Below are 110,934 nucleotides of genomic sequence, written 5' to 3' on the forward strand. Positions count from 1 at the left end.
GTCATTAATTATCTTAAATCACCTTCCTGGGTTATGAAGAGCCAAAAATGATTTTTAAGAGGGAGCTGTTTAAGCAATTTTAGGGAAAGTGCCTCCCATCATTCACCCAGAGCAGAAACACAAACACCAAACACAGCAAAAACTGGTTTTTAAGAATTAAAAGTTCACCATTCATTCATTAAATTTAAAAGTTAATTATTAAAGTGTAACTAATTAGAAGTTCTTAAGAATTAAAAGGTTTAAATCCCCACAACTACACTTTAAATATCAACTTCTTTTACTGAGGAAACCAGAGGATTTCAGGAATTTCAGGAAATTCCCCAGGTTCACATTACAGCAGAAGTTTTTATTATTCAGGGTATTGTTACTGTGGCTGCTCTCAAGGCACCCAAGGCTCTGTAAAAAACCTTTTAGAACCCTCAATTCTGTTCTTTTATTTTATTTTGTGGTGTTTATCTCCCCAGGCTCACCCCAGCTGGGTAAATCTGAGATCAGCCATTGCTTAGGCATTAATAACACTGATTAATGTAAAAAAAGAAAATACTCCAGCATCCTCTTCCTCCTCCAAAAATAGGAATTATCACTATTTGAAAAGAAAAATCAGTCATTTTTCCTAGCAGCAGTTCATCCAACAACAACAATTCCAGTCTGGAATCCAAGTGGGAACACCTCCAGCTCAAAATTCCCATTGCAGAGCCCTCTCTTTGCATTTCCCTGCATCCCAAAGTGCCCCAGAGTATGGGAATGTTATTTACAAGGTTATTTTCTTCCTGCTGTCCCTTGAAGAATCAAAAAATCTGTGGACTTCCTAAAGTTTCTGGATTAATTATTCCTGCAAGCCAAGTTAATTTAATATATTTTCCTTCTATATTGAGCACTTAAAGCTCACTGATACAAGAAAAGTAACAATAACAAGGAGGAGAAGAGGAAGAAGAAGAGGACGAAGGAGAAGGAGTACTAGCAGTACTAGCAGTAGTAGCAGTACCAGCAGTAGCAGTAGCAGTAGTAGCAGTACCAGCAGTAGCAGTAGCAGTACTAGCAGTAGTAGCAGTACCAGCAGTAGCAGTACTAGCAGTAGTAGCAGTACTAGCAGTAGCAGTACCAGCAGTACCAGTAGTAGCAGTAGCAGTACTAGCAGTAGCAGTAGCAGTAGTAGCAGTACCAGCAGTAGCAGCAGTACCAGCAGTAGCAGTAGCAGTAGTAGCAGTACCAGCAGTAGTAGCAGTACCAGCAGTAGCAGTACTAGCAGTAGCAGTACCAGCAGTAGCAGTACCAGCAGTAGCAGTAGCAGTAGTAGCAGTACCAGCAGTAGCAGTACTAGCAGTAGCAGTAGCAGCAGTAGCAGTACCAGCAGTAGCAGTAGCAGTAGTAGCAGCAGTAGCAGTACCAGCAGTAGCAGTAGCAGTAGTAGCAGTACTAGCAGTAGCAGTACCAGCAGTAGCAGTACCAGCAGTACCAGTAGTAGCAGTAGCAGTACTAGCAGTAGTAGCAGTACTAGCAGTAGCAGTACCAGCAGTAGCAGTACCAGCAGTACCAGTAGTAGCAGTAGCAGTACTAGCAGTAGTAGCAGTACTAGCAGTAGTAGCAGTACCAGCAGTAGCAGTACTAGCAGTACCAGCAGTACCAGCAGTACCAGCAGTAGCAGTACTAGCAGTAGTAGCAGTAGTAGCAGTAGCAGTACCAGCAGTAGCAGTACCAGCAGTAGTAGCAGTACCAGCAGTAGCAGTAGCAGTAGTAGCAGTACTAGCAGTAGCAGTACCAGCAGTAGCAGTAGCAGTAGTAGCAGTACTAGCAGTAGTAGCAGTACTAGCAGTAGCAGTACCAGCAGTAGCAGTACTAGCAGCAGTAGCAGTAGTAGCAGTACCAGCAGTACCAGTAGTAGCAGTAGCAGTACTAGCAGCAGTAGCAGTAGCAGTAGTAGCAGTACCAGCAGTAGCAGTACCAGCAGTACCAGTAGTAGCAGTAGCAGTACTAGCAGTAGTAGCAGTAGCAGTAGTAGCAGTACCAGCAGTACCAGTAGTAGCAGTAGCAGTACTAGCAGTAGTAGCAGTACTAGCAGTAGTAGCAGTACCAGCAGTAGCAGCTCCTGCCCTCATTCCCACTGGATGAGGCCGGAGCACCCTCTCACCCCAAATCCGTGCTGGATTTCCAGGACGCCACCTGGGGCTCCATGAGAGCCAGAGATCCTGGGAATTTCCCGGCTCCTGCTCTCAGTTTTCCACGTTTTCCCACAGATCCCGTGCAGTCCTGGGGAATTCCAGAAGCCAGAACCTGCTGCCTTTTCCTCTGAAGTGTAAAATTCCCACTGATTTCAGTGGGAACTGGAACACTTCAGATGGAAATTCATCCATAACATAAAACCCAGTGGTTTGGAGCAAATTTTCCAATTAACTCTGACCTTGTTCACTCCCAGCTTTGTGAAAACAACTTTTTCAACCTTTTTTTTTTTTTTCCCAAGGTTAAATCCCAAAGAAATCAGGAGATATTTGAAGGTCCTGCTGCTCTAAGCGGTGCAAACCAAGCTGCTGCTTTTGGTTTTGCTTTCCTGCTTCTTCAGGGAGCTCAGGAAGAAATAAATCTCATTTTCCAGGTGATTTCTCTTACCTCATGCGATAATGGAGCCTGAAGGATGATTTTTCCTCCACCTTGAAGACCTGGTTTGGTGCATACCAGAGCTTTTTGTTCTCATCATACAGAGCAAAGAGGTTGTGGCACAGAGGGGACACAGCTGGCACAAAAATACACAAATGGATGAATCACGAGGATCCAGGGCACATCCACACCCCAAAACACAAATGCATAAAGCAAATATTGGATCATGAAAAGAAACTGATACTGGGATTAGCCTGAAACAAATATTAGGGAGGAAAGGTTGAGGTGGAGCTGTCATCTTGGTTCAACCCATGGGGTTTGGGGTGGATTAAATAGATATTTCTGGTGTTAAAGGGATTCTCAAATCCTGATTTTGCCCAAGGTCTGAGCTTCAAGGAAATTGCTTAGAACCTTCATTTTGTCCAGGTCACAGAACGTGGAGTTTTGCCAAACTCACAGCTCTGTTCTCAGCTTTATTTTATTAATAAATTCAACGCCCAGGAGGTGAAACGAGGTCTCAGCAAACAAGCAGAAAGCTTTGCTCATCCCACAGGGGGGGCTGAGAACAGACTTTGATATCAATGGGCTGATCTGCTTTAACTCTGCTTTAACTCTGCATTTACTCCATCCCAGATCTGAGCTGTGATTACAGATCTGCTGGAATTCCCTGCTCCAATTCTGGGAGAAGCTGCAGCATCTGTGGGTTCACAGCCCCAAAAGAGCAGCTCCTGCACACCATAAATAGGTGGCTGTTAAACACCCCTCACTTCCCTTAGATCTCTTTAAAAATACAACATCAGCACTCACTCGATGAGGTCTGTCCTGCAGGTTTACATAATTTCACCCATTCCCATGGAAGAGGAGCAGTTGGAAAAATGAGCTGAAGGGGATTACAAGAATCCAGGTGATGTGGGCAAAGAAAACATTTGAGAGCTGCAGGAAAAATTCCTGCTCAGTTCTCCTGTGTAACATTTAGTGTTCCACGGGGAAAAAACCTCAGAACTGTAAATACAAAATCCCACTGGGCTGCGAGACCAAACAAAGATCTAATCCACTTTTATTTTTTTTTTTTTCCCTGTGGAATTACAGGTATTGTGCTGAGCCCCAGCCCAGAGGGAGCAGCAAAACCCCTGCCACGTGAGGTCAAAGCAGATTTGTGGGGATTTACTGGGATTGGGTGGCTCTTGCTGTGACTGACACACAGAGGATGCCTCACTTTGGGTGCTGAGAACTGAAATAAATCCAAATAAACCCAAATACTCACAACACCTCTGGGCAGCCTCAATGCACAGCTCCTCTGAGGTGAACTCGCCGCTGGAGTAAAAAATGGGGGCTTGGTCCTGCAGGTAGAAGAGGATTTCCAGCCCCTGGTGTTGAGCTTCCAGGTTGAGTTCATTTTTCTTTGTGGTCCTCATTTTTGCACAGAAAGCCATGGCTTTGCAGTCTTCTTTTACGTTGAGATACTGGGAGTGGAGGGAGAAGAGGGGGAATTGGAATTATCAGGACACAAATCCATCACTGCTGGCTCTGAGGGGCCAGAACCACAATTCTCAAAAGCCTCAGGTGGGGATTTATTCCAAACCAACCAGGTGAAAAGGGGAAAAAAGAAATGTCAGTGATTTATTCTAATTCTGGGAACTCTGCTCCAAACCAGTCCCTTCTCTTCTGGTGGTTCCACAGCTTTTCTGAAGGGTTTCTCTTCTCAAAGCACAACAAAATTTCACATCCTTCAGCACCTAATTGGCTGGAAAACAACACTTGAGCCTGAGTGATTTAAAACAGCTCATTTGCTGTTTCCTTTTTTTAAAAGTTGGCTTCTATTTTTACAGCCCCTTAATGGCAAAATATTGCTCATTGTTTTCTCCCCTCTCACCCTTTTTGTTTGAAACTGCTGATGCTTTATGAGTCATGATGTATTTTATAAGATTTATTGGCATTTATTTTCTATTACTACTTCTCTTTCTCTCCAGGAAGAAAGGGGAGCACTGAGCAGGTTTAATGCAAGAGCTTTTAGATTGCCAAGGATGCACAACAGGGCAGCTCTGAATCAAAAGAAAATTGCATTTTATACCCAGTGTTTAAAAAGAAAGAGCAGAAAGTTATTTGTGTTATTTGTTCCATGTTTTTCTAAGCTTTAGCTTGAAAAACAACAAAAGCCCAAACCACCAATTTTATGGTTTATGAAATCCTCCCACCAAAAAAGAAATAAAAAAATGAACCCCCAAAGCCAACACACCTGCATTTATGTGCCTGTGGGATCCTCTACACAACTGAAATGGGTCTTCACTCTCCCCAGGGGAAGCTTCACCCTGACTGAAAAAAAAAAAAAAAGACAAACATTTTTAGGAGTGGCTTAGCACAGTTTGAGGCACAAATGAAAATGGTCAGGCTGATAAAATTCCACCTGCAATCCCAGGGAATTGTAACTTCTTAATTCTAATTACAATTGTAGCTTTAATTGTAATTGTAACAGGGAATTTATTGTAACTGAGATGTGGATTTGGTCTCAGCCAAAGGAACCAGCAGGAGTTTGGGAACATCCACGGATCCCTTCTGACACCCTGGGGGCACTGCCTGAGATGTAACATCAACAACAACGACAAAAAAACAAAACAAAACAAAACAAAAATTGGGATAGCCTTGGTTATTCCCCGGATTTTCAGTTTGGAATTGTTCTCATCACCAGGCTCAGCTGTGGCACCACAGGAACATTTTCCTCTGTGCTTTACCTCCTCCATGCCTCCATTCCTGACATTTTTCATGAGATATTAATGCCAGTTCTTCCCTGCTCTCTGTTGCTCCTTCCCCTCCCACATTATCATTTCCAGTGTGTCCAAACTGAACCTGACAGTGCTGCTGGTTTGGGAGACCTCACTCATCACTCACCTGAGGCTGAAAATTCCTCCAATTCCAGCCTCCATCCTTCCTTTTTCCCCTCCTCCAGCATCTCTGCCAAAACGTGTAAATTAAACTAAATGTGGATTTATTATTTTTGCTTCACAAGGCTGAGGCCTTAACCTGACCCAGCAGACTTCAGCAAATAATTGCTTTAAAATATTTAAGATATATTCCTTGAGGCTTAGTCTGGGAAAAGTCAGACAGAGCCACACAACTTCCCTGGTGCTTGGGAAGAGCCCAGCAAACGTGATCCCATCCCAGAAAAAAAATAATAATAATAATAAAAATTATATTGAAGAGCCTGGCACACATTCCAAATTTAATTCCATTTTCCTGCCATCCCTGCCACTTGAATGCTAAATTTGAGTCTCCAGACACATTCCCTTGGCAATAATATGGGGGAGAAGTAATTGACATTGTGATTTTTGGGATATGCAGACAAGCCAGGAATTATTTCTGCACAGCACCATAAAACTGAAATGCAAAAGGTGAAATTCATTAACTTGAACCTCATTAAAACCACCCCCTTTTAAATTACACCTAACTGAAGCTCGATATATTTTCATGTCTGTGTGGGCCTAATGTTAAAAGGACTATCCAGATGTTTTAAAATGTGATGGGAAATATAAAACCACCATCTTTTACAAATTTATAAATCAAACTTCTCGTTTTTCAACAGAGCAGCTTTGCTTTGGTTAAAAGCTCCTACTCTTATTTTTAGCCACAACAATTCCCAGAATCCTAAAATCCTTTAAAGTGCTGCTTCCTTTACCAAAACCTTCTGGGGGTAAACCAAAAAACCCAATATCCAATCTCTATTATTTCCTAATGGCTTTCCCAGATATTCTCATTGTCAGGGATTCACCTTTTAAAAATGCTTCTGCATCTTCCAAAAAATCTCCTTTGAACCACACAAATTCCTGCTGTGTCTGAGCATCCTTCACCAGACCTACACAAACAATTCATCTGGGAAATGTCAAAGGCATTTTTATCCTTTGCCTCACAAATTGGTATTTGTGGATTTTCTGCTCTCTTCTCTCCTCCAAGGATGACAGGGATGTGCTCACAGACTGGACAACATTTGTTTGGGGTTTTTTCTTTTTAGTTTTTTTTTTTTTTCAGCATATTTTAATTTCACTTCATTTCTGTTTCTCCCAGAGGGAACAGCTCTTTGTGATGCAACCTCCAAAATATTTTTGGGAATGCAGGATGGTTCTTCTTGAGATTCCACTCCCCCAAGAAAAGGCTTTTTCCTTTCAAAATTTAAATATCCTTTTTAAAAAAGGTTATTTAAAATCTTGACCCAGGTACACACCCACGGTTGGTCAAGGGAAGCCAGGTGAGGTTTTTTTTTCCCCCCCCCACACATAGACAGAGCCCTCAAAAACTTCTGGTATCAAAAAGAATGATGAAATAAAGGGAAAATAAGTCTAAAGGTGGGTTGTTTAAAATCAGTTTGGCTTTAAATTATTAGGATATCTGGGAAAGAATAATATTTATATATAAACACATCTATAAATATATATCAATATATAGCATCTATAAATATATATACACTATATTTACTATATTTATCTATACTAAATATTTATTCATGTATTTATATTATTCTGTATATTCTATTATATTTATATACTATATATAAATATATAGTATAAAAACTCAAGTTCCTGGCTATGATTTGCTACATTTGAAACCCAGCAGCTCCAGCATTTTTAAGGGAAAAAAAGAAACAAAACAAATATACAACAGCATTTGTTAAACAACCCCTTTAAACTCATTGCACGCCTCAAAAACTAAGAAAAGGCAGACGCAGAAATTAAATTTTTTTGAAACTCTGTGCAAATCTTCCTTGAACCAGAAGGATGCTGCTCCACCAACAGCACATTTCACCATAAACCAGATGGAAGGTCCACGGCAGAGACAAAAACCCCTAAAATATGAATACAGGAAAATCCCAAAAACCTGACCGAGCCAAAACTCACTCTGAAGCACCATTTGCAAATTCTTCCTCTTTTCTGCCCTCTCAGCCAATTTAGTTTCAGGTTTCCCAACCTCTTAGAGACTCCACATTTAGATATGTGAGCACGTGCTATTTGTTTTCTACAGGCTTCTCTCAGCAAATGGACGTTTTTATTTGTTTTAATTTTTCATTATTGCGTTTATTTTATGCTTTTGCTCACAGTGATCTCGTCACACAAAACCAGAATTAGTAATTTCCCCTGGGTTTTGCTGTGGAATCTGTGCTGTACAATTCTGTTTTAAAACAAGGGCCAGGAGGGCACAGAATGGAAATTCTCACCAAAAGTGGCTGATGTGCAGCAAAGCTCTGAAGAACTGAAAAACCAGGCAGCTTCATTACAGCATGCTAATGTTCACAGATATTAAAGATTTCCATTTTTAGCCCCCTAGCTCTGAAAAGCAGAGCCTTGCTGAGTTCTCTGTGTGAGAACTGACCCTGCTGGTTTCCTGTGCCTTCCCAAGGCGCTTTCAGCCACTTCTCTGAATTTTGTGACGTGTCACCAATGTGGGAAGAGGTTTCTCAGCCAGCTGGGTGTTGATTTACCACCTGCATCGCATTGATTTTTAATAATTTAATAATTTTTCATTTCGATTATTTGCCATCTTCGTTGTTCTGCCTCTAACGGCTGGGGCAGATCAGCACACAAACATAAAATAATTTCTTTTTTTTTTTTTTTGTATCACCTGCTCTTTCCAGCCTGATTTTCCTTTGGATACAGACTGGGCTGCTCTAATGACCAATTTTTCATAGTGTGGTTTGGGTTTGAAAAACAAGGTCACAACCCCTCTGAAACAGGCAGGGGCATCTTCAACTGAGTTTTTATAATTTATAAATGCGTGCTTAATTCTCTGTCATGCCCAGTTTCTGCTACGATAACTTTAAATGATACAACTCCTGGGGTTTACAACCAATTGTTTTATCCTTGTGTCATCAACCCCAAGCACTCCTCTGCTAAAAACCAGGATTAACCCCCCTGGAGGGAAAGGTCTCAAGAAACCACCATGGAAACCTTCCAACAACAACCCAAATTTTCTGCAATTAAGTTTTTCCTCGCAATTAAAAACCAGCTTTATTGCTCAGACTGGGGCTGAAGGGGCATTCCAGTTTTAAAGTGATTTACACGGACAATTTGTTTTTATTCCTGCCTTAATGATCTTTTTCCTTCCTTGATGTTCTCCTGTGTCAGCCCCGCTCCCGAGGCAGTTCGGGGATGGAAAATGGGATGGGAATTCTCTGGAAAAAATCCAGAATCTTCCCAGCAGTGCAGCACAACTCCAGGAACTGATGTCAGCAGTTTCCTGAGGAGCATCTCAGATGTGTGGAAAAAAAATTCCAGGCGAAATCATCCTGGCAATAAGCTCAGGAGAAAGTGGGAAGGGTTTGCTGGGACCTGGAGAAGGATGGGGAAGGAAAAAGTTTAAACTTCCGTGGAGGTGTGTTGGAATTTTGGAAATTGAGTTTTCCATTTTTTTTGTGTTAAAAAGTACTAATTAAAAAAAAAAAAATTGGTTTGGATTAGAGGTTGTGAAAAAAAAATTTTGAAAATTAAATATTAAAATTATAAGTGCATGGCTTAAACAAAAGCGTGTAATGTTATATAATAAAAAAAAATAAAGGTTTTCAGGCATATTTTAATTTCACTTCATTTCTGTTTCTCCCAGAGGGAACAGCTCTTTGTGATGCAACCTCCAAAATATTTTTGGGAATGCAGGATGGCTCTTCTTGAGATTCCACTCCCCCAAGCAAAGGCTTCTCCTGGCTACTTAAAATCCTGACCTTTTATATATTTTATAGAAATATAAAATACCTAAATTATATATTTATATAAATATTTATATATTTATTTATATATATATCTATATATATTTATATATATATATTTATATTCATATATTTATATTTATATATATTTATATAAATATATATTTATATTAGACTTATATATTATATATTTATATCTATATATAAATATAAAATATATACATTATACATAATATATGGTATATTATATATTATGTAAATATATAATTTATTATTATATATTAAAAACAAAAGAATTTTAAAATGAAAATTCTGGTGTTTTTAAAATTTTTAATAATAAAATAATACTTTTGTAATTAATTAAAAGGTTTGTATTATGAATTATAAGTAATTAGTTAAGTTAACAATAAAACAATCAAATAATATTTTAATTAAACTATTTAATTTTTTAAAATTTTATTCTAAAAAAATACGCCTCTATTTTCAACTTATTAACTAAAAATACTACAAAACTCACTATAGCATAAATAAAAATTAATAAACATCTAAGTCCAAACAAAAAATATAATATCTTGTACATTCAATCCCAGCCCTAGCACTGGAATGGTTCATGAAGAAACCTCTGGGGTCTCATTATGCACCCAGAGCTCTCAGAGCTCCAAGTTCTCCTAAAAGCCAAGTTTTACAAACCAGAGTTTGTACAAACCTCACTTCATTAATTTAACAGAATTCATTTACTGCACAGGCTGTGCATGTGGAGAAGGGATGATCCCCAGATGTGCCATCCTGGCACCTGCACCACTGGAAAATTCCTGGGATAATTCCAAACTGTCCCAGATGTGCCATCCTGGCACCTGCACCACTGGAAAATTCCTGGGATAATTCCAAACTGTCCCAGATGCGCCATCCCGGCACCTGCACCACTGGAAAATTCCTGGGATAATTCCAAACTGTCCCAGATGTGCCATCCTGGCACCTGCACCACTGGAAAATTCCTGAGGTAATTCCAAACTGTCCCAGATGTGCCATCCTGGCACCTGCACCACTGGAAAATTCCTGAGGTAATTCCAAACTGTCCCAGATGTGCCATCCTGGCACCTGAACCACTGGATAATTCCTGGGATAATTCCAAACTGTCCCAGATGTGCCATCCTGGCACCTGAACCACTGGAAAATTCCTGAGGTAATTCCAAACTGTCCCAGATGTGCCATCCTGGCACCTGAACCACTGGATAATTCCTGGGATAATTCCAAACTGTCCCAGATGTGCCATCCTGGCACCTGCACCACTGGATAATTCCTGGGATAATTCCAAACTGTCCCAGATGTGCCATCCTGGCACCTGCACCACTGGAAAATTCCTGGGATAATTCCAAACTGTCCCAGATGTGCCATCCTGGCACCTGCACCACTGGATAATTCCTGGGATAATTCCAGAGGAATTGTTTGTACCCCACTGCTGCAAAAGAAGCCCAACAAGCAGCTCCATGAGCCACTGGTGCTCCTCAACAAGGAAATCCCACATTTCCCAGTTTTTAAGGAAATCCAAGCACGGATTTACAACGACAGCACCTGGATTTCCGACGGCCTCTCAGATTTTTAGTGAGAAACAAACCAAAACAAGCAACCAGCTGAGGTGTGGCAAAGCAAAGGTGAGAAATGTTCTCAACAAGTCCCTTCCTGCAAACGAGTAGAGCACAAATGAAATGAGTTGCAGAATTCCCAGGAAATCAGCGCCAGCCCTGCTAATTCCCAGCTCTGCCACATCCCACCCTAACCAGAGCTGGGAGCAATTCCTCCAAACCCCAGCAGCCTCAGCAGCTGTGCTCCAGATGTTCTTCCTGACCTTCTCCATCTTCACCTCTTGGTGGACACTCCAGCCCAGCTCTCTCCTGCCCTTCTGTGCTGGGCAGCACTGACTGGGAGCAAAACTCCTCACCCCGTACAACACCCCCACCACAAAAACACAAAAACACAAAAACACAAAAACACAAAAAGACAAAAAGACAAAAAGACAAAAAGACAAAAAGACAAAAAGACAAAAAGACAAAAACACAAAAACACAAAAACACAAAAACACAAAAACACAAAAACACAAAAACACAAAAACACAAAAAGACAAAAACACAAAAACACAAAAACACAAAAACAAACACAAAAACACAAAAACACAAAAACAAACACAAAAACACAAAAACACAAAAACACAAAAACACAAAAACACAAAAACACAAAAATATTGGGGCAGAAGGGACCTGGCTGCAGAGAAGGAGCAAGCAACAGGGGAGGGACTGCAGCAGCAAAATTCTGTTTGAACAGAGGAACAGAATTCCTTCAGGACAAAGGAGGAACAGAATTCCTTCAGGACAGAAAAGGAACAGAATTCCTTTAGGACAGAAGAGGAACAGAATTCCTTCAGGATAGAAGAGGAACAGAATTCCTTCAGGATAGAGGAAGAACAGAATTCCTTTAGGACGGAAGAGGAACAGAATTCCTTCAGGACAGAAAAGGAACAGAATTCCTTCAGGACAGAGGAGGAACAGAATTCCTTTAGGACAGAAGAGGAACAGAATTCCTTCAGGACAGAAAAGGAACAGAATTCCTTTAGGACAGAAGAGGAACAGAATTCCTTTAGGACAGCCCCATCCTGCACTGGAGCTGGGCTGCCCAGGAGCTTTGAGGACATCTCAGCTCCATCCATGGAGCAGGAATTCCCCAGGGTAGGGACCAAGCCCAACTTTCCCTGAGAACAAATTGAAACAGTGGCACCTCTTCCACTGGAGCTGCTTTCAGAAGAAACACCAGGCACCACCCAGATCCCTTCCCAAAGCCCAGAGAGGCTCTGGCCCCGGGCTCGGCACCTCCTGTGACAAGGGCACAGCACCTGAAGCCCAGGTGTGGCAGCCATGTGCTTCCTCTGGTGGCTTTACACTTTGGTAAGAGGTTTTTGATGGTTTGCCTTTTGTTGCTGTCGTTATTTTCTTTTTTTTAATGTGGTGAGGAGATATTGTTAAAGTTCACTCTGAAGGGCTCACAGTTTAAAACGAGGCCCAAATAAAAACAAACAGAACTCCACCAGTTGGGTTTTTTTAACCTGTTAAGAGCAAACCACCAACAAAAATATCCCCAAACAAGAAACATTCCTGCTATAATAGAGCTGAAAACCCATGAAATTCCATAATAAACCAAGTATTTGCTACTGACATCACGAGAAATTTGATCTTCAAAACCCTTCTCTGTGCTCTCTGCTCTTTTATTAAGTTAAAATCCTGTCCTAATGCTGGTAGGCCCCACCTGTATTTATCCACAAAGGTGCACAAGATCTTGTCAGGCTCAATGGAAAGTGAACAATTTGGACTTTTCCAACCCAAAAAATTCCAATTGGTTTGGTGTATATAGAAGAAAAAAGTTTTAAGTTTAGAAAAGTTGGTGCAGAATGAGCAGCTCAAGCACTTCACGGTAAAAAATGGGCAAATAAAATGCCACTGAGACATAATTTTTAATGCAAGTGGGAATTACAGCTATTTATTGCCCATCTGGTAGGATAAACGCACAGCAATATTATTATTATTATTATTATTATTATTATTATTATTATTATTATTATTATTATTATTATTATAAACTAATCACCAGAGAGCATCTGTATTCATGGCTGGCTGTAAAGACATTTATCCCCCTTAGTGAGAGGAAGTGGGATAATTAATGGATTTGTGTGAACCAAAATGAGGTTTGCAAGTCCTCTGGCTGAGAAGGGATTTCCATCTCCACTCATCTCTTCAAACTGCAGATCCAAACCTGGGTGAGTGAACTCTCCCCCCAGGATATGCTTCAGTTTGCTTGCAAATATTTTCTATTTTCAGGCTTTAATTGCCTACTCTGAATTCTTATATTGCCACCTTCAAAAAGAGGAGCTGAGCCCTAAACACCACCTGGAAAATGATAAGGAAATGATGTATGGTTCAGATCTCCCCCTAAATTGTTTTTCTTTGATCCCAACTGTAGCAACGATTGGGGAAAAAAAAAAAAAAATAAACAACAAAACACTTCTAATTTCTCCCAGCTGAAGGCTCTTTTCTTCCCAAAAATCAAACACAAGGGAACTGGCAGAAAACACTTGAACCAGAAGAAGCCAATCACAGAGAGCCAAACAAAGCCTTTAAAAAGTTGTCTCAGTAAACAACTTGAGCTCTGCCAAAAAAGCCAGGATCTTTGTGCCTCCCTTTGGTGGCAGAACTCTGGCCCCTTTGGGACTCTAAGGACACTTTTCCCAAGTTTTCCTAGGGATTCTCCTACAGAACATGAACAGCCAGCTGCTGCAGCTCAAGCCTTATCCAAGAGCTGCTTTCTGGGGACACCCAGTTGTTTGTGCCGTGTCGGTTTTCTCTCCCTGTGTGTGAGCACAGCTCTGCCACCAGCAGCAGGAAGGAACCTGTAAATCCACTCCTGTCCTCCAGCACCACCCCCTAACAAACTTCAGCGACTCCAGACACCCTACACATCATTACCGATTTTTTTTTTTTTTCCCCCACCAGTCGTTTTCAGCCATGAATTTTCAGTGGCCAGTTGAACTGTGAGTGCTCTGGAGGAGCTGCTAAAATTCAGAGTTTGCTGGTGTGAGTCTCCTGTCAACCAGGAGCTGTAGCCCAGTGTCACCCTGGCAAGCAACCCAAATATTTACCCTCCATTCATTCAATCTCCTGGACAAATACACCCACTGTTTTTAACTAACTGGCTAAACAGGAGTTAATTTTACATGTTTGCATCTGAGAACTGTGTCAACAGTGGTCCAAAGGTGCTGAGACACCTGAGTGGCTTCGGTGTACAAGGATGAGCAGTGGGACTTTATTTTTTCCTTTTCCTTAGGGAGTCCTGCAGGGTGATGGATTTGGAAATTTGTCCTGCAGCTTGCACAGCTCTCCTGTCACTGAAGGTTTGGTTCCAGAATGCCCAAAGCTGCCTTTCCACTCATCACACAGACTCTGCCACGCTTCACACCTGGCACAGATCTCACCCCGACTGCAATTCCAGCCTGGCACCAACAGCTTTCCTGCCCAAGAAAGCCTCACACCTTTTCCAGGCCCACAATCCAAATAAACTCTTCTGTACAGTTCTAGTAGGGCTGAATCATCTCGTGTTTATTTACAATTCACTCATCTCTCTCCTTGTAGAAAACACTTGCTTGTGGAAAATGAGAAATTCAGAAAGCATTTCTGCAGCAGCTGCCTGGTAACTCCAGGTGGTCTTTAACTCCAGATTCATCATCCTGTGAGTTTTATACCACACAGGAAAGCTGAAAAGTCCCAACTTTGAACATATACTGCGTATTTCAGGATTCAAAGTCAAAAATGATGAGAAGAATGTGAACTTCTACCTTTCGACAAGTCCATCTCGTGTATTATGAAAATACACAATGAATATGAAAATATGAAAGTCCAGCACTGTGTATTATGAAAACTGACACGAGCTCAATTTCTTACTTTGGCCAAGAGCGGCTTCATCAAAATTTATGGCCAGTTAATTTTTCAGTCATGATTTTATTTAAAATCAGTTATGATATTATACAATCAGTTGTGATTTTATTTCAGCTCTCCAGAAGCCCAAAGCAGCACACATGTCCCAGCTGCAGCTCTGCCTCCCTCTCCCAAGAGCAGCTTTGGATGCAGGACCATTTCCCTGCTGCTGGAGAGACCTCTGGGCTTTGCTCTCCCAGGATTTTGGCCACAAAAGCCATGGGGCAGCCTCTCCTCCCATGAGGCTGCTAACAGGAGTTCTCTCAGCTCCCACAGCTCCAGTTTATCCCCATCTAACTGAGGCCTAAAGAGAGGCTGGACTGAGTTGAAGGAATAAAGCAGGGATTTGTTAAAAACCCTCCCAAGGATTCACCTTGGGCAGTGCAAGAGCCCGGCTGGGGTTACACCCAAGGTGGACCCTGGGTCAGGAGTTCTCACACTTTTATCAGTTCTGATCCATTTCCACATTGGGTTCACTGTCCAATCCCAGCTCCAGCTCTGCAGTCCCACCCTCCCAGATTCTCTCCTCCCTTTGGGTTTTTTTTTCACTTTTTGGGGTGAAGCTGCAGCGGTGTCCTTGGCTGTGGGGCTGGGAAAGGATTGGTTTGTGTGACTGAGCTGTGAGGAGAGCTTGGAACACTTTGTGTGGAGTTCAGAGTCACACAGCAGTGCACTGCAGAATCTGGAAATACAAAACTAAAACTCAAAGCATCACAACCACTCAACATCTGCTTGTGCAGAGCTGTGACCCCACTCACCCTTCCCAGCTCTGGTGCCAACACAAAACTCAAGGAATTTGGTTGCGCAGCAGGGAACGTTTGAAAAGAAAAATGCAAAATTCCCAACTCGCAGCTCCAAACCCCAACAGCAAATCCACGAGCCACTCCTGGCACCTTCTCTGGTCCCAGGCCAAGCCCTCCCTCAGCAGCAGTAAACAGGAAACCACCACTGAACTCGGTGACACAAAGGAACCCAAGCAACCTGCTGGGCTTCCTCCTGCTGCAGACAAAGCTGGAACAGCTGGAGACAGGAGAACAGCTCTGCCTGGGAAGGACAGAGCCAGGGCTGCACCTTCCTGGGCAGCACCCCGAGGATGGTGGACATTGCAAACAGGGCTCTGCAACAGCAAAGCTGGGACTCGGTGATTCCACCTAAAACCTCGGAATGTTTTATTCAGGTATTAAACCACAGCCCTTTGGAGACAAAATTCCACCTGGTGAGGTCTAAAACCACATCAAGCTGCTACCAAGCTGCTCCTGCTGGTTTTACAGCCTAATTTATCCCTGTAGGTCCAGAGGCAATCCTGTGAGTACCACACTGCAGCACTTGTGGAAGCATCAAGCACAAGAATTATGCCCATCTTAAAAGCTAAAAAGAAAAAAAAAAAAAAAAGGTTTTTCTGACCTTAAAAGCTCAGAAAAAGCCAGGACTGAAGCCATCACTCCTGATCAATTAAAGGAGCTGCTGCCATAGAAAAGTGGCTTTAAGAGCTCACTACAGCTCTTAACTACCTTTCCTGTAAAGAGCTTACTACAGTAAATGTGAGTAAGCAAATATTAAAAATAGCCAAGCTGGGCCACTCTTGTTCAATGGCTTCTAGCACTGACTCAGATGGGGGTGACTCATCCCAAATCCCTCCTGCCCTCTCTGCTTTCCCAGCCTGCCTCCAACAGCTCCTGCTCCACACCCTGGACACTCTCAGGAGCTCCAGGACAGAGGGGTCACGTAAACCAAAAAACCATCACCAAAAAAAAATCATCAGGATTTGCTACTCCTCCTTTCAGCCTTCAAGGATCATTTTGAAGAAAATAATTAATGAGCTTATGCTACTGAAATCCAGTGTTTAAAGGGACTTGAAATTAGAGGTTGTCATGCTAAAATCACTCTCCAAAAGTTTAACAGGCAACTCCCAAACATTTGGCTTCAGAAAATAATTTCTTACCATCTCCTCCTTAACTGTAGCCATGCTGAGCTACTGAGCTGCCCTCCAAGATTTTGAATTACTGAGCTGCCCTCCAAAATAATCTCCAGAAATCCCAAAGTTGTGATCACAGAATTTCTGAATGCAGGATCTCTGCCCTTCATTGTCTGAACCCCACAAAAGTCAGAAAAACCCCCCTTTGTCTTATTTACAGGAACTGCTGCTCACATTCAGGGAATTTCCACACAGTTTAATTTGTAATTTTTAGACTTTGACTGTACATTTACCATGAAAACAGAGAAAAGCCTTTTAAAAAAAAATCTTCATGACAGATGTAAAGTTTAATCAAGATTAATGATGCTAATCAGCTATCAGTGATATATATATATAGACATTAGAGGTGATAATATGTGATTCTGTATATTTTATATACACTAGCAGGTCTCCAGAACTATTTATCTGCCTAAAAATTGTAAAAACCAAAATCTTTGCCAGAATTGCAGTAATATTGACTCAATAATTAAATAATAAATAATTAAATTGTGATGCTCATGCCTTAGAAGAGATCATAAAGAAATGGCAAAAGGAAGAAAAGAGAGTGGTAGCAAAGCACAGAGTTAACGTTGCAATCATAGAATTAATCCTCACATAAATCCATCAGAAATTATGCCAAGTTTTTATTGCATTTTCTCCTCTCACTGCCAAAAATAACAACAGTTTATTTTGGGGTTGAGTGGCTTTTTTTTGGACATCAAGGGGAAAAAAAAACCACACAAGAGTTAAAAAAAATCCCAAAACGTTTAGGAAAAATACTTCATATCTTATGGAAGTTGCTGAGTATCATACTTGCACTACTCTATTAGGTACCTATGAATGAATTATTAATTTTTTTTCTCCATTAGGTTGTGCCAGCCATAAAAAACCCACAGTTTTCTGCTCTTTTTTTTTTTTTTTTTGGTCCAGAAAAAGCACAACATCGCTAATTTGGGTGACGTTTTCACCTTAACTCAGAAAAAAGAGAGAACAGATCGATTAAGCCCAGCCTAATACAATTATAAACTATTAAAACAAATTTGCCTGCGTCCAAAATGAACAAAACCCAGCAGCAACAAAGTCCCAGCCCAAAGTGCCAAGTCACAAAAACAGGAACTGGGCTCTAGAACTGGGGTTTTGTATTTCCCCTTTTGAAGTTGATACCAGAACTAACAGCACATTTTGTGCCTCACAGACCATGAGACACAAAATTTTCTGAATTTTTTGTTTTTGGCGGGGGAAGGTAAATTTAGAATTTGTTAATTGCAGCAAAAGCTTGGTTTTAATTTTAATTGAGCTGCAAGCGTAGCTTCACACCCCCCTCTGGATTTTTTTTCATATTCCTACAAATGAGAAAACAGAGGAGTGACTACAGCTGGAAAAGGATTCCAAGGGAAATTTGTGAATCCCACAGCCAGGAAATTTGGAAAGACAGAGTGAAAATAAAAAAAAATTAAAAAAGGAGAGAGACAAGTCTGAGGAACCTGAAATCAAAAATCACACCTTTCCCACTTTTTCATCCACTGGTTTACAGTCACAGTTCCAAAGCCTGGATTTCCAACCCAAAATCTATGGAAAAAAAAAACTTTTGTGAAGCATCTGGACATTTCCTGCTTGGGCTCCAAAGCTGCAGCCAATTTACAAATACAGTGCAGCTATTCCAGGTAATAAATATTTAACTCAAGTGGGCAGCACTTCCTACAAATTCCACTTTGGGAAGCAAATCCCCCTGTAAAACACATGGAATCCTGGAGAAAATAATGAGAAAGAAAAGCAGAAGGTGCTCCTTTTGTATGCACAAAACTGAGAAAATTGTATAAACCAAGGTCTGTGCCAGAATTGCAGTGATGCTGACCCAATAATTAAACAATAAACAATTTAATTGTGATGCTCATGCCTTAAAAGAGATCATAAATAAATGGCAAAGGGAAGAAAAGAGAGAGGCTTTCAGCTCTAAATTCTCTTCTCCACAAAGAACTTTTTTTATTTTCCCCTGGCCTTAAAAACAGCTCAGAAAATGAATTGCAAGCTATCATGCAGGAATCTAAATAAGAAAACCTCCAATTTCATCTTGTAGCTGGTTCATCCAATATAAAAACTAGCAATCCCACATCAGGCATTTCCATAATTTATAGAAACCTCTGGATTTTTGGGAGGTTCAAAAACCACTGCCCTGTAATTACCAGAGCGTTGTTATCCCATGAGAACTGTCTCAAAATGCATCAGCACTTTAGAAAAAAACATAATAATAATCTTGAAGAGCTTCAGAATTCAAAAATCTAGGAGAATATTTTAGTACACATTAAATAAATATTAGGGACATGAAGCAGGTCTTTGTGTTGAAAGGTTAATCAGAAATTTGAGACAAAACTTATAGAAATCAGTTTTAGGAAAAAAAAAAAATCTGCAATTCCTGCAGTAACTTGGATGTATCAACCCTCCAGCACATTTCTTAAGGAATTTGAGAATTACCATATGCACCTCACAGAGGGCAAATATTCAACATTTTCAACTCAAGATATTGCCCTGGGTGTTACAACCTGGAGATCTGGCCACAACCAAGCTGCATTTCTGCCCTGGTATTTCTGTCACAACAGCAAATTGGTTCATTTCTCAAATGGAAATTCACTTAAATTATATTTAGCCAGCAGTAAAAACAAACAAACAACAAAAAAAAAAAAGCCAGCATTTATTTTTATGTATGTGGTTTTTGTGCAATACACACAGTGGTAATTTTTCTATAAAAGATTATTTGCAATTAAAAACTGCCTGCTGCATCTCTCCACACAATTCCAGATACATCTTTCCATGTAAATAGAAAAAAAGCAGTAATTTTCCTCATTCTTACAGGGAAATAAACTCAACAAATCCATCAGTGCACAGTCTATTTTTGTCCCTCTTCAGTGCTCGCTGTACAATTCATCTCTGCTGAAAATCTGACATTTTAGTGGAACAAGACATGCAGAAAACATTCTCATGAGCAAATTCACAAAAAAAACCCAAACAAATAAACATAATCCTGTTCTACAAAATCACCACGAGGAGAATTTGATTCCCAAGAGAGGGAAATCTGCATGGCACTATTTCCTCATCAATCAGAGCAAGGAAAACTGATTACGCTTTGAACAGTTGCTCTGTACATTTTTATTCTGATGATATTAAAAGCCTGGATTTTTTAAGTGTTAAACACTCCAAGAATACCATCCCACTTCTTATTTTTGCCTCAAGAAATCCAGAGCTAACGGATTGTGACCAGAAGTCACTGAAATCAGGGCAAAGGAATTCATTTAGGCTGCTTTAAACTCTGTTTTCTGCCAGTTCTCATCACATGCTTGGCCTGGAATGATGGAATGGTTTGGATTGGGAAGGACCCATCTCATTCCATGGGCAGGGGCACCTTCCCCAAATGAAAAATGCCTCTGGAAAATTCTGCCATTTCAGCTGGGAATGATGAAAGTTTAATTGAGAATTACAGAAGCCAAAGCCACAATTTTAAAATCTTGTGAATTCTTTGCTGTCTACTGGAACACGAGAGCAAACAGATGGAGCAAGGGAAGAGAATTCCAGATATCCCAGGAACAGGCATGCCTTGCTAGCTATCAATAGCAGTGAAACACAGTGCACATTTAAATCTGGCAATAAATCCAATTATACATTAAAAGGGATGCCTGAGGTGTTAATTGTGTTAAAAATTATTTATTACTAAAGTGCTACATGAAAAGGTTCCAGCCTCTTCATGAGAGGACTGGTGTACAAAGTATTTATTTTCTTAAGCACGACATTTTGTCTTGTTAAAAACACATCCTGATCAAATTACAATTTTTCTCTTCCTAAAGCCAGAGCCTTTGACTTAGAACAAGACCACAGCTACAAAATAAAAGAGGAAAGAACACAATTGCTGCATAATTAATTAGCCTGACCCATTACTCACAGATAGATAAAAACCCACCCCGGTTTATATTTTTAGGTGCCAGCTCCAGGAAACAATCAGGATCAAACACAAATGGAAGCAGGAAGACAAACCTGAGCTGGGAACTGAGAAAATGATGTGAGGCTCAGCAGGAAAATTCTAACCAGAGCCAAGTCCTCAGCACAATCCTGAGTCACCAGTTCTGCTGAAGAGCACCCATCGCCCTGGGCTCCTCCATAGCAGCCAGGTCAAATTCCCAAAAAGGAACTTCTCCTTCCTATTCCCTTTTTCTAGCTCGCCCCTGACTCTGGATGAGGCTGAGACAAATGGGGGGAAAAGGGAATGATCCCATTTCAGCCCATTTTATAACGGGATGCTCATGGAGCAGGGTCCTTGCTCTCTACAGAGGCACGGCCTAAACCCTGTCCCTAAGGGTCTGATTCTAAACTAAATCCTAAAAAATTAAGCTCTGTTAACACAACATATAAAGCTGCTTCTTAAGCCTTTGGTTTGGGTTTAACAAATTACACATTTCTCTTTCGGGCTGTGCCCTCCCAATGAGTACAGACACGTAGGAAAGTTTTATAGGACCGTGTTTATTTGTTCAAAAGATAAGGATTATTATGTCAGTTTTCTCTGCTAATTAACCACGCCCAACTTTCCCTGTCTCTAAAACAGAGCAACACCCAGTTTTAATAAATAATTATCCTGAAATGGCCTGGGAAAGCTGCTCATCCCCACTGATTTTGAAAACTTCTAAACCATATTGAAGATTTTTTTTTTTTTTTAAAGGATAACTTGATGATTAGAACATCCCCTAAAACATTTCAAAAACTGCTGTGGCTGTGAGCAGATGTACACCAGAGACTGGTGAAGGTATCCCTGCTTTACTGGTGATTGTCAAGGTTTATTGGTATAAAAAGGAATTGTCCCACCTAGCAGAGCAGGGATGGGACATTTGGAGTGATCATGTGCACATCTGCCAGCTGGCCTGGCCCTAAATGCAGAACTACTGCAAATCTAAAGAGCTTCCAAAATGTGAGCTGAAATAGGCAGTAAATCTTCTTTTCCCTGGTTTTGGCTGGAAAAAGTTGCAGTTTTCACAAAAACCTTTGCAATATCAGCAAAATTATCAGGAAGAGAGGTTTGCATCTCAGCTGTATTTCAAAGGCTGAGCTTGCCACAAAGCTTGGAGAAATCCAGTTTTTTATGTAATAATTTCAGTGATGGGCAGCGATTTGTGTGTGCAAAGCTGAGCTTCTACAGAACTCAGGGGCCAAAAGAGAGTCAGCAGCATGCACACGAACAAGAACAGCAATTTTAACTGCTAATTAAACTTCATCAAGCTGTTAAGTAACAAGGACACAGCAGATCGAACAAGTCTGAAGAGTTTCATCATCAGACAAAGCAAGAAACAAAATCAATGAGGCGTTGTCAAGAGGTGAAGGATACAGATTTATAGGCTGGCAGGTCCTGCCTTGGTCATATAAAATTAATATTTCAAGTACAGAGAGGGTGGTTCTGTAGGAACGGGAAATGATGCACAGACAGCACCTGCCCCAGGCTGTGCTGCAAGTATGGGGAGAAGAATTCTGGGAACAAATCTGTGAACAATTCTGTGAACAATTCTGTGCCTGATGGAGTTAAACTGCTCCACCTCAACTCATCTCAGTGTCCCTCACCCAGATTTTCCCAAGTTCCTACAAAGCTGAGGAGAAGCCTCCTGAACCCACAGCCTCAAGGACGCCCCTCCTGCCTCCACATCCACCACGAGCCAAGGAAAATCTTGCTTTCTTTTCCACTTCATTCAACAGCAAACTCCTAAGAACGCGGTGTGATTAAACCTGGAGGCACCACACTTTTTAAGTGCAAGGTAAATATGCAGTGAATCCCAACAAAGGGTGAAGAGTTAATCACACAGCCCAGTTAATCCGATCAGCACCTCAGCTTTCAGTGTTTTAAGGCTGTGCTGGCACAGAGAGCACTCAGGATTTAAAAGGTGCCTTCTTACTTATATCTTGCTTATATATCTGGAGCCTGGCTGAGTTGTCAGTCACATGTGCAGGAAGCTGTAAGGACTGTAAAACCCACAGGAGTTTTTTTATTTTTTTTTTTTTAACTTGGCAGAAGATCGCTGTTGTGTGGTAAAAATGCAGCTGAGCCAGTCCCTGGATGTCCTTTCACTTACCCTGACATCAAAATCAAAGCCAGGCTCTCCTCTGGTAATCAACCTCACAACCGTAAGAAAGTTTCCATGAATTCATCCTGAAGCAATCGTTGGTGCAGAATAACAGCAAGTTGAGGTTTTTTTTTCCACGTGGTAAAGGTTTCCAGGGGAGAATTCCAGTTGGGAAAGCTCAATTTGCATTTCCACGGGGCTTTGTTCTGTATCATCAATAAACAACACCCCCATGTTCCCTTCAGGATAATGAGCACAAGTTTCCTTGGCAATGAATTGTTATGATCCCACCAAAAATCAGGGATCACACAGGTTCCTTGTCTTTGACAAGACCAGAGCCTGGATGAGCTCCTGACTATTCCTTATCTTCAGAGCCTGCAGTTAAGAGACTTCTACAAATCAATATCGAAGTCAAATAAAAGACATTTAAGCCAAACCCTGAGGTTTCTAATAGAAAAATTACAAGGTTATAACTCCATTTCAGAAGCACCACTACAACCTGCAGAGCCCAAATGGACTTTTCCATCAGGAACACTGGAAAGTAGCAAGTGCTAAACCTAGGAATTGCAGCTGTTACTTCATTACCAAAATCAAATGCACCTTTCTCTTCCTGCAGCTTGGGTATTAAGGACAAGAAAGAAGGGTAGAAGAAAAAAAATATAATTTAATATAAATGCAATACAAATCAAGAGCAGGAAAGAGCTAAGAGGTAAACAGTGAATTTGTAATTTTTTTTTTTTTTTCCAGAGGTAAGGTAATTCCTGTTGCACAGAGCGACAGAGGGTGACAACAGGCTGTCACAAAGGTGTGATAAACACAGCTCAGGCTCCCTGACCTCTGCTCCTTTATGAACTTTTAAACTCTCAGCCCCAGCAATTTCAAAATTATCAGTGCCTGCTTTGCTGTACTTTGAGGAAAAGTGAAATACAGAAGTGTCCAGGAAGTGAAAGGTTACTTCTTGTGCATCCTCAGTAAACACAAAACGCTGAGTGCACATGAAAACATCACACAAAGTGACCTGCAAATGCCACCTTCCAGCTGGTTTGGATGCAAAACCTCAGCACTGAGGGTGAGGGGCTTTTTTCCCCTTTTTTTCCCCATGCAGAACCCACCAGCTTGAAAGAACAGATGAGAGTTTGATATCCTGGGGACAAGAAAAACAACCCATGCAAAATAGATTTAGATACAAAAGACTGAGCCTAGTGCAGAACTTAAGGTGGAACCTTCAATACTTTTTTTTTATCCTTTAAACATCTGATGCTCTACAAATAATTTATCTTCCTGAAAAGAAAATAATCAAACAGAACAACCCTACACAAATAAAAAAAAAAAAAAAACCCACAAAACAACCCTGCTTTGCATTTGTTATCATATTTCAGTAAAATCCAGAGGAGAGCAGAGCCAGGTATTTATGGATGGCAAGCACCAGGAAGTCATTTAGACTGTCCAAGTGCCAAGGTTTTTAAAGCTTGTTTTGTTAAATGTATTTTTCCGTGCTGCTGGTGGCTCAAAATGGACATAAAAGTCACCTCTGCCAAATTCATTTCCTGATAATCTGAGTCCATACACAAACAAATTGTGTTCCCTCTCCTCCCTCCTCTCCCAGTCATGGATTGAGCACTGTGTGCTCCATTTCCCTTATCTTAAAAAAAAAAAAAAAAAAAAAAAAGTTAAAAAAAGTGGAAGGTTTAGATCTGTCCTTTTCCTGACAAACAAGGTGTTAAGGGCTTTTCCCAGATTTCCTATGCTCAACAACATTTTTTTCCTATTCCAAATGACATTAGTCAATATTAGCTCAGTGCCAGCTTCCAGCCAGGAAAACGAAGTGCTTTCAAAGATCTGAAGTGAAAGACCAATAAACTCATTTTGAGAGAATATGTACCACATTGAAGAGTTATTATTAAGAGTATCACTAATACAATTTAATATTTCAATATCCTAATTTAATATTTCAATATCCTGCTAAACTCCAGCTGGGCCCCCTGATGAGCAAGACAAATTCCACTCAGACTTGGAATAGCTGGAAGAGACAGGAAACACTCAAGGAACAGTCTAAACAGCACTTGGAGTCCAAAACTGCTAAAAATTTGAACTATATTCATATTCTGGGGCCTTAGCAAGCCAAAGCCCCTCTCAGATCCATTCTATAAGCAAGGGAGGAACGTGCAAATTCCCTTTAGGACTTTTCTCCTGGAAGGAAGAAGAGCAGTTGTCAGATTTTGTGTTCAAAGGGAATTATGCCTTTGGGAACTGGGGCCAAACTCCTGACTCACAGTAAATCCCACATGCTTCAAAATCCAGAGAATACTGCATTAAACACTGGATTAACTCCCTTTATTAGCAGAGCCTCCCTTATGCAGCAGGCCTGCTTCAAAGGAGTAGCAGGAAAATCTATTATAGAGCAAAGCTACCAGATAAATGGATTTATGACAGCTGAGTTTCCCCAAGCCAATCCCCTTGTAAATGCTCCTTCTTGCTATTTCCAGAAAGCTGTCTGCAGCTAGATCCAAGCAGGACCAACAGCAACACCAAACCAATTTGACAGTTTTCCCACTCTCTGCTTATTTCAAACCTTATTCTGTAGGTCGGTTCCTCCTCATATAAAAACTACTTTTTTTTTTTTTTCCTCCAGACTTTCAGCACTACCCTTCTCCACAGTTCAGGATAATGCATAAATCCTCTGTTTTTCCCTCAACTTCCAGTTCTTTTCCTTTATTTCCTAGATTACCTTTTACATCCCAGAGGGGGGAAAAAGGAAATCTAGAGTAAGTTAAACAGAATAATTTTACGTGCCAGCAGTTTCATGGCATAATCATAATCACATCACATGCAGAGAATCATATTAATATCACTGTTATCAAACCTCCCACACTGTGTAAAGGGTATTATTGATATGTAGACTTTACTTTTCCATGTCGAGACTGCTCTCCCAGTTTCCTGTAGCTTAATTTTTCTGTCAGTTATGCAACTTATGTTACATTTATATAACCAGTTCAAGGGAAAAAAAATAAAAAAAGCAAAACCAAGAATTACTTCAGCTAACAAAACTGTTTGCAGTTTTAGAAAGCCCTTCAGTATAAAGAAAATGGTTCAGGGCATGTTCCTTAAAAATCCACCTGTCTGCAACAGGCCAGGACATTAAAACCACCAAGTTGTACTTCTTCCTCTCCACTTTTAGACAAGAAAAAATGCAGCCATTTTGCCCAAGAAAACCATCAGCAATTTCTTCTTCCAGCAGTTTTCAGCACCATTCCAGCTTTTTGGAAGGATCTATGTAAAACAAATCCTGGAGGAGAGCCCCAAAGTGCTGCTAAAGAAATCAAGTGAGAGAACAGCCCCACTTCATCTGTCACTTCATGTCCTGCATAGAAACTACAGCAAGAGATGGAAGTGGCCATTTAGCTGCCAAAACCCCACAATGCTCTTCTTTTTTTTTTTTTTTCTTTTTTTAAGGTTCCATTTCGCTTCTTGATGAGGTTCAAGCATTTCTGTCTCACCCTGCCAGCAAAACTGAGCAGTATCAGCCCATGAAAAGCTTTATTGCAGGCAGGCTTTCAGCATTAACTGCCTGAATTATGTGCTTGAACTGCAAAAGCCATTTTCTATCAATTTAGCAAGCGTTTGCCATCACCAATACCTGAAACCTAATTGCATTTTAAGTGCTTCAAAGATCTGGAGCAACTCTGAGTGTGTTTACAGGAATAATGCCTGAATTGCAAGCTGCTAGCCAGGCTGAAAAAGAACAACGTGGATATTGCCAGTTTTTCACCCAGAAGAAAACATTTTATCATTTTTAATTGCTGCTGGACACCGGACAAATCAGGAACCGAGCCCCAGCTCGGTGTTCCCTCCACAATCTGGTTTCTCAAGCTCCTTTCTGGGTCAGAAATTCTCACAACAAGCCTTTTCACACCTCGATAAAACCAGTCCTAAGGGTTTGCTTTTATGTGTGAAAGCTTTGGCCTCTCCAAACAACGCAAACACCTTCCTCTTTATGGAATCAGAGCAGCTCTTTCTGCTGCAATTCACACCCAACACAAGGATTATCTGTCTGGGTGCTGGATTTTCAAGCTCCCTTCCTCATTTTGAGCCTCTTCCTCATGCCAGATCAAGCATCAGAAAGGGTCAAGGAACTCGAGGCCAGTTCTGTCGAAGAAAAAAATGTTTCGCCTCCAAATCCAGGGAGCAGGGGGAGGTACATGGTGGGAAAGAGGTGAAGCTGTTAGGATGCTACCTGTGAAAACAGATTTTTCTCATCCACACACAAAAAAAAAGGGGAAGCTGATTTCTCTGAATTCTGTCTTTATTTGCAAGACTAAACCACTACAGAAATGTCTGTCTAAACTTCCTGAATTTATACCACTTGTAAGAACCCTGCCTTACTTCCAGCCCCGAAGGGGCAAGGCAAAAGAATTAAACCAACTTGAAATTGCAGACTCTGATTGACCAAGGGAAAAATGAGTTTAAAAGGAATATTGATTTTACACCTTGAGTGACTGTTCAGGTGCACTTCAGCTTTTTGCTTCGCAGCTGATATAGGTTTGCTTTTCTGAGTTTTTGCATTCAATATTCCTGATTATTTTTTTTAACTAAATCACTGAACAGACACTTTGAACATACAGAAGCAGTTCAATATTTACAAACACTACCTCTCAAAAAAGGGCCACCTTGTAATTAATTCTCAACTCACTGTGCAGAGTACAACCTTCCAGGAGCTCAAACTTTAAAACTGTCCCTGGTTTGTGTTTATACTCTTGTTCAAGTTTAAACCCACTCACCCTGGCTTTTTACAAGCTTTTCACATCACCTTTCCCAAAGGCCAGAGACACACTGTGCCACTGGGCTCTGGGACAGCCTGCAGATACTGTGACACTTAGATAAATAAGATATTTAACAACTGAATCACTATAAATCTACTGACAAAACTATTTGTAGCATCTGCCTGCCATGATAAACTTTTAACATCTCAAGCCTGACAGGTTTGTTGGCTCAGCCAGAGCAGCATGTCCCGAGCTGGCCCTGCATTTCAAAGCACCTGTCTTGGTATCACCTAACACAGACCCAGATCAAGGTGCAACTTCCTGTGTGTTTTAAAAACAAGTGCCAGGAGGAAATGCCTCCCAGTCCCCTTATAAGGGCAAAACTGAACTTAATACAGAGCTCCAGGAGACGAATAAAGCAGTACCAAAGTACATCCACTCTACTTGGAAATAAAACTCCAGGGAATCTTCCCCAAGCAAAGCTACAGATTAGTTTAAACACTGACACACACGGCTTTGAATTATTTCCATCTGCCTCCCCCAATAAAAGAATCACAATAAAATAAAAAAATCCCCAAGTTTTCTTGCACTGCACTTAGCATTCTAGACAAGTCAAAATATGACTTCCCACTGCTAATCCCTCCGAACAGACACTGCATCCTCCTAAGCACAGGGTCAGGGTCAGTTTGAACAGAGCTGGATCCATCCTCTCCTGCCACACTCAGCCACTGCTGAGTTGTCTTTCTACTCTCAATCTACATTATTAGCAGCAGACTTGAGGTGCTTCAGACTCGTCCTGGCTCTCCTCATACATGGATTTTAAAAATCCCAACTCAACACGATTACAGAATCACAGATTGGTTTGGAAGATGAATTTAGTTCCAACTCCCGGCCATTATGCAACACAGAGCAGAATTATGTTTTAGGCATCTGGAGAAGGTATACAGCCGACACACCTTGCCCGCCAGGTTCCCTGCTCCACATGCCCGCGTGTCCTTTAGGGTGACGGATATCCAGCCGCGGGTGACCCGTCACCTGTCTCCCGTGGCAGAACGGGGTGAAAGATGTCCCGAAGTGTCCCTATGTCATACAGAGAACAGCTGCCAGACCGACAGCTGGAAACCATCAACCATCCCAAGCCCGTCGCTTTCCCGGGACTGGAAAGCAGCGGGATCTCCCCTGCACAGAGAGCTCACCCGTGGGCTCCGGGGGATTTTGAACTCGTCCAAACCCACCGGCGGCCCAAAACCGGAGCTGTTTCACTGCCGTTCCTCCTGCCGCCGACCCGGGGCCGAAACGTGGCTCTGACAGCCGTGCCCGCACCCCTGGCTGAGGGGCACCAGGGACACCTCTATCCGCACCGCTCGGGCAGAGGGGACCCAGCGGCACCGGCCCCTCCGGGCTCAGGGCAGCCCGCGGGTTCTGTACCGGGACACCGGCCCCTCCGGGCTCAGGGCAGCCCGCGGGTTCTGTACCGGGACACCGGCCCCTCCGGGCTCAGGGCACGCAGCCGCTCCGCACCCCGGGCGCGGCCGCCGGGAGAGCCCCACGCCGCCCCCGCGGAGCGTCCCCAGGAAAGGCGCCCGCACCGCCCTGCCCCGCTCTCCCCGGCCGGCCCCACTCACCGCTGCCGTGGTGCCCGGCGGGGCGGCGCGGCCCCGCGGGGTCGGCCCGGGGCGCTGGGTGCGGGCCGGCCGGGCCGGGCGATGCGAACACGGTATGGAGCGGTGAGGGTCGAGCCGGGTTGAGCGGTTCGGACACGGCGCGGTCAGTCCGGGGCCCGCGGAGCAGTCCGGGGCCGGCCCGCGGCGCTCGGCGGCGGAGGGCGGCGGTCCCGGTCCCGGCACGGCGGAGGCCGCAGCGGAGCATGCGCAGGCCGCGGGCCCGGGCCCGCCCCGGGGAGGTGCCTGGGCCGGGCCGGGGCTCAGTGCGGGGTGGAACCGCTCCGTGTGGGGAACTGGGCCGGTCCGTGTGAGGGATCGAACCGCTCCGTGTGGGGAACCGGGCCGGGGCTCAGTGCGGGATCGAACCGCTCCGTGTGGGGAACCGGGCCGGTCCGTGTGAGGGATCGAACCGCTCCGTGTGGGGAACCGGAACCAACCCGAACCGGGCCGGGGTTCTGTGCTGGCCTCTGTCACCGCTCGCACAGTGCCGGAGTTGCAGGTTCTTCCCTGCGCCAGTGCCGAGGATTCGGCTGTCACCTCCGCAGAGACCCTGAGTTTGTCACGGTGCGGTTTGAGCTAGAGAATTACGGAATCACAGAATCATTGACACTGGAAAAGCTCTCCAAGAGCATCGAGTCCAAGCAGTCACCCAGCCCAGAGTACTGAGTGCCACGTCCATGGGTACCTCCTGGGATGGCCGCTCCAAACCTGCCTGGGGAGCTCCTGCCAAGGAGAAATTCCTCCTGCTGTCCGAACTAAACCAGCCCTGGCACAATTTAAAACCATATCCTCTCGTCCTATTGCTGGTTACGAAAGAGGCCGATTCCCCACCTGGCTACAACCTCCTGTCAGGTGTGTTTGCATAATCTCTTACAAACCCACAATCTCATTTCCATTCTCACACGGATGTGAACGAGCCGATGTAAACAACTCGCTGACATGAGGAGACGCTCACAATCCTCTGCATAGAAAAAAAAAAAATATGGTTTCTTCACCGCGGTTTCAAACTCTTGTCAAAGTCACAGGAAACTGCACAAGTGGAAGTAAAACGAGTAAGAAAATGATTCAGTTCAATGAAATCATTCGCCTCTGCTTCCCACACACCACACGTATCTGGCATTTTCTTCTGACAGAATAGTAAATCAGCTGCTGCCTTTTGGGGGAATTGTCCTAAACGATTAATAGGTCATTAAAAAACCCCACTCTGACAAATGTTTCCCCTCCATGTAACTCAGACGAAGCACACTGACATCGAATCAAGGTTTTCTTGCGTGTGGCAGCACCAGGTGTGAAAGGCCCCTTGCTGCTCTGAAATGTTCACACACTACTGCAGTTGCTGTGCCTCAGCAATCCCGAGTTTTGACCCTTTTCTCCAGGAAATGGACCTGGGAACAGCCGGGAGTCAGGTGCTGATGGGCTGGGAGTGCACACGTGCAGGTGGTTGGAATTTGCAAACTAAAGAAATAATCATTGATTCAATTTTTCTCCTCTCCCAAGATGAATCAAACCAGCCCTTCCCCAGTTGTTTCCACAGCTGCCAGGGAAACAGCAGGGTGTAATTTGGATGATTTTGCACCATGTTAACCTTTTTCCCCAGCTACGTGCCCATTGGGTCTGGATTAACCATGCACTTGAGCCTCACTCACCCTGTTCCCATCACTTTGGTAATCTCGGGATAAGAAAAGAGCCCGAGGCTGGAAGAAGAAAGGTTAGACAGAGCAAATCATGGAAGGGTCTGGATCAGAAGGGACATTAAAAATCACAAAAATTTCACACCCTGCCACTTTCCACTACCCCAGGGTGCTCCAAGCCCTGTCCAACCTGGGTGCTTCCAGCTTCTCTGGGCACCACTGGAACCCTCACCTTCCTCACACGCAAGGATTTTCCCCTAATATCCAAGATACATGCAGAGGTATCCAGGCCTGACCTCCTGTTTCCTTTTCCCCACATTTTACCTGCAGGAGCAGCTTCCAACGCTTCTCCTTCCTTCTCACCAGCCCTTTCCATGGCTTGGCATTGATCAGGATAAAATCAGTTTTCCTTTTTTTTTTTTTTCAGCTTTCATGCTGAAAACCACACCAGATGTGCATTATTTATGCCTTACAGGCAGGACTCATTTCTCAGCACAGCACCTGATGCTGCAAAGGTTCTAAAATCCTGGAGCTGCAGAGCCCAGCCCAGCCGAGGTTGTGACCAAGGATTGCATAAGGGGCTTAGCCTGGGGCTGCTCGTGGAGGAGAGCAGCTTTACCTCTCCTCCATCTAAATCCATGCTCAGAGCCCAGGACCACGTCCAGGAATGACCCAGGCTCCCAAAGGCCACGTCCTTCAGCCAGAATTAAAGTCTCACACACCTCACTTAAAAAAAAAAAAAAAGGGAGCTGAGCTGCTCTGGCACTTGGATTTCACTAAAATTGTGTGTTCAGCCTTCCAGTCCTGTCTGCTACATGAGCTTTTGCCTTCTTTCCCTTGATTTTGGGACACTGCTGATTTCTGCTGGTTGTTCTGTGACACGAAACTGGGATGAAATCAATGTGCTTCTAAAAATTCCTCCAAGAACTATGTTAATAACAGGGGGAGATTTCCATCCTATACCTAAAACTAACTGTGTTTACCACAACATTCCAGCCTATGGGAAGGGTGTAATTTTGTATTAAATCTCTTAAAGTAGTTTTCTCTAAGGAATTAATCATCTGTATTTGTGGCTGACTTTGTTTCTTGCTTAGAAAGAGAAGAGGCTTGCAAAGAGCTGCAGAAAAGTAAATAAATACAAATATTTTTCCCCCCCCTCTAAGCACTGTACTGGGGTACAGTGACACATTTGAAGAATTATTTTGTATCCTACATCCTTCTTTATTTTGCAAATTCTAGGACGCACTGATACTCTCTACAAAAAAAAAATAAGAGGCGAAATACAGAAGACAAGATCTGTCTCGGTATTTGTGATTTAAAAATCAAAATAAATTCCAACAGATTCCCTGCTGCAGCCTTCTTTGAAGAAAGGGTAGGGATGGATGTATGCATAATCCCTTACTTGGCTACTCTGCCAAGTTTGATTTCAAGCTCCACCTTTCCCTCTGAAATAGGATATTTCCACTCTACTTTAAACAGTTTAAATGTTATAAAAGCTTTTTTTTTCCACCTTGTATTTCAAGGTACAGTGAGGGGTGTATTGTAAAGTGCTTTAAATCACTGATGGCATCAGCTTGGGAGTGACAGGACTTTTATATAAAGGTGATTTAACACTCTCTGAGTGGTTCCAGTTTGTCATTGATTTGTTCCTGGCAGCAGCTCTGGGGCCTGCTTCTCCTCACTGGTATCAGCAAAATTCAGAAGGATGCAATGAAGTCAGAGGCACTGGGAGATGAGGAAAAGCAGACGTAAAATTCCTTAACCCGTAGTAGGATTTGAAAGCATTCTCAGAACAGCTCTGTGCCCTCGTACGCTTCTGCAGAGCGCTCTTGAAATTAGAAACGATTCTATGAATCATATTTTGGGTTCTGTCCGTGCTGGAGGATGGGGAGCAGCCAGGAGGAGCAGGAGGAGGGGGTCGCCCGGCCAAACTCTGGGTGCTCCAAGCCACCCCTTCGGCGAGTACCCCTGCACCCCATCCCCACGGAGCATCTCCGAGCCCCTGAGGCCCCCGGCTGCTCGTGGCAGATGTAGAAATAGACACCCGAGTGCACGAGTTCTTTACATCTGATCTGTTGCTGAATTTATCTTCAGCTTCCTGTGCTCACGGAACATGCTTGAAACCCCGCTGGTGACACGGTTTTCAGAGGGCTCTGCTTGGAAAAGCAAGTGAGAGAATTTATTTTGAGACACAGGGAAGGTGTGAATTGCTTCCGAGTAATTAACTACTTCTAAAGATGGTGCTCAACCTTTTTCTTTAAAGCTAATAATCTCAGTTTGGAGAAGGAGAGCTACTTCATGTCGGTAGTCTAAGGGTACTTGGCAACAAAAAAAAAAAAAAAAAAAAAAAAAAAAAAAAAGAAAGAAAAAAGAAGATAAGATTTTGAGCAGCCCTGGTTCCAAGGGTGCCCCAGCCGGGCTGTGGGGGGATTTCCTGGGCAGGGCGGGAGCGAGCTGCCAGAGCTGAGCGTGGGAGGTGGAACAGGAGGCAATTCCCGACTTTCCTGGCCGGGGGGATGGAGTTCACTCACTTTGCTCCAAGCTGGGGAGTGTGGAGATGCTGCTGCCCTGTCTCAGCCCTGCAGCAGGCGTGCTCGTGTCGCTGCTTGCCTTCATTGTCTGCTTTGCCCCGTTGCCACCTTTCTGATTCTTCATTGTTCTTACACCAAACCAACAGTTTTATCTTAATTTTCCCTCCAGATTTCTCTGCTGAAAAATATTCCTTCTGTGCCTTGCTGGGAAGAAGAAGCTGGGTTTGTGTACAGCTCTAGAGCAGCTGCAAAGGAAGATGGTGATGGTGGCCAGCTCCAAACCCCACTTCAGGCTCCCCCTCCCCTGAACTCCGACTCATTCCACCAGCACGTTTTTACTGTGCTTCAAGCAGCTGAATAAAATACATCAAGACAAATCAATACTGCCCAGAAGCTCAAATGCATTTTCTTGAGCTCATGCACTTCCCAGCACAGCCTTTTCCAGAAGGATGAGCTCGGTGCTGGCACAGCTCACAGGTACCCACTTGCTGCCTGGCTGCCCGCCAGCCACACCACTGGAGTTAGACAATGCTCCTGCTCATGGCCTGACTCCACATCCACGGATATTTATGGATATATATGGATTTTTTTTTCTGGGAGATATATATATATATATCTCCCAGAAAAAGCTGTATGTGCAACAGCTGGGATTTATAAGGGCAAGTTTAGCACTTACTGGAACTGCAGTGTGCTCGTGGGGAGGCACAAAGCAGAACAACGACCTCAAGCAGAGCAATAATTAAGTATTTTTGGATGGGAAATGCCACGTTTGTCACCAAAATGATACAATATTGATCATGGCCTTCTCTGTTCACACACCCCTGAGCTTTGTGTACATGGCTGGGGCATTTCTCAGGTCATGCCCAGCACTGTCCAGGTTCCCTGTCCCATTCAGGGGGACACATGTGACACAGAGCACGTAGCATTTCTAAAATCTTTAATGCTTGGACAAATTCAAAAGCTTGCTCTGCCACTGCTCTTTTCCTCATGTGCACTTCTGGAAATGACAATTACTCACTCTGGGTTATAAAACAGCATTTTGAGGTGGGGTTTAGTATATTCCTCCTCCCTCTGTTATAAGGAGATTGGGAATCAAGGCTGTGTTTCCAGGAAAGCTGTTCATAATGGCACAGAGGGTTCAGAAATCCAGGCAGGATGGCAAAAAAGCTCCAAATCTGGAGGGAAGTGAAGTTTTTTTCCCATTAAGGATGAGCTGAGTGCCCCAGTCCAGCTGTGCTGGTTAAAAGCAGTCAGCAGGACCACATGGCTGCTGTGGGAAGGGAAAAAAGAAAGTGTCAGGGATCTTAGAGACAGAAATGTGATTGTCTCCGTCACCCTGGGTCGCCTTTAAATGGCACAGTCCACATTTAGAGAAGAATTGTCACAGTGCACTTGAATATGGGTTTCAAACCTACTGAGAACATCCAGACTGCAACACAAAATCTGGTGGAGATAGCTGATGTTACCATTCCAGTCCACAAAACCTATGGAGGTGAGGAGCAGTGTAGGAATTTTCTCCCATCTCTCTGCTTTCCTCATTTCCTCTTATATTTCAGGCAGCTGTTTTAAAAGGCCTGAAACATTTTCTTTAACCTAGCTGAGCTCAAGTGGGGAAGAAGTGAGAAGCCCACAGTCTAAGAAGGAACAAAACAGATCCTGTTCCTCTAATAGTTTTCAGATAAAACTGCCGTGAGTTTTCCTTTAATGGGGCTGCAAACACAACTGCAGAAGCTTGGCACATTTACAACCAAAATTAATTAGGCTTAATTAGCAATAAACCCCTGGAAGTTTTCATTTCCAGAGTCCCCTGGATACATTTCAAGCCAGGATGCAGTACAGCTTTGGTTGCTGGAGATGTGGATGTTCTGCACAGGGAGGAGATTATGCTCAAGCAACCACGTGCCTTTTTTATCACCCTGGGAATGTGAGCACAGTGTTTGAGGAAACTGCTCACACACAGAACACACCAAAACAGGACCATCCTCGTGGAGCTTCTCACATTGTCTCTGTGATTTGTGTCCCTCTCATCCAGCACAGCCTGCGCTTCCACGGGAGAGGGACTGACTCCTCCTCATCCACTTCCCTCTGGAGGAATCACTTCTGCTCAAACACTGACATCTTTTTGTGTGTTGTCCTAAAGTCATGCTGTCTTTATTTGAAGAAAGCAGGAAGTGAGGCTCCCATCATGGAAAACAGCTCTCTGTGTACCAACTGAACCACTGATGCTCACTGAGCTCCCCTGCCCCTCTCCCAGCCCTTTCTCCAGGGCTCTTTGCCACCAGCAGACCAATCCTGCCTGTGCTGGTGCTGCCATTTTGTGTGCAGCCCTCAACTCACGGCCTTGGACTTCCCACCACCCTCAGCTCCAGACTGGTCCCAGCAGCAGGGATGAGAGCCATGGGATGGGGCCCACGGCTCCGTTGTCTATCCACCAACACCTTGACCAGGAACCATTTGCTCTCTGCCAGTCTTGTTTTTAGGCAGGAGGAATCTGAGGCTTGTGCAAATGTTTAAACACACGTCTCTCCTGAATTATTCAGTGTACTCTGCCTGCTCCTGGAGTTCATTCAAAGGGAGGGCAGTCAATACAGCTCTGACGTTCACCGCGGAGAGCAGGTGGCAGAGGGAGCACTGACACCCCCCTGCCCTCTCCACCCCTCCTGCCCCACAACCTCCAGCTCTGTGCTCTCCTCGCACTGCGTCCAGCACCAAATCTGAGCAAATTTGCCTTAATTTAAGGTGGCACAGACCTGGGGACTGCTGTCTCCAGAGCCACGCAGTGCCTGACTTAAGAAGATCCGAGGAAAAACCTCAGCAGCCTCATCTTTTTCTCCATTTTCTGCTCTGGTTGAAAGAGGCTTTTTCCAGTGGCAGGTGCACATCCCTGTGCAGCACAAAACCCAAAGTGCAGCTCTCCCCCTCTTGAAGTCAAAGAGGAACTTGACATTTGAATTCTAATTTCACTTATGAACTAAAGCACAGCTGGGAGCCAAAGCCCTTTGGAGTACAGGGGTCTTTCCTCTGCTTCCACCACTCCCAGAAAAATAATAATATTTGCCCAACATCAAGGAAAGACCTTGCATAAGAGTATAATAATCCACACATGGGTCTGTGCACCTCTCCTGCTCCTGTGAAATGTTATGAAGAGCAAACGATGAACCAAACTGTGCAATCTTGGCTTTCTGGTCTGCCCAAATACAGAAATTACAGCAGTAGCTTTGATCCTGCACCACACTGGAACACTCAGCTCCTGCTGAGCACTTTTGTCCCTGATCAACCACCAAATAAAGTCACAGTTTCCCTTGGTGAATCAAGCTAATGACAAAATGCAGGGTTTACATATAATCCAACAACTCAGCAAGCAGCTGTTTCCAAACTGTGCGATACAGGCAGAAATATCTTATGGAAATATCTTATCAGGAAATGAGAAGGGATTGTGTTCACACACTGTTCACACTCTTCACACACTGCTCCTGGCACTGCTTTTCCCAGTTTCAGGGAAAAACAGGACAATACAGACAGACTTCATTCCACATTATCCAACATCTCCAGGCCCACGCAGAGGAATTGCTTAATCAGACATAAACCCAAGCTGCTTTCTGGTGCATCTAATATTTGCATGGGGACATTGCAAGTAGACAGCTTGGTTTGTAAAGATGTTTAATCACAAAGATCTGGGTTAAAGTTCAAGTTCAAGTATCTGCACTAAAGTGGAGACGATCTGAATGAGCAGCAATTAAAACAGTCTGACTCATACGGAGCACTGCTGGACTTTGAAATGGCTGAGTGCTTGAAGCTTTGTTGGGAAGGATTCTTCTTGTTTAGTCCAACAGTAACAGAAGGTACATCTGGGGAGGAAAATAAGGCATTTTGGGGAAAGGCAACATCTTCCCCTGGCTTCAAGGCCTGCAGACAATGGATGCCTTTAATCCTGCTGCTGTCAGGAGGGCCAGGCTGCTCCGAGCAGCAGCTCCCACCCTTAAAAGGCTGAGTTGAGGCTGGGAGCCAGGAGCAGAGCAGCCATTCCAGTGTGCAGCCTCACAGCCCCGAGGAGACATCACAGGAGCAGAACTGCTCCTCTCCTCAAGCAGGAACGTGGGTGGGAAGGCGGCAGCAGCAGAGCCCAGATGGGAAAAGGGAATTTCCTGATGCGAGAGCCTGAGAACCGCTGGGTAAGAACAGACCCATCTGGAACGGCAGCTGAGACACAGCACGAGAAACTGCCTTGCCTTGGGATCAATCCCAGAAATCCCAGACAGTTTTATCAGAGAGAGGATGGACTTTGTTTCTGAGGCTGTATCACTGGATGCAGGTTGTTTACGTCTTGCTTTAACGCGTTGGTGGGAGGAAGTGCTCCACTGGCAAAAAGAGACTCTGAGAGCTGCATCGTTCATGTGCAGCAATATTTGGACAGCAAACCCACCAGTCTGTCCCATTCCCATATGAGTAGGGAGCTACAGGAAAAGGAGATGGACTCTCTGTCCATCTCTCTGTGCTAGAGAGGGAGATAAATTCCAGTCAATGTGACTGGAGAGGTGCTGCTTTGAGGCACAGCCAGTGCTTCAGTTCCTGTCCCGTGCCAGAACTCGAGGCTGTGCTTGTTGTGACAAGAAATGAGAGGCACAAGTCACTGGGCTGGGCTCTGTGCCCTGTTCAGCAGCCTCACACGAGTGTCCCATGCACAGCTCCACTGCACATCCCTAAAAACAGCACGGGTTGGTCATTAACCTGAGCCAAGGCTTGGCAGGTGAGCCACTGAATTCCTCAGATCCAACCCATAACACACCTTGCACTGATCTTGCTTCCCGTGGGCATGAAAAGAACTTGATGGTATCTATAAGGAGCCAGCACATTGACTTTTTCCATCAGGGAACACCTGGAGCTGGCCCTGGGGCAGCACCACGAGGACCTGGCTGGATGCACCTGCCTTTCTCCAGGGACAGGGTATGCAAATCCCCTGAGCATCTGCTGGATCCTGAAATAGGTAAAAAAGGGAGCTCTGGGCAGCTTTCAAATGCTCCCATGCGCAGGATCCCACAGCTTCTCCTCTCTCCTGTCCATCCTGGAATGGGAGCACAGCAGTGTGGCTGTGGGACAGCCAAGCAGAGATGACCACGGCTCCTTTCCTGCCTGATCAAGAGGTGCCTGTAACCTTTGGAAAGAGGAAGATGAGGGTTGACTCTGCTCAGATTTTAATCCAGAATTTAAGGTCTTGGTAGCATGATGTCTTTTTTTTTATTATTATTGTTTGCAGTTTCTAGGGAGGCACAGCCCTCCTCCAGAAGCAGCCTCGAGCCTCTGACACAGCACCAGTAATAATTTCCCCCCTTTAAGTAACACAGGCTGGCAAAATGTTCCATCACGGCTGTACAGCCCTGACCCCACCAGGCTGGCCCCAAAAACTTCCAGTGAGCAGCAGGAAAATGGAAAATCACCTTTTTACTGTCTCAAGGCTAATCCCTGTCCTCTCCCCCAAGCAGCAGGGAAACACAGGGCAAAGCCCTGCTGGACATGAATTATCCAGCCCAGAAAGAAGAATTTCTAAACACTGCTGGGTCAATGACCACTCAGGATGGGGAGTAAACAGTGACCTCCGGAAAGTGCCACATCAGCCTCGGCAGCCTGAATGCCACCAGCTCCTCGGGAAAGGGCAGGAATCTGGGAAACAGGCACTGCACGGACATTTCTGAAGGGTTCCGGTTACTCTATGCAAAAAACCTTGGGATGTCACAGTCCCAGCACAAGCCGGCCCGCGGAGCCCCTCTGCTGTCGTGTCCCAGCACTGCAGAGTTAATTCACACAGCGCAAAGATCAGCACAGGCTCCCTGAAAAACCGCCTCATTTCCAGGGATTTTTGTAAAAATGGCCCAGGAAATTCGGTCTTCCACTCACAGAGCAGAGAAGCCCCGAGGAAACCCCTGCAAGGGACTGTCCCCTATCCACCAGTAACTCACTGCATTAAAGAGCCCATATCCCACCACTTATTTCCATGTAGAGACCTCTGAATTACAGTAGCCAGCCAAGACTGTGGTACGCTTAACAAAAAATTATTAAAGAGTATCTTAAAAGGGCTTCATTTTCTGTGCTGCTACAGAATAATTAGTTCTGTTACTAAGTATCTCTCACTGAGGGGCTTCTCTGTTATTTAATATCCACCAGGCTGCTTTGGGAACCTCTTCTGAACAACTCCAAAGCCCAGCATTTCTGGAAGCCCCTCCCAAGACAAAACAGCCAATAATGAGGCAAAGTGTGTAAGACTTTATTGAAATGAAGGTGACTTTTATGCCAAGGGTTCCAGGTGGAACGAGGACACTGCAGCGGAGCAGGACGCGGCGCGTGGTGGCTGTGGTGGCCCCAGGATGCCATGAAGCTCAGATGGCTGCCATCCTTCAGTTATCACAGTACTGTACCTTTACAAGAGACAGCATCAGCACTGTGATAACTGAGCCAGGGCAGCCTGGCAGTCATTGGCCCCTCCGTGGCACTGCCGAGTTCCTCGGTGTCCTCCTCCCTCAGTGTCCCCAAAACCCTGTGTCACCCCACAGGTGAAAGCCTCAGCAGCTTTATTTAACACAAGTGGCTTTGCAGCTGAGGCTCACTCCAGTAAATTATCCACATAATTAGTGTTTTCTTAATGACCACGGTGCCTTCTTGCAGAGCAGCTCCGAGTGGTTTTAAGCAGCACCTTCTGGGCAAATCCACCCACGCTGGATTTAGTGGAGAGAGAGTAACCAACCCTCCCCCATGGGGCAGCCCTTCCTCCCCCTTAAATCCAGCCAGCCAGCAGCACTTGGCTCATGCTGCTCAAGTGTTGGGTGTCAGGGAGCAGTGGGGACAGTGGCAGCCAGCCAGGAAAGCTGCTGGAGCCACTGTGGGACAGCGGGATCACCACGGGCACGGCCCCGACGGCAGCACTGGCACCGTGCCCTGAGCCTGCCAGGCTCCTGCTGCCTGATTTTCCAGGAGCTGGGATTTTCCAGCTCATCCCACACCTTCACTGGGCTCCTCTGGAGTTTGGAGTCTCCCCAGAGCCAGCATGGCTGATCCTTGCAGTGCCCTCCGAGGGGAGCAGCTCCCAGTGCCAGCTGTGCTCACAGGGACTGCAGCTGCAGGAAGCGAAGAGGGGCCTCGAGGTGTCTGAGCTGGCATTTCTAGGTCATCAAATCCACATAAAAACATTTGAAATGCACAATGCCCTTAATTAGTTAAATTACAGGCTTCCATCAACCTATATTTACTCTCCCCTGTGTTCTTTTTTTCCTCCTTAAAAACAGGCACTGCTGAAAAGATCATGGAACTGTTTTTCCACCCCCGACCTTGTTATGCATTTCTACCACCTCACCCCCCCTTGGTTTTTAATTCCCTAAAACCATGCATTCCTGAAAACATCACCAAATTACTTCCACAACCCCCACGTTGCTTGAGGGAATTGGATACATCAAGTCCTCAAATGAGTTAAAAAAAAAACCACAACGGTTTTATGCTGCCAAAGTTAATGTGTTACTAAGTCTCCAATAAAAGTCCATTTATGATGTTGATGGACTCCAGCAGCACAACAAACTTCCATGTTACCACCAGGAAGAAGCAGAAACTCCAAAAATTGGGGGTTTTTTTTGACACTCCAAGTAACTCACCTGGCAAAATGGAGGTGCTGAGATGTTCCAGAAGCTGTTTTTAAGAGAGAAACACAAAACACTCAGCTGGATCCAGCCATGAAAACGCTGCCTTACAAGTTTGCAACTCCAGAGGGCAATGGAGAGGCAAACATGAAATATTGGAGGAGAGGCACGCAGGGGGGAAAAAAAATTGTACATTTTAAAACAAACTCCAAACACACATTACATAAAAAGGGGACAGTCAACAGATTATGCAATGCTGACGTCAGGCAGCCCAGATGACTTCAGCATGCATCCCCAAACTTGCAGATTTGCCACAGTTTGGGGATTAATCATTAAGGAATTGGCTGTTGCTAAGAAAGCACAACAAAAACTTGCTAAAAATATTAATGGATTCTGTCCGTGCAAGGGCAGGTTTTGAAAAGGAAAGGAGCTGCACGAGCAGCTCTGAGGTGTTTTCACACCACCACTGGTATTCCAGGTGAGGAATTCTACTGATTTCAGTGGGATGGCTTAAGTGTGGGACTGGGAATTCCACATTTCACAGGCTGAGGTGATGAGAGGAGAATCACTGCTTTGCAATTCAAGCATGCTTTGATCACTTTAACAGGATTTTACCCTGTTCCAGCAGTTACTTATCACTGTATTAAAGGGAGAAAGTGAAGGAATCCTCCCCAGCACCCTCTGGCACAGCAGCTGCTGGAGTCACACCCGTGTTCCAGTGGCTGATGCCATTTTCTCAGGAAGATCCAACTCTTCCCCCAATACCAATACAGTCTGTTGTTGTGCATCTCACACACACACATGCTGATTTTTGTTTGCTTCAGCCAGACTAAAGCTACACAGACCTGATGCAGAAAGCTCAAGTAGGCTCTCCATTTACCTGGAAAAAACCCACCGTTTTCATAGCAAAAGCCACATTCGTTTTGGAGGCCAGCACACATTTTTTTCTTGTTATTGCTGAGGCCCTACAAATTTCCATGCGCTTAAAAAAAACCAAACACCTCTAGTTTCCAGTGTTTGCTGCCAGTTCTCACCTTTGAAACCTGTTTAAGTTGGCCCAGTTGTTTTTTAAACTCCAGTTCCACCTCCTGCTCGTTTGGGGCTGGTCTATTTTTGCAGCTGTTTCATAGGAACCAAAATTCCTTCGGCACCACAGCGATAGAACTGGGGACATTCCCTGCCCACAGCCCCAAGGTTTGTCCCTCCCCACCCCTACACGCACGGGTCGAGGATCTTCCAGCGCTGCGAGCTGCTCTCAGCCTGCACGGGCTCACGAGGCGTGAGGGGAACAAACCTCATTTCCATCTTCCCCAGCGCGGTTTGAACACAAATCCCGGCGAGCCTGGAGAAAGAAGAAAACAAACACCTCGTTACGGGGATGGAGCGGCGTGCCGGGCGCTGACACGGCCGCGGTGCCGGGCACGGAGGCTCTGAGGGAGCCGGGCCCGGGCCGCCACCGCCGCTCCCGCCCAACTTCGCTTCCAGGGCGCCTCCCGAGGTTACCTGGAACGGGGGCGGGGGAGAACCGTGGAACAGCCGCGGGACGGGACGGGACTGAACGGGACGGGGACCCTCCCCATCCCCGCGGAGCGCCCCCCGCCACGCTCGCCCCTCAGGAGCGCCGAGACCCGCCCGGAGCAGAAGGGGGGGGGGGGCGGCGGCCCCGCCCGCGTACCCCCCGAAAACGCGAGTACGCCACGGAGCAGCGCCGCGCCAGGCACCGCCGGCCCCGCGCCCGCCGCCGCCGGTCGCCCACCCCGCGGTGCCCGGGGCCGCGCCGGGCCGGACCCACCTGCGGGCGCGGCGGGGCCGGGGCGCGACATGACGCAGCACGGGCGGGCGGGCGGCGTGAGCGCCGCCATCTTGCCGTGTTTATGGCAGCGCCGCGCGCCCACGTGACCCGCACCCGCTTCCGGGGGTGGCGCGGGGGCGCGCGCGGGCGGGCGGAGGGGGGGGGGGAGCCGGGGAGCGGCGCGCGCCCCCGAGCGCGGGCACGGCGGTACCTGCGGGGGCGCGCGCAGGGCACGGGCTCGGGCACGGGGCTGAACCCGGCGGGACAGCGTGGGGAGCGACACACAGTGACACACACACAGTGACACACACAGTGACACACAGTGACACACACACAGTGACACACACACAGTGACACACACAGTGACACACACAGTGACATACACACAGTGACACACACACAGTGACACACACACAGTGACACACAGTGACACACACAGTGACACACACAGTGACACACACAGTGACATACACACAGTGACACACACACAGTGACACACACACAGTGACACACACAGTGACACACACAGTGACATACACAGTGACACACACACAGTGACACACACAGTGACACACAGTGACACACACACAGTGACACACACAGTGACACACACAGTGACATACACACAGTGACACACACACAGTGACACACACAGTGACACACAGTGACACACACACAGTGACACACACAGTGACACACACAGTGACACACACACAGTGACACACACACAGTGATACACACAGTGACACACACACACAGTGACACACAGTGACACACACACTGACACACACGGAATGACATACACACAATGACACACACACAGAGTGACACACACGGAGTGACACACATGGAGTGACACAGTGACACACACACACGGAGTGACACACATGCATGCAGACACAGATGGAGTGACATTTGCACCGAGGAAGGGACCCACACACACACAGTGACACACACAGAGTGACACACAGTGACACACACACAGTGACACACACACACACACACACAGTGACACACACTGACACACACTGACACACACGGAATGACACACAGAGTGACACACATGGAGTGACACACATAGAACGACACACACGGAGTGACACACATGGAGTGACACAGTGACACACACACACGGAGTGACACACATGCATGCAGACACAGATGGAGTGACATTTGCACCGAGGAAGGGACCCACACACGCACAGTGACACACACAGAGTGACACACAGTGACACACACACAGTGACACACACAGTGACACCCATGGAGCCACAGACGCAGAGCGAGTGCCATGAACACGCACAGTGACACAGACGGAGCGACACCGACATCCCCCGTGGTGTCACTGCTGAGCAGCCCCTGGGCACGGTGGGTTGTGCAGTGCCGGGCTGTTCACAGGCTGTGTGTGTGTGTGTGTGTGTGTGTGTGTGTGTGCGCGCGCGAGCTTTTCCAGCTGTGCATCCACAGGTTGTACCTCCCCGGGGCTGTGCTTTTCCAGCTGTGCATCCACAGGTTGTACCTCCCCGGGGCTGTGCTTTTCCAGCTGTGCTATTCCAGCTGTGCATCCTTCCATGCACAGGTTTCACGCCCTGGGCCGCGTTTCCCGGCTGTTGGCAGGCGGGCACTCACAGGTTGTACCCTCTGGCCGCAGCCGCCGTGCCCGCCCGGGTGGTCGCGGTCCCCCGTGGGTCCCCCCCTGGCTCCCGGCGGGCACGGCCGTGCCGGGCGTGCGGGACGTGCCCCGGGAGCCGCTTCCATGGGAAGCGCGGCTCCGGCGAGCCGGGATGTGCGGAACCGGGATGTGCCAAACCGGGATTCACCGAGCCGGGATGCACCGAGCCGGGATGTGCGGAACCACGGGAGCCCCGTCGGGCCGGGGGATGCTCGGGTGGCTCCGGGACTACAAATCCCAGGGTGCCGCGGCTCGAAGGGGCGGGCGGGCGGCGCGGGGGGAGCGGCCGCGGGGTCCCCCCGCCCTGCTGATGTGTCCGGGCGGTGCGGGGGGAGCGCGGCCGGGGCGGCTGACGCGTGTCCTGCCCCGCAGCGCTCCGGCGCCGGCAGCCGGCCATGGCCTCCAAGCTGCTGCGGGCCGTGGTGCTCGGCCCCCCCGGCTCGGGTAAGGGCACGGTGTGCGAGAGGATCGCCCGCAGCTTCGGGCTCCAGCACCTCTCCAGCGGGCAGTTCCTGCGGGAGAGCCTCGGCAGCGGCGGCGGTGAGTGCTCGCCCCGTCGGGACCGGGAGCGGGACCGGGAGCAGGACCGGGAGCGGGGGGTCCCTGCCCGCACACCTCCGGCTGGGCACGGGACAGGCTGGGCATGAGCACAGGGCAGGGATGAGGATGGAGATGGGGCTGGGACGGAGGCGGGCGTGGATGGGGATCCATCTCCCCCGGCGGGTACACCACAGGTTGTTTTCTTTCCGTGGATTTGGCTCATCTCATTCATCGCCTGCTCCCTCCAGCCGGAGCTCACGGAGCCGCTCGGGAAGAGTGGCATCTGAAGGCGTGGGGTGCCGCGGATGTGCGATAGTTTTATTATCCCTGCGCTGGGTGATCACGGGCAGGGCGGTGTGAAAACCCCACCTGGGGCGCACCGAGGGTGACCGGCGGCCGCTGTCCTGGGGCTCGGGGCGTGTGCTGTTATTAATAATAACTCCATCCTGCCCCAGGTGGTGTCCGGGCACGGATGGCAGATGGCTGGAATTCTGCGGCATTCCCAGGGCGGCAGGGATGGATTAGGAACGATTGATCCAGGGGGAAAACCTGCCGGGAATATCGCTGCGGGTCACCGGGTGCTGTAGCCGGGGAGCTGCAGGAGATGGGTGTCAGCGCCCACCTCGCACAGTCACCCCTGGATTTTAGTGTCTGACATCCAAATCCAAAGCCCCGGGAGCTGCGATGTGCTGTCCCTCGGCCGGTCCGAGGGGCTCCTGGTCCGGGAGAGGCTCGGGAGCGGCAGTGCTGAGCCCCGCAGGATTGGGCAATCCCGGCGTTTTCTTTTCCCAACACTTCCTTCTCTCCTCTGCTAATGTGTGAAAGACCGACCCAGGGGGGAAGCTGACTCACCGGGCAGGGGAACAGTGAAACGGTGTCGATGCAAAACAAGCAGAGAGGATCTAGAAGTGATTACTATTCTAGAAGGATGGCAAAAACAGAGAGGAAAATTAGGGAGGGTAAAGTTTTGGAGAGGTGCATGGTCTGACAAGGGTGTTGCACACAGCTCTGCGCTGGTCACTCGTGCAAAAATATCCCGATTTCCTTTTGTAAATAAAGAGGACAATAATATTTCCTTTAGAGGGAGGCTCAAAATTTGGAAAATCCCCATGAGGGCTTTGGCTCAAGGACAGAAAGCTGGGCTGAAAAGCAAGCAGAGGTGCAGTGTGTGGAGAGGGGCAGCACAAGCTCTGAACCACGGACTGTCCTGAACTGCACATTTCAGTTCATGCTCTTGCCATAGAGCTCCTCTGGGGACACTGGAGAAGCAAGAAGAGTTAGCTGAAGGTGTCTTGGATGCATTCAGAAGGAAAGATCAGGGAGAAACGCAGGGAAAATTACTCAGGAGGAAACCAGCCGTGGTTTGGTTCATCTGCTGTGACATTCAGGTCCCACCTTTGACTCGGCCTCTGTAACAGCTCTCAGTGAGCTCCAGTTATTTGGGTGGTTTTTCTTTTTAATTTTTTTTTCTATTTGCTTTGGACAAGCTGTTACATGACTGTGCTGCCATGTGCCAGCTCCAAGGGAAACGAGGTGGAAGTAGCTCCTCTTCATCAGCTGCGTCACCGGCTCTGTGCTTTAGGGGAGCTGGGGCTCTGCAGAACCAACAGAGTCATTACAGACTCATCATCCCAAAGGCAACTCTGAATCCTGTGTTGTTACAGGGATCTTGGCCTGATGTGTCAGTTCTCCAGGGATTTTCCTGCTGGCCACTGCCAGGCATGAAGTGGCTGTGGCTGTGGGTTTGGGCTCGGGGGCATGAGGGGCTCTTGCTGCTGAAGAAAGGCTGAGTTCCCAGCATGGAGAGCATTCCAGGCCACTGCTGGAGCTGGCAGTGGCAGTCTCAGGGGACAAAGACTCACTTTTGAGGCAGGTGAAGCAGCTGAATGCACGGGGGCATTCATGAATGAAGGGCTTTGAGCCGTGCTCCAGCGAGCCCCAAGTACATCCGCCCCACCCGTGTGTCTCCTAATTAGTGTCTCCCAGCAAGTGGCTGCTCTGCTGTAGGAAAAGGCCTTTGTAACACCTTGGAAAACTTACAGGCTGTGTTTTGGTGCCAGGCAGGGGTGCTGGAGGGTGGTGAACCATTTCTTTGGCCAGCACTTGCCCCGGAACCCAGGTGGTTGTTTCTGGTGCTGGCAGCACCCCCAGGTCCTAGCAGGACTCCACAGTTCATTTGCCAAACAACTGAATTGTTTATCCTGGCTTTGGCTGAGGGTCTGCGGGTCTTGTGTCTGTCCCACTGCTCCCTTTCAGGTGCTCTGTTGGAGCCAGAAGTGGCTCCTGTCCCCTCCTCTTGACAGATTTCCTCTGTGAGCATCCATCAAAGTATGCACAAAACAAAATTCCCTGGGCGAGGTGGGCTGTGCATGGCCCAGCCCCACAGCCCTTCTCCACACCTTTCCCACAGACTGTGGTCTTTGCTGGCCACGCTGACCTGGCTGGTAGCCAAAGCTGAGCCCAGGGATGCAGCCTGCCAGTCCTCTGCTTTTCCATAGGGTCCCTGCTGTATCCCTGGGTGTGGGAGCAGTGTTTTGACCACAGGGATCCCTCTCAGTTACCCTCCAGAGAGACCCTGCTGTCCGTCCAGCAAGCCTGAATTTGGGGCCACGCCAGGCTCCTGCTCCCTAAAATGACATCCTGATGCTGAGGGCAGGGTGGATGCAGCGCCCGTGTCAGGAAAAAGTCCCAAAACTGGGGTGACATCTGTTGTGGCACCACTGTGGTGGTGCACTGGTGCCCTATTCACTCCCAGGATTTCTCCTCTCTGTTAGCTCCAGATTGTGCTGCTGTAGCCTAAATAATAGGGAAAAAAAAAAATCCTGGAAAAGGTTTTGGATAGGGAGAAAAAAAATCTGGGGTTGTGCTGCAGGCTCTGGAGACTGCCCAGAGCTGTGTTTGGGAACAGCTTCTCCTCCAGCCTGTCCTTCCTGGCCCTGGGTGGCTGCTGGGTGGCCTCGGGGCTGGGACACATCCCTGGAGGCTGGGACTGTCCCCCGGGGCTGGATCTGTGCTGCTGTGATAAGGAGGGACAGATCAAGGTCGCGTGGGGGAAGCCACAGAGAGTCCCGTGAGTTTCAGCGCAGATTAAAACCACGGTCATCAGATTAATGGGATTAAAGCAAGAGTTAAAAGGCTGGGTTTGAGCCCAGCACACTAAAAAGCCCTTTGCTACCTGGAGTAACTGCAGAGTAAAGCCTGCACCCCCTCTGACCCAGCCACAGCAATGGGGTTTTGGTGCCATAGGGTGAGCCCCAGCTCTTTGTGGGGGGACCAGGATCTCCCTCACTGCTCAGGAAGGACTCCCCCAAACCCTGCTCCCCTTTGGAATGAGGCCAGGGAGGGCTGCACCAGGGAGGTTTTACATGGGGCAGACTGGGCTGGGTGTTGGGGAGTGGCTAGCAAATGTTAAATTTGGGGTTTGAACTGCCTGGATGAAACCCCAAGGGCTGGGAGGTTGGGATGATGCTCTCCAGCACATCCTGGGGGTTTGGGGTCTGGAGAGCTCTGCAGGCCCTTCCCACAAATCCACAGCCATTCCTTCTTGGGGAGAGGAGATGTAGCAGTGCTTTGGAGGAAGGAGAAGCTCCAGGAGCTTCACACACGGAGGGGACACAGGAGAAGCAGGAATTGAGCGTGGCAGAGCCATGGAGAGCTGGACAGAGCTGTCCATCTGTCCTGGGGGTGTGGGAAAGCTGCAGCCTTGGGCCAGCAGGGCTCTGCTGTGTTCCCAGCCTCTGTTCCCAACCCTAGCTGTGGCTCGAGGTATTTCTGGCTTGCAGCTCCAGGCCTGGCTCCAGCAGCCCTGCTGAGCCACAGCTGGTCCCTGGGATGTCCATCTGTCCTCAGGTCACAGACAGACTTCGTGTGGCCTCTCCCAGCTTGTGGGATGGCCACCCCTCCTCAGGGTGACAACTGGACCTTGTGTGGCAACTCCTGGGATGTCCATCCCTCCTCAGGACCCCTGGGTGTCCATCCCTCCTCAGATCCCCTGGATGTCCATCCCTCCTCAGATCCCCTGGATGTCCATCCCTCCTCAGGTCCCCTGGATGTCCATCCTTCCTCAGATCCCCTGGATGTCCATCCCTCCTCAGGTCCCCTGGGTGTCCATCCCTCCTCAGATCCCCTGGGTGTCCATCCCTGCTCAGATTCCCTGGGTGTCCATCCTTCCTCAGATACCCTGGGTGTCCATCCCTCCTCAGGTCCCCTGGGTGTCCATCCCTCCTCAGATCCCCTGGGTGTCCATCCTTCCTCAGGTCCCCTGGGTGCCCATCCCTCCTCAGGTCCCCTGGGTGTCCATCCCTGCTCAGGTGACACCAGGACCTTTTCCAGCAGCTCCAGCTCTGTGGTTCCAGCTCTTCCCCGGAGCAGCTCAGCCCTGCCAGCGAGGCACTCCCTGTGAGCTCTGGCGCTGTGCAGACCATGTCAATAAATATAAAAAAATACAAAAGCCCTGTTTTTATAATATCCATGCCCTCGGTGCTCCGTGCTGTTTGCACAATCCGCGGGGTGTTTTTTCCATCCCTGTGTCCTTTGCTTTCCCGGGCGGGAACGCAGCCGCTGCTGACGTCTGGGCAGTGACAAAGAAGCTGTCATTGAGAAAAGGTGTTTTCTGTTCGCTCCCAGCTGGAATGCTGCCTGGATCGGAGGCAGTGGGATGCGATCCCGGTGACTCAGCCCCGTGAGTCAGCGCTGCCCTGCTCCCAGGCAGGTTGGATGCTTGATTCCAACATTCTGCACTTCTGGCCCTGCTCCAAGGAGAGAGAGGCTGGACCTTTCTTCTAGTGTTGGGAGAAGGACTCTTCACACACAGCAGGGAAAAATCTGTGCGTTTTCCAGGCAGGTTCTTTGGATTCTGGATTAAACCTGGGAGTATGGCTGGTCTGGGAGTCCCACCTGCCCAGCTTCCCAGGCTGGCCCCATCCCCATGCTCCCAGGGGGATGTGTCCAGGCTGGTTCTTCCCTTCAATCAGATGAATTCTCACCAAGAATTATTCATCTTGCAAAAAACCCCTCCTGCAGCTGAGGAATTCCTGCCCAGCCAGGTGCAGGTGCTGCCCACGTTGACATCTTGCTGCAGCCTGGAGAGTTGGAGCTGCCCCCAAATGCAGAATCCTGGGGATTATTTTTAGAGAGGCCTCACACTTGGAGAGGGCTGAAATGTGCTGTCCTCACCAGAAAGGGTGCAAAAAATAGATCGGGGTATTGTTCATTTCTGGTGACAAATGCTATTTCAGCTGCAGAACATGAGTCCTCTGGTCCAAGAGGAAAGTAAGGACTTGTCACACACAAGGACAAAGAATATTTGCATTTCCCAAATGTTTTCTTTGTGTTTCTGAGGGGGTGAGAGAAAAACACAGCAAACATCAATCATGGAATTCTTTGGGTTGGAAAGGACCTTAAAGCTCATCCAGTGCCACCCCTGCCATGGCAGGGACACCTTTCACTGTCCCAGGCTGCTCCAACCTGGCCTTGGACACTGCCAGGGATCCAGGGGCAGCCCCAGCTGCTGTGAGCACCCTGTGCCAGGGCCTTTCACCCTCCCAGGGAACAATTCCTTCCCGATATCCCATTTATCCATCCCTGCCCTCTGGCAATAGGAAGCCATTCCCTGTGTCCTGTCCATCCATTCCTTGTCCCCAGTCCCTCTCCAGCTTCTGGAAGCAGCCAAAGCTGAGGGATGTGGGAGAGCCAGGCAGGACTCCAGGAATGTGCACTTACCTTGCAGTTATCCCAATTATGTTCTCAAGGATGTGATCTTGGGAATAATTTTCTTATATGAGCTTATCCTAAGTGGAGAATTCAGTGGAATTTTTCAGCCCTGGGGATGGGAAGCAGGCTCAGGTGTCAGGGACAGTCCTTACCTGTGGCCAGCGTCACCTGTGACCACACCAGAGGCATCTCCTGAACCAAAGGAGCACATCCAGGGCTTCTCTCTCCATCAGCTGAGGGCTTGGCTGAGCCCCAGCATGTTCCTGCTCTCAGGTATCTCAGGAATTCCCATTCCTCCAGCCCCCAAAGGACCGTGTGGCCTTTCCATCATGAGCAGAGCTGCCAAAAGTCCCCCAGACAGAGCAGGCCAGGCAGAATTTGAGGGGGTGGGATATTTTTTAAGTGGAAATGTCGTGATTTTTTTTTTTTTCATCTATCACTTTTGGGTTTTTCCTTCTTGTCTTGAGCAGAAGCTGGAGTCTTGGCACAGCAGTACCTCGAGAGAGGCCTCCTGGTGCCCGACCACGTCATCACACGTGTGATGGTGACAGAGCTGGAGAAGCGCAGGGAGCAGCACTGGCTGCTCGATGGTGAGTCCAGAGGGGGAAATCCCAGCCCCACTTTGGAACATCTCTTTGTTCCATACGGTTTGGCCGTCCCAGGAGAGAGAAAAGCCAGGAGGTGCCTTTGCTGGAGAGGCAGGAGCTGATCTGCAGGCAGGGATATCTTCCTGTTGGACTCGGCATGCGCGTGTCCAGCTGAACCCTTGGCTGGGGAAGGGAAGGGAAGGGCAGGGAGAGGAGCTGGGTGTTCCACAAAGCAGAGCAGGACTGGAGACATGCCAGGAAAAACTTCTTCCCTCCTTCACGTGTGGGTGAAGCAGTTCCTCAATCCCAGCCCAAAAGCCACCTGAGGTGGCGGGGTGGGAGACGCTGAGGACAAACAGGCCTGGGGTCCCTGGCCATGGCTGAAATGAGACTCCAAGAATCCCAGAGTGGTTTGGATTGGGTGAGACCTTAAAGCTCATCCAGGTCCACTGCTGCCATGGGCAGGGACAACTTCCACTAGCCCAGGGTGCTTCCACCTGGCCTTGGGCACTTCCAGGGATGTGACAGCCACAGCTTCTCTGGGCACCCTGTGCCAGGGCATCCCCACCCTCCCAGGGACAATTCCATCCCAATATCCCACCTATCCCTCCCCTCTGGCAGTGGGAATCCATTCCCTGTGCCCGGTCCCTCTGTTCCTTGTAAAAGATCTTTCTTTATCTTCTTCATGGGCTCCCTTCAGGTCTTTAAAGTTCCTCCCTATCCAAAGCATCTGGGATTCTGGATTTCTCTGCTCCAGCTGCTCACTGGGTCTCCCGAGGAGGACAGGACTGTTTCACTGCAGTATCCCTGATGCCCTCCACATAAACCAGCACTTTGTCCCCAGTCTGTGCACAGCACTCTGTTCCCGTCACGTTTTCCCTTGTCATTCCATCATTTATCCCTGTTCTGCCATTGCCTGTGTCCTCCTGCCTGTCCCCAGCCCCCCTGTGCAGGGACAGCAGCCACAAACCTGAGCCCTGGGTGTCACATTTCTGGAGCTGCTGCTGCAGCAGCTATTTTTTTCTGGAGCCATATGGTGGTGCCTGCCTTTCGCACGGCTGGTGCCGCAGCAGCGCTCTGGAGCTGCCTGATGGATGAGTTTGGCTCCATCCCCGCTGCTCCCCAGCCTCTCATTCCCATTTCTGTGCTGGTGCCTGCCCAGGTTTCCCTCGGACGCTGGGCCAGGCCAAGGCTCTGGATGGGATCTGTGAGCTGGACCTGGTGATCAGCCTGAACATCCCCTTCGAGACGCTGAAGGATCGCCTGAGCGCTCGCTGGGTGCACCCCGCCAGCGGCAGGGTCTACAACATGGACTTCAACCCTCCCCACACACAGGTGAGAGCCCCTGGAGCTGCCTGGGAGCATCCACAGAAGGAAAACTTTGGGGTTTTCCCTGCAGGAGCTGGGATCTCTAAGAAGCGCTGGGGCTGCGGCGCCGGGTGGAAGCGCTGAGCACCGGGAGGAATTGTGCAGAATGTTCATGAGGAAAGTGGGGTTTGTGTGGACAGGACGGGGTCAGTGATGTCCCTGTGTGGCTTTGTGTCCCCTCAGGGCGTGGATGACCTGACAGGAGAGCCCCTGGTGCAGCGGGAGGACGACAAGCCCGAGGCCGTGGCTGCGCGGCTCAGGAAATACAAAGACGCTGCCAAGCCCGTGATAGAGCTCTACAAGTGAGTTGGGCACGAGGAGAAACCACAGCAGGGCTGTCAGAACAGCCACCAGGGCTGTTTGTCCTATGCCCACCTCCCAAAGAGCCCTGGCAGATCCCATCCCGAGCCTGGATGGGGCCTCCCTTGGAGGAAGGAAAGTGATCCAAAGAAATTCCCAGCTCCTGCTCGTGCTGCTGGGCTCATCAAATGGGAAGGGTACTTTGGCCTAGATCCAGGGTAGGACATGCCATGAAAAATCCATTCAGGGCCCTGAGGGGTTTAGGTGAAGCACAGGGAGGTTGGCAAGAGGGCAGGAGGAGGGAGAGACTCAGGTGCTGGCTCCAATGGATCTGCTGGGGATCCAGGGCTCGTTCCCCTTGTGGGGCAGCTGTTCCCTGGGACTGTGGGACTGGTGTTCCCTGGGACTGTGGGATTGGTGTTCCCTGGGACTGTGGGACTGGTGTTCCCTGGGACTGTGGGACTGGTGTTCCCTGGGACTGTGGGATTGGTGTTCCCTGGGACTGTGGGACTGGTGTTCCCTGGGACTGTGGGATTGGTGTTCCCTGGACTGTGGGACTGGTGTTCCCTGGGACTGTGGGACTGGTGTTCCCTGGGACTGTGGGACTGGTGTTCCCTGGGACTGTGGGACTGGTGTTCCCTGGGACTGTGGGATTGGTGTTCCCTGGGACTGTGGGATTGGTGTTCCCTGGGACTGTGGGATTGGTGTTCCCTGGGACTGTGGGATTGGTGTTCCCTGGGACTGTGGGACTGGTGTTCCCTGGGACTGTGGGACTGGTGTTCCCTGGGACTGTGGGATTGGTGTTCCCTGGGACTGTGGGACTGGTGTTCCCTGGGACTGTGGGACTGGTGTTCCCTGGACTGTGGGACTGGTGTTCCCTGGGACTGTGGGACTGGTGTTCCCTGGGACTGTGGGACTGGTGTTCCCTGGGACTGTGGGATTGGTGTTCCCTGGGACTGTGGGATTGGTGTTCCCTGGGACTGTGGGACTGGTGTTCCCTGGGACTGTGGGATTGGTGTTCCCTGGGACTGTGGGATTGGTGTTCCCTGGAACTCTAGGATTGGTGTTCCCTGAGAATGATGGATTGCTGCAGAGTGATAAATCCACTGCTCAGAAGGAGTAGAAGCCCAGGAGTGTTTTTAAGCACATGTGGGGCCAAAATTGTCCTTGCAGGGGAAGGGGGAGAATTACAGAATCCCAAAATGGTTTGGGTTGGAAAGGACCTTAAATCCTGTCCCATTCCATCCCATCCCATCCCATCCTGTCCCATCCCATCCTGTCCCGTCCCATCCCATCCCATCCCATCCCATCCCGTCCCGTCCCGTCCCGTCCCGTCCCGTCCCGTCCCATCCCATCCCGTCCCGTCCCGTCCCGTCCCGTCCCGTCCCATCCCATCCCATCCCACCCCTGCCATGGGCAGGGACACCTCCACTGTCCCAGGGTGCTCCAAGCTCTGTCTCAGCTGCCTTGGGATGGGCTGGTCCTGACTTCTCCCACCTTTTTTCACTTCTTCCACCTTTTTTTTTCCAGGAGCAGGGGCATCCTTCACTCCTTCTCTGGCACAGAGACCAACAAGATCTGGCCCTACGTGTACACCCTGCTGTCCAGCAGGATCCCACCCATCCTCTCAGATGAGGAGCACTAAACAGCTCGTGCCAAGGACCAGGATTTCATTCCATCTTGGATTTGGTTCCCAGTGCAGTGCCAGGGCTGTGCTGGGGCTGGGTGATGATGAGCTGGGTGATGTTGGTGGGTACCAGTTACAGCCAGGGTCAGGTCTTTGTTTGGAAGGTCAAGTCTGCTGGAATAAGGGTTTGTTCCCTCTTTTGGGGCTGTGGAGTTTTCCTGCCCGTGGTCCAGCCCGGATTGGTGATGCTGACCAGGGCTTTGCTCATTCCAGGTTTACACAGCTTTGCCATGGTGTCCTTGCCATCCCTTTCCAGCCCCAATCCCACATGTGCCATCCTGTTGCTCCACAGGATTGTTTACTGCCGAGGACTCTCTAGGTTGAGGTGTTTTTTGTTTCTTTTTTTTTTTTTATAAGTTATTTTCTATTAAATGTATTTCTCAGAGAAATAAAGCTCTAGAAAGCAACACTTAGCCCAGTGGGAATTTTAGGAGCAACGTGGGAAACGTGTGTACTACAAAGCTGAGGAGCGTGAGGCTCACATTTCCAACATTAATACAGGCAAAAGAGGCAAAACCTTGGAGGTGAAGCACTCCCATGTGCTCCTTCCACAGGGAGAGCTGAATTCCCCGTTAGGAAAAGCTGCTGTGCAGGTTTTTATGGAATGCTGTGAGACTGAGCAGGATCTGGGCTGGGGGTGAATTGCACTCCTTTGTGCTTTCCTGGTTTATAGCTTTTAATACTACAAGATAGCGAAGTCCTAAGAGATTATCCCAAAGATTGATCTCCACGTGCGCTTCAGTTTTGGGGAGAAATCAGCTCATTCCATCTTCTGTGCTGCCTTTGTCCCCCTGCCCTGGGGGTCCCTTCAGCTGTTCCTGCTGCGTTCCCCGGAGAAGTGACTCCCTCCCCATGAAATCCCAGAGATCTTTCCTTCCTTGGGATGCATCCAGGGCCACGGCCAGGTGCTTTCCCATGATTTACAGCATCCTTGGATTGTGTTGGGGCCGGGTTTTTCTCAACTGGAAGTACTGTCACCTTCTTTTTGTAGGATGCAGTACCCGAGCAATGGGGACAATTCCTGTCTCCTCGAGTTGCCTTATTTTATAAACTATATATTTAAGGAAAAAAAAATAAAAGCAAGATGTGTATTTGTAAAAGTTTTAAAAAACAACCAACCAACCAACCAACCAAAAAAAAAAAAAGCGCTGAATTTTGGCATCACATTTTTGGGAATTGTGCATGGAGCTGCTGGATCCACAGGGAATGCTGCTTCTGCCAGGGGGCTCACAGGAGGGCAGGAACCTGGCACTGCCTGGCACCTCTTGGATTAATCAGAGCAGCCTGGGCACTTTTCTGCTGCTGGATGTGCCTGGGATTATTTTTCCTTGGAGAGTTGCCCACAGCAGGGAAAGGGGAATGATCAGATTTTTTAGGGATTTTTTTATTTCTACATGTGAAGCTTCAGCACCTGCCTGGATTTATTTATCCCAGCTGAGCATCAAGGATCCCCTAAAATCTGCCTCATCCTGGCAGCTTCATCCTGGTGCTTTGCCCAACAGAACCAGAGCAGGATCACTGCCCACATTCCATCCCTGCCCTGGGGGAGAGGCCAAAGTGCTCCCACCCTGCTCCAGGTGGGAATTTTCCAGGTGGGAACAAAGGCATCGTCAGGTCTCACTGCTGTCCTTTCCATGCCCTCGTGCTGGAGGCAGCAAATCTTCCAGCCAGCAATGAAAGCTTATTTCAGAAAGATTTGGGATTTTCCCATGACCCTGGGATGAAGGTCTGGGCTGGTTTTAGACACAAATCCAGAAATAGCCAAAATCTTTGCGCTGCTTTCTTTGGAACAGCTTTGGGCAGGAGGGGAGGAGATTTTAGGGGGTATTTTTTAGGCTATAAAAGCAGCTGAGTGCCAGGCAGAGGGGCTGATCCCTGCTTTTCCTTATCCTGTCCTTGCGTCCTGTCCTTCCCTCCTGCAAAATTCCTCCTGAAGAGAGAATTCCATGCAGCCCAGCACAGGACAGGTCTGCAGATGCCTTTTCCAGGCTTTGAGTCCCCTAATAGGTGTAAAAATCCCGTGGCTGTGCATGCATCCAGCCCACGGGATGGATTTTTCCACCAGACCTGTTGCCTTTTCCGAGACCAAATTCCAGCAGGGATGTGGCCCTGTCCCTCGCCGTGCTCCTCTTTGTATTTTACTGTGAATCCCAAACCTTTTGTAAAGCCACAGCAATTTTGTACTGACCCGAGATACTGTGTGGAGGGAGGAGCCCTCTCCCCCCTGGAATGTCACGCCGAGTTTTCTTCCCGGAATTTTCTTCCCGGTGAATCGCTGCAGCTGTGTTACTGCTCTCAAGATGTAAATAAAGATTTTCTCCTGCTGATCCCTACTCTGGCAGAGTCTGTGTGGGTTGTGCCTTGCCAAGGCAGCAGGGCAGAGTTGACCTGGAGTTTCTTTGTAGGAGCTGAGGAGGAGGAGGAGAGGGGAAGAAGAGGAGTCAGAGCACCCCTGCCTGAAGGTGGAAAACCCCTCAGGTTTTGGGTTGGGACACAGCGCAGCTCTTTGGGTCCTTTATCTGATATAATCCAAAATATTGGTTAAAAAGCTTGGATGGAGGAGCCATTTGCTCCTGCCCTCCCAGAATCCCAGAATCCCAGGACCCCAGAATCCCGGGATCCCAGAATCCCAGGACCCCAGAATCCCAGGACCCCAGAATCCCAGGACCCCAGAATCCCAGACCGGTTTGGGTTGGGAGGGTCCTTAGAGCCCATCTCGATCCACCCCTCCTGCACATAAAGTGGTTTTAATTTCCTTTTTAACTTCTCCGTGATAAAAATCCCGAGGAGTATTAGGGCAGGGTGGCTCTGGCCGTGTCCTGTGCCCCGGGTAATCCATCAGGTGGGTTTGGAATTGGGAATTCGGCTCCCGGAGCTGCAGTGCCTCCTCCCAGTGCCACCAGTTCCCGAATGACAGTCCGGGGCATTCCCTGTTTGGAGTGAGCAGAGCCTCAGGAAGGATCGGGAGAGTGGGCAAACGAGGTGATGAACAGGAAAGCTGCTGCCGGGGAGGTGGGAGAGAGCCCCAGCTGGCGGGGGGGATGTCGCGATTTAGGGTCGTGACAACCCGGAGGCGGAGCAGGGATGTGCGGGCAGCTCCGGGGACAGAGAAGTCCAAGGAGGAGAAATACCAGCGTAAACTAGAATATGAACTCAGTCTGAAAACAAAAGCTGGGAGGTCAAAAAGCAGAGGAATATGAGCCCGAATCCAGCTGGGATCAAACCTTGGCTTCTCCCGAGTGCCATCGGGGGAGCTGGGAGGGCACAGGGGACGCGTCCCCACCCTCCAGCCCGACCTCAGCCCGGCCTGGAGCGGAAAGCAAAAGGAAACGGCCTCCAGTTGCACCAGGGGAGGCTCGGGTTGGATATTTGGGGGAATTTCTTCATGGAAAGGGCTCTCCAGCCCTGGCACAGCTGGATGAGTCCCAGTCCCTGGGGGGATTTAAAATCCCCGTGGATGTGGCACTTGGGGACATGGAGCAGTGGTGGTCTTGGTAGTGCTGACAATGGCTGGGCTCGATGATCTTTTCCAGCCCAAATGATTCCGTGATCCCAAAGATTTATTTACAGCATCACTTTAGGTGTTTGTCTGCCTGGATCAGCTCCATTCCCGGGGCTGAAGAACTTGGACCAGTCACATCCCTGTGGAGTCCATCCAGCAGCATTTAGAATTCTCCAGGCTTAAAAAAAAAAGAAAAAAAAAGAAAAAAAAAAAAGGGGGGGGGGAAAGAAAGGAAAAGGGGAAAAAATTAAAAGGAAAGAATGAAGGGAAAGTAACGAACAAAAAAAAAAAAAAAAAAGGAAAATTTTAAAAAATCCAGGAAAATGGAAAAAAAAATCCAACAAAAACCACCCAGTCAAGGCAAAGAAAAAAAACAAAACAAACGAAGGGGAAAAAAAACAAACAAAGGGGAAAAAAAAAAACCCTAAAAATCCCCCCCAATCCTACTGAGGTTTGCTCTGTAGACTCCAGATCCCACTCCAGGCCACATTTTAGACGGTGTGATATGTCTGCCTCCATCCCCATCCTTCCCTGAGTCTCTGTAATCCCAAAAATAACCCGGGAGCGGCTCGCAGCTCGCAGGCAGCAGCTCCGACAGCGGCCCCGCCGCCGGTGCCGGGCGGGGAAGCGGCGAGCGGGACCCGGGAGCGTTCGCCACCGCTCCCCGCAGCCCCCGGCGGCCGCAGGATGCTCGGGGCCGAGCAGCAAGGTAAGGAAAAGCTTCCCGGAGCTCATGGAAAAGAGGAGAGGGGGAGAGAGAGAGAGAGAATTTTTTTTTTTTTTTTTTTGGAGGGGAGGTTGGTGTTGTTTACGGCCCGTTTGTGCTGAGTAATTGGGGATAAATTTGAGCTCGCATCCCGGCGTGAAGAGAATTCGCTGTTTTCCGTGGTTATGTAATAGGGCTGAGGGAAGGGATGGAACCTAAAAGCTGCTCGGCCTGGCAGGGAAGGTGAGGAGCTGCGATTTGGGAATGTGCACCTGGGCATGGAGTGTTGGATAACCCCGACAGGAGCGCGGACACCTCTTGTTGCACCCCCAGAATTGGGGGTCGTGCTTTTAGGGCTGCTCTCTGCGGGCGTATTGAATGAGAGAAGAAGGGGATTTTCCGGCTTAAAATAATAAGTGTCGCTTCTCTGCGGCCGGAGCCGGAGCTGCCGCAGGAGGGGGATTGGTTGGAGGAGATGTCAGCGCACGAACGCTGCCATCCAATGCTGATCCCAGCCTTTCCCTGCCAATCCAGCGGGAAGCTGACCTTCAACCCCCCCCTCTCCGCTATGGCAAACGCAGGGCTGCATTCCCTTTAAAATTCCTATTTGGGGCCAAAAAAAAAAAAAAAAAAAAAAAAAGAAAGAGAGCGGAAGGGCCGTAGGTAAATGCAGACATCGCTGCCTGGGCTCCAGGCGGCCGCTCCGGGAGGGGACGGCGCTGCCGGGGCTCCCCACGGCTCCAGGTAGGTTTTTATCTTCCCTCCCCCGGCTGGAAAACAGCCCATAATTTCAGTCCGGCTGTTGTATTTGTGCCTGTCATTATCATAGTCTTGTTTTGGATACCGGCAGGGAGAGGAGGAGGAAGGAGGAGAGAGGAGGAGGAAGGAGGAGAGAGGAGGAGGAAGGAGGAGAGAGGAGGAGGAGGGTGAGCAATGTTTTGGGCGAACCCCCAGGTCTGCAAACTCGCCACTTTATTCTCCCTCCACAGCTGGACCAGGGAATCCATCTTCTTCTATCCCTCCAGCCGTGGATTTCTCTTAGTCATAGCCTTCCCTGAGGAGAGAGAGACAGAAAAAAAAAATAATAAAAAAATCAAAATAAATCCCATAAAAGCAGCGCTCGGAGCGATCCTGGCGGCACAGGCGGCGTGACGGCAACACCGGTACCTCTAAATTTATCCCAGCCGCCTTGTTCGCCATCCCGGGAACGCTCCCGGCCAGGGATGCAGCATTTTGGGGTGGCTGCAGCCCTTAAGGAGGAGCAGGATTTGTCCTTGAGCCGGGCTTTGCCGGCAGCGTGAGCGCCAGTGTTGAATTGCTGACCTAAGTAATCCCGGCTGCAGCCTAAGCCCGGCCTCCCGCTGCACCCCCGCCCTCGGAGCCGCACTTTTGGGGCAGCGATTGCTCCAATCCCTCCTGCTTTGCTGGGAAAAGATGGCTGGAAAAAAAGCGCTGGGGAAAAGGAGTCGATAGGGTGGAGAAAGGGTTGGATTCATCTCCACCCCCCCAGATTTCCCGTCTTTATCCCAGAGCACGGGAATTGTTTTGGACTGACCAGGAGATGTGAACCCTGGTAAAGATCATGGAGAAAGTTGGAAGGGTTGTAGGGTGGAGAGGTTGGAAGGCAGAGGTGTCACGCAGGTTTTGGGATGGGAATTGGGATTTGGGGCGCTTGGGGTTGTGTTTTAGCACAACCAGCTCTGCTCAGGGGCTGGAATTCCTCTTGGGATGGGAATTAGGATTGTCAGCACAAGAGGGATGTGGCAAAGGATGCAACTCATCCATAGCAAGCACCTGGATTCAAAGGGGTGGCTGCTCCTCTCCTGGAATCCCAAAATCATCCAGGTGGGAAAAGCCCTCTGAGGTCAGAGTCGATCCAACTCTGCCAGAGCTCCAGGGACATGGGGATGCTCCAGAGATGCTGGAAACCACAAGAGCTGCCCAAGGGATCCCACAGCTCCCAGATTTTTGGGAACATGGCCTGGAAATTCCAGAATTTTGTGGATCTAGCAGGCAGAGATGCTGTAATTCCCATAAAAATTGGTTTACACATGCTTCTTCAGGGGTGCATAAAGCAGCTGTGGGAAACTCTCCAATTAAAATGCCATAAATAGGAGTTTATAATTTATATGAAATTGTAAATAATTAATGATTTCCATTAATATTTCTATGAGGTTAATTTTTTTAGAAGAGGTTTAGTATTTTATTACAATTTTAAATATTGTTATACTGAACTAGAGACAGTATTTTATGAGCTCTTACAGTCCCAAAATCGGATGAGGCCCTGTTTGATGGACACAAACAACATATGGATTTCTTTCTCTCGAATAACTCTTCATCTTCAGCAGACAGAAGTAACAGGATGGGAATTTGTATCCTTTAGATCCCTGAATTAAGGCTAGGAAAGGGAGAGATGGAGAAATTGGGGGTGCAGAGCAAAATCATCCAGGAAGACAGACCAGGGGCAGGATTTGCTCCAAATCCTCTGAAGTGTGACTTTTGCCATGCAGGAAAATTTATTCCCTTCCCCAGACCATGATTGGAAGCAAAAAAGAAAGCATCCTAAAAACCATTGGAATTCCATTTCCAAGTAAGAGTTTTCAAGGAAAACTTTGCAGGAAGAGCAACGTGCTCTCTGCCAGCAGAAGTTTCTGTGCTGCCTGTGAAGGGTGGGCTGCACCTCCCATTCCCTCCTGGCATTCCTTTCCCACCCTGCCAGCTTTGGGAAGGTTTTTAATCCCCACAGAGTTCCCAGGCTGGGAGCACAGGGTGAATTATTTCAGAGCCATGTGGTTCAGAGCTGAGTCAGCGCTCTCCAGCTCCGTGTCCAAGGAGTTTTCCATGGATTTGTGCCATCCCAGGAGAGCATTCCCAGCTGGGTGACACCGAGGAACCCACCCCAGGCTGATGCAGGCAGTGCTGGAGGGGAAATGGACACCAGGGAAGGGTGAGGGACAATCCCAGCCTGATCCCTGCCCAAGGATGTCCCCAGACTGCTGGCTCCGGCCCTGCTGGATTTTCATCCAAAGCCATGGAATTCTGGAATGCTTTGGGTTGGGGAGGGCTTAAATCCCATCCAGTGCCACCTTCCAAGGACACCTTCCACTGTCCCAGGCTGCTCCAGCCTGGCCTGGGACATTTCCAGGGATCCAGGGGCAGCCACAGCTGCTCTGGACACCCTGTGCCAGTTGAAATTTATTCCCACACCAAACTGGATGTCTGTCCCTTGAACGACATCCCAAGCCTCAGAGCACCACGTGGGTTAAAACCAGGATCAGGGAGAGAGCAGAGCAGCCCTGTGGAGTCTGTTGGAGATGAGCCCTTTGGAAATGATCATTTCTAAACCTGAACCCAAACTGCCTCACTCAGGGGTGATGCAGGACCTGTAAGTCACCACAAGCTGAGATAAATACAGTTTTAAAATATTTTATATCAGACAGAGTAAAGAAGCTTTAATAACGTCATTTTCCCTGCTGGTTTTAGGTAAAAACCCTAAATTCTGGCAGCAGCTAGAACCACATTGATGGGGTTGTGTTGTTTCTGGCCAACTTTCCTGTGCTACCAGATCCTTCTGTATCTTCCTGCCCTGGGCCTCTCTTAAATATCCCCCCAGGATAATCCATCCCAGCAAGGCTTGGAGTGGGAACACCTCGTTCCCCCTCAGGAAACCTTCACCCCATCCACCCTGAGGTGAAGGGATGGCAGGGGGTGGCAGCCCCCAGCTGGGAATTCCCTCTGTTTTCATGGAAAACCTGATTTCCCTGAGGGCTCCATGGTCAGAGCCACCTGAGAGCCATGACCTGACATTTTCATCGAGTTCTCTGCTGCTGGAGCCTGACCCTGGGCTCAGCAGCTGCAGCTGATGCAACCCCACAATGACACTTGGTTGTATAATTTTTCCTCCTTGTTTTCCTCACCAGCCATTTTTCCAGTGCAGACAACACCCAGTGCCCAGATTTTCCTCAGGATTTAACCACTTACCTCATAGTGAATGGGAAATGATGAATGAACAGCAGCTAGGCCACAAAAATATCTGATTTTTACCAAAATTCCTGATGGTGAATGGCTGTGCAGCCTCTGATTTTCCAACATTCTGCAGGCTGGGGACTTCCTGAGCCAGCATTTCCTATTTAATGGCCTCTTGTAGATCCACTTCCCATCCCTTTCTCCTCTTTCTTTGTGAACCACGAACATTTTTAGCAGCTACAACAGCCCTTGGCAGGCAGCTCAGCGTTGCAGAGGAGCCAGGCAAATCCTTGAACACTCCAAAACCGAGTCCTGGGCTAGGATGAGTAAATTGTGGATCATCCCTGACAGCTTTTTTAACAAGACTGGAAGGCAAGAAATAAAAGATGTGCTGACACAGCAGTGCAGTTAATGGGTGTGCTTTCACAGGGAGGAAAGGATGGGGAGAAAAAACATTGAGGGTTGAATAATTGTCACATCCCAGGTCATCCTAAGTGTCCATCCTCAGAGGGAACGCTCCAGGTCCTGAGAACTGGGCTGGGTTTCACTGCAGCAATGGCTCAAGGCTTCATCTGCTGAAGGTTAAATCGAGTTTAACTTTTAAACCCAGCCTAAACCACCTCAGAACCCCCTCTGCTTTTTGTTAGAGATGAACGAGACAGGCGGGGTCACTTTGGAAGTTCCTGGATGTCGAGGGGGTTGAGAAAGGGTTGGATCATTTGATGCCCTTCTCTCCAGCTGGATCCCCACAAACCATCCCAGTTTTCTCCTGGAACTTCACATCCCACTCTGGGAATGTGCTTTGCTGCCTGAGGAGCCACCAGCAGGGGCAGGCTGGGGCAGCTCCTTGTTCCAGGCAGGGACAGGGACGCATCATTCCCTCCTCCAGAGGGAGGAACCTCACGCCCATCCCTGACTCCAGGCCAAGCCCCGCTTTTTTATCCCAGCACAAGCCTGGGAGCTGCTTTGAGATGGAGTTCCTGGCTCTGAACCCCCATCCTGGGGTCGTTTTGCTGCCACAGAGCAGCACAGGGGATGGATGCTCCTGTCCCTGCCCGAGGGGTGACTGGAGCTCAGGTGAGAGGGCAGGAAAGGTGATCCCTGCCCTGGGAGATGAACTTTGAGGTCCCTCCCAACCTGGACCATTCCACGATCCTGTGATTTTGTGGCTCCACACCTGAGCTTGGCCACAACTTCCCTTCGTGCAGGGCGAGTTCAGCACTCCCGGGGGAGAAACTTTGGCACAAATGTTTGGGATGGGGAGTTTTAAAGGTATTGCTCCGGGTTTGACATTAATTTTCAAGCCCTATTTGCAATTCTAGCAACACTCCCCAGTTTAATTATGCTCCCAAAGAATTCAGGGTGTAATATTTCACCTGAGCTGTGCAGCTGATGGGAGGAGAGGTGCAGGAAATGGAATTGCACATCAGGGCAGTTGGGGCTTGATTACAGCTGCAAAGAGAGACTTTACCCAGGAGAGGCTGCAACCCAGACACACAAAAACAGCCAGAGGTTGAAAAATCAATTTTTTCCAAGGTCAAGAATGGGGAGAGTTTGTATCTCTTGAGGCTGGAGCAACACAAAATCCTCCTTAGCTTGTCCTTAGCACCTCCCCAGCCCTCGTGGTCCCTGCCAGCCTTGCCCTCAGTCAGGGCACCTCAAATCTTTCACCAGCCACTGCTCCATAAATGAATATTTCTGAGGGGCTCATTCCCCTACCTCTTCCTTTTCACTTTTGAAAGTCACGTGCAATTGAAAATTATTTGATTTTGGCTGGGGGCTTTCTTGTTATAGCATTTTTTTGTATTGTAGGTCCCCCCCAAAAAAAAACCCCAAAAACCAGAGAAACCACATGGCCCTGTTTTAGTCCAACTTTCAGGGAGAAGGAAGGGAGAGGGGAATATTATTTGACATTATTTTCCAGCTAAACTTCCCACTGGATGAGTGCAGCTTCACCTGAACCCCACAGGATTCCCTAATCCCATCTCCTTGTGTTTGTACAAGCAAGGGTGGGACTTGGAGGTCGTTTCCTGCTGGAGTGGCTGCTCTGTCTCTTTGTGCTTTGCAGAACTCCCATTTTCCAGGCTGGAGCTTCGGGCTGGGGTGGTGATTCCTCTGTGATCCCCAAAATCTCAGACAAGGAAAGGAATTAATAACAGATTCAACAAGGAGTAGTAATATTCCCCCCCCCAAAAAAAAAAAAAAAAAAAAGCTGAGGCAGACAGGCCTTGGCTGCTCAGCAGTGGGGGAGTGGCTGCTGGATTGAGGAGCAGGAATTTTTTCTGAGCGGAGCCTCTGGAGCTGCTGGATGCAGGGTGGACACCAGAGGTGAGGGTTTTAGGCTCTGCAGGGTTTGTGTTGTGCCAGGTTCCTCAGCTCTGCCCTTGCAGAGCAGGAGGGTTTGAGAATTCCTGGAAAAGTCACAGAGCCTCCATGTGCCTCCTCCACCTGTTTTGGTGTGTTTGGGTTTTACCTGAGCAACAAAACTAATGAAAATTCATCTCCACCCCCATAAATTTCCCATCTTTATCCCAGAGCACAGGAACTGTTTTATCCTGGACTGACCAGGAGATGTGATCCCTGGTAAAGATCATGGAATCTTAGGATGCCTCGGGCTGGAAAGAACCTCCAAAACCATCCTGTTCCAATTCTCTGCCACGGGCAGGGACACCTCCCACTAGCCCAGGTTGCTCAGAACACCCAAAATGCCTCAGGAAATATGTTTATTTTGAATTTTATTAACTTGCTGCTTGTGGGTGCCAAGAGGGAGGGACCCATCCCTGCTGGCCAGTGTTGCAATCCATGAATTGCTCCACACGGACCAAAGTATGGAAGGGGTAGAAAAACACAACCCCAGCCTGGAGTTCAAGGTGTCCCTGCTGCTGACGTGGAGCTGCTCGTGTCAGGTCAGCTCCTTTTTGGTTTGCTGCTTGTAAACCTGCCGGGGTTTTTCTGGGGAAATTCTGGGTCACAGATGTACCTTGTCTGCTCCGTGCCATCATGTCTCAGGGGTTACATAAACAACAGCACATGACAAGGTATGGCTGGAGCAGATGTCTGCTGCCCCGGAGTGTTCAGCAGGAAATTTCAGCCAGGTGAAAACCAGAGGCTTGGGTGCTGCTACACGAGTGATTGGAATCAGAGAATCCCAGAATTATTTGGGTTGGAAGGGATCTGAAAGTTCATCCAGGGCCACCCCTTGCCCTGGCAGGGACACCTTCCCCTATCCCAGGTGGCTCCAAGCCCTGTCCAGCCTGGCCTTGCTTATTGATGTCATTCTTTAGAAACAAAGCTGGGCTATTTTTTGAGCAGAGAACTTTCCTTTCTGCGAGAGATCAAAGGCACGTTAGGGCTTCCTTTTGCCTTTAGATTTCCTTAAATTAGAAAGAAATCCACTTAGAAGAGTTTAATAGCGCTCATTTCCTTTGGAGCATCCCTTGGTTCCTCTGTTCCATGCAAAATGAAATTATGATGTACAAGCCCTGGCTGAAAACCGTATCTGAGCAAGTCACAGCTCATCACTTGTTCAGGGCCACACTCTGGCTTGGTCCAGGCTCTGTTTTCATGGGAACAGCTAAAAATAGACGGGTGACAACAACAAAAACGGCTTTAGCAGTCGGTGGCAGTGCTGGGAGCCAGAGGCGGCAGCGGCACAAGCCAAGGCTTGGGATGCTGGCGCATCGTCCCAGCAGGATCCAGCCGCCGGGATCCCTCCGGTTCCCCGCCCACACCCAGCTGGCTGTTCCACCGGCCCAGGGACGCTCCTCAGGATTTTGGGGGCTCGGTGGAGAAGCGCTGTGCCACCGCTCCTCCCGCAGGCTGCAGCGCGGGGCCGCGCCAGCCGCGAAGGCGGTGACCTTGGGAGGAGCGCACCTTTCCGTGCGGTGACACCGGCGACACGCCGGGACGGGCGGGATCCGCGCCAGCACGCGGGGATCGCACCCCAGGGAAGGGAACGGTGCGGGACCGACACTTGTCCGGCGCTACCATCGCAGCAGCCGGCGCTGGGGCAGCTCCCCCCGGCTCACGATGCTCCTGCCGGGCTCCGCGTCCTCCCCGCCCGCTTCCGGCGGCTGCGGGGGGGGGCGGCCACGCTGCCGGCCCGCCCTTCCCCTCCCCTCGGGGCGGCCGGAGCGCTCCGTGCCCTCCCTCCATCCATCCACCCACCCATCCATCCACCCATCCATCCATCCATCCATCTATCCACCCACCCACCCATCCATCCCTCCCTCCCTCCCGCGGCGCCGGAGCCGCTCGCCCTCCCGGCTCGCCCATGAGCCTGCTCGGGAGCTACCGGAAAAAGCCGGGCAGTGATGGCTATGAATCCTTGCAGCTCGTGGACAGCGGCGCTGAGCGCGGCGGGGCGGGCGCGGGGCCGGGCCGGAGCCCCGGGCGGCAGCAGCAGCAGCAGCAGCCCCGAGCCGACGGCAGCACCATGGACAGCTCAGGTACGGAGGGGTCGGGGCTGGCGACTCCCCGGGAGGGGCTCGGTAGCCCCGGGGATGAGAGCGGCCCTTTGTCCGGCAGCGCTGGGATGAAGGCAAGCAGCGCCGCAGAGTCCTCGGTGCTCGCTCCTTGGTCCTCCCCCCCGCTCCATGAGGGAAAATGGATGGGGATCTTTGGCCCCCGACGGAATGAATTCTCAGAATTGTCCTGAGGTTTTTTTTTTTCTTTTTGTTGTTTTCTCTTTTTTTTTTTTGGTTGTTGTTGTTGTTGTTTCCTCCCCCTTTCCTCTAAAAGGCACTCATCAAAGTGAGTTGGATTAATTCTGATGGATGATGTGCTGCTTGCACCATTTTTTTTTTTTTTTAATCAGGGAGTAAGGGACCAGATGGTCTTTATGGCTGGTAATGAGATAGAGAGCTCTTCACCTCAAAAGGTTCAAGTTTGCCTGGACAACCAGGAATGGAGCATGGCCATGCTTTGAAGGGATCCCTCTGGTTCTGGTTCCTTACCTGCGCCCATCTCCAGGAGCATCCACAGCCTTTGCAGGGAACTTCTGGAGCTCAGGCTGCTGAAGGGAAACACCCTGGCTGTTTGGTTTGTGTCCAGGGTCATAGCAGGGTGGCCTCGCAGCATGGAATCATGGAATCATGGGATGGTTTGGGTTGGAAAGGACTTTAAAGCTCATCCCATTCCAATCCTCTGCCACGGGCAGGGACACTTCCCACTGTCCCAGGTTGCTGCAACCTGGTCTTGGAAATCTTCAGGGATCCAGGGGCAGCCTCAGCTTCTCTGGGCACCCTGTGCCAGGGCCTGCTCACCCTCCCAGGGAACAATTCCTTCAGTAAATCTGACCTAAATTTCCCCTCTTTCAGTTTGAATCCTTACTCCATCACTGTAATTCCCAATGAAAACTCCTGTGCTGTTCCATGAAAGACAGGGCTGGGCCAGAGCCCACAAGCACTTCAGATACAGCATCTTTCTTTAACCTGGTAACCTCTTTTTGAGAAAAAAAAAACCTTAGTGAGCCACGGCTGGGCTTTGGCAAGGAAAACTTTATCCTTGATTTCCCCCCCATTTTCTCTGATGTAACCACAGCCATAAAATCCCAGAATTGTTTGTGTTGGAGGGACCTTAAAACTCATCCAGTGCCACCCCTGCCATGGACAGGGACACCTCCCACTGTCCCAGGTTGCTTCAGTCCTGTCCAACCTCCCTGAACACTTTCACTCATGTTTTCTTCTCCCCCTCTGCCGTTTGAATTTGCTTCCAAGCTTTCTTTTAGGCCAGTGTTTGTTTTTCTATAACTCTGATTTATTTTTTTTTTTTTACTCACAAACTTCAGAAACGTCTCTGAATCTGCTGCTCCAACATCTCTGCTGCAATTGTTCATAATCACAGGCTGTGCCAGCAGCTCCTTACTCACAGTGGGCTGCTGTGTTTGAGTGATTTGGGTTCTCACAGCTGCTGGGATGGTGAGATGCTGCAGGCAGGTTAATATCTATCATCAAGGCCATTATCTGGATGAATTTCCTGGAGGGGCAGGGTCCAGAGGCATTGCTGTCGTGGGAGGTGGTGCTGGCACCCAGGCAGGTGTGGGCAAGTGCTGGGGCTCCTCTCCAGCCTCATCCTGGGCTATGATCTGAGTGCAGCTCAATTTGGGTTTCTGCTTTTGCTGAGCAAAAAAACCCAAAAACTGCTCGTGGACAGCCTGACAATGCCTTTAATTACAGGTTTTTCTGCAATATTCAGCCATTTCCACTCTGCAGCTACTCTGATTCTAGCCCAGAGCATTAAATTGTATTAATGGCCTCTATCAGTTTCCAGGAGGTTCTTCCCAAACACATGGGCTGGATCAAGGGCTGCCTCTGGGATTTGGGAGCTGATTTTTAAAGGATCTGTCTCAGCCAGAGTTTTCTTCTTGCAGTTCACTGCCTCAATTTTACAGGTGCTCTGAACAACACATCTGGTACTTGAGCAGCAAAAAAACTTCAGGTCTTAATGTGGCCCTTGAATTCTATTTATAGGATACTATATATATATATATATATATATATATTTAACAACCTCTTTATTTAATGAGGACTGTTTGGTGGTTGTCCCAAAACAAAATTTAAAAAATTTCTGTGTTGAGTGTGATGCTCTGCTCCAAACCTGAACTCCACACTTGTATCTCTCTTGTTCATCCAAGCACTTCAGGCTGTTAAATTCCTAATTTCTCCCAGCTAACTGCAAAGCCATTTTTCTTTGCCAACTATGAAATTACAACATCTTAAAGAACCAAATCCACCCCTCAGGTGTGCTTGTGATTCTGAGTGATTTGGTAATTGAAGGTGCTCCTGAATTGGGGGACATGATTTATCTTTCACACATGCTGCAGATGGATAATTGGGGACAAGGATTAGGGAGCAGTGTAAGACACAGACAAGAAAATAAGGTGGTTGGGATTTTGGCTTAATAGGAGCAAGGAAAAAAAAATCACCCACCTTCTGTGCATGTTTTTTTTGTTTTTTTGTTTTTTTTTTAAAAATAGAGAAAATATTCATATTGTAAATATTTCAGGCTGCTCCCAGTGATGCGAAAGTTGAAACTCCCAAGGTGGGCAGTGGTTGGGAATAATTCAGTTGGGAAAAGAGATCTGAATTCCACAGGAAGGAGAAGGGTGGGGTAGAATCCATCCCAGGGATGTGCTGCTGGGTTTTGGTGGGACAGGGGAATCTCCTGTCTGTGAAGTTCAGTGTCAGACCCTGAAGGTGAAACCCTTGAGGTGCCCTGGCTATATCCGAGCTTGTTGGACCTTCCCAGATGTCTGCCTGCCCCTATGTTTGTTTTTTTCCCCTTTTCCCCCCGGTTTTCAATGATGGTTTCCTGTGGGGTAGAGCAGCTGCTGTTTGCAGCTGAGGAGTGGAACAGCCTGGATGGACAGCCCAGTGTCACCAGTGATGGGGGACGCTGGGCACTGGTTTGTCTGACTGGCAGGGTGATTGCTGTGGGGAACTGAACAGAGAATCATGGAATTATTAATGCTGGAAAAATTCTCTCAGGTCATCGAGTCCAACCATGCCCAGCACTGCCAAGGCCACCACTGCCCCAAGTCTCCAAGTGCCACATCCACAGGGATTTTAAATCTGCCCTGGGCAGCTGTGCCAGGGTTGGAAAACCATTTCTGGGAAGAAATTTTCCCCAAATATCCAATCCAAACTTCCCCTGGCCCAGCCTGAGGCCGTTCCCTCTCCTCCTGTCCCTGTTCCCTGGGAGCAGATCCCAAATCCCCCCGGCTGTCCCCTCCTGTCAGGGACTTGTGCAGAGCCACAAGGTCCCCCCTGAGCCTCCTTTTCTCCATCTGAGCCCCTTCCCAGCTCCCTCAGGAATTCTCCAGCCCCTTCCCAGCTCCCTCAGGGATTCTCCAGCCCCTTCCCAGCTCCCTCAGCCTCTCCTGGTTCTCCAACCCTTCCCAGCTCTGAATATGCACCAGCCCCTCAATGTCCTTGTCCTGAGGAGCCCCAGTCTGTCCCCAGCACTGGGGGATTGGGACAGGCACTGCCCTGCTCCTGCTCCACATCTCTGGGTGCAGGTAAAGATCATTTCCAGTGAAGTTAAAAACTTGAGCAACCAAACCTTTCTCTTCTTTTCCCACACAATGAATTTCCTCCACACCTGGGCACAGGAAAATGTCCTTTGCTCTGTGGAATGTTTGTGTGAGGGTTACTAGTGAGCAATTCCACATTGGTGGATTTGTGCTGAAGGCAAAGCACTGGCAGTTCTGGGGCAAATTGCTGCTGGTTTCACTAATGGGGCTGTGTTTGCTGTCACCAACTCCCATGAGCTGAGGAACTGGGCTCCTGTTTGGTTTTTCTATTAATTTCCTTAGACTAATGCAAAGTATTAGATCTTCAAGCATCTCCTCATGCAGATTTGCAGCCTCATAAACACCTTCTTGCAAGGAAAAGAATCAGTGCTTGCAGCTTTGCTCCAACTCCCAAGTGCTTCTCATTATTGGCTTAATATTTTTTTTTTTTGAACTGGTGTTGCTCAGTGTGACAAGAGAAAAGAGAGAAAAAAGCAAAATCCAGGAATCAGAAGCACAGGGTTGCTGCTGGAAGGCAGGAGCTCATGGATGGCAGGGAGCTGGCACAGAGGGGCTCAAGGGGATCTCTGAGGCTATTCCTGAATAGAATCCTGGAATGGTTTGGGTTGGAAGGACCTTAAAGCTCGTTCAGTCCATGGGCAGGGACACTTCCCTGTCCCAGGCTGCTCCAAGCCCCGTCCAGCCTGGCCTGGGACACTGCCAGGGATCCAGGGGCAGCCCCAGCTGCTCTGCACACCCTGTGCCAGACCTGCCCATCCTCCCAGGGAGCAATTCCTTCCCAAAATCCCACCTAAACCCACCCACTTTCAGCTTCCAGCCATTCCCTGTGTCCTGTCCCTCCATCCCTGTCCCCAGTCCCTGTCCAGCTCTCCTGGAGCCCCTTCAGGCCCTGCCAGGGGCTCTCAGCTTTCCCTGGATCCTTCTCCTCTCCAGGCTGGGCATTCCCAGCTCTCCCAGCCTGGCTCCAGTCCTGGAGCAGCTCCATAGATTCCTCTGGACCATCCCAAGCACAGGGATGGGAGATTTGTGTCCTGGGAAATTCTGTGGAATGCTGCAGGATCCCAGCACACATCCAGGGGGGTCTCTGTGCTCCTGGTACCCAGCTCCTCCTGCAAATGGCCTGGCCTTGGCATGGAGGTTTGGAAATGGATGAAGGGAGCTGCAAAGAGAGACCTGAGCTGAACCTCACAGGACACAAAACACCCCGAGTTCCAAACCCATATTCCCAGAAGAGCATCCACGCAGAGCTGCTTCTGTCTCCTCCTTTTTAAGTTGCTTCAAGCACTCACAAGATGAGAAGCAGGCAGTGAAGAAGCCAATTTATTTGGGTTTTTGCTGTGGCATTCAATTCTGCTTTCTTAGCAGCTGGATGAGCAATGAAAGAAGAGGTTCTAGGAAATAAGATGCAAGGATAGTTGTTATGAAATAAAAAAAAAAAAAACCCTTTCTGTGCTATTCTGTGGTGTTTATAATCTAGATAAGATAGAAAAGAGTTTTTCAACACTTGGGACATCGACTTGCTTGTGCTCTGTGCTGGCTCAAGTGGGGTAACCACGAAGGAAAAGCACCCAAAAGAAAGTACAAGTGGTGAAATTGAGATTTCTTGAGCTGTTCTACACTTGCAAACATCATGTCTTGTGCTCCGGTGATTCCTTTCCACTGAGTCAGAAGAGAGACATCTCCATGTCACTGGCTCGGGGACAAAGGCCTGGCCTGACAATGTTGTCTTGTGTTCCCATTTTCAAACGGGGAGGTTGGGTTTAATGACTCCTTTGTTTGCTTGGTGTGTTTTGGACCCTTGAATGATTTGGTGCTGGCAGGAGTCTTGTCTTTTTTTAGTTGTTTTGACAGGGAGGAGAAGCACAGGGAATGTCAATCAACTTCAAAGCCAGATTTCCTGCTCTGTGCTGGTGGCTCAGCTCGCAGGATGAGTTTTGAAATTTTTAACAAATTAAACAAGTCTGGTGGGTGCTGGGTGGTAATTCCCTCCCTCCCCTCTCAGTATTACTGTTTGCTAAAAAAATCGGAGTAAACCCCCTTCTTTGTGGAAATTCTCCACAGTTTTGGTACAAGCTGCATCCCTCAGTTTCCATTTCTCAAGCAAGAGCAGAAATACCTTAATTCTTCAACTTTCCTGAAGTTCACATTTAAGCAGCCTCAAAAGAACCCTTGGATAAAAAGCCTTGGGCTCAGGCAATGTTAGTTCTGGAATTTTATCCTAGCAAAGCACAAGAAGAGGTTCTTGAGCTTCCCTACCCCAAAGCTTGCTGCCAGAGCAGGTCAGGGATTCTCTGTTGCCCAACAGAAGCACAGAATTATGGAATTGCTCAGGTTGGAAAAGTCCTCTCAGACCATCCAGTCCAACACTCCTCATGTCCCCAAGTGGCACATCCACTTAAAAATCCTTTTAAATCCTTCCAGCGATGTCTCCTGCCAGAGCTGGACAACACTTTTGGGGAAGAAATTTTCCCAATATACAACCTAAACTTTTCCTGTTTTTTTTTTTTTTTGAGGCATTTTCAATCTCTTTCAGGCAAAAAACCTGGAAGGGGCAGTACCAGTGAATTGCTGGAAAGTTGCCAAAAAAAAACCAAAACAAAAAGCCCAAACAAAAACCTCAGAAGCAACAACTCCCTGTTCAGTTGAATAAATTACTGAAGATATCTTGATGATGGGGATGTCTCTGTGCCTCATGATTGTCTGCTTAGAAGAGAAGCAGTCTGGCTTCACCCTTTGGATGAGGGCCAGGAGAAGGGGGAATATCCTGAATGTCAGAGGGAAGGGATAGATGGGATTTTGGGAAGGAATTATCCCCTGGGAGGGTGGGGAGGTCTTGGAATAGAATTCCCAGAGAAGCTGTGGCTGCCCCTGGATCCCTGGGAGTGTCCCAGCATGGGGCTGGGACAGTGGAAGTGTCAGGATGAGTGAAACCTGGGCTTGGGGGTCCCAGAACTGGTTTTATCAGATGAGCAGAGCCTTCTGCAGGTCTGCTCTGCACATGTTTTACTGCTTATTTTTATGGAAGAACAATTTAAGGTATCTGTGCTCAGCCTCGTAGGGAGCCTAACTCTACCAGGAATCTGGGACAGTGGAGGAGGAGGAGGGGACAGATGGGACTGGTAGCAAATAAAATGAGGTAAAAAATAATCAGTGTTTAGGGTCTGTGTGAGTCTGAGGAACTTCCCCAGTAATTTCTGCAGGTTTTCCCTTATAATGCACCTTTATCACTGTTTCGGTTGTCTCTGCTGGGGGTCATTCCTCTCCCAAACCATCACCCAGTGACTGTTCAGTTCAAAAGTTGATGTAATTGTGACACTTGGGCTGTGTCTCATCCGAGACAGGATGCCAGTGCCTATAGCAGCATCGATGCTTTAGTCTTGGCTTAAACGTGGTAAAGCTCAGCTGTCCAGATGAAAAATAAGTGCTGGAAGGAAGGTTTGAGTATCAGGATGTGATTTTGTGCCCTTAAAACATAATTAGAAGCAGAGAATGAGATGCTTTGGGTTGGGAGGGATTTTAAAGCCCGTTTCACCATGCCAGGCTGCTCCAAGCCCAGCTGGCAGATGGAGCCCTCAGATCTCCCCACTGTTGATCATCACTGGGGGCAGGGATTTGCTTTTAGGAGCTCCTGCCACCCTTCCCCTGGACAGGCAAGGTTAAATCCCTCTTTGCAACCCTCTGAAAGATGGAACGTGGGGAACAGGAGGAGCTGGGAATGCTGGGGGTACCCAGGGCTGTGAATTCTCTGCTCTGCCTGGGTAGGTCTGCACCCAACACTCCTCCATCCATGATCATCCCTCCCAAGGATGCTCCAACCCCTGTTGACGCAGGGATTCCTGCTCCAGGGCTGCTCCTCCTCCCCTCCAGACACTTCCATCCCATCAGTGTGATCCTGGAGTTGGAGCAGGCTGGCTTTGCCGGCTGCAGCCTGGTGGGAAAGCACGTCCCACATGAGGCAGCCTTTGCTGGGAGAGCTGGGTGTGGGAGGAACGTGAGCTGAGCTGCTCCTCTGCTGGCTGCTGGGGGGGAGAGGCACAAAAAGCAGCTTTTTATTTTTGCTGAGTGTTCCTTAAAAACAATCCAGGCTTTGTCGGTGAAGCCACAACAACAGCGGCTCGATTCCTTTCAGTGCAGGGAACTTTTAAAGGGCCATTTCTGCCCAGGCACAGGGAAAGCCTCCACCTTTGTCTTAGGGGGTAAAACAAGCAAAAACCCCTTCTTTTCCCCTAAAAATACTTTGTGGGGAGGAAAAGGCTGCAACAAGCAGATAAAACCATCTAGGAACAGGGAATTTGGGGCACAAACACAGGAATGAACAATTTTTTTTCCCGCTGTAGTGCCAGGCTTTTGTGGTACCATTGGAAGAGAATTCAGAGGGGATTTAATACTCCCAAAGCTCTTTTTTGTTTATTTTTTTTCTGGGAAGGTGGGAGATGAAGCTTTAATGCTTTTCTACATGCAATGGGTATCTGGAATGAGTTGGTCTTGCAGATCCCAAACCATTCTGTGATTCCATGATGAGGAACAGGGAATATTTCGATCCTTCCTCACTCCACCCCTACCAAAAGCACAGGCAGCAGCTCCCTGAGCAGAAAAATCCTCCACCTTTGTCTTAGGGGCTATAACAAGCAAAAACCCATTCTTTTCCCCAAAAAATACTTTATGGAGAGGAAGAAGGCTACAACAAGCAGATAAAACCATGTAGGAACGGGGAATTTGGGACACAAACAGAGGAAAAAAGAATTGTAGTGCCAGGCTCTTGTGGTACCATTGGAAGAGAATTCAGAGGGGATTTAATACTCCCATACCTCACTTTTTTGGAGGGAAGGTGGGAGATGAAGCTTTAATGCTTTTCTACATGGAATAGGGAGCTGGAATGAGATGGTCTTACAGATCCCAAACCATTCTGTGATTCCATGATGAGGAACAGGGAATATTTCGATCCTTCCTCACTCCACCCCTACCAAAAGCACAGGCAGCAGCTCCCTGAGCAGAAAAAAAACCCCCTAAAAAACCTCATTTGACATTGAAGATGCTGTTACACAAAATCTGGGCAGACTGAGGGAAACCTGCTTCCTTTCCTATGGTTTCATGTCTGCTTTTTGTCTGCCCTTTCCAGGCAAAAAGGATCTTTTCACTCCTGCTAAGCAAGCTGGGAAAGGCAGCACTTCTCTGCTGAGCTTCAATTTTCAGGCGTCTTCCTTTCACCTCCCCTCTCTCAGGCTCAGAGTTGCTTCATCAGCATAAAAATCCAGACCGACAGAGTCTTAAATGCCTTTTTAAATGTCGGCTGCTTTCCCCCTGGGCTCTCTGGAGAAGACAATTCAGGCCCTGTGGTTGGGAGGGTTTGTGGCTGGTCTGGGGGGGCTGCTCAGGGATCTCCCCACGCCTCCAACAGCGAGGATTTTGCAGGGAAAGCTTCCAAATCTGGAATTCCTCACTGGGATCACCTCCCTCAGCTGGTGGCAGGGTGTGACCCAGTGGGCACTCTGGGAGACCTCTGGTGCTGCAATGTCCCCATCACTCGAGGTCACGCCTGTTCCATTCACCCATTTCTGCCTCCAAACCCCCAAATTTAAAGCAGGATTGGTTTAAACGTCGTTGTTTTTGAGAATAAGCACAAACACTGCTGGTGGCACTGCAGGGGACAGCAGGAGGGGGTATTTCCCTTCAGGATTTGTGGCTTCTTTCACTTTTCCTGTGTAGGAATGAGTTTCTGACCTGGCTAATCCAAACATTGATGGTTTTGCCACCCTCCCGTACTGAGCGCATCCCACTGGGCTGCCCTGGTTCACTGTTCTCTTCCAAAGCTTTTTCTGCCTTGGGAAGAGAAGTTCTCCTGCATATCCTTCTCCTGATCCTCTGCCAAATTAGCACTCTAATTAAGATTTCCACACTGTCCAGCTCCCATCCTATTCAACACCAGGCTGGTGCTGTCAGCAGGGGCTCCTTCAGCTGAAATCTCACTGCTGAGGGTGGCCCATGGCAGGAATGCTCCCACCGGGACTGCTTCAGTTTTGGAAGGAGGTGCAGCAGGTTGTGGCTGTATTTGCTATTTCCTTATCACTCTCTACAGCTTCCTGCAGGGTGGGTGTACTCAGGTGGGGCTTGGTCTCTTCTCCCTGGTGACAACTGACAGAACCAGAGGACACAGCCTCGAGCTGCACCAAGGGAAATTGAGGTTGGGTATTAGGAAAATGTTTTTTATGGCAAGAGTGATCAACTACTGGAATTGTCTGCCCAGGCAGGGGGTGGAGTCACCATCCCTGGATGTGTTTAAAAAAGGCTTGGATGTGGCTCTGGGTTTAGTTGAGGTGTTGGGTTGGGTTGAACTCCATGGTCTTGGAGGTTTCTTCCAACCTGGTGGTTCTGTGATCCTGGGATTCTGAGATTCTGGGATCCTGGATTTCTGGGATTCTGAGATTTTGGGATTCTGGGATCCTGGGATTATGGTATTCTGAGATTCTGGGATCCTGGGATTCTGAGATTCTAGGATTCTGGGATCCTGTGATTATGGTATTCTGAGATTCTGGGATTCTGGGATCCTAGGATTCTGGGATTCTGGGATTCTGAGATTCTGGGACCTGGGATTCTGGGATTCTGAGATTCTGGGATCCTGTGATTATGGTATTCTGGGATTCTGTGATCTTGTGATTCTGGGATCCTGACATTCTGGGATTAGTGGCTGCTGGAGGTTTGTTCTGAACACAGAATGGTCCAGCCTGGCCTTGGACACTTCCAGGGATCCAGGGGCAACTACAGCTTCCCTGGGAATTCTATTCCAGGGCCTCCCCACCCTCCCAGGGAACAATTCCTTCCCAAAACCCCTTCTATCCTTGCCCTCTGGCAGTGGAAGCCATTTCTTCCTCAGTCATGCTTTCTGATTCTCTGCTTTAGAGGACACAGGAAACTTGGAATTGATTCCTGATGCTTCTCTTAGAAACACAGTGAAAGTCTCACTCTGTTTCTCTTCTTTCCACTTTTAAAATCTTTAGACTTATTTCTAAAGGTTTAAAGTTTTCCATACTCTGAGCCCTTCTGTTTCTCTCCTTCAGCATTTCCAGCTGTAAGAATCTGCCCAGTGCTGTTGAACCTCTGATCCTTTGTCCCCTTTTCCCTGTTCCAAGCCACCATTTTTCTGCCTTCCTTTCCTTTAGAAGCTGACCTGCAGAACTAAAACATCTCCTCCTTCCATCCCTGGCTCTTCCAGCACAGAATAACATGGAAACAAACTTTTTGAGGGGAGATCAAACACTGATTCCATGCTTGGAAACCAACAAACTGCTTTGATTTTGTTTCCTTTCCTTTTTTATTTATTTTTTTAAAAATCATATTCACAGGAAGTTTGGCAAAATAAATATTCTTCTGCCTTGAGGAGACATCTTCTGTTCTGAAGTTGGCAGGGTGTAGAGGAGAGGTGGCCTCTAATTTTACCAGCCTAGGACCTGGATCAGGTTCTTGTGGATCAGAGAAGCATCACTTTCCAAAGAGAATCTCCAGTTTCAAGACTTATGGATAGCTCACCATGGCTGAGGCTGCCTGAGAGAGGGGCTGGGGGTTCATTTGCAGTTAAATGATCATTTTATCATGGAATTGTGGAGTGGTTTGGGTTGGACAGCCTTCAGTCAGCTGGGAGGGTTGCCCTGAAGGGGCCCCTGTGAGGGATGTCCCAGGGGTAGGGACATCTCTCTTTTCCTCATTCCTGAGGAGTTGGTTGTTGGTTGTGATAAACAAATCAGCCAGGTTGGGCTGGGTTGGAGGTGAGGGAGCTTAGAACCATGGAATGGCTTTGGTTGGAAGGGACCTTAAAGATCACAGAATGCCAGAATTAATGAGGTTGGAAAAGCCCTTTCAGGCCATTGAGTCCAAGCTGTGCTGGGCACCTCCAGGGATGGGCACTCCCTGGGCAGTCCCAATCCCTGAGCACCCTTTCCATGGGGAAATTCCTGCTGCTGTCCAACCTGAGTCTCCCCTGGCCCAGCCTGAGGCCGTTCCCTCTGCTCCTGTCCCTGTTCCCTGGAGCAGATCCCAAATCCCCCCGGCTGTCCCCTCCTGTCAGGGAGCTGTGCAGAGCTACAAGGATCCCCCCGAGCTTCCTTTTCTCCATCTGAGCCCCTTCCCAGCTCCTCCTGGTTCTCCAGACCCTTCCCAGCCCTTTTCCCTTCCCAGGACACGCTCCAGCTCCTCCATGTCCTTCCCAGAGGAGCCCAGAACTGGACACAGCCCTCGAGGTGTGGCATCCCCAGAGCCCAGCATGGGGAGAATCCCTTCCCTGCTCCTGCTGCCACACAATTCCTGCCACATCCCAGGTGCCTGTGGCCTCTTAGCCACCTGGGCACACCTGGCCGATTCCAGTTCACCCAGTTCCAATCCCCAGTTTAAATCTTTTACCGCGTTGTCCTCGCTGTGCTGAGACCGAACGTTGACCCTACATGAGAGCTGTGAGCCCAGCCCTCATCCCTGGAAAAACCACAGCTTTGAGGAGGAAAACCACTTTTCCTCGTGCTCGGAGCCCTCCCGGGGCTGCGTTTGACGTGGACAGAGCAGCATCGTTGGGTTTTTTTTGTTCCAGAGGGGTGAAGGTAGTTTTGTTTTCGTTGTGCTGAAGGTGCCTCGTCACCAGACATGGAGTCCAGCTACGGGGGAGGCCTGCTGGACATGGTCAAAGGAGGAGCTGGGAGGCTCTTCAGCAACCTGAAGGACAACCTGAAGGACACCCTGAAGGACACCTCCTCCAAGGTCATGCAGTCTGTTGCCAGGTACAGTGCACCTGGAAACGCCAGGAGCCGCACGCTGGAGCCAAAACTCCAGGCTGCTCTTTAAATTCTGTTTATTGTATCCAAAGGATGCAGCAATTCCCAGGTCGTGCTTAACAAGAGCCCAGCCACAGCTTTTTTAGGCACAGCTGTGGGTTTGTCTAAAGCCAGATCTAGTTCTGGTTACAATACATGAAATATTTTTCACTGCAGAGCGTCTTAAAACGTAACAACCAATCAATACTTTCACTGTTACTATCATAACATCGCCCTATTCGTGTCACTGTTCTCCAATCACTAAATGTTACCATGTCACAGTTCAAGCTAAAAGTTGGTTTTCAGTTTTCTTGCAGTAAAAAAATTCTGAAATCTTGTCTCTACTTGCAACATTGGCTTTCTTGTTAGCCTGTAAAAATATTTTTGCTTAATATAAATATTTTTTGTTTGAGGTAAATTTATCCTATGTTCAAAGTCATAAAAGCCCCTTCCAACTCGCACACTAACAAACCTTTAATTTTCTTAGTTATCCAGTAAAACCAGCTCAGTAATTCTTCTATATTAAAATTTCTATTTCTTCTTCAAATTCTACATTTAAAAATCTTTCTACTATACACAAATATCTGTAAGACCTTCCTGTCAAATCCTTATCTTTTCCAACAGCTGCAGAGCACAGCTCCCAGGGATTAATTTTTTTTTGCTAATTGATTTAATGTGAGATTTTTATGTGGACTTTTAGTACCAGACTTTATTAATTTGGTGAGAGTTTATATTTATTTATTTATTTGCAACACGAATTGTGTATTTGTTAAGATTGTTATGGTGATATATTTGCAGTTAAAAGGTATTAAATTGTAATTATTGAAGGTGTCTTTTAATAGTTACTTGAAGTATGGAGAGTTTAAACTACTCTTTTTATTGCTTGTTTTAATTTTTAATTATGTTGTGTGTTAGGGGTACTTATTTGGGATTTGCAATTTTTTTCATAATAGATTGGCATGGCTATAGTTTGTTGATACTATGCTGAAATTTTTCTTTTTTAATGCTTTTTAAAAATTTCATTTTAATTTGCAATAATGTTTTTTGAATAATTTTTGGGGTTTTTTGGGATGGTTTTTGTTTTAGAAGGAAGTGGGATTAATTTTTTTGTTTCTGTTTTGTGGATTGTTTGTATTTTTTAAGTTTGGGTCTTGTAAAGATGGGTTATGTTTTAACGTTGCATTCATTTTTTTATTTACCTTTTTTTTTAAATGAAATAACTTATGAAATATGGAGGAATAATAATTCCTTCTTGAGGAAGGAGGGAAAAATCCCAAATAATTTCTCTGGTTCTGTCTCATCATTGGGGTTTGGCATCAAGGAAGCAAGGAAAACCAAAATAAAGCAATGTAAGCTTCACAGTGAGCATCAGCACCCTGAAATGTGGAAAATGCCTCTGAAAGTGGTCTCCAATTCCTGGAGGATTCCCTGTGGGATCCTTCTAGTGAACCACAACTTTATTTATTTTATTTATATTTATTTTATATAAAAATATTTTTATATTTATGTTAATTTTGTAGACATATAATGATATATAATTATACATACATAATTATATTAGATACATTTATTATATTTATTTGTATTTATTAGATAAAATTCTAATATTTATTTATTTATATTGATTTTTTTTTGCTGGTGTTGATGCCTCTCTTTGCTGTGCTTGCTGTTCCCATCCCTAAATCCACCTTGGAATGGAAGAAGGGCTGAGGTGACTTTGCTTTGGGGACCCTCCTGGTGTCATCCCCTGTGCCCAGCTCCAAGGGATAGGGGGCTACAAGAAATTAAAGAAATTTAATGCAAGACCCCAGAGGCTATGAGAGATCTGCAAAGTGCAAACTGCTGGAGATTTCTCCTGAAAACTGGCACTAAAAATTAATGACAAAAGGGAAAAGGGACTTTTCTTGCAGGTTTTTGCATGCAGTTAATTGCACGTGGAGAGGGGGAGGCTGGGTCACTGTCTGCATCTTAAGAATTCATTTGAAGTTGATTTTTCCCTTGAGTGATAAATAGATTTTTCTGGGAAAACAACCCTAACGTGCTGCTAAATTCTGTTTCCTGCTTTGTCTCTTAGTTACACCAAGGGAGAGCTGGATATTTCCTACATTACCTCAAGGATCATAGGTAAGCACTGCTCCATGGAGAAATCCAACCCATAATATCGCAGCATCCACAACTCCATCCACCCCCACTCATCCTGGCCTCTCCTTGCTTTGCCAGTGATGTCTTTTCCTGCTGAAGGAGTGGAGCTGGGATTCAGGAACCACATTGAGGATGTCAGGACATTCCTGGATTCCAGACATCCCGACCACTACACCGTGTTCAACTTGTCACCCAAATATTATCGCAGTGCCAAGTTCCACAACAGGGTGAGTGCCTTCCATGGGGGGGAAATTCCTCAGGGAAAGGGCCAGCAGCTCCTGTTGTAGCCAGAATTTAGGGTGATTTGGGAATTAGAGCTGCTGGGGTGGGTTTAGGAATTTTAGCTGGGACCACAAGGACGAAAGAGCTGGAAATTCAGGGATAGTGTTCATGTGAGGAGCCTGGGAGAGTGAAAGGCATAAGAATTTTTACAGAGTTTTACAGCTGCTCCTACAGAGTGTTGGAGCTGCTGCAGGGAAAGAATAAAATGAAAAGCCTTTGGAAGAAATTACCCATAGAAGAAGGGAGATGATTTTCTTGCAGTTGGGCTTTAATCAAGCAGGCAAAGCACGGGGTGGAAATGGGATCTGAGGGGCATTTTGGCTCTTGTGGCTTTAAAAAGCCACCTGCACTGCCTGGCCCAGTTTCCCTCTCTAAAACCAGAGCAGCATCAGGGAGCACTGCAAGGCTCTGCTTCATTAATGGCTTTTAGAGGAAATCTCTATGAAATGCTGCTGCTGAAATGCAAGATTAGATTTAATCTTTCTGAAAACTTCCTGTTCTTTCCCTTTCCCACAAGTGGCTTTTTTATTTTCATTTCTAACTTTTTGGTGCCTTCAACCCAAAAGGCAGCAGCAATTGCCAGGTTTAACCCTCAGTCAGGGTAAATGAATCTAATCTAAGGTTAATTTAGTTTTAATTTGAGGTGTAGATGAATTTATCTTCAGTGATTCTGATCACCAGAAACCACTCATTGACACTTGAAGCAAATTTCTCTGTGGCCATCAGAAACCAGACTTCAAAAATATGAGTAAATGAACAGGGAACCCTAATTAAGAGATATTAAGATCTCTGAATCTTCAGTCTTGATTGATTTTGGTACATCACTGATGCTGTTTGTGGGTGGAGAAAAATTTATCTACTTCTGAAAGCTCATCATTAAAGATCTATTGCTGTGGCCATTATTCCTGAATCCCTGGAATTACCTCCCACCCTACCCAACACCTCAACAAGTGACATTTAATGTCACTCTCAAAGGACAGCTCGGTGCTTTGGAACCACTGCCTTGACTCACACAGGAAGAAAATAAAATTTTCTTTAAATAAAATATTGTGTTTTCAGTTTATGGCTTGGAAAGTCCAGATTCCAAGTATTTTTCATGAGAAAGAAGTGTGAACAACCCAATACATGAAATAGTTACCAGGATTATCTTGCAAAAAATACTGAAGGGCTCTCAAGGAGGTGAAATCCCAGTGAGTTTTCTGCTGGGATGAGGGTATCAGCTGAGCTGCACACTTGTTCTTGGATAGGAAAAGCTTTTGAATTCCTGCTTTCTTTAAAACTTTCTGCTCCTAAGACCAAAGTAGGTCACTGTGCTGCATGGTGGCACAGGAGGGAGGTGAATTCATGTCCTGCTGGGCCATTTCCAAGTGTGGCTCAGTGGCCACCAAGGCCCCAGTGCTGAGGAGGAGAGGGGACTGGGAGGGTGGTGAGGCACTGGGAAAGCTTTTTCCAGAGAAGCTCTGGCTGCCCCAAACCTGGAAGTGTCCAAGGAGAGAGCTGGGAGCACCCTGGGGAAGTGGAAGGTGGCAGGGTGTGGACAAGATGATTTTTAAGGTCCCTTCCACTCCAGTCAGTGTGTGACTCTGAGCAGAGCTGGCTCTCTTGTCCCCTCCGTGTCCCCAAGGGACAGCAGAGCAGAGCTCCCATCTCAGGCCCCTTTTGGCCTGAGAGCAGTTCCAAAACACAGAACTCCAATCTAACACTGAACAAACCCAAACTTCAAAGCCCCATCATGGGTCACATTCCTGGCAGCTGCTGCCCTGCTGCTAAAATCAAACAAGTGCAGAGTGTTTAATCCCAGAGCTGCAGAATTCCAGTTGTTTTTCTCTAAGGTTGTCTGTGCTGAGTGCTGGTGAGGTTCTGCTTGGTAGAAACACCAAGCACACATTTAATATCCTAATTGCAAACCATCAGGCAGATGTGTAATTAGAGGCAATGTAAATATGTAATTATGGACTGGTGGGAAATGTGTATTATTTACTAGAGAAGTGATAATGGCTTTTCCAAATGCTTGGCAGGGAGGTGTGCTCAGATTGTCTGTGGAAGGGTCACTGCAGGAATTCTAACAGGGAAAACCAAGGATGTACAACAGAAGGAATGAAACAAACTCTGGAGACAGGAGAAGGTGGAGAGGGTAAACAGGGAATGGTCACTCCCTGCTCTCCAAACTTGGAGCACTGTGCCATTCCTTCAGTGGCTTCTACAACACAAAGCCACATTTGCTCACAGCAGCATATTCTGGAGACCAAAACTTTCACAGATCTAAAAAGAAATCAGACAAATACCTAATCTGCTGTGAGACAAAAAGAGGATTTGCCAGCTTGGCCTGGTCCTGCATCCCATGGGAGCCTTTGGGATCCTTGTGGGGCACGACACAGCCTGATGTGGACTCTGGTTGGAATCTGGGAGTCTGCTTCTGCTCCAAGATGTTGTGCAGGTGTCAGACAGAATCTTAAGTGCAAGCTTTAGAAAGCCTGGAGCATTTCCTTCCTCTGAGAGATGAAACAGTTCTGGGGATCATGTGGCTGTTTAAGAACATCTGGGCAAATCATCTCCTTCCTTCCCCGTTCCCATTAAGCAGCAGCCAAATGTCAGCTGAGAGAGAGAGAGAGAGAATGAGAGGGAGAAAACCAGTTCTTTAGCTGAGGACAAGCCTCAGGACAGTTCTCCTTCAAATTTCTTCTGGCCAGAAATCTTTTTAAAAAAAGCTATTTCAATTAAAAGCAGATGAAAGGGAGATGTCTGTCAAGGGCTATTTGATGTGCTGCTTGGGAGTGCAAGGACTGGCTCAGAACCAGCACACTGAGGAATAGGAACCAGACATCCTTTAGGATTTGTGGGGTTTCAGCTCTAAGGAGTCATTCATTTTTCTGCTCATGCATTAACATACTTACTCAGATAGGATTTTTATTTTTTTTTAACTTTCCCTTTCATCAGTTAATATCTGTCACATAGGGCTTGGAAATCCTGTGCCACAGAACGAGTCAGAACAACAGATGCTCAGTGCCCTGTGCAAATCAGAGTTTTAGGGACACGTTGTACAAAGGCTTTGGAAATCAACGTGAACATTCTAAGAGAGCCCCTCCAGATAATCTGACGTGAAATGTAAATTTTGAAAAATGTACAGTCAGGAACAACACATCAGCCTGATGTTATTTCATTGAACGTTTGAATTTTTGTCTGCCTCCTCATAACTCATGGGAGGCACGGCATGGATTTACACGCGAGGAGAGGAGGAGGAGGAGGAGGAGGTTTCCAGAACGTAACTCTGGGTTCTAAAGGACAAGTAGGTTTCTTGGCAGGGAGAATTTGCAGAGCAGGGTTTGTTTGGTGCTCCTACAAAGCTGTTTTTGTGGCTGGTGCCATCCCTGCAGGTGTCTGAGTGTAGCTGGCCCGTCCGGCAGGCGCCCAGCCTGCACAACCTCTACGCTGTCTGCAAGAACATGCACAACTGGCTGCAGCAGAACCCCAAAAACGTCTGTGTCATCCACTGCATGGTGAGTGCACCCCACTGCAGCCTGCCTGGGGCTCACACTGCTCATGGAGTGTCTGCAGTCTGTGTGCCAGGGTGGGGACAATTCCTGAAAGAGGAGGGATGGGATGGGATAAAGGGATGGGATAAAGGGATGGGATGGGATGGGATGGGATGGGATGGGATGGGATGGGATGGGATAAAGGGATGGGATAAAGGGATGGACCCAAAGGAAGGGACATCATCACCCAAAGCTCAGCTGGAAGAGAATCATTGAATGAGGATTGCAAAGCAAGAGAGGTCAAAATCATTCTCTAGGAGAAAGGTTTGAATTTCACCCAGGAGTTGTCAGCTTGCCCAGGGTGCCCAGAGCAGCTGTGGCTGCCCCTGGAAGTGCCCAAGGCCAGGCTGGATGGGACTTGGAGCAGCCTGGGACAGTGGAAGATCCCAGGTGGCACTGGATAGGGTTTAAGGTTCCTCCCAACACGGACCATTCTGTGATTCTGTGATTTGCATTTTAATCTAAGTCACAGGAGAAAACACAGGCTTTAGACTGAAGGGGGCTGGAAACTGGGCAGAAAACACAGAGCTGGGAATTCTGTGGAAGTGTGGAATGGAGATTGTTGAAGTCTCTTGCCATCAGGAGTGGTCAGGCCTGGCTGAAGGAGCCCAGCTGCCTCTGCTCTGGGAAATCCCAAAGGGATTATTCAGCAATGCTGGGCTGCGTGAGGGTGCTGTGATCCTGGATCACTCCTCATTCACTCCATCCAACCTTTCACGTTGACAGCAGTGCCCAAAAGCAGAGTTCTGCTTTGCTGCTGGAGCCTAAATTAAACCAGGAGGCTGTCAGCCCTGATCAGCAGAACCTGGGAGGAATGGAGGGAATGGCTGATCCCAAATTGCACAGAGCTCCCCTGTGAGACTGGCATTTCTGCCTTGCACAGCACAGCCAGAGGCTCTGGGATGTAAATTCCCTTCAAATAGAGAGAAGGATGCACTTGATGCCTCCACTCCTGGAAATCCAACTCAAAAATCCAATTCCTTTCCTGTCCTTTGAGCAGTGGATATCAAGATAATGTGATGAAGGACAGGGAGTCCTTTCCAACACTTTCTAACAAGGATTCAGAAACCCACTTAGTTTAGATGAACCTGAGAGATTTTGTCAGAAACAACTGGCAGGGACTAAACTTGAAAAAAAAGCAAACAGCCTGTTCATGTCAGCAGGTTCTTGGGGTCTGCATCAGCTCCAGTACAGAAAATCCTACAGAAAATGGCTGGAATGCCTAAAAGGTGCCTGAAAAAAACCAATTGCAAGGAGCAAGAGTGGTGAGGCCTTGAGGAGCTGTGGATTCCCCATCCCTGGAAGTGTTCAAAGGGGTTTGGAGCAACCTGGGATAGTGGGAGGTGTATATCAGGAACACAGGGCACTGGGAATACATTGATTTTCTCCTGCTCTTTCTGTATCATTGATCTATCAATGTGACTCAGCAAACTTTGCCCCATAATCACCTTAAGAAAAGCTCATCAGGAGCAATCTGTAAGCTCAGAGCTGTGGAGGTGTTTGGGTGAGGGAGACTGGGGCTGGATTTTTTGTTTATCCTTTTTCAAGATAAATTTCTATAATAATAATAATAAAAATAAGTTTCTGCCTGCAGCTGTAGGATGGGTTCACTCTGACCCTTGTGGTCCCTTCCAGGCCTATATTTGAAATAATTATAAAATTACAGCTGGGGAGCAGCCACAAAACACCAACATTTGCAGCCAAAATGTTCTTGTGGGCTTTCCAAAAAGTGTAAGCCACCCTCAGCTTTGGCTGCTCCCTGGGTTTTATCTTTGCTTTGATTGTTCACTGAAGTACTGAGTGTTGAACAAATGACACAGAACTCAAAATTCCTCATTATTTTGTGATCTCAACCCTAGTCTTTCTGGATAAATCATATTTTGTGATTTCAAGAGGAGTGGAGAGTTGAAATTTAAAGGATCTTTGTGACACTCACACTTTTCCTCTGTGCCCCTTTCATTGCCAGGACGGCCGTGCAGCCTCAGCAGTTCTGGTCAGTGCAATGTTCTGCTTCTGTCACCTCTTCTCTCATCCTGGCCCTGCCGTGCAGCTGCTGAACACAAAGAGACCTGGAATTGTACTGTGGCCATCTCACAGGAGGTACAGTATCCTGCCTCAGCACTGGGAGCTCCGCTCCTGGTGCTCCAAGCTGCCCAAAGACCTGTCAGGTGTGCTTTGGCTCAGCCAGGTGTCCACACCCACAGTGTTCCTCACAAATGAGTGGGGATGGGGTGCTGGGAGAGCTTCCCCAGAGCAGCTGTGGGATTTCCTCCCTTGGAGATCCTCGGTGGGATATCACCCCCAGCACAAAATCAAGTTCTGACAGAGCTGTGGAGCTGCTCCTGCTCTGAGCACATCTTCCAGCCTGAATTATTCCATTTTTTGAGATGTCTGCTCACTGCGGAGGCTGGGATTAGATAATTGCTAAAGGTCCTTCCAACCTGAATTATTGCATTATTTGAGATGTCTCTGCTCACCGCAGAGGCTGGGATCGGATGACTGATCAAGGTCCTCCCTACCCAAGCATGCCCTGCTGAACCTGTGGTTAACAGGGCCTTGGTGAATCCCTCTCCTGTGCCAGCTGCATCCTCCCAGAACCAGAGCTGGAAGTGAATTTCTGTGCCAACTGCAGGGATGTTGGAGCACATGGAAACTCCAGTCCTGGGCCTCTCAAAGAACAGCACCACCACTGCATTTCCAGGCAGATTTTAAGTATGAACTGAAAGAAATGGAGATTCCAGCCTTGGTTTTCTCTGCCTGCAGGTACATAGGATACATCTGTGACCTAATAGCAGACAAACCTGTCATCCCCCACTGCAAACCACTCACGATCAAGTCAGTCACCCTCAGCCCCGTGCCCTGCTTCAACAAGCAGCGCAACGGCTGCCGGCCCTTCTGCGACATCCTCAGCGGGGAGACCCGGATCCTCAGCACCTCCCAGGAGTACGAGAGGATGAAGTGAGTTCCTGGCAGCCCCTGCCTTCCTCGGGAGATGGAGGCAGCCACTTGCACTTTGCTGTGCAATGCCTGAGCTGCAGGCACTGCCTGGATGCTGATAAACGAAGATATTCACTGAGAGTTAGTGCCTGGGGTGGAAATAAATAACCAGAGGGAGTTTGAGGTTTTCAGGAGTGGGATAAGTGCACAGACACCAGGATGTGAGGCTGGCAGGAATGGGATAAGTGCACAGACACCAGGATCTGAGGTTTTCAGGAATGGGACCCAGGATGTGAGGTTTTCAGGAATGGGATAACTGCACAGACACCAGGATGTGAGGCTGGCAGGAATGGGATAAGTGCACAGACACCAGGATGTGAGGCTGGCAGGAATGGGATAAGTGCACAGACACCAGGATCTGAGGTTTTCAGGAATGGGATAAGTGCACAGACACCAGGATGTGAGGCTGGCAGGAATGGGATAACTGCACAGACACCAGGATCTGAGGTTTTCAGGAATGGGACCCAGGATGTGAGGTTTTCAGGAATGGGATAACTGCACAGACACCAGGATGTGAGGCTGGCAGGAATGGGATAAGTGCACAGACACCAGGATCTGAGGTTTTCAGGAATGGGATAAGTGCACAGACACCAGGATGTGAGGCTGGCAGGAATGGGATAACTGCACAGACACCAGGATCTGAGGTTTTCAGGAATGGGATAAGTGTACAGACACCAGGATGTGAGGCTGGCAGGAATGGGATAACTGCACAGACACCAGGATCTGAGGTTTTCAGGAATGGGATAAGTGCACAGACACCAGGATCTGAGGTTTTCAGGAATGGGATAAGTGCACAGACACCAGGATGTGAGGCTGGCAGGAATGGGATAACTGCACAGACATCAGGGTCTGAGGTTTTCACGAATGGGACCCAGGATGTGAAGTTTTCAGGAGTGGGATAAGTGCACAGACATCAAGGTCTGAGGTTTTCAGGAGTGGGATAACTGCACAGACATCAGGGTCTGAGGTCAGGAATGGGATAAGTGCACAGACATCTGGATCTGAGGTTTTCAGGAATGGGATAACTGCACAGACATCAGGATCTGAGGTTTTCAGGAATGGGACCCAGGATGTGAGGTTTCAGGAATGGGATAAGTGCACAGACACCAGGATCTGAGGCTGGCAGGAAGCAGGATACCTTCCTAGAGATGATCCAGTGCTCTGTTGGTTCCCCCTGTGGAATATTTTTATTTTAACCAAGCACAGTACTGAATGCTTTTCCTTGCTTGGCCTGAAGGAGGTGAGAGCTTTGATGTGGCAGAAGGGAGCTTAACCCTGGCTTTCCTCCTCTTCCCCTCCAAGAGAATACCGTGTGCAGGAAGGGAAGGTCCTGATCCCCCTGGGAGCCACTGTCCATGGAGATGTTGTTGTCTCTGTCTACCACATGAGATCGACCATCGGGGGACGCCTCCAAGCCAAAGTAGGAGCTGGTTTCACTTTGGAGGCATGTGGGGAACAAAGAGCTGCCTAAACAGGGAATTCCCATCATTTCCTTGAGGATCTATTTGAAACTGGAATATTCACGTTGCAGAGTGGGCAGTGAATATTTTGCTCCTCTCCACTCATTATTTGTGTTCTTTGATATGTAGATGACACTTCCCTGAGGCCTCTACTCCAAGTGAAATGGTTTTATAATTTTTGGGGACACAAACCTGTTGCTCCAATGTATTGAGTGGGAAGAGTTTCATTTAATTGCAAAACTGATAAGTAGATCCCAGAAATAAAGAGAAGCAGGGAGAGCAGCCTATTCCTGAAGGTTTTCTGCTGTACAGAGGCTGCAGCAGCAGGGTTGAAGGCAGATGGAAATATTGGGACTATTTGGGAATATTGAGAAGGATTTATTGCCTGCAGAACAAGCAGAATAAATTCAGTTATGCAGCAGCTATAAGATTAAGGTAGACTTAACTAACTCCTGTATTTAAGCCCTTGTTCAGTCTGGTTCTCTCTTCTTTTTTTTTTTGTTTCCTTTCAGATGACCAACACACAAATATTCCAAATTCAGTTTCATACTGGATTCATAGGCCTGGGAACAACCACTCTCAAATTCACCAAGTGAGTGTTTGATGCTGAACATTAATCAAACCTGATGCATAAAAGCCTGGTGAAGGCTGAGGGAGAACAGCCACAGATGAAATATGAAAAGCCTGAATATACTGAAAGCTATTTTTTATAGCTTTCCAGAAATATTCTTCCCTTTTCAACTGGACCACTCTTGTCCCCTTTAGGCCTGAGCTGGATGCCTGTGACTCTCCAGACAAATATCCTCAGCTCTTTCATGTTATACTGGACATAGAAATACAGTCTGCAGACAGACAAACTGAATTGACTCCCCCATGGGAGAACTTCACCACAAAAGACATCAATCCCTCCATTCTCTTCTCCTCCCACCAGGAGCACCAGGACACTCTTGCTTTGGCAGGTAAGGGCTGCATTGATTTATTCCCTTTCCATGATTTCTTCATGCTGAGCTGGGTTTTGTTTGATTCCCCCTCTCTGGTGCTCTGTGCTGCAGGGAGAGGTGCCACGGATTCCCCCCAGGATAACATCAGGAACGTTGGGCAGAGCGCATTCTTCTCCTCTCTCAGCTGGCAAGGTAGGCAAGGTTTGGTCTCCAGAGTCAAATCTGCTCCAAAGAACACAAACAATTCCTGTTCCCCTGCCTGGAGCACGGAGTGGTGCTGAAGGATCCCACTGCAGCACGGCTTTGCCATTAGAGCTGATCACACCCTGATGTTGAAATGCAGTGGGAATTCCTTTCCTACAACATCCTCCTCAAACTGTGCTCTGTGGGACCATTATTGACACATTTCTAGGGTGAACCTTCACCCGAGGCCTCCTCTGTGCTACAGCTTGAAATAAATAAGCCTTGATGAGAGAATTTAGGTTTTGGCAAGGGAATCACGGAATCATTTAGGTTGGAAAAGATCTTTAAGGTCATCAAGTCCAACCATTCCCCAGCACTGCCAAGGCCACCACTGACCATGTCCCCAGGTGCCACATCCTCCATGGATGGGGACCCCAGCTGTGCCAGGGCTGCAAAACCCTTTTGGGGAAGAAATTTGCCAGCTTTTATTTTAAAAAGCAAAATCATTTTATCCACATGCTGCTGTGCTATTCTCAGCTTTCTGTTCTGCTTTTAAGCTGATTTTCACGGGACCTTTGCGATGACCGAACTAACAGCTGCCTAATTTTATTTTCAATCATCATTTAGATCAGAAATCTGACAAAAGTAGCTCTCACCCCACCTCAGAGGATCGAGCAGCGTTGGTGCATGAGGAAAGCGAACAGTCAGATGACGAACTCTTGTCCCTTTCCAGTCAGCACAGTAATGCCAGCGGTGACAAGCCCCACGGGACACCCAAACACAGCAAAAAGCAGCAAGAGCCTCCAGCAGCACCTCCCCCTGAAGACGTGGACCTGCTGGGCCTGGATGGCAGCCCCATGAGCAAGAGCTTTCCCTCACAGCCCAGCGCTGCCCCCTCTAACTCTGACCTGCTGAATGATTTGTTTGGGGTCTCCCAGAGCCCCGGTGCAGCTGCTGCTGAGGAGGTTTTCCACGTGGGGGGACCTGGATCCGTGCACTCGACCCCGCGGCGCTCGGCGGCTTCGGCGTCGCCGTCGCCGTCACCGAGGGTAGGAGAAGGTAATGGTGGCTTTGTCGAGAGGGGGGATTTGGGTTTGGAGGATCTCTCTGGGGGATCTGCTCTTGGCTACACCCCTTTGGTGTGGGGGATCCCAAGAGGACAACCAGCTCCTCTGCTCCGAGCTGGTGCATCCTCACCAAAACAGTCCCTGCTGGAGGCTCCTCACACCAACAACCACTGGAGATCCTCGGGTTTGCTCTCGTTATGTGTCCGGTTGTGCACATGAGTTTAAAAAAAAATCCTCTGGGGGTTGAGGTAGACCGACAGAACTATGAGTTGAATTTCTGTTTTAACTTAGGGGGTTTGGAGCTGTGAGAGTGATCTTGGACTAGGAAATAGAGAATTTCTGATTCTTCCAAGACCAGGTTGCAGGAGTGGTTGGGTAGATATTTGGGACAGGGATCTTTTGAAAGATAAAGCAGAGCAAGTGCAAAGAGAAAAGAGAAGAATGCAAGTTTTAGTGGAAGAAATTGGTCACTTGTGCCTGGAAAAGGTTTCTGTTGCTGTGGCTGTTGTAGGCTCAGTCTGAGAGCTCTCACCCAGGGGAGACACATCACACAAGAGGTGCAGCAACAGATCAGGAAAAGATTTAGGGATTTATGAGCTCTGCAGAGCCAGAATCACAGAGCTCAATTGTCCCAAGCCAGGAAAACAAGGATGAGAGCTTGGGAAATGAGTGACGAGTAGTGAGTGAGTAACATAAGTAGTGAGAAGCATCATTTCCACAGTGCTGAGCTTCTGGGGATTGCACCTTCCAGGATGCTTTTAGCCTCACATTTGTTGACAACAATCTGAGTGACTTCACAGGAGTTTCTTTTGGCTGAGTTTGTTGGGGTTTTACATGAAAGAGAGAAGACTGAACAAAATGATCAAAAATGGAGGTTGAGAAGAACCGGATTTTTGTAACAAGTGATATCATAACAAAGATATCCATTATTTTCTAAAGCAGTTTCTAAAAGTCCTTTTATCCCCAACATGGATAACCTTTGCCAGCCTGAAATCATCTTGAGAGGAAGCAGGAATGGCAGGAATTGCACCAGGGCAGTAACTCCAAGCTCCAGACTGTCTTCCACCCTCTACTGGCAGTTAAAACTCTATCTCAAGTGCCTGAATACTCACTTTGCCTGGCTCTAAATCCAGCCTCTCTCAGGAAAAGAGAAATGGGGTCGGTTTGTTGCCATGACCAAGTTTTGGGGCTCTTTAGGTACTCAGAATTTGGGATATTGATGCACTCCAGTTGCTCCCCCACAGTCTCAGGCTGTCTCCTATCTGCTCCCAGCTTTCCTCTCCCCACAGCATTCCCTTCCCCTCAAGCACATTCCTGGTGCAAGTGAACGATTTTGTTCTCTCAAATATATTTTCACAGCCACTGCCTTTGATCCATTTGGAAGTAGCCCCAAGCAAACTGGTCCAGACCTCCTGGGCTCCTTCCTTGGCTCATCAGCTGGCCCAGGGGATCCTTTCCTTCAAGCCACAAGAAGCCCTTCACCAACTGTGCACAATGATCCCTTTCACATGGGTAAGAAAGGGGAGGCTCTTCCAGGGTGTTTAAATAAATGTGAAATGTTGCTTTGAAATAGAAATGGAACCATTAAGCACAAACTGATGCTTCATATAAAATGACTCTAAACCACAGAATCCCCACGAAAAAGGAAAGAGCTTTTTCTCTCTGGACTTGAAGTATATTCAGCATCTGAAGTGTGGTAGGATGAGCTGAGTTTTGCTCAGGTCTTAGACTTAATTAATAGGCTAGTTATATAAATAAAAAAGAGGCCATGAAGAATGTCTGCCCACATATTCCTGTGGTTATGAGGTCTGCTTTGAACCAAACTACCATTAATTGCACTAAACACAGCCATATTTAGAGAAAACACACATCCTTTAGTGATTTCAGTTGCAGGCACCAACTTTCTTTAGCTCCAGTACTATTCCTAACCAAATTCACAGGTGAATTTGACTGAAGAGAAGGAATTCTCTTCTATTTGTTTAAAAGTTCCCTCAATTCCTCCTTCTCAGCCCAAATTTTAACGTGTAACATTAAACATTAAGCACATTCAGTCATGGAGTTGTTTGTGCCTCATCATCTAACACGTGCTCCTTGGGAGGATCTCCCTGGAAAGTTGGAAGGGATCTTATAGATCATCGAGTTCCAGCCCCCTGCCATGGGCAGGGCCACCTCCCATGTGAGGTTCTTAGACTTTGTAGAGTCCCAGTGGCTCCTGGTGGGCACTGGGCTATGCTGGTTTTGCTGGGCTGCTTTGAGATACTGATACCAATCATTCTCTTCAGCTTCAAGCACTCCAACTGTTTCCATCCAACCCGATGTTTCCAGTGGTTGGGACTGGCCCAACAAAGCAGGTATGTGTCATAAAATTCAGGGTGGTTAGCAAAAAAAAAAAAAAAAAAAACAATAAAAAAAACCCAACCCCAAACCTTAAGGAACTCTGAGAGAGGAGAGGCAGAGGGAAAATGCTGCCAGTGACTGCAAAGAATAGCTTCCCTCTAAAGATTTCCATGTTAAAATAAATAAAAAATATGGGTTTGTCTCCTTAAGAGCCCAGAGCAGGACAGATGAGGTGAGGGTTCCAGAGGTTGTTTAATTCCATGTAAAGCCCTGGGAAAAACCTGGGAAGTGCTGTGCATTCCCAGGATGCCACCGAATGATTGCACGACTCTTTCTAATCTTGGGAGAGTGTGTATGGCCTCCCAAAGTTGTTTCCTGAAGGCTTATAGTTCTTAAAATATATCCATGTGTCACAATTCCTCTGGCAGTGCAGACAGTCTGGGAACACTCCTGTTGCTGTTGCTAATTGGGAGTGGGAGTGCCACAAGTCTGAGGCTGCTCAGGAACCTGACAGTGGTACACTCAATTTTAATAGCAGTCTTCTTATATGTGCTGAGCACTGGGGAAGAGCACTCAGATCAAACAGGAAGAAAAATGTTCTTTTTTTCTTAAATATACATATTTTTATTTATTTTTTTTTTCTTTTTAAGGTGGTCTAGGAATGGGAAGTAAGTCTGCTGCCACCAGTCCTACAGGATCCCTCCACAGCACTCCCACTCATCAGGCTAAACCCCAAACACTGGATCCATTTGCTGATCTGGGAAGTCTTGGAGCGAGTTTAGCAGGTTTGTAACCCTTATTTAAAAAAAGGAAAATAATCAATTACCAGCATTCTTTCAGAGAATTAGGCTGAGCAGCCTGGTATGTGTGGGGCCTCTAAACCCACCTGCATGCCAGTGCTGCTGCCAGGCTTTCCCTTCTGCCTGATTCTCTGGAAACTCTCACAAATCCATGCTTTTCCTGATCCCCAGCCTAAAAACGTGCTGGCAACGTGCAGGGAGCTCAGCAGGTTCCATGGATTGCAAAGCACAACCTCTGAAAAGTCCAAACACGCTCTGGCTGAGGATGCTCTGTGTTCAAGTGCTGCTACAGGCCTGGGAGGAGAATTTGGCTCTGCAAAGCTGTTGGGGTTCTTAAGGAATTGCTTCCTTCTAGACTTGACTCATTTTTCTGCTTTGTGAGAAAAGCTGTGGAATTGCTCTGCCTCTAATTTTTAGTATTATCTAAAGGTGGGGTTTTGCAAGGCTACAAAGCTTGACTGCTTCAGAAAAGCCTTTCCCCCTTGTTTATGTCATAAAACAATCAGCAAACCCTCAATTCCAAAGTTTAAAAGGCAGTTTGAGAAATTGTTGAAGCTTTCCCTAAAGCCCAGCATTATCTGAGTGTGATAAATAGATTTTTCTTGCCTTTGTTGCTGCCCTCAGCTCTTTGAGAGCCCTTGTGGTTTGGTGTGATGTTTGTTTTCCCCTTTGCGTCAGTCCCAGCATGGGTCTGGAATTAGGTTTCCCAGTTCCCTCTGCTGGATTTCAGGCTGCTCTGCAGGAGCAAAATAAAAAGGCTGCCAAGCCCAAGGCCAGAGCCACCGAGGTCCTTCTGAAATACGCACCCTGTAGGAGAGTGGTGGAGTTTAAAAACAAATGGCTTGGTATCCCCAGGACATTTAAGCATATTTTTGTTGGTCGTGACTAAATTGAAAGCACTTCATCCAGTTTCCATGACACATTTCCAAGATGGGAGCTGAGAGTGAGAAATAATAAAACATTGACACTGGTACCTCCCACAAACACAACCAGAGCCAGAGGAGCATCCCCTAAAGCAGTGAGGTGCTGGGACACATCTCTGTGGATGGTTTTAATCAGAACAGCATGAGGAGACACGATTTTAACAACACCAGCTGGGTGCTGGCACTGGCACGGGCTGCCCAGAGAGCTTCCTCATCCCTGGAATGCTCAAGGCCAGGCTGGATGGGGATCTGAGCAACCTGGGCTAGTGGGAAGTGGAATGGCACTGGATGAGCTTTAAGGTCCCTCCCGGCTTTAATCATCCAGCATCCACACAGAGCTGTGGCCCCTTGTTAGCTACATCCAGCTTTCCAAGGAATTTCCAGTTCCTCAAACCCTCAAAGCCAGGTGCTGTCCTATAAACAGCTCACAGAGAAACCTCGGGGCAAAAGCCATGCTGCAAAAAAATGTGTGGCAGAGCTGAAAAAGGAATCCTGGGAAATGGATTTGTAGAGAGTTTTCAGGGCTTGACAGAAGACAGTATGTATTTCTATGTAAACTTGGAGATAAACACTGATTTAGAAATGCTATGGAATAGGATAGCTATTGTTGAGAGAGAAATGGTGTTAGAAAAAAAACTTTTAAAGCATGGCCTTGTAAATAAGACTAGATACTTTGGAGAAATAGAACAATGAAAAATGTATTGCAATAGAACTCACGAGGGGTGACTGTAATGGAGCGAATTACAACATCTGTATTGTCTCACCATTCATACGAGACTGGAATGAAAATGGAATAAAAGGTTTTAAAACGTGCTTCGGTGGGATGAATTCCCTGTGTCAATCCCCGCGCTGACTCCCTCCCGTGGCTGTCTCCATAGGTGGCCCCTCGTTCGCCAGCAAGCCCACCACACCGACGGGCATGGGCCCCCCGTTCCCCCCGTCCCCGCAGAAGCCGCAGCAGCCCATGGCCGGTGGCAGCGGGTGGCAGCAGGGCACGGGCTACGGCTGGCAGGGGACGCAGCCCAAAGGGCAGCCCGGCGTGCCCCACGCCTCCCCCCAGAACAAACCCAACTACAACGTGAGCTTCTCGCAGGGGGCGCAGGCGGAGCGGGGCAAAGGAGCCGCGAGTGTTGGTAAGAGCCTCGGGCTTCGGCAGGAAAAGGGTGGGGGGCCCTTTGGATGTCTTTGGTTTGTAGGGTAGGGCTAAAGAAGTCAGTCGTGACGATTATTTGGTGCTTTATCCTGTTCTAGACGTTAAACTGTGCTATTTAGGAAGTTCTGTATTCCGAGTGAGCTTCCAAAATAATCCTGGAAGCGTCCAAGGCCAGGCAGGACGGGGCTTGGAGCATCCTGGGATAGTGGGATGTGTCCTTGCCCGTGGCAGGGGGCTGGAACTGGATAAACCTTCCAACACAAATCGTTCTGGTGTTCTATAATAATAACAACTTAAAAGTAACCTTAAGTAACATTTTCATGAGAACCTTCAGGTTCCTTAGCGCTGGGAGACTGCTGATGTGATTAACCATAGGATGTACCTTAGAAATCCAGTGTTGAATGCACCCTTGCTATGATAATAATTTCAAATCTTTTTGGTTTTCAAGATTCCAAGCCAAAAGTGTCTGCAGATTTCGAAGATTTATTATCTGGCCAAGGTTTTAATGCTCACAAGGACAAGAAGGGCCCCAAAACAATAGCTGAGATGAGAAAAGAAGAAATGGCAAAGGAGATGGACCCTGAAAAACTAAAAGTAAGCAAAATTCTTGGTGATATTTTCCCAGTCATTGAATGCCCTCAACAAACAGATTTAAAACTCCAAGGTGACATTTCTGTCCTCAGCCAGGCCACATCAACAATGGCTTGCTCAGTGTCACTGTCTGGGCTGCTGCTCTTCCACAGCACTCCAGCCCTGATTAGCAGGCACAGCTAATTGAACTAATCCTCTGCCTCGTTAATCCCGCCCGCTTTGGAATTCTCTCATCTCTCCTCAATAAATTGCCAAACTGCAGATCTCCTATGAAAGGGAAGGGAATTCAGCCTGTCCTGCTCTGTATGTGATATACGAGACCACAAAATGGAATTGCAGAAGGAGAGAGAACTCAGAGGAGAAGCTGCAGCAAAAGCCAAGTTCTAGAAAACAGATTGTTGCTCTCAAAATTTCCTGGTTTTAGCCTTGTGGAAAGGTTTTAACCTTTGGGAAGTGACAGCAACCACGCTGAACACCACCATCAGCCACAAGAGCTGGACAGAGGTCAGGCCATGGAGTGGGCAGGAGTTTTCCCAGCTCCCATTTTTATCCCCACAAAAGCTGTCGAGTCACTGAAGCTCCCAGCTGATTTGGCCTTCCCAATATAATTCACTTTGCTCTGATGCATTTTTATTTCACTGGGACAGCTCAGCCTGGAATTGTAAAATCTATTTATGCTTTGGTTTTCACATTTATATTTTAGCTTAGCTGAGCTTAGTTTAGGTGTGCAATTAACCTTGCTACAGAAGCAGACAGTTAAACACTTAATTTGTCTTTTGATTATTCCATCAAGCATTACTAAGCCAATGTTTTTAGCAGGGATGTTGCTCAAAGTCTTAACTTCCAAGCAGTGATATAAAAATTAATTACAAGTAGACAAAGGTTTTCTAAAGCATGGAAAGAAATTTAAGATTCTCCTTGGGGGTCACAGCTATTCAAACGAAGAAACTTTGTGAGGCATAACTGGAGACTTACCCTCCTTTCTGTAGGTCCTGGAGTGGATTGAAGGGAAGGAGAGGAACATCAGGGCACTGCTGTCCACCATGCACACGGTGCTGTGGGCAGGGGAGACCAAGTGGAAGCCTGTGAGTATGGCAGACCTGGTGACTCCAGAGCAGGTGAAGAAGGTGTACAGGAGGGCTGTGCTCGTCGTCCACCCCGACAAGGTAAGGCTGGGCTGCCCCCACCTCGGGGGGATTATAAAGTGTTCAATGGGATCGCTGGATTTATTGCTGCAGTCAGGTCTGTGGGATTATAAAGTGTTCAATGGGATCGCTGGATTTATTGCTGCAGTCAGGTCTGTGGGATTATGAAGTGTTCAATGGGATCACTGGATTTATTGCTGCAGTCAGGTCTGTGGGATTATAAAGTGTTCAATGGGATCGCTGGATTTATTGCTGCAGTCAGGTCTGTGGGATTATAAAGTGTTCAATGGGATCACTGGATTTATTGCTGCAGTCAGGTCTGTGGGATTATAAAGTGTTCAATGGGATCGCTGGATTTATTGCTGCAGTCAGGTCTGTGGGATTATAAAGTGTTCAATGGGATCGCTGGATTTATTGCTGCAGTCAGGTCTGTGGGATTATAAAGTGTTCAATGGGATCGCTGGATTTATTGCTGCAGTCAGGTCTGTGGGATTATAAAGTGTTCAATGGGATCGCTGGATTTATTGCTGCAGTCAGGTCTGTGGGATTATGAAGTGTTCAATGGGATCACTGGATTTATTGCTGTAATCAGCTCTGTGGAAAGTGGGAGCTGAAGATTTTTGCTGGTTTTTTTGAACGTTGAGAAGTCTAAACTCATCCCTGGAAATGTTCAGGCCAGGTTGGAACAATCTGGGATAGTGGAAGGTGTCCCTGCCTATGGGATCATGTAGTCTTTGGGGTCCCCCCTAACCCAAACCAGTCAGGGGTTCTGTGAAACCACTCCCAGCCCCAAGACTGTGCCTGGAACCTGCTGCTTCAAGCAGCAGAAATTCAGAGCTTTTGTCACCCTCCCTTTGACTCTCAGCCGTGCTGCTGCTGGACAACAGTTGCTGCTAAAGGAGATCCAAATCAATCCTCTGCAATGGAACCATCATGGCTTGTGCTCTGGCTGGTGCCTCTCGCTGACCAGGGAGCAACAGCTCCATCTGGGACACCCCATGGGCACGAGGAATCTTCCACTTGGCAAGGAATGGAGGTGCTGAAGTCTCTGGGCTTGGGAGGACGTGGGCTGCAGGAGGTTTGCAGGGATTCTGATTTCATCCAGGAACTGTGTCAGGTGGCAGCTCTTCCCCTTCTGTGCAGGTGAAATTCCTCTCCCACTGCCAAGGTTATATTTATTATTTAGAAGGTTGCATTCAATGTGCCCATGGGACAGTGATTTATCCCACTCTGGGGGTTGTCAGCTCTGAGGAGCAGCAAAGCCAAGAAATTCTTAAGGAAAGCAGCCCTCCAGAGTAGCTTATTTTTGTCAAGGAAAAAGTGAAAATTCATGGAACTGCTTGGGAATCTGCTCGCGTGCCAGCTCTTGGGGCTGGTTTTAGGAGCTCTGATACCCCTCTTTTCTCTCTGTTTTTATTTCAGGCTACTGGGCAGCCATATGAACAATATGCAAAGATGATATTTATGGAGCTAAACGATGCCTGGTCAGAATTTGAAAACCAAGGACAAAAACCCTTGTATTAGGTACTTTCTCAGCCTCCACTCCAGACCCCTGCTAGTGCTTGTATAGTCTCTTGTCACAAATGTCACAGATCAACCAAACTCTGGCTCGAAATTCAGAAGTTTCAGAAAACTAAGAGCCTAATACTTATTGTGAAGAACACGAGAAAGGTTTGCTAACACTTGTCTCCAGAATTCTGAGCTCAGAGGAACTCTGGCCACCAGGCTCACCTTACCAGAGCCACAGGGTTACAGCTTCTGGTAACTTTTCTATTTTATTTTGGATTCCAGTGGGACAAGAGAGAACACATACTGGGAAAAGCTGGAATTGGTCTGTCTCCAACAAAACATAGCTGGTGAATTTCCTTTTTTTTTTTTTTTTTTTTTTGAGGTGTGATATGGCAATGCTTCAGTTGAGTTCAACAGCTGCTGGTGAAGCCCAAACTTCGGTGTACATTTTTTTTCCCCTCTGGGTTTGGATGGAATTATCCAATTGAAGTGCTCAGCTGTGGTTTAGGCACACTCCTAACATTCACCATTTGCTGCTTAATTGCTCATCTAGTGTAGTCAGGCTGAATAGAGCCAAAGCTGAATCCTGGGTTGGGTCGCTGTTGCAGCTGCCTGCTGCTTTTTGCATTAATGCTGTGCTTCAGCTCGCAGTCCTGCAGTGAAACGTGCAGGCAGAATTCCTCAGAACGTGCTCTGATCCAACAGCCCCTTGTTGGTTTGTTAAGCAGCAGTTTTGGAGGAAGGGTGAGTTCACCTTGTCCAGGTGAGGAATGAGCACGTGCTGCATTTCCCGTGGTTATCAGCAGCTTGAAACCATCAAAGAAATGCCAACAACTTAAAATTTCTGCTGGAAAGGTTTAGAAACTTCCCAGTTTCTAGGTAACGCTTCCCCTCCTGAGGATTCAGAACTTTTTCCAGCCCACTTGTATCACCTTTATGCCTTTATCAGCTCCAGAGCACTTGGCCAAGGCTCTTGGCAGGCTGAAACCTGTTGCAACTTCATTTTTCAGATCATGGTGCACGAGCTGTCACACAGACATCCACAGACCAGGTCTGATTTCTGAGGTCGCTCCAGTGCAAATTGATTATCTTTAAAGTTTATATTGGACCAAAGCAATAACATCACAAGGAAATCTCTCTGTTGCTGAAGCCAAAAACAGCTTTCCTAGTTCAAAAGCCAATTGAAATTCAAACTTCACCCCAAATTCTGGCATCCTTTTGTAGAGTAACTAAAGGTAGCAGTTCATTTATCAACACCTATCTGTATTTGAGGGATACTCAGAAGAAGGGCAGGAAATAATAATGTGTATTCACTGCCTCAGGAACAGGATGCCATCGGATGTGAGTCTTTAAGGCTGGTGGTTTTTCAAGACAATCCACTACTTGTTGCACTTGCATTTTCAAGTGGCAAAGCTATTACTGCAAAGACAGTGTGTCCAAGTACACGGCTTTCTGTATAAAACATCCTTTTGTTGTTCTGGTCCATTATTTACTGCCATTAACTGAAAATGTGAAACCAACACATAGGTCTCCTTTTATATACAAGACCTTAAGATAATAGTAACAAACTGGATGTTATTTATTAATGTTTTGATCCAGTATGTGCTTGTCTTATTTAAAGAGATAACTGGAATGTGAATCATGTTCCTGTGATTTGTTGGTTTATTGTTTCTCATTCACATTTGTAGATATTGTGACCTATGCCTATATAATAAAAAGGATCTCATTACTATAACGTGCTTTTTTTAAATGATGAAAACCTCATTAGCTTTGTATCGAGTCTGTCACAGCACATAACTCTGGATACACATCCAATCACAAAATACAAATCCATCATTAAACTTTACCAAAAAAAAAACCCCAAACCCCTCTACCCCACTTAAGCTTTGATTACTTCCATCCCTAATGTTTTTATGGATGCATGAAAGTATTAGGATGTATGTATATCAAAATAGTTAACTAAAAAAAAAATAATAATTCTTGTCATATCTGGTAGTGACAGAGGTTGTCGATGTCCAGGTTTACTGTTTGACTAAATTATTGTAATTTTTGTAAATACGGTATATACTCGATGAAATTGTGACTGGTCTAAAACATTTGTATATACATTAAAAAGCTCAAATTAACATATTCAGGTATCTTTTGTACTTGTGACCACGAGGTTCAAGTCCTACATCTTGTGTGAGGGGTGGGTCAGTTTTGTCATTATCCACAGGTTGGCATTCCAGGTGCTAATCCCAAATTATTTGGGAATTATTAAAACTTGGCATTGCTGTTCTTAGGCTACTGCCTTCAGAGACCCACAGCCAGCAAACCCAAATTTTTAAAAGAAAAAATTTAAAGCATTTAGTGGATTAAGCCTGTTTTAATAAACCCTGTGGTTCAAAATAATTTTAGATATTGGAAGATGGAGAAAAATTGGATCAGGGAATGTATTAAGAGAAGAGCTGAGGAGGGAGGTGTCTGAAGAAAAGCTCATGCAAAATCTCCCTGTAGAAGGATAAAAATGCTGGTATTACATCAAAAAGGTTGGGTTTTGGGGCAAAAAAGGTTCTTCTTGGGACAAAAAGAGCGTTCTTGGGGCAAAAAAAAGCCATCGCTGAATTAATAAGGCTGTTCTGGGGTAAAAAGGCCATTGTGGCTTCTCTGGGAACTCCGAAGTGTCACTTCAAAAATTCAAGGTTTGAAAAACACGGCTTCAAAAACCACAAACGCTGTACCTTTTTTTAGTGTGGCTTAGCAGAAGGGTGGATGATGCAGGTCCCAAGGTGACCCTGCTCTCGCTAAGTGGGGCCCCGCTCCATTTTTTGGGGTGAAAACAGTAGTTTTCAGGAGTACCCACAAAACAGCAGCGCCTTAAAGCCGCGTTTTTGGATCCAAATCCAATACACGTTTTCTCACGCCCAGATGTGAATTTACTATGTATATTCGGTACACTCGTACGCGGGTTACACACGAAAATAAACCCGTTTATCGGTGATTCACGCGCGTTAAACCCCACCCTTGGGCCGTCCCCTCAGGGGAAAAACCGCTCCCGCCCCCCCCCCGCCCTTCCTTTTAAAGGCTCGGTCACGTGACGCGACGAAAAGGGGCGGGGCCAGAAGGCGGAAGTCACGCGGCACCGACGGAGCCCGGACATGGCGGGCGTGAAAGGTAGCGGGGGCTGCCTGTGAGGGAGCGCGGCCCGGGCAGCGCCTCAGCGCGGGGGACGGCGGCCGGGAGTGGCGGGGAGGGATCCCGGGCACCGGGGGAAGGCGGTAGCCGGCCCCGCCTCACCGGCCGCCCTGTGCTGTTGCAGCTCTCGTGGCCCTGTCCTTCAGCGGAGCCATCGGGCTGACGTTCCTCATGCTGGGCTGCGCCCTGGAGTACTACGGGTGAGCGGGCCGGCGCCCTTCGCAAGGTTTCTCTTGTTGAAAATCCATTAATTGAGGCGTTTCTGTCATTTGGCGGAGCTCTTTGGCTCCTCCCGCTTGCACGTGGCAGTTTGTTGTGATTAACCATCACTTCCTTAGGCGGTATTTGTATTTCCATTAACATAAAATAGAGCGAAAGCAGCTCTGTGCTGCCTCAGGAAAAGCGGTGTCACCTCGCTGAAGTGGTGTTTTTAATCTCGCACAAACATTTTCCTTAATTTTTTTTTTTTTTTTTTTTTTTTTTATTTTTTTTTTAATAATTCTCTTCCAAGTTTCCATGTGGGATGTCCCCACCCGTGGCTGGGCTGGAGCTGGATGAGCTTTGGCTTCCCTTCTAGCCCAAACTGTTCTGGAATTCCGTGATTCCGTGTCTGTAACACTTTAAAAACTCCGAGGAGGTTCCTGAGAGCTCTGACACACAGATGAGATGCGGGGGTGTGCCTGCTTTATCCCTGGAATTTGGGAAAGCTGCTCCAGACCGGCTCCAGTGCATTTCCTGCTTCCTCCGTGGTCAGAGCTGAATCAGCAAAATAAGTCAAAACCGAATGCAAAAAATAAAATAAATTAGCACTTGCTCGTGTGAGAGGGTGGCTGCTGCTCTCTCAGTGCAGGGAGAACGAGGTGGAATCGCCCCATTTTGGGTGGAATCTTCTGATCCATCCATTTCTGAAGCCCAAAAGCAGAATTAGGGGTATTGCACCAACTTCCTGATTGAAATACCAGTTTTTAACTGATGCTGCATTTCTTTTTTTTCCCCACTCTTCAGTGTGTACTGGCCTCTGTTTGTGTTGATATTTTACTTCATCTGCCCCATTCCCCACTTCATTGCCAAGAGAGTGGGTGATGACAGTGATGCAGCCAGCAGTGCCTGCAGGGAGCTGGCCTATTTCTTCACCACAGGAATTGTTGTCTCTGCCTTTGGGTTTCCAATCATCCTTGCACGGGTGGAAGCAGTAAGTCCCTGCTAATTTTTATTCTCAGGCACCACTTACTGGACGTCATCTTCAATCCTGCTTTCATTTCATTCTTGTACTGTCTGCAGGTGGAAATAACCCACTGAAATTTGACTTTTTAATCTGAAAGAAAGAGAGCTCACATGACTGAAAAGGTTTTAGCTGGTTTTTTTTTTCTCCTTTTCCCCCCTTTTTTCCCTGGTCCAACACAAGATAATATCTCCACCTCATGCCTCCCTGTCTCATGACTCTGCATCACTTCTTGCTCCAGCTTCCTTATTTTTCTTTTGGAATGTCTGAATTCTCCATTTAGGATGCTGCAAACTCGGGGACTGGGGAGTGTTAGGAGTTAAAAGATCAAAGGCCAAGCTTCTAGAGCTGCCCTCGTGGCTCTCAAAGCATTTCCCAAGCTTTGTTCCCTCAAAGCCTGAGGAAATTCTGGTCACATTTGTGTGGGAGACAAAGAATTCCCCTTGTCCCATGTCCCAACCACCCAGTGATGTTTTACTGAGTCCTGTTGGTTTTCCCCTTCACTTTCAGTCCTTTAAATTTGGTGAACTTCCTCTGAATTTATTTGTAATAAATCCCCCTGAGATTTTTGTTTTGGAGTTGTGGCCTGGCAGCAGCACAGTGACCACGAGAGGGAACTCTCAGTCATGTATTTTAAAATGTTGCTTATTTAAGTAAATTACTTGTGCAGCTTATTTAAAAAACAAAACAAACCTGTTTACTCTTAAATCACGTTTTCTATGCCTGTTACTTATTTAAAAGGAGCTCTTATGGTTTTGTTCCATGCATGGCAATGGAAGGAGAGCACTAATTTCACCAGATTTCTCTCTGATTTAGGTGTGTTTTAATGATTTGTAAGGCAAGTCATCATTTTCTTCTAAATCCTAGCAGTAGCTTGGCTGAAGGTTTATTAGTGATACTAATTGAATAATTAGTCACATAAATTAAATTATTCATTGCTTGCCTGTTCTGCTTTTAGCATCTTCCTGTAGTATTTTGATTTTTTTTGGTAGTATTTTAGCTAATCTAATGCCTAGAAATAACTGCCCTGAGCATTCTTTTCCAAGAACTGCTTTGACTGTTCCATTTCTTGCATTTCAGATCAAATGGGGAGCCTGTGGCCTGGTGCTGGCTGGCAATGCAGTCATTTTCCTTACTATTTTAGGCTTTTTCCTTGTGTTTGGCAGAGGAGATGACTTTAGCTGGGAGCAGTGGTAGGAGCTCGCTGTGGTGCTGGTAATTCTGAATATTTTACACCTTTTTCCCCCCTGCTCTGTGTGTGTGTGAAGATATTCTAATGTGTGTGGTCTGTTATCCACGTGGCTTTACATTATCACTTAATAATTTGGGTTTTTTTTAAATGCACTTCAGCCAAAGGGACAGTGCTGGTGGTTGGCTTGAAGTAGACACTAAAATCTGGAATTATTATGAATTTATCCTTGAAGAAGCTTATAAAACATAAGCAGTTTTACCCACTTTTCACTATACTTGCAATAATTTTTGGTTTAATTGCATTGAGCCATTGGTCACTATTGCTGTTGGGTTTTTAACCATATAATTAAAGAATAATATGAAGATTATGCTGATTTGGATTGTTCAACTTGATCAATCTTTCTGCTTTAATTAGGATGAGTCAGGATTCCATTTACACCTCATTAATTGTAATTTGAGGAAAAATTGTAATTTTTCTTGATGATATAAAACCAAACATAAGTGATGTCAATTCTTACTGCCTAATTAAAGCAAAAGAAAATCACCCTGGTTAAAAACCCTTCCATTTTTTTTTGGTTTATTTTGTTTAAGGATCATTTTCTCCCCACAAAGATATTTTCTGTCCCTTTTCAATTTAAAAATTGTGGCTGTATTTGTGGAATAATACACTTTAATTCATCTGACATGACTTCTGTGAAGGTTCACAAGAGGAGAATCTACCCTCAGGACAGTTAAAATCACAATTTAATGTTCAACCCTGTATTTTTATGGGTGTGAATTGCAAGGAATTGAGTGTTCTAGGTAGGATTTCTTATTTCCTCCTTGCTTTTAAATCACACTTCAACTCCTATTTTATTTTTTTTTTTTTGGTCTGGAAGAATGTTGTTATTCCTTTAAAACACTATATTTTTAAACAGCATTATCCTAGTAAACGTTCACATAATCACACTTAAGAAAATAGAATTTTATTACTTTAATAATGGCAGTGGTCAGTAATTAATTACCTGAGCACTCTGAAATGGGGACAGAAATTATTTTGTGGTCCCCAGGCATGGGATATGGAAATGTGGAGTTCCAGGAAGGTTAATTCCATGTTCTCAATGGAAACTTCAGCTGTGTGAGAAGGAACACTTGAGTACCTGTATTTTATATTGGAGGGGTTCCAGGTTGTCTCCTGCTAAAAGAGAAATTAACTTAATATTAAGAAATTAATTTTATTGACAGAATTTTTCTGCATGTTAATGCTCCGTCCAAGACATAGCAGGATAAACTTAACAAAAATCCTGGGAATAACAAATTATTGGTACTGGGGAAATTCCTTGTTTTAATGATAAACCAAAATTTTCAGATGAAACATCATTTCCATGTTTAAATCCTGCTTTGATTTTAAAGAAGAATCCTTTTTTCCCCTGTACAGTGACATTTTTCACTCAATGATGAGGTAAAACAGTCAGTGCCTGATGATAAATCCTGAATGCCATTGCTAACAATTCCATTTAACTCCTCTTGGATTGGGAGTTGGATTCTGGGAAGATTTTTATTCCATTTATGTACCAAAGGCTGCAATAGAAATCTACAAAACCACTCAATTACTGATGGAGTTTTGGGGAGGAAAACCAGCTGAGAAAGAATTTTTCCCTAAAATAAATCATTCCTTGTGGGCTCTGCTGCAGTACCTCATGGGTGTTGAGTGGAGAAGGTCAATACTTCTTTATTATTATTATTATTTTTATTATTATTGTTATTTGGAAGTAGCTACGTGCACTAATCCCTAATGTGAATTTCATGCAGTTTTCTCATGTGCTTTACATTTAATGTTTAAAATTGTGTTGAAATCGTGGTGATCTCCCTTAACCTCTGTAAAGTAAATTTACTTTGTTATCAAATATGGTAAAAAATAATATTTCAGTGGGTTTTTTTTTCTCCAGAGCTTCACTCCCACTAAGCTCTGATGGTCTATACTGGGAATTCTGTCCCGTCCCTCCAGTGGGAATTTCCTGTGCTTTCTCTGGAATGGTTTTCCCATGTGGAAGTGAAAACTGTGTAGCCAAAGTGCCTTAATTTCCACACAACTCTGATTTTTTTGGGAATGCACCTACATGGCAAGATCAGTGTTCCAGAATCAGCTGGAAATGTGCATTTTCCAAAGCTTCCTTGCCAACAAATCCCATTTGCTGCCATTGGGGACACACTGCAGCCTTTGTGCCTTTTGTAAAGAGTTTTTATCTCCTGTGATTGCCATATCCCCGAGATGATGAACTGTTAAAACACAGGCATTCAAATATATCCTGCTTCTCTTTCCAAGTTGCCTACTAAAACTGACTTTTGGAATTATCTAATAAATATATCTGATGCTTAAAGATTTGTCTGTCTTAACTGTCAAGAGGTGACAACAGGCAGGTGTGAGAGGGCAGGTGAAACGTGTCCAGTGCTGCTTTCCTGCTGATGGAATGGAAAATTCCAGGAGCCACGGAGGAGGAATTAATGTAGAATGTGTTGGGAAGGTAAAGGATCATCAATTATCTCTCGTGTACATGGTGGATCTGGGAGGTTTTCAAAAAAGCTGGGATGCAAGGCAGTGCTGGAGCTTTTCCACATCCCTTTCTTCCCAGGAGTCTGGAGTAAGATCTGTCAGCAGGGCAGGGATGCAGAGGGCACCAGAGCTCTCCTCTCCTCCTCTTCCAGGTCACTTCTGGTATTCATGTGATGGAAATATCAAATGGGGAATTCTGATCTCCCCAGAGCTTGGGAAAATGGAGTTCTCCCTGACCCCCCAGTGAGGGGGTGACAGAGAGATCACCCCGCGGGGTGAGGGGGTGACAGAGAGATCACCCCGCGGGGTGAGGGGGTGACAGAGAGATCACCCCGCGGGGTGAGGGGGTGACAGAGAGATCACCCCGCGGGGTGAGGGGGTGACAGAGAGATCACCCCGCGGGGTGAGGGGGTGACAGAGAGATCACCCCGCGGGGTGAGGGGGTGACAGAGAGATCACCCCGCGGGGTGAGGGGGTGACAGAGAGATCACCCCGCGGGGTGAGGGGGTGACAGAGAGATCACCCCGCGGGGTGAGGGGGTGACTGAGAGATCACCCCGCGGGGTGAGGGGGTGACTGAGAGATCACCCCGCGGGGTGAGGGGGTGACTGAGAGATCACCCCGCGGGGTGAGGGGGTGACAGAGAGATCACCCCGCGGGGTGAGGGGGTGACAGAGAGATCACCCCGCGGGGAGCTCCCTGACCCCACAGTCAGCTCCCTGACCCCACAGTCAGCTCCCTGACCCCGCTCTCCATTCCTAAACCAGCAGGATTTTTCAGATCCTCCGTGTTTGCTCTGCAGGGATTGTTTCTGGGTCTCATAAAGGATGGACACTCTCTCATTAAGCTGGGTGCTCACCAGGTATTACTGAGCCACTGACTTGTTTCAGTAGCCCCTGCAAACACATGACCAATTCCTCCTGTAGGGTTTTCCAGGGAAAACCTGATCAAATTTTCCCTCTAAAAATTTGGGTAAGGAAGCATTGGCTGCTGAATTGGGATCAGATTTTAAAGATCAGCTGGAGACATTTTCTCCAAAGGCCTGCTCTGTATTTATCTTATCACTTTGCTTTTGCCCTTTATTTTGAGGTTTGGTTCAGCTCTTTCTGGGTTATAATAAAAATGGATTACAGGTGTTTATTCCCCATTCCGTATTTTAAATGGAATTATTACTTCCTATAGAATAGTTCTAGATTGTAAGAAATATTCTGAATATTCATCCAGTGCTTGTTTTTTTAAATGGAATTATTACTTCCTATAGAACAGTTCTAGATTGTGAGAGATATTCTGAATATTCATCCAGTGCTTGTTTTTTAAATGGAATTATTACTTCCTATAGAATAGTTCTAGATTGTAAGAAATATTCTGAATATTCATCCAGTGCTTGTTTTTTTAAATGGAATTTTTACTTCCTATAGAATAGTTTTAGATTGTAAGAAATATTCTGCATATTCATCCATTACTTAAAAAAAATAAATTATTTCTTCCTATAGAATAGTTCTGGATTGTAAGAAATAAGATTCCTTTTGCAGTTTTGCATTCAGGTAAGACTTCTGTGAAATGATTACAAGAGGAATTTAAAATCAGCCCAGCTGTTGGGATGTGAACCCCTAATATATATATTTTTTTTTAGCTCTTTGCCTGCTCACAACCAAACTGGTGGAAATTCCCTGGTGGAAAGTGGGGAATTTACATTGTTACATATTTTTATTCCAATTTCCAAATGCCCAGCCTTTGTCTGGGAGTCTCAGAAGTGAGAAATGTGGAAAGTTAATTAGGATCCAGCCTAACCCTCAGTTAGGATTGGGATTCTTTGCCTCCCTTTGGACACCTGAAGATGATCACAGGTCTCTCTCTGCTCTTTTGCAGGGGTTGATTTGTCATTTTTGGAAGGTTTTTAACAATTTTTTTTACGAAATACAAACCCCTCATCACAGTTACTAATTTTTGAAAAGAAATGTTTTGTTTTACTGTGTGATGTTTTGAGATGGTTTCTCAAGCTCTGTGGGCTGTGAGGTATTTTTAAAGGGTGGCCTCTGATTTGGTGTGAAAAATGGCCCA

The 110,934-nt window shown here is 47.2% G+C and overlaps 5 protein-coding genes across 9 annotated transcripts in view; 3 read left to right on the forward strand and 2 right to left on the reverse strand.

Annotated features, from left to right (window-relative positions):
* JAK1 (Janus kinase 1) overlaps window positions 1–5,513 on the reverse strand; it is a 26,229-nt gene extending 20,716 nt beyond the window's left edge. The window contains exons 1-3 of the mRNA XM_062497901.1: window positions 4,829–5,513; window positions 3,857–4,055; window positions 2,605–2,728 (exon numbers count right to left, since the gene is read on the reverse strand). Of these exons, the coding sequence (XP_062353885.1) occupies window positions 2,605–2,728; window positions 3,857–4,055; window positions 4,829–4,834 (329 nt within the window). The 5' untranslated portion in view covers window positions 4,835–5,513. The remainder of the gene's footprint in view (window positions 1–2,604; window positions 2,729–3,856; window positions 4,056–4,828) is intronic.
* Window positions 5,514–40,049: 34,536 nt separating this feature from the next.
* Window positions 40,050–42,897, reverse strand: LOC134047027 (uncharacterized). Its single transcript, XM_062497951.1, has 5 exons — window positions 42,539–42,897; window positions 42,258–42,377; window positions 42,070–42,177; window positions 41,051–41,084; window positions 40,050–40,567 (listed from the first exon to the last, which is right to left on the reverse strand). Exons 1-5 carry the CDS (start codon window positions 42,895–42,897, stop codon window positions 40,508–40,510), a joined length of 681 nt encoding a protein of 226 aa, XP_062353935.1. The 3' UTR covers window positions 40,050–40,507.
* Window positions 42,898–44,894: 1,997 nt separating this feature from the next.
* Window positions 44,895–54,651, forward strand: AK4 (adenylate kinase 4). The gene is made up of 5 exons (XM_062497366.1): window positions 44,895–45,039; window positions 51,222–51,341; window positions 52,501–52,673; window positions 52,890–53,008; window positions 54,537–54,651. The coding sequence occupies exons 1-5, from the start codon at window positions 44,895–44,897 to the stop codon at window positions 54,649–54,651; spliced, it is 672 nt and encodes a 223-aa protein (XP_062353350.1).
* A 12,489-nt stretch (window positions 54,652–67,140) lies between these two features.
* On the forward strand, window positions 67,141–100,769 carry DNAJC6 (DnaJ heat shock protein family (Hsp40) member C6). Of its 3 annotated transcripts, none has more exons than XM_062497304.1 (19): window positions 67,141–67,315; window positions 79,508–79,658; window positions 81,766–81,815; window positions 81,912–82,060; window positions 85,490–85,612; window positions 87,615–87,748; window positions 88,412–88,606; window positions 89,948–90,065; window positions 90,618–90,697; window positions 90,871–91,064; window positions 91,158–91,238; window positions 91,857–92,288; window positions 93,656–93,808; window positions 94,579–94,647; window positions 95,284–95,409; window positions 97,235–97,489; window positions 97,958–98,103; window positions 99,090–99,266; window positions 100,668–100,769. In XM_062497304.1, exons 1-19 carry the CDS (start codon window positions 67,141–67,143, stop codon window positions 100,767–100,769), a joined length of 2,910 nt encoding a protein of 969 aa, XP_062353288.1. The 3 variants fall into 3 exon arrangements, with proteins under 3 accessions (XP_062353288.1, XP_062353289.1, XP_062353290.1); XM_062497305.1 differs by lacking the exon at window positions 67,141–67,315 and adding an exon at window positions 71,384–71,399; XM_062497306.1 differs by lacking the exon at window positions 67,141–67,315 and having other exon boundaries at window positions 79,513–79,658; window positions 93,656–93,790.
* A 3,096-nt stretch (window positions 100,770–103,865) lies between these two features.
* On the forward strand, window positions 103,866–108,701 carry LEPROT (leptin receptor overlapping transcript). 3 transcript variants are annotated; one of them, XM_062497403.1, is made up of 5 exons: window positions 103,866–103,907; window positions 104,053–104,128; window positions 104,934–105,120; window positions 106,231–106,365; window positions 108,270–108,701. In XM_062497403.1, the coding sequence occupies exons 1-4, from the start codon at window positions 103,892–103,894 to the stop codon at window positions 106,345–106,347; spliced, it is 396 nt and encodes a 131-aa protein (XP_062353387.1). In that variant the 5' UTR covers window positions 103,866–103,891; the 3' UTR covers window positions 106,348–106,365; window positions 108,270–108,701. The 3 variants fall into 3 exon arrangements, with proteins under 3 accessions (XP_062353387.1, XP_062353388.1, XP_062353386.1); XM_062497404.1 differs by having other exon boundaries at window positions 105,210–108,701; XM_062497402.1 differs by having other exon boundaries at window positions 106,231–108,701.
* Window positions 108,702–110,934: the final 2,233 nt, after the last annotated feature.

The sequence above is a fragment of the Cinclus cinclus genome, chromosome 8, assembly GCF_963662255.1.
Source record: "Cinclus cinclus chromosome 8, bCinCin1.1, whole genome shotgun sequence".
In the NCBI taxonomy this organism is placed as follows: Eukaryota; Metazoa; Chordata; class Aves; order Passeriformes; family Cinclidae; genus Cinclus; species Cinclus cinclus.

Bases quoted from the DNA above. Each gene is read 5' to 3' on its own strand.
- AK4 (XM_062497366.1), top strand. From the start codon at position 44,895: ATGGCCTCCAAGCTGCTGCGGGCCGTGGTGCTCGGCCCCCCCGGCTCG. The intron at 52,674-52,889 runs GTGAGAGCCCCT...GTGTCCCCTCAG, and splicing joins TCAACCCTCCCCACACACAG to GGCGTGGATGACCTGACAGG. The intron at 53,009-54,536 runs GTGAGTTGGGCA...TTTTTTTTCCAG, and splicing joins CCCGTGATAGAGCTCTACAA to GAGCAGGGGCATCCTTCACT.
- DNAJC6 (XM_062497304.1), top strand. From the start codon at position 67,141: ATGAGCCTGCTCGGGAGCTACCGGAAAAAGCCGGGCAGTGATGGCTAT. The intron at 67,316-79,507 runs GTACGGAGGGGT...GTTGTGCTGAAG, and splicing joins CAGCACCATGGACAGCTCAG to GTGCCTCGTCACCAGACATG. The intron at 93,809-94,578 runs GTAAGAAAGGGG...CATTCTCTTCAG, and splicing joins CAATGATCCCTTTCACATGG to CTTCAAGCACTCCAACTGTT.
- LEPROT (XM_062497402.1), top strand. The intron at 104,129-104,933 runs GTGAGCGGGCCG...CCCACTCTTCAG, and splicing joins TGCGCCCTGGAGTACTACGG to TGTGTACTGGCCTCTGTTTG. The intron at 105,121-106,230 runs GTAAGTCCCTGC...CTTGCATTTCAG, and splicing joins TCCTTGCACGGGTGGAAGCA to ATCAAATGGGGAGCCTGTGG.
- LOC134047027 (XM_062497951.1), bottom strand. From the start codon at position 42,897: ATGGCGGCGCTCACGCCGCCCGCCCGCCCGTGCTGCGTCATGTCGCGC. The intron at 42,178-42,257 runs GTGCGTGTAGGG...GTGGTGCCGAAG, and splicing joins CGCTGGAAGATCCTCGACCC to GAATTTTGGTTCCTATGAAA. The intron at 41,085-42,069 runs GTGAGAACTGGC...TCTTAAAAACAG, and splicing joins AACTTAAACAGGTTTCAAAG to CTTCTGGAACATCTCAGCAC.